The following is a 144179-nucleotide window of genomic DNA, read 5'->3' as shown; positions in this document are numbered from 1 at the left end:
TCAGTTCAGTCTGCATGCATACATCGCCACAGTGATAGGTCCAGAACAGCAGGGTACATTCAGTATTCCAGATACAGGTTCAGTGACAGATTTGGGGGACAGTATTCATGATCTGCCTCTTCTTCTTGATGCAAAATTACCTTCTTCAGTTGTCACGGGAGTTTCAAACTCTCTTGTTCATTCTCTACATGATCGATCCTTACAGGTTGAAGTGAATGTGGATACTTATGATCAGCAGTTGCAACAGGGTTCTTCATCAGTTGCAGGGACACATAGTTCTTTGGGACAGGTTCTTCAGCCAGATGAGCAGGTTTCAGAGACATCACTTATCCATGGGATTCTTTCCACACACAGCGGAAGCGTCTCATTTGTACCCTTGGCATTGTTTCTTCCTAAGGGGAGGAACACCATTCTGCAGTCTTAGATCAGCTTCTTCATTAGAGCATTCACTGTTTGGCATTCTTCTTTGGGGGGGGGGAGCCCATTCTGTCTCTCTACCTCTTCTCATCATTCTCTTATGTATATATTGGATGTATGTCATAATGGGGGGGTCTTGATTACTCCATCCATCCATGCATCCTATCTATCTCTCTTTTTGGGGGAGGGTTTTTCCCATGAGGTTTTCCCTCTTTCCCCGCTTTATGGGAGATTGCATATCATTATGTACATGGGTACCTAACATGGCCTAGTAGCCGGGACCCATCTTGCATTTTCATCCTAGATTGTGTAAGCTTAAGGGCATTCCCCTAACTTGCACTTAAGGGGGGGTGTTGGTGTAAATAAGTATTTACTTATTACACTTACTTAAGTTTTACTTAGGTTAATGCATTATTTAATTATTTTGCATTATTTTATTATTATTTTAGGTGAGACACTTAGGAGTTTGTGAACTCTCATTGAGTTATACAACTCTAATTAGGCACATGGTGTCTACAACATAGGAGTATGCATCATTCACTTTGTTGTCATGGTGACAACACAGTTTTCCACACTCCTCATTTAGCACATGTTGTCTACTCCACTGATTTCTGTACTAGACCATTGTAGTCTTATCTTCACATCATCACACTTATTCCCATGCTTAATGGAGGATAATCCATATCTGGTGGACATGTGCCTGGTTGTATGACATGTCATGGTGCTAACTTCTAGGCATTCTAGAAGCTCTCCTGAGGCCTTTATATTCAGGCACTCCTAGTGTACTCAATATATGTTGGTTGTATCCAATTATTGAATGAATATCATCATTCTTATCATACTCTGCCTATTTTTGTCTACTGTGTGCTATTGTTGAGTTCTTTTGTTCTTGGGTGAATTCTGGCCTAAGCCAAATTCTTACAAATACTATTACTAGTCAGTTATCTTCTATGAGTATCAATTTTGATGAAGAAATTAGGGTTCTCTTGATTTTGTGTTCTTTGCCTGAAAGCTAGAATGGCTTGGTAATGGCAGTGAGTAATTATGTTCTTGGATCTAGTACACTAAAATGTGAAGATGTGATTGGTGTTGTTTTGAGTGAGGAAACTTGTAGGAAATCCTCGGGTGGATCTACATCAAGAAGTGCTTTGAATGCACAAAGTAGGGGCAGAATGACTGAGAGAGGAAATAATTCTAGAAATCATGAGAAATCAAGAGGAAAGTCAAAGGGAAAGAGGTCTCAATCAAGAGGACCCAATCATCGTTGGTACTATGGGAAACCAGGGCACAAAAAGAAAGATTGTTGGAATCAAAAGAAAAATGAAGGAGATAAATCAAATGGAGACAAGGAGGCAAATGTGGTAACAAATCTGAAGAGGATGCTTTGCTTCTATCTTTAAAAAGTGTTGATGATTCATGAGTTTTAGATTCTGGTGCTTCATTTCATGCTACACCTCATAGAGGTTATTTCATTGATTATGTCCAAGGAGATTTTGGGCTTGTTTATTTGGGGGATAATGAACCCTGTCAAATTGTTGAAAAGGGAAAAATTAAGATTAAGTTGCAGAATGGGAATCATTGGCTACTACATGAGGTAAGACATGTTCTAAGGCTGAGTAGGAATTTAATTTCAGCGGGGCAACTCGGTGATGAGGGTTGTGTAGTTACTTTTGATGATAAAAATTGGAAGGTTTCAAAAGGTTCTCTTGTAGTAGCAAAAGGTGTGAAAGTAGGCACCTTATATCTTTGTACAGGTCATATTGTTCCTTCTCCTTTGATTGTTTCAGAGAAAAATGAATGTTCAGGAACAACTGCTACAGTTGAGCAGGGAGAACAAATAGCTGTTGTAGATTCTAATACAACATTGTGGCATAACAGACTTGGGCACATTAGTGAGAAAGGTATGAAAGTACTTCATTCAAATAAGGTTTTACCAGGTCTGAAATGTGTTAATATGGATTTTTGTGAAAGTTGTGTGTATCGAAAACAAAAGAGAGTGAGTTTTGTAAAGACTGGGAAGGAAAACAAAAAGGAGAAATTAGAGCTTGTGCATACCAATGTATGGGGACCAGCTCAAGTATCTTCCCTTGGTGGCTTTCATTATTATGTTACATTTATTGATGATGCGACTAGAAAAGTATGGGTTTATTTCCTTAGACAAAAATTTGATGTATTTCAAACATTTAAGAAATGGAAATGCTTGGTTAAAAATGAGACTGGTAAGAAATTAAAATGTCTCAGATCTGATAATGGTGGTGAGTATTGCAGTCATGAATTTGAAGATTATTGCTCCACTAATGGTATTCGTAGACAGAAAAATGTTCCAAGGACTCCGCAGGAAAATGGAGTGGTTGAACGCATGAACATGACTATAATGGAGCGCGCAAGGAGCATGAGGTTGCATGTTGGATTGCCCTTACACATGTGAGCAGAGGCTATCAATACTATAGTATATTTGATTAATAGATGTCCCTCTACTCCTTTGAGCTGTGGTATTCCAGAGAGGCATGGACTGGTAAGAAGGTGAGTTATTCTTTTCTCGAGACCTTCGGTTGTGAAGCTTTTGCTCATATAGACTTTGAAAATAGAACCAAGCTAGAATCTAAATCAAAGAAATGTGTCTTTGTTGGATATGGCATTAATGAATTTGGTTATAGGCTTTGGGATTTTGAAAATCATAAAATTGTTAGAAGTCAGGATGTCATATTCAATGAGAAAGCGTTGTACAAAGATCTATTGCAGCAACATGAGAAGAAAGAAGATGATTATGTAGTGTCGGATGATACTCCAAAAGCTGATGTTCTAGCCATTCCTCATGATGTGCAACAACTGCAACAGCAAATACCACACACACCAGTGAATGTTAGATAGTCAACAAGAAAAATAAGACCTCCACAAAGATTTTCTCCCTCTTTGTGTTCTATTTTACTTACTGATGCTGGTGAACCTAAAAGTTATGATGAAGTTGTGCAGGTGGATACTAAGATTCAGTGGGAGTCTGCAATGAAAGATGAAATGGACTCTTTGCTGAAGAATAAGACATGGGATCTATGCAAGTTGTCTGCAGGTAAAAAGGCTTTACAGAATAAGTGGGTTTACAGGTTGAAAGAAGAGGAAGGAGGTCAAAAAAGATTTAAGGCCAGGTTAGTTGTAAAAGGATTTGCACAAAAAAAGGGAATTGATTTTGATGAGATATTTTCTCTTGTTGTTAAAATGACTTCTATTCGTACTGTTTTAAGTCTTATGGCTACTGAAGATTTTCATTTAGAGCAGTTGGACATTAAAACTACCTTTCTTCATGGTGATTTGGATGAAGAAATATATATGGCTCAGCCACAGGGTTTTGAGGTCAAAGGTAAGGAGAACTAAATGTGCAAATTGAAAAAAAGTTTATATGGCTTGAAGCAAGCACCTCGGCAATGGTATCTGAAATTTGACAGTTTTATGCATGAGCATGGATATAATAGGTGTCATTCAGATTACTATGTTTATTTTAAGAGGTTGGATGATGATAGCTACATTATTTTATGTTTATATGTTGATGATATGCTTGTAGCTGGGTCTAACATGGATCATATTAAGGGGTTGAAACGCTAGTTAGCATATGCATTTGCTATGAAGGATTTGGGGGCAGCAAAACAAATCCTTGGTATGAAGATTTGTAGACATAGGAAGAATAGAACATTAACACTATCTCAGGCTGATTATGTTGAGAAGGTGTTGCAACGTTTCTCTATGGAGAATGCTAAAGCTGTCAGCACACCTTTACCTAATCATTTGAAGTTGACTAAGGAGATGTATCCTAAGACACAGGAAGAGGAGGATAAGATGTCAAAGGTACCCTATGCTTTAGCTGTAGAAAGCTTGATGTATGCTATGGTATGCACTAGGCCAGATATTGCACATGCAATGGGATTCATTAGCAGGTATATAAGTCATCCAGGATTTGAGCATTGGAATATTGTCAAGTGGATTCTCAGATATTTGAGAGAAACATCCAATAAGTGTTTACATTTTGGGGGATCTATTACTGATTTGCAGGGCTATGTTAACTTAGATTTGGCAGGTGATATTGATACCAGGCGGAGTACTACAGGTTATGTCTTTACTATTGGTGGGGCAGCTGTGAGCTGGGTTTCTAGGTTACAGAAGATTAATGCTCTATCCACTACAAAGGCAGAGTATGTTGCTTCTACAGAGGCAGCCAAGGAGATGATATGGCTTCAGTTCTTCTTGGAAGAATTGGGACATCCTCAAAAGGATAATTATTTGTTCACAAATAGTCAAAGTGCCATTCATCTTGCAAAGAATTCAGCTCTGCATTCTAAGACCAAACACATATAGTTGCAGTACCATTTCATTCGGTCAGTTTTGGAGGATGGATAGTTAAAGCTGGAGAAGATACATACAAACGATAATACAGCAGATATGTTGATAAAGGTTGTAACAAGGGAGAAGTTGAACTCCTCTTTAGCTTCAGTTGGTCTTTTAGACTGAACATGAATAAAAGAATAGTAGAGTCCAAGTTGGTTTGATCCAGTGGGAGCCCCATGTGGTAGTGGTATTGCTATAGGATCAGTCTCCAAGTGGGAGATTGTTGTTTAGTGTGGGGCTTGGTCAGTCCCCAACTGGATTATGGACTGTAATCAGGTTGTAATTACTAGATTGTAATAAGATCAAACTTGTTGTTTGGTGGACGTAGCCTAGGGATTGGGTGAACCAAAAAAAATCTTGGTGCCTTATGTTCATTTTTGTGTGATCTATTTTTTTCTGTTATTGGTTATATTTGCATGTAGTTTTTATTTCTGTATGTGGTTTTATCCTAACACCAAACCCCTCCCATCTATCTTGGTTAACAAAAGCCTAACAAACCTTGATCAATGAACAAGCTTGGGTAGATTTCTCAATCAAAGACTATAAGGATAAGGTTCTTAGTGATATTGTGGACATGGACATATGTCACCTTCTTCTAGGTTGTCCATGGCAATATGAACTCAAAGAAAAACATGATGGGGTCACAAATGTAATGTCCCCTTTTTAGCATTCATAGCATGATGTTGTCGTTAGCCTATTTCCCCACAGTCCTGTAGGCTAACCAGGACATTAAAGGGGCTTAGAGGCCATTTGGCCTAGATAGTTTCAGTTGCAAGTCTTTTTGAGGGGTTTTGAGACAACTTTGGGCATACTTACTATTTATAGTAAGTCATCTTGGATATGGTCGGACATCCAGTGGCAGCAGTATGTCAATGGTAATTGTTTAAAATTGGCAAGAAGACTTGATTATCATTGATAAGATTTGTTATGCATTGATAAAGCTATTTTATAAAGTTAAATTTAAATATTTAATTTTATTAATGCATAGACTATAATTTGTGGGAAATATTTAAATTAAAAGAGTCCCCTTTATTTTATAAGACATTGGAGACATAAGTTACATAAAGGGAGTGATGTTTTATCCCACATTGAGAAAATGAAAGATTGAGCTTGTGAGAACACTATAAAAGAAAGGGAAGAGCTTCTTTTTAGTATGCTTGAAAATATCAAAGAAATTGAGAAATTTTCTGGAGATTATGTCTCAATAGTTTGAAGGACAAAATCCCTTCAAGCTGGAAATCTTGACGTCATTGAAAGATATGGTCTTGAGATTCAAAATGGTAGCACTCTAAAAAAGTAGATACAAAAAAGCAGTCTGAAAAAATGAAACCAAAAAAGTAGGCCAAAAAAGCAGTCCGAAAAAGCAGAACCGAAAAAGCAGGCCGAAAAAGTAGTCTGAAAAAGCAGTTCAAAAAAGCAAATCGGAAAAGCAAAGCAAAAGAGGCAGCATTGAAGAAAATTATTACAGCCATCTACAACCAGGTTGCTTTATTAGTATTATTTTTTTAGGGTGTTATAAGTTTCAGCTGTAAGTGTGCATTATACCAGCATTATCATTTTGTAATCCATGTAAATGCCAAAAGTCTTGGCCATATTTCATGAGCATTCTATTAGAAATTTCATTGCAAATTAAGAAGATAATAGTTTCTGGTGTCATTTAAGCAATTTAATATCATTATTTATCAGCGAGTTAGTTTGTACACCAACTATTTGTAAAAATGCCAGTTGGTTGTAGGTGTTCATTTCTCATGCTTAGATCATATATGCACTGAATATTGTCAAAAGTAGTAGCACACTCATGTTAGACCATTGTGTAGTCCATTTGGAGTCTTCTAGCACAAGATTCTCATTGATGCAAATTGAAGAAAAAGTCATTTGAAGCTAGCTGAAATACTATATCATTCATACGTCCCTTGCATGTGAATTGTTTGATGAAATTCCTTGAGCTTTCATCAGTTTTGTTTTTTAGGAGAGATTTGAGGAGGTCATTACAGTGGTATCAGAGCTTGCTTGCAAAGTGTTTGACGAAATATCAAACAACTGAAGTATAAAAAATTTTGGTGTTTGAAGAATTTATAACCTGTTGGGGTTATTATAGTGGTATCAGAGCTATAAGTCCTGCCATCTTGTGGAGGTCTTATTTGGAATAGCCAGAAAGAGAGAAAAAAATGTTTGACAACATGTATATCAGTTCGAATCGGGGAAAGGAAAGATTCTTATAGATATTAGACACCTTAGCACAGGGACAGCTATTAGTAGAGCAGAAAGCATAGGAACAGAGTCAGAGATTGGAGCTTATGATGTAGATGATGGCTCGTCAAATGGGATTGAATGCTAATGTGGATGGAGGAAATAATCAGAATGGTAATAATCAAGATGGGACACATAATGGAGGCAAACAAGTTGGGAACAATTTCAGTCATGCACCCCAGCAAACTAGGACAGTGAGTTCAAGGCCCATGATTCCCACATTTCCTCCTAGAGCCCCAGAGTAGCCCGTACCAGAGCCCCAAACCACTCATATACAGGACCAGTTAAGGAGAGATTGGGAAGCCGGAGGTCCAAATTTTACTGCTACAATTACCTTTAGGGAGTATATAGATGTGTGGATGAAGCATATGCCTCGTGGACATGATAAGAACCAAAGCTATGAGCTATGGAAGAAAGTAGGGAAACTTCAATTACCATATTATGATGGCTTAGGGAAGTCTACAGCACGAGCTTGGGTTCAAAGGCTTGACACATACTTTCAAATGAAGCCTATGCCTGAGGAAGAAGCTATTAAGTATGCAGCAATTCACCTGAATGGGTTAGCACACGAGTGGTGGTATCATGGTATGGTCACTATGGGTCATGCACACATTACCTCATATGTGGAGTTTAAGGAGAGACTGATTGAACATTTTGATAGGCCTAAGGATCATACCTTCCCTATGACAGGTAGAAACTTGTATGAGGAGTTTAATAGACATGCTGATTCGATACAGGGAGACATTAGCATAGCTTCAGTTAATGGTTTATCTACATCATCTTCATAGGTAGAAGGGGTTACAGATGTTGTGCAGGTTGAGCCAAAAGGTGATATAATAGGCACACCGAATTGTGCGATTGACACAGATAGTGATTCCAGTACAGTTGGGCTAGATGAAGTTATATCAGTTGAGGATACTGTCATGTTTGAGGATAGTACAGTTGATCAGAAAGTGAGCATTCAGGACTTTGCAGAAAGTGAGTATCAGGCACAGTTGGATGCTTCTTCACATGAGATAGAGGCTAGTAGCTCTTTACTTGGTTTGGCACGCTAGCTAAAGACAAGGGACAAGAATATTGTCATGGCTTTATCTCATCATGATAGGATACATGGATTGATTGAGAATCACATTTGGATGATTCAACTGCAGGAGAGATAGAAAGGAGTCACAACAGGTTCTTCTTGTGATGACTTACAGCAGATCAAGGAAGGCATGGAGGCAATGAAGTTGGCTCTCCAGGATTCTGAGAGACATGTGGATGAGCATTGTCTTGAGGTGAGTTCAGTTCGAGAGTTAGCGCATATAGCAGGGACTTAGTTTCCTTTTATAGTTGGGTCACACATTGATGATGATATGAGTATGTCTAGCATTCACACTCTGAATTCAGAGATTGTAGATAGGTGCATGAAGTCAGTTAGTATTGTTCACATTACTCAGGTGAGAAGTTTACTTGAATTGCCAGTTGGTTTTCGTTCATGGATTAGATGTTGGGATCCTTATCATAGTACTTGGGATCGTTTTGACCGGAGATATTTATCATTCTTTGGTAGTAGTATCTGTTGCACCATCATGGACTTGATTAGTAGCTTGCCAGGTGTAGTTCTCATCCATGCCAACAACTTGTTTGATGCTAAAATTAGTTTTTACACACTTTTTTTGGGCATTGTTCATGTATCCAGTCAACCATTCTTGTTGGAATGGGTTGATGATCTCTCAGATATGACAAATTTTACAAAAGAGTCCCAAGATCTGATTATTATAGATGACACCCAGGGGGATGTTGTGGACAGTTTTGAGGACTTAGTCTCCTCAATAGTTTCCTTTGCTACGGAGGTTTATGTTGATGCCTCAGTCACTCCATTTGATGATACAAGTTTAGCAGTTGGACTGCAAAATTTGGATGGTAGTATTATAGATGATAGCCATTTTGAGGTTACTCCTTTGGACAGTGTACCAGGGGTAGAGTATAGGAGTTTGACCAGTCAGCACAATCATGTGTCTAGTCAACTAAGAGTTTGCGAGCAAGACATTTCTATCGCTTGTGAGCATTTCGATGCTGCTCGTCAATTGTTAGCAATTTATGGATGGGGTTCTCCTACTAGTGATGAGCAGGGAGGCAATTATCTTTCCTTGACAGAGATCCACTCTTTATGGGAGGCTATCCAGATTCTGAGACAAAATTATATGTAGTTGGTAGTCAATAGAGATTATCTTATGGAGTGGGGCAGTACAGCATATGACGCATTATTGGTCAAGGAAGATTAGGTGAGTAAGCTTACTCAGTAGCTTGAGGTGACTTCTGAGTTTCTTGAGAGTACATAGTTGGCTTTCGAGGAGTCACAGTTTCATTTAGCTGAGGTGACCGTGGAATTGGAATGACTTCAATCTTTACCAGATTCTGTACAGTCACTGACCATGGTGTCTGGTGATCCGAGGATGTCCATGGTCGAGGTTGATAGAGGCAGTGGAGATGAGGATATATCTATCCATGACACTAGTATTGGCATATTTGGTCCATTTCCACTAGAGGCGGGTTCAGCTGAGTTGGGCGCTACAGCTGAGCATTGTAGTATGTTTGACTTGGAGGGCACAAAGACTAGTGATGTTGTTGATTTTGCACTCTTGGCTATATCATCCTCTGACTTAGCTGATGATCAGTCATAGTTGGTTGTATCACGTTTGTAGGATGAGTCTTTGACTGGGATTGGTTCTTTTTACCAACATTATACTGTAGGATATGTTCATCGGTTTTCTTTTGATCCATGTGTTCAGGAGTTGATGGCAGATAGGTTTGGTCTGGGCTCTCGTTTTTGCTATCTACCATGTAATGACTATTCACCATCAGCAATGCATGGGTGTTATGGTTATGAGACAGTGATCGGTAATCTACAGAGTTGTGTTAATTGTAGTAGGTGTGCAGTGTGTGGATTCTCTGTATTTGGCAAAGTTTCATGTGGGAGTATTCATCGTTGTTTCATAATTGTATTGTACATTCCACATAGGCTAGTGGGATGTGTTGATGGTATTTACTATGTTGGCAGTTTGGGTTATCTACTCTACTTGGGTTCTGATATTTCGAGAGCTTGTTTCTCATGGGTTCCTGACTTTGGATTTTGGGTGAGTTGTATTCGCCAATTTGATTATGGATTCCTCTTGGTTAATTTTCAGAGGCTATTGTAGGAGCCTATGTTGACTGACAGCAGTATAGTTCATGACTACATTTGGGATCCAAGTGGATTGATTGGGTTGTTGTTCGACCATTGCTTGGGGACAAGCAATTTTGGGAAGGGTGGACTGTAATGTCCCCTTTTTAGCATTCATAGCATGATGTTTTCGTTAGCCTATTTCTCCACAGTCCTGTAGGCTAACCAGGACATTAAAGGGGCTTAGAGGCCATTTGGCCTAGATAGTTTCAGTTGCAAATCTTTTTGAGGAGTTTTGAGACAACTTTGGGCATACTTACTATTTATAGTAAGTCATCTTGGATATGGTCGGACATCTAGTGGCAGTGGTATGTCGATGGTAATTGTTTAAAATTGGCAAGAAGACTTGTTTATCATTGATAAGATTTGTTATGCATTGATAAAGCTATTTTATAAAGTTAAATTTAAATATTTAACTTTATTAATGCATAGACTATAATTTGTGGGAAATATTTAAATTAAAAGATTCCCTTTTATTTTATAAGACATTGGAGACATAAGTTACATAAAGGGAGTGATGTTTTATCCCACATTGAGAAAACGAAAGATTGAGCTCTTGTGAGAACACTATAAAAGAAAGGGAAGAGCTTCTTTTTAGTATGCTTGGAAATATCAAAGAAATTGGGAAATTTTCTAGACATTATGTCTCAATAGTTTGAAGGAAAAAATCCCTTCAAGCTGGAAATCTTGACGCCAGTGAAAGATATGGTCTTGAGATTCAAAAGGGTAGCAGTGTGAAAAAGCAGATACGAAAAAGTAGTCCAAAAAAGTGGAACCGAAAAAGCAGGCTAAAAAAGCAGTCTGAAAAAGTGGAACCGAAAAAGCAAGGCAAAAAAGTAGTTCAAAAAAGCAAATCAGAAAAGAAAAGCAGAAGGGGCAACATTGAAGAAAATTATTACAACCATCTACAACCAGGTTCCTTTATTAATATTGTTTTTTTAGGGTGTTATAAGTTTTAGCTGTAAGTGTGCATTATACCAGCATTATCATTTTGTAATCCATGTAAATGCCAAAAGTCTTGGCCATATTTCATGAGCATTGTATTAGAAATTTCATTGCAAATTAAGAAGATAATAGTTGTTGGTGTCATTTAAGCAATTCAATATCATTATATATTAGCTAGTTAGTTTGTACACCAACTGTTTGTAAAAATGCTAGTTGGATGTAGGTGTTCATTTCTCATGCTTAGATCATATATATGTACTGAATATTGTCAAAATTAGTAGCACACTCATGTTAGGCCATTGTGTAGTCCATTTAGAGTCTTCTAGCACAAGATTATCATTGATGCAAATTGAAAGAGTCATTTAAAGCCAGCTGAAATACTATATCAGTCATATGTCCCTTGCATGTGAATTGTTCGATGAAATTCCTTGAGCTTTCATTAGCATTTTTTTGAGAGCAGATTTGAGGAGGGTCATTACAGTGGTATCAGAGCTTGCTTGCAAAGTGTTTGACGAAATGCCAAACAACTGAAGTATAAAGATTTTTGGTGTTTGAAGAAGTTATAACCTGTTGGGGTTATTACAAAAAACAAATACCAAATTGTGAAAGATAGTAAAAAATTCAACCTTCTTCCTAACCCTGACCCTCACCAAGAGAAGTGAAAGGAACAACTAGTTGTTATAGTAGGTGAATAAGAAATGCTACAAACCATTCATGACTCTTAGATTGGGTATGCCCTAGTCCTCAAGCCAAAGACAAAACCAAACCATCAAGAAGTACCAAAATAAATCAATAAACTACTATAGAAATGCAAAGGAATTCTTTCAGGAGACACACCAAATGAACTCCCACCTCTAAGGGACATTTTACATCAGATTGACTTCGTACCAAGTGCCTCTCTTCCTAATAAGGCTACATATAAACTGACCCCTAACTAGAATACATAGGTGTCAATGCAAATCATTGATATATTGTCTAAAGGACTCATTCAAAAGAGTCTTAGCCCCTGTTCAGTCCCTAGTGTCTTGGCCCCTAAGAAATATGGAAAATGGAGGCTATACATGCCTCTATGGAAATAAAAAAAATAACTATCATGTATAGGTTCCCTATACCCAGAATTGAAGATCTACTCGATCAACTAGGAGGAGCATGTTAATTTATCAAAATAGACCTTAAATCAGGCTACCATCAGTTAAGGATTAGGCCTAGAGATGAGTAGAAAACTACACTTAAAACCACTGAAGGGTTGTATGAATGTCTCAAGTCATGCCATTTGGTTTAAGCAATGTTTGTAGCACATTCATGAGATTAATGAACGAAGTATTGCATGACTTCATAGGAAAATTTGTAGTTCTCTTTCTTGTTGACATATTGATTTTTAGTAGCATTAAGGAGGAACACTTGAAACATGTTGAACAAGTCCTCAAGAGGCTACATGACAATAAATTGGAAATCAATCTTTGGAAATGCTCATTCCTACCAACATAGTTGACATTCATTGGTTTTGTCATCTCAAAGGGTACATTGAATATGGATCCTGAAAAGGTAGAGGTCATCCTCAATTGGCCAACACCTAAGACATCTAGAGAAGTTAGGAGCTTTCATGGATTGGCCACATTTTATAGAAAGTTCATCAAAAACTTTAGTCACATTTTACACCTCTCTTGGATACAATCAAAGGAGGTAAGAAAACAAAGTTTCAATGGGCCACTCAATTAGATACATCATTTGAGTATTTGAAAGGTAGAGTAGCACAATATCCTATCTTGGCATTGCCTACCTTCAACAAGCTATTCACAGTAGAGACTAATGCTAGCAACCTTTCCATAGGAGAAGTTCTTAGTTAGGAGGGGAGACCAGTTGCTTTATTCTCAAAAAAACATAATGATGCCAACAAAAAATATAGTACCTATGACCTAGAACTATATGCTATAGTTTAGGCCCTAAAGAAATGGAGGCACTACTTGCTTCCTAAGGATTTCATTGTCTATACAAACAATTGTGCATTAAGCTTTCTCAATATCAAGGACAAGTTGAGTTGCAAACATATGAAATGGGTAGAGCAACTTCAAGCTTTCACATTCTCCATCAAACACAAGAAAGGAATTGCAAACAAGGTAGCAAATACCTTAAGTAGGAGAATGGTCTTGGTAGAAGAAATTCAAATGCAAAGTATGGGGATTGATTCCCTTAGGAACTTGTACAAGGATGATCCAAACTTTGGAGAGATCCACAAGGTTTGTTCTACTTTATCAAATGCCTATAACACCACATATTCAGAGTACTTGTTGTAGAATAGTTTTCTATTCAAAGGAGGACAACTTTGCATTCCTAAGTGCTCCATGAGGGGAAACCTAATAAAAAATAACCATTATGGAACTTTAGGAGGACACTTTGGGATTGATAAAACTTTGGAATTGGTAAGAAGAAACTATTTTTGGCCCAAACTACCTACCAATGTCAAGAACTTTGTTGAGTGTTATACAATATGCCAAAGAGGAAAAGGAGTAAGGAAAAATCAAGGACTTTACCAACCCCTACCTATTCCAACAAAGCCATGGGACAGTGTGAGTATGTACTTTATCTTAGGCCTTCAAAGGGCAGGATAGGGATTTGATAGCATTTTTTTCATTGTTGATAGATTTAGCAAAATGGCTCACTTTGTTCCTTGTAAGATCTCTAATGATGCTTCTCATATTGCTAACTTGTTTTTTAAGTAAGTTGTTACTATACATGGATTTCCAACATCCATAATATCAGATAGAGATGTAAAATTCCAGGGTCATTTTTTAAGGACCTTATGGAAAAAGCTAGGGACTAACCTATCCTTCAGGTCTGCCTACCATCCATGTAATGCCTTGCCTAGAGATCCTTGGAACAAGGATTCAATAGAAGCCAAGATTAAAAAAAATTTACAAGTATGGATGTTCATGACACTCAACATACAAGGATCACAAAGATCGCAACAAAAGACTTAACCACAATCCCGACAACCAACGAATCTCCAAACATCACTATCAAACTCACACACAAACAAAGAAATGAAGACCAGAGATGACAATAGCATAAGGAATCTTAGATCTATCAAAGAATGGAAAATTAAGCAAACCCAAAGGGTACTTAAAACACCAATTTGCGTTCCCCAAAAACCTGTAGAGATGCCCCCTATTTTTTGTGCAAGGAACACAACTGACAAAATCTCGTGCAAGGAAGCACAACATGCCACGCAAGGATCTACCTTTCACATGAGGAGGTGCACCAAATGATGCAAGGAAGTGCTTGGCCCAGTAGCCAAAACACTCCTAACTGGTGTGGATTTTAACATGAGGAAGTACTAAGAATTGCACGAGAAAACTTAGCACACCAAGCAAACTTTTGCACTCTCACACGAGAAAATACAATTTCACATGAGGATTCAAATCAGCAAGCTAGAAAACATTAAGGTAAAAATAAATAAAGTAATAAAGTTCCTCCATGTCAAGGATTATCAGATCCACAAATCGAGGCATAGACACTCAAATATGATAACTAAAAGAAGGAACTACATCGTACCATCTAAAACAAGTAGTAAAAGAATGTATTGAAACCAACATCATAGTATACAGAATAACTAAACTCATGCACGATTCCTCCCAACCATAATAGCATCATGAGACCCTAAAGGTCCTAGCCATCCCCTGCGTGTAACATCACAACTAGAGACCAAATCATCAGAGCTATCTTATGAGGATATCACTACTAAAATGTACTACATCATAAGAATAAGAAAATCTAACATGCTAAAAAGTAAAGCATTAGATATTCCAACTAATCAAACTTATGATCTAATCACATGCTAAAACATCATAATACTAGAATGCATCAAATAAAATAACATCATCTAAACATGATATGCAAGCATTCCAATGAAAACATAGATCACAAGAAAGCATACTCTAGAACCCAAAGTATCAAGTGAAAACATCAAGCAACAGTTGCACTAGAACAATGGACAATCTTTGTACACCGGTCCCCTACAGTGGTCAAGGTAGCTATGCCTCCCAACCAGATGAAACCCATAGGTCCACTCCTATCATGCTAATGGAGATAATAATCCAACCACAAACACACATAAAACAAACGTCCATGGCTAACACTCACGCCAGACAGTAATGATGATTGAAACCAAGATCATGAAACAATGTAAGTACTATAGGTCCTTTTCAAGTACTTAATGGGTTAATATGTAGGGATTGACATCATGGAGATTTTCTTGGCATCAAAAAGCCCAAGCTCAAATCATGTAGATTCAAATCCTCAACAGAAGGCTCTAGCATAGAACTTTTCATTATCTCAATTTTTATTACCACCCATTCTTTTATTTAATGATCACTTGATTAAAGCTTCATTTTCCAACCCTCTAGGCACAATGATCACCAAGCTACAACATAGAAGCCCCCTCCATATGCTACCTTACCCTACCCATCCTCATCAAACAATGAGTGCTCGTAGGCGTGCATATTCCCAACCCAACCCCAAATGATCATAACTCCTGGAAGTACCACGAAAGATCGGGTCTCGCAAGTCACCCGATGAATGCACATGTATTTTCTTGTGTGTGGTGTACGACCATCACAAAGATCATAACAAAAGGACTAGATGAGAACAAAATGCAAAGAAAAAATTCAACCAAAAATAGACTTGGGAGAACAGATGTGGCATGCATCCCAATGAAACATAAAAATGCAACTTTGATCTAACTGACATCCTATGGATGATCCAAGCCTATGATCAACAACATGCCAAGAAAACCTGAGAAAATTGGATAGCATGAAAAATGAGGTAAAAACCCTAAAACTTCAAAACTTCAAAAATAAAACCCATTTGGTCTTAGGGCACAAAAGCCATGAAAATCCAATAAAATTTGGGTTCGAACACCGTATGCAAAAATAACCAACATAACGGCTCAAAATCTTGAACCCCCATCCCAAAAACTAGGAAAACATTCATACCGAACCAACCGAGTAGAACCAGCAAACAAAAATAGAGGGGAACACTAGTTCTTAGCCTTTTAACAAATAGCTACTAGATTCTTAACTGAAACATGAAAACTAGAGAGCCCTACCTAATAGCAAAAGGGATTGAAACAAGAAACAACACAATAAAATAAATAACCCTCAGAAGCTCCTGGAAATCATGGCACAATAAGGTCTCCCTGAGTTAGATCCAATGAGACTGACTTCATGAAGATCTCATGCCTGCAGCTCTCACAACAAATAGAAACACAATCCTTCAAAAGAGGATTCCCAAAAAAAACTCTCAATTTTGTATTTCGAAAAAGTGAGAAGTGAGGAATTAATTTCCTCTTTTAATACTTATTCACTTTTCGAGTGAATAATCGATTAGGGTAATAACCCGCTAACCTAGTTAAAATTTGAATCGACCCAAACGAAAACAAATTATTCCTAGTAATATAAATTCATCTATGGCAAAGCTGTCAAAATTAAATTCGATAAAAACTTAATCCTGAAAACCCAAAATCACATAAATTCCTTAACATCTTTCACGAAAAATGCAAACCTCTAAATGCATAGACATGTTCAGAGGTCTAGTCACATAATGCAAATGAGTTCGGATTTTATAATCACTGAAAGGTTTAATTTAAATAATTTAAATAAGGATACGTCAACCATATAGGGATGACATTGGCAAATATGAATAGTTGAATCACTAACTCTATGTGCCATTGCCATGGATATAAACCCTACACACTAAAACACACGATCAAGTGTAATTGCATATAATAACATAGTTGAAGTAATAATGCATTAAATCACCTAATTTAACCATTTATTTAATTATATTGAAATAATCCATTTGCATCACTCATGTTCGCATAAAGCATAATGAAACAAGAATGAAGTAAATAACCAAAGTATTTAATCTAACACATAACATAATCATAGATATGTCCAAATACCAGATAACTAGATATCATCACAAAACATATTATCATCTCAAAATGGCATCATCATGCAGATATGATAAACTGAACAAAATAGTAGTGTAACATCTACGATATTGAAATCAAGGTGCAACATCTAACCCTCAAGTCATCTCAAATGTAAAACATAACATGAGTACAAATATCTCTCAAATCAAAATATAACAAAGTACAGACTACAAACATGAGAGGCACTATAGTCCATAAAAAAATGGGCAAAGTAAAGTAGTGAACAAATTATAGGGTAACTTTTTAAGGTGCCTTACCAAACAGCAAGAGCAGACATGGGTTGTAATTCTCCCTTAGGAAGAGTTTGCGTTGAATGATTCAATCAACAGATCGACAGGGAAAACTCCATTTCAAATCAATTATGGCTTCCATCCTAGAGGATTCATGGAACTAACAGACTTACCTAGTGATGTAAGAACCAATGCACAAGGTGAGGAATTCTCAACATGGATAAAACAGATCCATGATCAGGTCAAAGATACTCTGAATCAAAATACTACAAAGTAAAAATAGAAAGAAGACAAGAAAAGAAGGCATGTATCATTCAAAGTAGGAGATCAAGTATGGGCATATCTGAACAAGGAAAGACTTCCTAGAGGGCGCACCAAACTACATATGAGGAAGATTGGACCATGTCAGATACTGCACAAATATGGAGAAAATGCCTATGAAAATTCATTGCCTCCTAACATAGCAATTTCCCCTATCTTTAATATTTTTGATCTCACTATTTCCAAAGGTGATGTAGGTACTAATGATGACATAAAGGATACTGATGAGATTTAGGTACAATGGATCAAAGATCTACCACCTAGTCAACCACTTCAGTTAGAAAAGATTTTGGATTCAAGGATGGCCAAGAAGACAAGGAAGAAGAAATATACTGACTATTTGGTCAAATGGAAGGGTCTACTAGACATAGATGCTACATGGATGAATGAAGAATTCATTTCCAAGCATGGCACATCTGTTGAACAAATATCCTCAAGTGGGACTTGATTTTTTCAAGCAAAGGAGTATGGTGCAAGAGCAACTAACCCTCCGTTCACTATGGCATCTTCATTTCTAACTCTTTATGAGTTCTAATAAAAGGCTTTTAAGACTAAGAGACATTTTTAATAAGGTATTCATAGTTATTCAATAATATGAGCCTAATTGTAAGACCTAGTCCACACTTGGTACTTTATAAACCAAGGGTTTTTACTATGGTCAAGAGGCATTTCTTAGATCTAGCATAGGATAGGAATGCCTTTAGGTTTCTAAACATGTTATAGGCCCCTAAGGCACAAGGAAAAGGTCCTATAAAGGTTAGATTGTGCAATTTGTTAAAATTGCAAAAGGTTGATAAATGCAACAAAAAGTTGCTTGACAACTTTTGCAAAAACTTGTCAACTTTTGTTAAAATATCCCCCAATGGTTACAACCTTTGAATTTTGATTGGGATGGTTGGGGAAGGACTTCAAATAGCCCTTTTAGGTGGGTGTAAGTAAGAGAAAATATGATTTTTCCTTTCAAATCAAATACAAATCTCATTTTTCCTTATAAAACACAACAATTTTTGAGTGCACAGACAGTATAGATTGGAACATGTGAATAACCTATTGTTTTTGAATCTTGGACATCATAGTTGATCAATGAATATGGAACTCAATATGGAGTTCTCTCTACAAGAATATATTGAATGTTTCCTTACATTTGCAATCTGGCTCCTTATATTGAATGTTGGAACTCAATATTATTTTCAATCCTTGAGTTCTCTCTATATTTTCAATCCTTGTTTCCTTACATTTGCAGTCTGGCTCTAATACCATGTTGGTTTCTAGGATAGCTACAAATGTACTAATAATGTCATTGTATTGATTTTGTTCCAAATGCAAATGAAGGCTTATAAATATGAGAGGAGGAGACATTTCTCTATGGTGTGATCATCACTTAACAGTGTTATATTAACATAAATAATAAAGTATATATATATATATATATATATATATATATATAATATTATTTAACATATATAAGTATATATAGGAGATGATGATTTGTACCAATAACAATAGTGTAAATTAGATCGAATCAATTTGATTGAAGATACAACTTTCTCAATTAGGACATTTTGAGCTCATATGACTAACTTAAAGTAGCAAACATCTAGAAACAACAACTATGCATGGAGACAACCTGTAACGCCCTACCAAGAAACCCAAAAGAAATTAACCTAAAGTTTCACTAGTTTTCCAAACTTTTTTTTTGAAAGATAATAACTTAACAACCACAAATATAAAATAGCAGAAACAATAATATACACATAAACACATACCATAACACAAATTACCATTCTTAAGAGTCCCATGATGTTGAATCACATTTAAATTTTATTAATATTAAATCTAACACATAACAATTCCACATCATGGAATAACTAAAAGTATGAATCAATTTAAATAATATACAAATACAGGATGCCACTTGGCAATAAATAGAATGCATGATCATCCATTGTACAAATCACAAGGTATGAGAGGTTGAAAGAATATACATAATAAAATAGATTACATCATCTCATAAGATCTATACAATCAAATACAATATACTTAGAATATAACCATCCATCATAGAAATACAAAATTAGATAGAAAGGAACATCTACACAAACACATCCAACAATGGCCTCTGATAGTCGAATCTCAATGGTATAAGAAAATGCACTACCACCTGACCTTGTGGAACCTAAATGGCCCACTCTCACTGTGCTGAGGAGATAAACTCAAGTCCCAAATGGATAACAAACTCAAAATTCAAAACCAACATCTAGGTTCAAGGAATCACCTAAAAGTAAATTATCTGAAAGAGTACCAATACGTAAGTATCAACTAAACCCAAAGGGAACACAGACACGTAAGAAATCTACTATGCAAGTGGGAAAGTGTCATCGCATGAGCCAACTGTATGGTTACCCGATAGTCTTTTAATACCCCTACCCCGTAGTGTCTCTATGTGGCATTAGTATCCTTTTGTACAAACAAGGCATACTAACAAGTTAGCTCTAAGGATACTCTAGTAGTCTTTTAGTACTCTGGACCCCTGCGTGACTTTTTGTGGTACCAATATCTTATTAATTCATTTTAAACTCATTTATTGAAATTTTATCACTTATTAAAATAACTTACAATGGGTTACCCATCAGCCTCTTTAGGGCCTCAACCTCCATTGCAAGCCACTTCCCAACATAACATATAGAAAACCTACCCTAAGCTCAACAAAAGCAAAAGATCTCAAATGATTATAAACCACACATTAGTTCTTAAACAAGGAACTTGACACTGAAATATTATTGATCATAATCACAGATTTCACCAATACGATCATCCTAACAGGACTGATCCAAAATCCAATACACATAAACCAAATCCATGTCATTACATGACATCACCAAAAACAAATCATATAATCACCTCAGTCCTCTACAAGCAACTGGTAAATAATCCAAGGATAACTGATCGAAGACTCAAAGGTTATATCAAAAAAGTCACACTATTCACCTCAATTCTACAGAAGAAATTGGAAAGCATATCAAAACATCTGATCAAACTCATCATAGCACACACCTGACAAATCACCATGGTTGGGTGTAAAAGATCGTAATCAAAACATTATCATGACATCACAACACAAAACTCCCAAACCTCTAGTAAACATCATGACTGGCCAAAGATAAGTCAAACCCAAAACCTCAACACTAGTAAACCATACATCATAAATAGTACATATAAAAGTCATTTTCATAATTCATAAGGCTTTGAAAACACAAAAAATAATTTTCGCTTATAGGTTTTCAAGTTCTCATTCTCATTTTCAAGTATTGTAGTTCATAATGTTTTTGATTTCAATCAGGGTTTTAGTTTCCATTTCTCTAGTTGCCAGATTCACTATGGTTTTCGAGTTCACTATAATCTCAGATGACTCAACAATTCATGTAAAGTCTTTTAAACATTGTTTCATAGTTCAATTCATTTCCAAAATACAAGATCCAATAAACATACACAACAGTTTTCATCTTTTCAAACATGACAAATTGATAAAGTTTTTGTTTACAACTAGTGTTCTAGTTTTCATTACCAAATTATCAAAGCTACCATGGTCCTTGAATTATCAAAAGATGTAATAGTTTTCCCTTAATAAAAAAATCATTTTCATAATTACATTATGGAGTAATATCTGAGTTTACTTTAAAATAATCATTTTTCACAATTTACAATCCGCAATAAACTTGCACACATACATTTAATAATAAATTAATTAAAACCTTTAATTAAATATTATTAAAAATTAAATTGATAATCATAATATTGTTAATAAAAAATAATCATAATTAAAAATAACTTATATTCATTTATTAATAAAATAATTATTAATCTAATAATAATAATCAATAATAATATTAATTATTAAGGCAAGAGCCTACAACGCATCGGTAAATTGCGAGCCTCTCATCGAGGAGGTCTTGGGTTAAAATCTACTTGAGATTAACACATAATAATAATTAATCTAATAACAATAATAATAAATGAATGATAAATAATCTAGGCTTTGACCGATTACCTATCAAATATATATATATATATATAATAAAATTTAATAAACTAGAAACATATCTTTTAACAACTTATGTTTAAAGCTTATCGGCTAACAAAGAAGGCTTGCAAGTCACTGTCGTGTGTAGCCCTGTTGCCGCCGCACCAGGCTTGCCGTCAGCAATGGAGGAAATAGGAGAAAAGGTGGGTGGGGGGTGGTGGCCCCACCCACCACAATTATTATATATATTTTTAAAATTTTAAAATAATCCAAACAAAAACCCCCCATCAAATTCAATTTATATATTTATTTATTTTTTATTTTTATTTTTTTTTTAATTTTAAATTTTTTAAATGATTGTGAATAATACTTTGATAGGGAAACGCAAATAAACCAATCAAATTTGCATTCTAAATTTCAATTTTTAAACAAAAACTCAACTGATTAAAATTCACCAGCACAAGAGTTTTCCAAAAATTCCTTTCCTCAAAACACAAATAACTGTGAAACGAAAATAAACTTGATTCACAACATGGTTTCATTAAAGAAATCAAACAAATCAACAATTGTCCAAGAATGGATCTATCCAGACATGAAGCAGACAGAAAATTGGAAAAATGAAACTATTGCAAAATCAAACACTAGATTCTACTTTAATCTAATGCTAACCTGCAAACACATAATCACACAAAGAACATGAGAAAATCCCTTTCCTCTGAAAACTTCCTTCCAAGAAAATTGCTTCTCCAAAATATTGGTTCTTCCAATGAGCTCTCGGTCTTTGATAAAGAGTTCTCCCCTAAATTTGGGGGCTCTGGTTGTGCAATCACAAGAGGGAACTTGTTGATCAATTTCTTTTAATATTTTATTATCTTTTACATTTTCATGCACAAATCTTTTACATATTTTATTACAAAATATCTTTATTTAAATAATTTTCTTTCTCTCTTTAATTAATTTATTATATTTTAATTTCATGCATAAGCTTTATGCAAATTAACTAAAATAAGCTTTATTGAATTTATGTTTTATCTCTAGTTAATTACGAGACATTTTTAATAATATATTTATTAATTCAACTAATAATATTATTTAGAGTTTATTATTTAAATAAAACTCCTAAATAATTATTATTAAATTAAATAAATATAAATACGCCAAAATTAGAACTTTAATAAAATGTTCTTATTTCTTAATTAATTAAATATAATTAAATATTGACTTTCTTTATAAAAAGTTCATTTAATTATCTTTTAATATGATTTAATTAGAACAAAAAATCATCACAAGCCCACAAAATCAAATACAACAACTCAACCAAAAGACAAAACATAAAAGAAACTCAAGGTCAAAATCACGAATCCACGTCATTTGACGAATTTGAAAATGTGAAACTAACTTAGATACTTGTCCTACTTTCTAGGAAAATTGGCTTAGGTTAGGATTTGGACTCAAGAGTTATCTCCCCACTTATACCATTGAAATATTGTTATAGGGTACGCTCATCTTGGAAATTTAGGAAAGTTGATACCCTGTACCTGCAATCAACATAAAATTTACGCATGTACAAAGACATATATTCTGAACTAAAGAAGCTATGGCTAGAAGTGGTACATCGTGTAGATCCCTACTAGCAGATGACTACAACTCCCTTCCTCAACCACATCAAAAATGTCAAACATAAAAAAAACGTACACGTACTCCATACACATACAAGTATGGGGTAAGTAACCATAGAAATTGAATATAATAAATCCATCTATCTAACCATCATGAGATAACTGAAATCACTAACTAAACATATTTAGATCATCATTGATAGGATAAACATAAACACATGAAGTAACTAGTAACTCATCACATATAATCAACTGATATAAAACAACATCTAATAAAATCTAGTAACCAAGTACCACTAATCATAGTACTGGCCTAAATGAATCTGGCCATACAACAAAAAAGTCAAGTAGGGGTAGACATTACACAACCCTTATTCAAAAAACATAAAGGAAATATTTTTGGGTGATGCAAGATTGCTCTTACACCTAGGATGCTCTTGCATCACTTTGAATACATTTTTTGATTAATACATATTTTTTTTACCCAAAAAAATGATTTTTACATTTTATAAAATAAATTTTACTCATTTTGCTATTATTTTATACAATATTATTATTTATTTTAATTTTTAAATTGATTAATAATAATAAAAATTAGTAATGGCTATTTTATTGAATAAAAAATAGATAAGAAGAGTTTTTAAAATAAAATGATAAATATATAATGTTGAACATCATTTTCTTAACATTAACAAATTTTTTGACTGTCGCAAAATAGTTTTACGATTTTCTAAAGGTTGTTTGTTGGCTTTTAAAATAGTTTTACAACGTGGGATAAATTTTCTAGTCAAAAAGTACAAGTGCAATCCCACATTAAAAGCCTATCAACTAATTATATATTTATTAACTTAGAATCACACTTACATTAATAAATATATTATAAAGTTATATCCAACCAAGAGTTTACTAAACTTACTTTTAAAAATAAAAGCATTAATATTAAAACTCACTTATAAAAAATAAATACATAATATTCATTTATTTAATTTTAAAGTAAATAAATAAATTTAATTTCAATTAATAATTAAATATATTTGTATATATGTTTTAATATATTATTTTCACATGCTTATATACTTTTAAAACATGCAAAGATAATGTGCATGTATTTTTTTTCACATGCATAATAATAATAATGAATCCAACTTCTAGTTTGTATAATAATGTTTAATCATTCTTTAACTTTTAATTTGGTTTAATTATATAAATTATTTTCAAATAAAATTAATCAAATTCCAAATTGGATGAATATTCATAAATTTTAATTATTATTTTGTGTATAAGTTTTTTCAAGAAGAACGTAGGGTTTGGTCGGATTTCATGCAATATAATTTTTGCTAAGTTTTATACAGGAGTTTTTACATTTAAGTTTTCATTAGAATTTTCAACGCAACATAGTAAATTTTCTTCTTTCAATTTCTCAAAGATAATATAACCCCAAAATAATTTCTCCTTTAAATTTCACAGAAAAAATTATTCATAATTTTTAGCAATCACTACAACACAACCTAGCAGAATGAAGGAAATAATTTTTTTTAAAGAAGTTTTTTGTAGCTTATCAAACCCTGCCTCAAAACTACTAGCAGAATTTTCAAGACAACACAAGCCCAAAAAATGTTATCCAAATTACTCCTAAGCTTTGTATTTACTCTTTAACTTCACTATTGAATCATCATGAACCTATGGATAAATATGTCAATTTTAATTCTCCATGTTGGCTCCTCGATCTATCTCACCTCAAAAAATACCAAAATAGTCATAGTAAAGAAAATTTGGCCCTCTAAGGTTTCTAGCCAACAAAACTTAAATAAGGCAACTCCACCCTTTAGATTTGGAACTCTAAAATCATTTCTCTTAACTAGTGTGCATCATTTAGATGATTTAATGATTATAAATGAAAATATATTTAGCTCCATGGTTAGCAACTTTTATCATGAATATCTATTTATTATACCTATACATTTAATTTAATATTTTAATTAAATCCTTTATTCTTATAATTGGACATTTATTTAAGTCTATAAATAATTAGTGATATTTAATTAATCCTCATTAAATAAATATCTACACAATTAATATTCTAATAACTCAAAAGATATAATTATTTATATTATATTATTAATTTTATTTAATTTTTCATCTATTCTAATACCACATCCACAACAAATCATAGGACATACAACAAACAAGAAAGTAACAAAATACAAAATACAAAACATATACAAGGGGTAATTTCACAAATTCATAGTCACCTCGACGAATTCAAATGGATAGTTAATCAGATACTTTTCCTCCTTAAGAAAACAATAAGCTTAGGTAGGCTTAGCTTGGTATTTGGACTTGGAACATTATCCCCTCTCTTACTATTGAGATATTGTGATAGGGCACACTCATTCTAAAAATTTAGGGAAGTTGATGTTTGGTACCTACAAACATGCATAAAGACAAACATGTACTAATATACATCTAACTAAACAAACAATGGTAGAGAGAGGTACACCATGTAGATCTCAACTTGCAAGTGACTATGACTCCTTCCCTCAAACCACATCAAACACATCTAATAGAAATGTAAAATAGATGTGCACACCATACACATGCAATAATGGGGTAAGTACAACTAGTAAATTATGAATATGAATAACATCACATCCTATCTTGTGAATTTTGACATCATGAATATAATTTTAATCATTAACTAAATGCACATGGTATGACAACATCATGAAAATATAAATATCAAGTGAAAACACGTCATACATTGAATGATTATAGGAAAGTAATCATCACTAGCCACTAACATGATAAAATAAAATATTCTATCTATCAAGTACTACATTTCCAAATATAACAAAAGAACTAATATGCTCCCAAAAAGGGCTTGGTAGGGTTTATCAACAGAATGTATAGTGATAGCGAAGGGACTAGTATTACATCCACTAGAGGGACTCTTCAATGATAAATAAAAGTTATTATATCTTATGTATGATTGTATAATGAGAACTATGTTGATGGTCATCATGGAGTGTCATTATCTACAAGTACTATGGTGATATTGCCTATAAGTTTATTGATTAACTACTTACTAGGGAAAATAGTTTTGAGGGAACATCTTTGGAAGTGGACTATGGTGTTTGATCCAAGATACCAAGGGGATTTTTCTTATGTGTTGTCTTCTATTAATTTGATTTGTTGTTGTGTTTTTTCATATTATGTGTTCTATGTTTTTTGTTGTAATTGGTATTACTATTCTTGATTTATGGGGTTACTTGGTCAACTACTTCACATGTGCTCTTAGATGTTTGTGTGCTTGCATGTTATATATTCCTATACTAAGATTAAAGTGGTCTATATGGTTAGTATGAGTGTTTAGCTTACTACAAAAATGCCTAGTACAAGATACATATTATTCTACCTTGAGTGTATTAAGATATGTGACACTGAAGGATGAGTACTCTATTACAAGATACAAGATAAGATTTTATAAAATATGGTCATGGGCATATAGAGTTCATTATTCTTTTTCTGCTTGTCTTGAATGTTTTTATTAAGTAAAAACATGTTTTAAAAGGACCTGAAACCTTGTACAAAGAGAAAAGAAAGATATAGCAATGAAGGATTTTAACACAACTGTGAAACACCACCCAGCAAACTAGAGGGACTACCATATTACCCAACAAGAGGGCTAAAAACTAGCCCAGAAAAAACAAAAGACCATCAAGATTTACACTTTGGTCCAATCTTTTGAGAATGTAAAGACATATCAAACAAAGGTTTGGAGGATTTGACTTTTTTTTTCCTTTAACTGATGTCCATCGTCCATCCTCCACCTTACTAGCAGTCATCTGCCAATCCAAAGATAAACTTGAAGAACCATTGCAAACTGCAAGAGTATCCATAAGATAAGATAGATAAGATAAGATAAATTTATTAATGTCCAACAAAAGACCACAACGTGGGTCTACGGGACTGGAAGCTTACAACAAGGAAAAAGCAGACAAACGGAGCACCAAACAGTGTCCAAAAAAAGAATAAGCACAACAAAAGAAGAAGAAAGCAGGAAACAACACGGAAAAGATTAGGTATCCGTCTTCACAAGGAAAAAGTCCAACAGTGACTGATCTGTGCGGCTACGAGAAGCCCTGTGATGAAGAAGTTGAGTGCCACGAGAGGAGTGTTGCTGGCAAAAAGGTCCCCTGCGGGGTCTCACCGATCTAGAACAACCCGTGTTAGGGAAACTGTACGGTCGCTTCACACCCCGACCTGGATTTAAGGGCGAGAAGAAGGTCGTAATAAGCTGTGCTTGGGTCTGACTCCTAGGAAATGAAAGCTGTAAAGTATGGTCACGAAGCTGTAAGGACTCGCGAAGATAGAGTACAATGCAACGCTGATCGGTGTACCTAAAAAAATTTAAGAGGGATCTACAATCTCTAAAAAAAAAGTAAAATCTCCCTCTAATCTCATAGTATATGGGGCATCTGAAAAGAAAATGAATCTCAGATTCTGCCTCTGCTAAGGTACAAAGTGTACACACCCGATCCTCTCTAGCAATATGGTGATCAACATGAATCCAGAGTTTGTGTGAGCCCACCCTAAAGGAGCCAAGGGAGATACGTAGGGCGTGAGTCCAGTATCTATGTAAGTACTTAGAGCATACAATAATCCCATCTCAGATAACTAAGAAGTGCTCAGCGTAGAAAGCCATCCTTGGATGTAGTCCCCCTAGAGGATCCATCCAAGTCCGTGTGATATACTTCCTGTAAATGTCAAGTCTGACATGCCTGTTCAACTCCTGCCGAGAAGGGAGTAGACGAGCAGGGGCATCCAATGAGAACTGGTAGCGAGGAAGATGATCAATGTCGATCCCCACTGAACTCAGTAGGATAGTAGTTTGAGCATACCAACTGCCAGCTCTAGTGGCAGGATCGACGTCAGCAATAGCAACTGAGGAGCAGTAGGCTAAATAAGGGTATCTGTGTTGGCCTTCCTCCAAGTCAGCAAAGCCACAAAGACGGTGGAGAAACCAGATCAAGTCAAAAATGGTTGCAAGTCTAAATGGGTGAGCATCGAACTCGGCCAAAATAATACTGTGGGGGGTAGAACCGTGACATCTGATAATCTGACGGAGGAGCATAATCTGGATACGCTCGATAATGGCCCAATCCTAGTCTAAAAGAGGACCCCAAACCACCGAACCATAGAGCATTGTGGGTCTTACTAAGGAATCCAGGAGGGATAGCTTAGACGATGTATCCTGAAAGAGGTGTCTGAAGCACTGTCTCTCGAACATGGCAAGGAAACCCAACCCTTTACTGATCCGAGGCTGAATAGCTGATCTCAAGCTGAAACGAGATCTAGAAAACTTAACCCCAAGGTATGTGTAAGATGATGTAATCTCAACTTTCCGACCCTGGAAGTGAAAATGGAGATGTGAAGTCTTCAGACCGTTGAAGACCATAAAGGGAAAGAAGTAGCACCACCGCTAACCCCCAAAGCCCTCACAAAAGAAACATGGGCATTAATATCCACAATAGATAAGATGGTTGAGCCATCTCTAGCAACAATGTTCTAGACAAAGCTAGCAGCTAAAGAAGGGACAACCTTAACATTCTAAACCAAAGCCACCTTAAAGACAACATATGTATCATCAAAGACAACATTAGTATCGTCTGCCAAAGAAAGATCATTCTAAGGTGAGCAATCCACCCCATCTCCTTCCTTGGAGCATTTTGAACCTAAAAATGATGGTCTAAAACCCCCAACCACCAAGAAGGTGATTTCTTTGATCTAACCTTATCAAAGGAACACCACGCAGTGAGATGTCCAGTCTTGTGACATTTCCTACACCTAAAAGAAATACCCTCATAATCAAGATTTTGGGTCCAACAACCATTTGGAGAAGCCAAGTAATCTATTATGGGAGACCCTTAGAAACATCAACCTCCACAAGAATGTAGAAGTTGAGAAAACCAACTTCATAGTTTGCCAAGAACACCTGCATGCAAATAACTTGTTGCTAAAGGAAAACTAGAGAAGAAAAAAAGCATAGCTTGAAAATCTCAATGGAGTGAGAAAAAATATATTCCAAGATAATGAAAAAGAAATTACAAGAGTTCAACCTTAAAGGTGAATGAAACCTTAAAAAGGGAAAAGAAACTAGGTTGCACATTATAATTAATATAAAATATTAATTATATGCACCTAAGAGATAGCTTAAGTAAATTAGAGTAATAAACAACTTAATTAATTAAATTAAGACGATCTAATCAATAAGCATAAATAAATAATTTCTCTAACACCCCCCCTTAAGCAAAGCTCAGGAGGTAAGCTAACCTAGCAAAGCTATGAAAGTAGGAAAATGTGTCCCAACAACAAGGCATGATCAGGTACCCAAAGCAAGGAAATATTTGTAAACCGGAGACAAAGGAGAAAACCTAGTGGGAAAAACCTCTCTCCAAAAAGAGATGGAACAAACATGTTGAAAAAACATGAAGGAAGGAAGGACTCAACAAGACCACCCAAGGACAACTTATGTAACCGCAAGCATAGACAGCAACTAAAGATAGTGAGGCGATGAAAAAGATTTGGTGAAGATTTCAGCAACATGTGCGTCAATGGGAATATACTCCAAAGAGAGAACACCATCTTGAATCTGTTGACGAATGAAATGCATATGAAGCTCAATGTGTTTAGTGCATTGATGCTTGGGGTTGTAGGAAATATGAATAGTACTTTGATTATCGCACCACAGAATAGTGGGATGATTAGGAGGAAAACCAAACTCAGTCATCAACTTCCAAAGCCATAAAATCTCTTGACTAGCATGCATTGTTGCTCTATACTCAGCCTTTGTAGATAAAAGTGTCTGAGCATGCTGCTTCTTGCACAACTAGGTGATAGGACCAGAGCCAAGACAAAAGACAAAGCCAGAAGTAGACTTTCGATCATCAACATCACCAACCCAATCTTAGTCAGTGAAGCCAACAATGTAGGAGTCCCTAATGTGTAATGAATTCCATACATAAGTGGGCCCTGAATGTATCTCAAAATATGCTTGGCAACTTACCAATGACTCTCATGAGGCTCATGTGAAAACTAAGAGACAAGACCAACTGCAAAGGGGAGATCGACATGAGTATGTGTTAGGTAAAACAAGCTACCACCCAACTACCAATACAATGTAGGATCCACTGAAGGCAAAGTGTAAGAGGTAGACAAAGTAACACCCAACTAAAAAGGTGTGGGATCAGGCTTGCAATCAAGCATGTCAAAGTGTTGAAGCATGTCAAGAGCATACTTCTATTGGTCAACAAAGATCCCAATAGAGGACTGAACAATCTGTAGACCAATAAAGTAGTGTAACAAACCAAGATTAGTCATCTAAAAATGTTCCATCAATGCTCACTTAACATCCTAAAGCACAGAGGATGAACTACATGTGAGAAGAAGATCATCAACATATAGCACAAGGATCAAAACCTCAGCCTCAAGATGTTGAATGTATACTGTAGGATCGGAATGGCAGCATGTGAAGCATGTAGAAAGAAGAAAGGAGTCCATCTTCTCATACCAAGCCTAAGGGGCCTATTTGAGACCATACAATGAGTGTCGAAGTCTACAAACAAAGGAGGAATCCTGCACAAATCCTTGAGGCTACTTCATGTAAATCTCCTCAGTAAGATCAATGTGCAAGAATACACTCTTCACATCCATCTAAAAAATGGGTCATCCTTGAGAAGTTGCAAGGGATAAGACAAGGTGAATAGAGTTCATCTTGGTGATAGGGGCAAATATCTTAGTGTAATCAATACCCTCAACCTGTGAAAAACCCTTTGCAACAAGACATGCCTTGTGCTTATCAATAGAACCATCAACAACAAACTTAGTACGATATAACCATTTGCATCACACTTTCTTCCCTTAGGAAGAGAACAAAGATCCCAAGTATGATTCTTCATCAAAGAAGAATACTCCTCCATGACACTGTCCAAATCAGAATGTCCTATCATTGTTGCAAATGTCTGAGGATCATCACAAATAGCATGATTGAGAAGACTAGAACCCATAGTATGAGATTGGGTGTGACGGGAAGTGGAAGGGTCACCAACTAGAGCTCCTATAGCCTCAACTATAACATGAGCCCATTTAGGAATCTGTGGAGGATCCTGTGGCGGAGGTAAATGGGGATCACAAAGATCATCATCCTAATCATCTAGAAAAGAGACTGGAAAGGATGAGGGAGTAGTGGTAAGTGAAGTAGATGCTAGAGACACGGTATCTATTGTAGGAAGGTGCTCATCAAACTGGACATCCTGTCGAAATAGGACCTATCTGGAATCATGATCAAACAACCTATATGCCTTAACATCCTCGCAGTAGCCAACAAAAATGAGCTGTCAGATCTTCTGCTCCATTGCTCTCCTCTAAGCATCAGGTACAAATGCCATCACTACCAAAAAATTGGAATGAAGATACATCAGGCTTGACATGAGACCAAGCCTCTTTAGGAATCATATGTCAAACTATCTTGTGAGGCATTTGATTCTAAATATAGTTGGCACAATTGACTGCCACTGCCCAAAAGGATGAATTCATTGACCTGGACTGTATCATACAATTAGCTATCTCCCAAAGTGTTATGTTCTTTCTCTTTGCCACACTATTCTATTGAGGGGTGTAGGGCACTGAAGATTGATGTTGAAGACCATGTTCAAAGCAAAAATCTCTAAAAGCTTGGTTCACATACTCTCCCGCATTATCTATGTGTATCTGTCGAATAGAAAGACCATATTGCTTCATTAAAAATGTTTTGAAGACTCGAAATAAATCAAATACATCAGACTTGTACTTCAAAAAGTACACCCATGTGCGCCTAGAGAAGTCATCGATGAAAGTAAGCACATATTTGGCACTAGAAAAAGGAGTGGGAAATGGCATGAGGTCGCTATGAATCAACTCTAATGGTGCCAAAGCATGAGCAGATCGTCCATGTGGAAAAGGATCCCTATGTTGTTTTCCAAGAGCACAACCCTGACAAACACCATTTGCGTAGGAAATCTGGGGAAGCCCAAGAACAAGTGCTTGTGTGCTCATTTGCTGAAGATATCTATAATTGAAGATACCTATGCTATCAGAAGACTCAAATCTATCAAATTTGTATAAGCGAGATGCAGAGTCAACACTTGCAGTAGCCACAATCAACTCAGAATCATGTAGGTCCCGAATAACCACATCATGTGGTGAGAACTCCATTGTCTTACCAGAGCCAGAGTGGCAAATTTGATAAATAGACAATAGGTTTGTCGAGATTTCAGGGACAAAAAGAACATCCTAAAGAAAACCTCCAGCTAATGCAACAAAACCAAAACCCAAGACTGAAAGATGTGATGAGTTCCCAATAGCAATCTATGAAGTAGCACGAGGAGCAAGTGAGGTGACCAACTACTGAGTGTGAGTCATATGGTTAGAGGCACCGGAATCAAGAATCCAGGTAGGCCAAGAAGTTAATGCTCATGTAGTAATAGCGTGACCTTTCCCTGTAGGGGGGGATGAAGACTTAGGAGTAGAAATGTAATGCTCCTACATGGCTTCCTCTAAAGCCTCCAAACATCCAACACTTGGAAATGAGATGTCCATCCTTTCCATAAAAATTAAAAGTCTCAACCAATTTCTTCATAGTCTTGGAGGAAGACTCAGTAGACTTTGAAGAAGATTTGCCCTTGGAAGGGTTAGCTAGAGGTTTAGGATCAATTTTCGATGTAACTTTCTTCGGTTTGGCTTTCGGTTTCGGTTTCCCCTAAGAAGACTGAGCAACCAATGCTTGGCTAGAAGAGCCAAAAGTATCCACCTATTGGATCTTTGCCTGTTCTCGTGTCAACTAATCACAGAATGTCTCAAAAAAAGGCATTTAATGTCAGATGCCCAAAGCATCCATAGTGGAGTAGAAAGTTGAAAAAAAGATCTAATACTATCCTTGCAACTTTGAGAGTATTAAAAAAATACACTCATCATCTATTTTGTTTTTCCCACATCCCTGCAAAACTGTATGTAGAGATTTGAACTTCATCAAGAAGTCCTCAATTGTGGAAAAGTTGGTAGGTGTCAAAGAAGTCAACTCTTCATCAAGCTATAGTGCCAAGAACTCATTCACTATACCAAAAAAGTTCTGAAACTTGGTCCAAATAGCCCGAGGAGTGGTCAAACCATCAAGGTGAAATAAGAGACTATAGGAGATGTTCAGTGCAACCAATCCTATGACTTCATCCATTTTGTTTCTGTGTTGAAGAACCTTAAAAGGGCATTGCAAGACAGGTTCATTCTCATCTAGACATGACCATAAGCCACGTGACATAAGAAGCTGAGTCATGTGTGTTTTCCAATTGTGGTAGTTGTGTGGTGTCAGTCGGTCCATAGAGGGGTCCGACATTGAGAGAAGAAGATGGAAGTAGAAGGGTCGATTCTAAATTAAATTGCAGAACAGAAAATGTACCCCCCACAATGTATAAATATATCCCTTGTAAACCAAAGAAACAACTATGGAAAGTACAAAAAATGAGAAGAAAACTTGGATGCTAGATGCAAAGAGGGAGGAAATTGAAGCCTCTACTTTAATGCCAAAAATATAAATTCAAATGGTCACATCATAAAATGAAAGTAGCATCATCTCCAGCTCGGAACCAACTTTCTAGCATTCTTTTGGATCGAAAAAAAGACCTCTGTATGCTCAAGTTATGGCAAAAAAATGAACTGCTCCTCCACTGAAAAAAATTACACGCTGGAAAAAATTCGAAGGTCGTATGGCCACCAAATGGTCATCTATCGCAAAAGAATCCGGTCGCCAAAATGATGATGTCAGCTGACCAGAATATGGCATCAATGCCTGCAAAAAAAATCCTGTCAAAAAAATTTTTTGGTGACCTATTGATGATGTCACCTATCGGTAAAGTGACATCAGCCGACTGGGAAGTGACATCACATGTCGTTGTCTACCGGGCGGCGGGATGGTGGCAGTGGTGGGGTGTGGGTCAGGCCACAGTCGTGCTAACAGAGGTGGGGCTCTAGCCAAGTGCGTGTGACACTCCAATGGCATCAAGGCAGCGTGTTGGTGGCCAACGGGTGAAAACACTTTTAAAGAATTTTTGATTTTTTAATTTTTTTTAATTTTTGAATCCGTATAGCCCCCGGAAGGCCAAAAAAATTCAGAGGCTACTATGGTCAAAATCGACAAATTTTATATGAATTTTGACTATATCAGGCCTTCTGAGCATGATGATGGCGTCTGTTTTTGCCCTAAGTGCACCAAAAAAAGGCGCCTCCTCCAGATTGAAGAAAAAAAAACTTTAAAAAGCTAGGTTTTCTATCTTCAAATCATAGCTTCAAGATCTCAAAACCAGGTAGCAGCAGAGAAGCTCTAATACCATGTAGAAGTTGAGAAAACCAACTTCACAGTTTGCCAAGAACACATGCATACAAATAACCTATTGTTGAAGGGAAATTAGAGAAGAAGAAAAAGCACAGCTTGGAAATCTCAACAAAGTGAAAAATGTATTCCAAGATAATGAAAAAGAAATTACAAGAGTTCAACCTTAAAGGTGAACGAAACCCTAAAAAGGGAAAAGAAACTAGGTTGCACATTATAATTAATATAAAATATTAATTATATGCACCTAAGAGATAGCTTAAGTAAACTAGTGTAATAAACAATTTAATTAATTAAACCAGGACGATCTAATTAATAAGCGTAAATAAATAATTACTCTAGCAAAGATTACAAGCATACGTCATTTTATACACATCAGAAGATTCTGCATCAACCATTTGGAAATCCCCAATGGCCTCCCCTGCAGCCTCCAACATTGAATCCAACCAAAGTGAAGGGGAAGATTCAAAAATCTTACCCATAAAGGTATCTTATTAAAGGATTCAATGGTCAGATCAAATCCTTGATACCAAGGTTTGGACATCAAGGGAAACCTCTCCTCCCAAGAGAAACAACTGTTACATAGTGGATTTCCTATCTACAAAATTAGCAAATTTCACAATAAAAAATCCCCTTGCCACAAGGTAAATCTAAAGTGTATTAGTTATGATTGGTTCCCAATGTTTGGAATCCAAACATGCAGCTCCTGGAGAGAGGGTGAAAAACCCTAAAACAAAAAAATAGCAGTAGTAGAAGAGTAATCCTCTACATATTTGGAAATCTCCTCAAGGGTTTCTGAATCAAGGTTAATCACAATGGGTCTACTTATAGAGATAGGCACAACCAATGGATGGGATCCCCCTCTCCCAACAGAATGACTACCGAGACCTCCCTCAAAAGAAGGCACATCTACATAAGAAATCGCAAACCTCCCAACAACAACTCGAGCTCAGGAGAGGGTCATCAAACACAACCCAAAAAACTCACTAGGAGATGCAGCAGCATGGTCCAATGTCTTGTCCTGAGCATCACCCCCAATCGCAGTAGCAGATGCAGACGGTGGGCGGTAACTTCAGCATTTTGAAATGCAGTGAGATCGACAGGAACCATGCTTTTAAAATTACTTGTCTTAAATGTTCTTGCATGCAATTTGATTGAATATTATTGTCACTAGGTACATTAGTTTAACATGTAATGATTTATGTAATTCTGTATCATGTATTTCAATCTATACAATGGTGTTGTAATTTTACATAGTTAACATTTGTTATAACAATATATATTGATAAACTAAACTAAATAAGATGGTCACAATACTTTGTACCTATCGCTTCTTGGTTCTTAGGATACTTGTTTATTCATCATATCGCTTTATACCAAGATAATGATAAAATAGGTCAGAGATTCCTTAGACATGTGAGTTAAAAATGTCCTCCTTATTTGTTGTTGGAAAGCTCAAAGTTATAGTGGATGGTTGCACATTGATATATCACATTGTACGATATACTAAACATTAGCCCACCCCTACATGTGTATACCTAGTGGACATGTAGCTTATTTAATTGTATACTTTCATAAAGGATGGACCATTAGACTTGGTGTACTATTTGAGAGCATTAATATTATACTTATTAAAGTTAGAGTTGAATGTAATCTTGCAAAAATCTTGTAATGAAAAACTTGAAAAATAATGACATAATATTGCAAATGTTTTGTTTGTATGAACTAATCAATAATATTAATGAGAATTTTGAGGTTGCATTTGAGCGTTACACTTCTCAAGTGGTTCATTCACATGAATTAATCAATATGGTTTTATGAGAAAATTGTGGTAGCATTTAAGGGTTACACTTTTCAAGTGTATAATAAGGCCTAAAGTTTTCCTTCCAATAATAATGCCTTACAATCAATAATCATTATGCATAGCCCAAGATAGATGCAACCTTATGAAGGATTCAATGCTAATGTCCAATTATTAAGGTTAGGCTATTGTTCAGAATTTGAGAATATAATATACCCAAAATTTGCCTTTGAAATGTGTGTTTATTATTAATTGATGTTGATACCATTTCAATTCATGAAATTAAGGAATAAACGTTTCTAAATTACTTAAATTATCTTGCCTCTATATTTTAGATGACATTTTAATAGACTGACAGTAATTAAGGAGAGCATCTTTCTCATGTGTCTATTTAAGAGTATGAACAAGAAAATGAAGAACATGAAAACTCAATTGAAAGGAAATAGAAACAAAACAAAAAAAAACAAAAAACAAAAAAGATAAAACTTAATAAGAGCCTAGAATACCAAAGATGGAAGAAGGTTGAAGAACTAAATATAGAAAAAGAAAGGTTGTAACATATTAGACACAACATTGATGGAGGTTTCGTACTAAATGTTAAAGAAATAAAGCAGTGGCAATTATGCACACATTGAATCACATGAACATTGCTTGTCTATATGTGGAATCAAAATAATGACTGGCTAAGGACGAAGTCAAAAGAATAACTATGGACATTGAATCAAAGGAGCATCAATTTCACTTTACATACAATAAAAATAGCAACCATGGTTACATATAGTGTTAAATAAGTAATCAATATGGTTATATAAGGAAACTAATGAGTTACAACCACTGATATGAATGGAAATAAAGTAGTGTACCAAATTATAAAACAAGCTTGAAGATAGATAATTTGCATAATACTTGTGAAGATCAAATATGAACGGTTATATGATAAATCATAAGACTAGATGCATAATGATTTTTGGAGATCACATGTAATTGATGAATGGCATACTACATGCCTAGGCATGTGCTACGATAAGTCTCATCTATACCTTTGGTAATCATGTCTTATTTAGAATTTGTGATTTACACTCTTTTCATTAAATAATTAGTGTCAGGGTCTATATAAGAAACAAATATCATTATAAAGTAACCCATATGTTGTAACATAATTTGATCAGTTCACCTAACCTAATAATAACTAATTCCACAAGAACTTCCCAAGTAATCAAGGTGGAGAGTGTCTTGCATTTTGTCACCACAAAATGCAGGTAACAGTACAAAACTTTTTCAAATTAGTTTCGCATTTCTTTGAATTTAGTTTGTTATTTAATTGGTCAGTATTGACCAACCAATCAACTTCAACTAATATAATGAATCATTTTACTAAAGGCTTTCGTCAAGTCTTTTTCATTTTTTTGTTTGTCAAGCCTATGCTTGATTTTTGAGGCCTTCAAAGTTTTCTTTCTCGTTTTTTTGTGTATTTATTGGTTTATAGTTCTTCGATTTTGTTCAAGTCATTGCTTTCAATTTTTCCTTCAACTTGATCTATCTTAGGGCTTAATCAGAGTTGACAATTAAAAGATATGACCATTTTAGTGCCCAAAAAGTGGACATTTTTAATGCAACTGCACAAATTCAAAATATAATGCTATATTTTTAGGCGTTGGCTAATCTCCAAACAAAATGCACCAAAGACAACAAAAAAAAAAGTCAAACATGATTCTTTTTCAAATTCATGAAAACAAAGTGAAATTTTCTCAAAAAAGTTGTTGTTTTCAATCACAAAATATACAAATCATGAAGATCAAATGCTGACAATTTCAAAAAAAATCATTGTGTTTTCATTTTTTTGAAATTTAATCAATGGTGCAATTTGTAGGGAGGATAGCCATGTCAATATTTTTAAGTTGACATTCACTTTTTGAAAAATATAACATAAATTCACTTTATGTTATGTTTTAAAGTTAATTTATCATTTTGATTTTTCATTTAAAAGTAACTATAGTGCACTTTATATTATATTTTTAAGTTGGGTTGTTTTTTTATTTTTCACTTAAATGACTATATTAACTATATAGTTTGATTTAATGTTTATTTTTAAATCAAATATTCTAGTAAATATTACTTTTAAAATGATATTTGCACATTATATTTTAAATATGATAGTGTAAATGTTATTTATGACTCATTTAAGTAATATTTCATCAAAATTAAATTGATATGTGCTTAATTCATCACTTAAGTTGTGCAAAACATGTCTACAAGCACATTTTAATTCAAATTTTGTCATTGCATCTAAAAGGTGAAATTTTGAATAAAAAAACATTTAATTGCATAAAAAAGATGCAAATGCATATTGCTAAAACATGCAATCACATGTAAAAGGTGAGATATGCATACTGCAAAAACATACAAAGACACCAAAAATGTGTGTTTTATCTTGCATGCGCATTTTCAAAACATGTCATTGCACCCAAAAGGTGTGTTTTGCCTTGGAGATTATTTTTGAAAATTCTAAAATATGTAACGACACCAAAAAGGTGTGTTTTTCTTTTAAAATGTGCATATGCATCTTGGAAACTCATCCTTGACCAAAATGCATATTTCTACATCATGTCAATGCACCCAAAAGGTGTGTTTGGGTAAAAAGAAGCTTAATGCATGTTTTTAAAACATGTATATGCATCTTTAAAGTGCATTTTTTTCATAACATGCATTTGCATCCCAAAACCTGCTTTTGAAGATTCAAGGGTAAAAAAATTCATGTTTTCTTCCTCCAGGATTACGGTTTTTATCAAAAATGCTTAGATCCGCCCATATAATGGCTTGAAATCCATCATAAGAGGGGCGTTTTTGAGTTTTAATGCATATATATATGCATTTGGGGGTCATGATTTTTCATATCCAAAACAAAAATTACTCATTTTTGTATTTTTGAGGCACGTTTTTCTTTTAAACATCAAGATTTGGGGCAGTTTTTATCACTTTTTGGTCAAATAGAAGTCGTTTTGAGGTTTTGATCAAGATATATACTATTGAAGAAAACGTTTTTGCCATTAGATGTCAAAATATCTTCATTTCATGCCTTTTATGAATCACGTTTTTTGTCAAAAAAGCCCAGAAATTTGGATTTTTGATCCGCTTTTATGCATTTGGAAGCCACATTTTTGCATTTGGATCCATGTATTAGCATTTGGGGAAGTCTTTTTTGCGTTCACAAGTGAAAAATGATCAATTTATATGCATTTGTGATCAATAGGGGTTGTTTTTGAATTTTAATGCATGTCATTGCCTTTGGAGACCACATTTTTGGCATTCTTATGTCAAATTCGACTCTTCATTGCTCATTAATATTTGTTGAATGCAAGTAAGAAGTCAAAAAGTTGTTTGAAAATCTAGATTTGAGGGAGAATTGGTCTTCAAAATCTATATATTTTGCTTTTTTGGCTCATAACCTCCAAAGTAAACATTTTCAAACTTGCTCATCAATTCATCCTTATCTTGCCATTTCCATGCATATTATGGCTTGTTATTGCACATTTGTGCAAATGTATACCATGAAAAGTGCGAATTCTCTTTGAATCGGATGAAAACATTCATTTCTAAGTGTTTGGAATTTTCCCAAATTTTAAGTTTTAAATTACACTTGAAAGCAACTTGCTTCTTGACATGTTTGAGTCTAAAACCAAAGGCATGTGTTTGTTTTGTGCTTGTTTTTGTTGTTTGTTTGCTTACTTCCTCATTTTTCTTCTTTTGGAAGAAATTGCAAGTTCTTTCCCAAGAACTTAAGCACGTTTCACTTCACTCCACCTTCCACCTCTTCGTGCAAGTGCATTGTTTCACTCCATATTCGCCATTGCATGCCAAGGCACATTGCATCCATTCCTTTCATATGCAATTACACTTCAAGAGCAATTACATGCAATTCCACTTTCTATGTCATGACACATTGCATCTCATTCATCTACATGCGATTACATGTAATCTCACCCTCCATCCGCACTTGCATGCAATCTCATTCTTATGATTTACATGTACTCTCATTCTTTGAACCTCATTGCATGATTACATCAAGTCATGATTGCATGTGAATCACTTTACATGTGATTGCATCTTGAAAACCCGTTTTTGACTAAAGGTCACACTTTTAAAGTCAAAAGTTATCATTTGCACACATCCATATGCATCCTAACTTGCATTCTCAACCTTACCCACAAAAACTCATCATTGTTCACATGCAATTCATCCTTCCAAGTCCGACTTTGGTCCTTTCTATCCAAATAAATATGTTTTTCAATTTATTTACAGCCATCACATGTGTTTCATAAGTATCTAATCCATACTTTGAATACCCACTCCTCATGGATTCGCAATAGTAACTCAAATCTCAAAGCTTTAACGCATTCAATCCCATTGAAACTTTCATGTTGCAGCAAGTCAAGATATGTCAGAATTTCTATAAAGAATGAAGACATCCAGTCAAGAAGGCGTGCTTCGAATAAAAAAGTGGTAATTCATTTGGTCTCAATTTTCCCAATGGTTGTCCAAGAACCTGAGTTCGTGTGGGAATGCGCTAAGCACTTTGTTTCAAAAAAAAAAAAAAAAGTGTTGATGGAAAGTTGTTTCGAGTTTACATTCGGACACCGTCGAGAAGGTCTTCAAAGAGTCGAAGACTCCAGAATGTGTCAATCTACAAAGCAAAATTCACGACAACTTCAACAAAAAAAAGCTTGATTACATCAAGATTTCAAATGACAACGGACCATTCATCTAAGAGACTAAGAGGTTATCAAAAGATGTAACACCATAATTATCGAGGTGAATGCAGTGGCACGAAATACAAGAACTCCCAATCCTGTTATCATCTAGGATTGCATCACCAAATATAAGGTCCTTCAAAACAATCCCTAGGATTGTTTCAATTCTCTTCCATCTTTCTTCTTCTTTTTCTTTCATGTTTGTGATTGAAGAGGATGTATTACATAAAAATGTGTAATTACATATAATACGATTTACATGTGTAATGACATGTAATCCAATAATTTCTCTTGGTAGTTAGATCGGGTCAAAGTTGGTTGAGTTGCTCCCACTTTTCCTCCATCTTTTTCTCAACTCCTTTGCCTATACAAAGAAGTGCTCCCCTCATTGTAAAAATCATCTTCTGTTGTATACAAAAAAGCTCTACCAAACTTGTGCAAGCATAACTTTGATCATGTCATATGAATTTGGGAGAAAAGTGAATGGAAGAAGCAATTGGATTCTAAGCTTTGATTGGAAGCAATTGTTGTAGAGCAAATTGGAAGCTTTGATTGTAATTTGTGTCTATTGTCTTTGATTCATTTTGTTATTGTGTGTTCAATAATAGAGCATAGTGAGTTAAGAAATAATCGGAGTCGAAGCTTTGACTGGAAGCAAGTGTGGTAATACATAGACTAGAAGCTTTGATTGTAGCTTAAGTTACCGTCTCAAATTCATGAAATGTAGTTAGAATTTCCCTACTTCTGGAAGTCTTTGTGCCCCAATGGTAGAGGCTATTCTTATAGAATAGATTAAAACAGGACCTAGAGCCAAACTAGTAAGCTTTCAGCTAGTCTTTGAGTTAGTGTTAGTATATCGGTATCACCGTTTCCAGTTACTAGATAAAAGTGTAGTTAGAGATTTCATCTTGCCCATTATTTGTTCTACAGGTAGGTGGATTCTTTCCTTAAAGTTAAGAAGAAATAATATTGGTATCACCCATTACAAAATCTTTCAACTTCTTGTTTCCCTTGAGTTGGTCCAAGGAACGGTGAGAAAGCCTTTCCTTTAACGTAGGAGAGACTTTGTCTCATGCATTGTGGTTGGTCTACCTATTTTGTGACTGGATTTACCCAAAATTGTCGGTTGAAAAATATTCATCCAACAAAGAGTACCCATTGAGAGAATGTTGCGAGGTATAAAGAACTCAAAAGATGAGAATTAAGAATATTCATGCCTATTACTCAAAAGCTTATTTGTTCTCAAATAAAGAAACTTCAAATGTGTCACAAGGCTTTAGTGTATTTGAAATATTTAGCCTCTAGCCAATTATCAGAAGGTAACCAAGTTGAACATCCTTTGCAAGCTAAAGTTTGAAAGCACTTACTACCTTCTGTTCACATGTAGGTGACAGGCCAATCATAATTTTTTGGCTGAATGTTTCAAGAGCCAAAAAAAAATTAAGCCCAAAAAATTATTTAATACCTTCAACAATCTTGTGAAACTGCTATAAAACTTGAACCCAAAATATGAGCATACTCCTATTTATTATTTCTGAATATTATTTTTAAAAACTTTAGGGCTATTGTTTCCATGGTATGATGCAGGCCACATGTTGGAGCATTTATTGCCTTCATGGGTAGTCTTTTGAAGCTATATGAGTAGAAATTTTATGATTGTTTGGTTTTAACTGCCCAGCGCAAAATCATTATTACGGTTGTTGAATGCCTCAACCTCTTTGATCAACTTCATCCAAGGTAAAGTTTCCCTTGGTTTTTGCTTCTGCAGTACCTCCAATTCCGGTTTTGTCACTGATCCTGCTGTAGGTTCCATGAAATATAGGTTTAAGCTTCCAATTGTAAGTGCACAAGGAACGGTTTAAAAATCCCAATCATAAAGACAGATACACGTCATGTTGGGATTTATATAGTAATTAGTATATGTGCTGACCAACACATGGTATCCATCCTGCAGGCTGCAACCTCCAAGATGAGTGAAATGTGTTCTTTAAGATTGACATATACATAAACATTGTGATAAGGTTATCATCTCAATCATTACAGGATTATCATCACAAAATTCTTTAACTGCCTCAGGCATCTTGAACAAGATAAAAACTATTCAATCGGTATTCTAATTCTGCCTCCATTGAAATAATCCTGTTGGTAATTTGAGGTTGGTAATTTTATATTGACAAATCGCATAAAAGTAGGTAACCAACAATGCATTTGTGTAAGTTCAAAACTTCACTTCTGTCCTGATCATCACAGAATCCTCTAGCTACCTCAGGCATCTCTAACAAGATAAAAATATTTAATTGGTATTCTAAACATGCCTCCATTGAAATAATCTCAACTCCTTAGCCATATGAGGTTGGTGGTTTTATATTGACATATCACATAAAAGTAGGTAACCAACAATACACTGCTTCGCGTAAGTTCAAAACTTCTGTTCTGAAACAGGGAAAATCTTAAACCAAGGCCATTTTATGCTTATTTATTGTATTCCTAACACCCATAATAATATTCTTATGCCTTTTATTATAGTTTTTTTAATGAGAATGTGTACACAATCACATAGCTAAAATGGATAAATGTCACGTCCTCAGAATCATATTGTGAAGCATGCCATGGAATTATCCCATTGACATCTTATTCAAAGGGAATATTGTGTCAAGAGACATCTCATCAGCTTGCATTTCATTGTAAAAGGTACATGTCATTTGTTTAACTCCAACCTTATCTCATCTGTGATTTATTTTTCTATAATGCACAAGACAAGGTGGTATAAAACTGACACAGTCAAAATAACAAGCAATAATTGGTTATACTATTATACTGGTACACACATGTTACTATATTGTCCATTGGACTTTCTGTGGAAATGAAGAATATCAATCATTGTTTGCTAGACTGTTCTGTGCAACTTCCCAAATTTTAATAGTTCCGTCATCACCTGCTGAAGCTAGCAACCGGGGCTTCTGAACCCAAACAGGAAACTCAAATCAATAAACTTGCCAAGAAGCTGTAATGAATTATATCCTACATGGAAAGACAAACACTACCTTGAATGGATTTTACACAACTTCTAGAACACTTACCAGAGGATGCCACTGCACAGAATTTACATCCATTGCATGAGCCTTGTCCTTCTTGAAAATCATCTTATACGATGGGAGATGAACCTGGAAAGACAATAAATTACACAAGAAGTGTGCTAAACATAAATTGCAAACAATCAAGGTGTTGACCATGCCTAAGAGCAGCTAGATGTGATCATTTTTTTAATGAGAGAACAGTTGGGTGGTTTGGGGGAGACAAGTCTGGTTACATGGATCTGGAGGAGTTAAGGAAAAGGTGAGACTCGACTTTTAATTTCAGTGACTTTGATTATACTGGACTCTACCATCAGAGATGGGATAAAGAAAAGATACAACTACATTAAGAAGAGAAAACTAAACTGCCACAATAAGCAGCTTTTCTTCTCCGGCTCCAGAATGCCTATGCTATAAATATAGCAAGCAGACTCTGAAAACTGTGAAAAGTACCAAAATTGATTTCAAATCATTTTGGTTGTGCTCAGTACCACTGGTTAGTTCCAACCTTGAGAATCATGGTGAGAAAATTAAATGTTGGTTATAGGCAGCCAGTGCTTTAGACTTTAATGCAGACATGTTTCCCATGTGCACACTTCTGAAATGGGCAAAATGCTAACTTAATCAGCAAAAGCTCTGTATAACTTTACAGTTTCAACAAAAAATTATTTAGTCTTACTTAAAACAAGTAGATGGTAAGATTCAGCATTTTATTCTAACAATGAGGATAAATAACCAAAAGGACGCAGAGGTACCGTTGCAGCAGAGTCATCCGAGCTCTCACTGAAAAGCCGTATACAATCATCAGCTGCCCCACTGGCAATGAACCCATCCCTGGGAAAAAAAGTATAAAATGATCAATGAGCTGTAGCAGTGCAAGGATCCACATGTAAAACCACTGTAAACTACTTTTTCTCTATCAATGTTCAACATAACTTAAAAAATGTCATAAGAAATATCTAGTTATATCATCATTTCCATACGTGCTTGAGTGTGCACAGGATGGTTACACATTTCTCTGTCCAGTAATGGTAGATTCACTTGATTGACTCACTTCCACATTACACAGGTACAGATACTACTCTAGGACATTGGTTGCTGAAGTAAATACAGAAATTAGCATCTCACCGTGACCAGTGAACTGAGAATATTGTCCTATCATGGTAGCCAGAGATGGTGCAAAGATGTTTCCTGCAACCATTAGATATAAGATTGTTGCTCTTAGATATAGACAATATGAAGTTTTAATGCTTAAGTTGACTCCCATAAACACCTTAAAGGAAAAATAATATATGATTCCAGTGAGATATTACAATAAAAGAATGCAAGAAACATCCGCAGAACTCAATTTAAAGTGATATTGATTGGTGATGAAAATATTGCAAGCACTGTAAATATTTTACCTTCAGAGGTTCATGTTCCTAAATGTGCATCAATGATATTGTATTTCAATGAAGTATTCATAACTTCGTATAATCATATGGTGTACAAATCACTAAAATGTGAAATAAAAGAAAAATTTTGAGGATGAAAAGCCCAACTGAGACCATTTGCTACATCAATCTTCAAAAGTGAGAATGCTACAACAATACACTTCAATTCTCCAACTAAACTCAGAATTACTTGGAAGCCTTCAAGAAATTCAGGATAAAACTACTGTGCAATGACTCCAATTTATAGCAAACTGGGAGAGCATAGATCAATGTCGTTTCCCAGAACAACAGGATAGAAACCATTGCAGAAACCCATGCCTACAAATGTGAACAGCCATGAGACAATATAAATTTTTAATATCCTTCAAATGGCTACAACATATGTGCCTAATTCATAGCCATTCAAACCATTAGCCTTATGGATGCTTCATAACTCCCTGATGACTCTTTAGATCTCCCAATGGACACCTTTTCTTTTCCCAATCTTGGATGCCCAAAGCATGACCCTTCACATCCCAAAGCAGACACCCAAAGGAGAGTGATTTGTCCATTTTAATTTATAATTTTCATCTTTACATGTTGACATCTTCAAAATGCAATTATAATTAACCATGAAGTACAAATATTTAATATTTTTCTCTCATGTCCTGGGGAACACTTCAAGGAGCATGAAGACACACGAATGGCATAGGATTTCCAATTTTAAAGTCACCTCATCCTAACAAACCCCAAGTGCTGCCATTGTATGAAAATCTGGATTTTCTTAAAACACAAACCAGATATTCTTAAAGTATAAACCTTCTTTATGCCAGGCATCTCTTGGAATCTGCGCCATAAAATGCAAATCTATTCCAATCTGGGAAGAATTGTAGCGAATAACAGGTACTTTTGATGGAGATTTAATAAAGAACATTCTGTTACTGGAAGCCACTGCTCCATTTGAATGTTAAAGTGACCCTGCTCTGCTAGCCTGATGAAGATTACACCCACAAGGAAAAAGTCTGATGCCGTGTAAAAACTTGCTGCTCCTGGTGGCTGATGAATATACAACTGCTGGAAACTGACTGCATGAAAATCAATATCTATCCATCGACATGTCTATCTATCTACCCACCAATCTATCTAATCTATCTATCCATCGATCTATCTATCAACCCATTGATCTATTGATCCATCCATTCATCTATTGATCTATCTATCTATCGATCAATCTATCTGTCTATCTATCTATTTATCTATCCATCCATCAATCTATCTATCAATCTATCAATCCATCTATCTATTTATCCATCCATCCAACCATCCATCCATCTATATATCTATCTAATCATCTATCCATCTATCTATATTGAGAGAAAGAGAGAGAGAGAGAGAGAGTACAATTTCCATTTAAAACACAAACCTCTACAGGGGCAGTCTCTTGATTCAACTTACATAATGAAGTTTATATTAATGAAATACATGTGGATAGATATATATTTGTATTAGATTGTTTATGAACGATACATCTATACAAATGGACAATTATTTAATAAATTATGTTTATATAAGTTAAAGTACAAATTATTATAGTATGTATGTTTTTATTATATTTAGTTACTAAAACTTATACTATATATTGTATTTATATATTCACATAAATTAGAAGTACAATATAATCTTACCATAAAATTATATATATTAACAAGTATTAGAATATAAATACATACATACATACATATATATATATATATATATGCACAAACCCATACCTAAAACTAGGAAAATAAAAAGAGAAAAAAATGCCGTAATGCATACCAAAATTTCAAACTTGAACCAGCAACTTGGATCTGATTCACTATAAGCTACAATTATTGACACTTACCAAGGGTTCTTCAACTTCTTCCTCAACCCATACCCAAAACTAGGAAAATAAAAAGAGAAAAATATGCCGTAATGCATACCAAAATTTCAAACTTGAACCAGCAACTTGGATCTAATTCACTATAAGCTACAATTATTGACACTTACCAAGGGTTCTTCAACTTCTTCCTCAACCTGATGAAGGATTGCAGAGTGTGATCTCAAATGCGGCTTCTAAAAATAAGTACTGCAGGGTACTCCTATGCCTTCCACATACCTATTGGATTTATTGTGTTGAAAGCATTAAGGAAGGCAAAGTGTAATGGCCCCTTTAAAATATCTTTGGATATTTTATGTTCCTTTTGTGATTTCCTGATTTCTGAAACCAGACAAAAACTGAAATGGGCAAACTAAAACATTTTGCTGCTAACTAAACGTCAAATCCTCAAATGTGGCTATACAATTTCATATGACAACTCTCATCAATTATAAATTATAATTGCTGATATAAATCCTAGGTTACCAAAAACAATCAGATCTGAATTGGACATATTATGATAGTAATTTCTACATCAAACATCAACCTTGGACACCCTCAGAAAGCCAATTTTATTTAATTGCAAATGATTGCAAAGCCGGAAATATATTGAAGGAATCGATAGCAACAATTTTACTCATAAGACCTCCTTAGAATGGTGTGGGTGACAGCTCCAATTATAGATGTAATGGTATTACAGACCTGTAAAGATTGCTGCAGTTGTTACTTATGGGCTGTACACATGATACAGGAGCTGGAATAGTTGGACTGAAAACGCTGATCACGCATCAAAATCAATGTGTATGGCCCTTCTAAAATGGTTTCAGGGTGTACAGCATCCTAAAGCAACCATATGGTATTATTTAGATAATAACTAGCCATCATAATAACCTTCAGTATGCAGTTGTCAACCAAAATGGATGATATCAGAAATAGATAGAATGGTATGCCATCTTCAAACCCTCCCAAACCAATACAGGATCTATACTAGGGAAGATTCTTGTTGATGTGTCTTGTGACAACTCCAACATGCAGAATAAAATACTAAGTATCTTGTCCTTTCTTGAACAAAGAAATTTCAAATGCCAAACAATGTAACAAATGTGTGATCAAATGACACAACCTCAAGATTTCCGAAGCAAACTTGTGACTTTATGTTGGATATTGCTCAATTAAATGATGTGATATTGCTGGTAATCATGAGGAGACTTGCATAAATTGTCCTAGACCTAATCATTTCTTTTTCATTCAAAGCATGAATGACCTCGCATGAAGCAACTGGAACTTGAACTGAACTGGCTTACTTCAAATAAAGACAAAAATAGAAAGGGTTTACAGAAATCTAAGCAAACACTAAGGACAATAATATCAAGGGATGATATTTAGATCAGTGAATTTCTTAACTAAGAGCCTCAAGATTTCCAATGCGAACTTGTGACTTTATGTTGGATATAGCTCAATTTAATGATGTGATATTGCTGGTAATCATGAGGAGACTTGCATAAATTTTCCTAGAGCTAATCATTTCTTTTTCATTCAAAGCATGAATGACCTCGCACGAAGCAACTGGAACTTGAACTAAACTGGCTTACTTCAAATAAAGACAAAAAGGGAAAGGGTTCAAAAAAATCTAAGCTAACAATAAGGATAATAATATCAAGGGATGATATTTAGATCAAAAAATTTCTTAACTAAGCTTTGCTTTGCCAAATGAAACAACTATGCAAAGATGATGCAATCTCCAAAGGTAATGAAGGATTTTCATGTTGTAATCATACATCCAAATACCCAATACTGGCACAATCTAAATAAACATCCACAATCGAACAAAATGCTTAAGTGAGGTTCAAACTAACCATGCCCTCCAATTGACAACAATCCTCCTCAAATACATTGATCTTCTCATGTCCTTGAGGATCAATGTATTTGCAAGGTCTGAAATCTTGAGATGTCAAGGATAAATGTCATTAAAAACAAGGTAAAAACATTCATAAAAGTAGTCTTTTTCCACTCAATCCTGCTCCAACCTCTGAATTTGAATTGGGAGGCCATATTTATACCTCTAAAACTAATTCCAACAGTTACAACCACTTTTACATTAGTTTTGTTAGAATATATAGTCCAGTGATATAACTGAGAGGGGGGGGTGAATCAGTTATACAACTCATATCACAATTAACAACCTTAAACAATCCTAACCATATGAGTAATATAAACTGAAACCACAACAAGATACTCATACAGAATAACACCAAATATGTTAACTAGGGAAACCCTTCATCAAAGGGAAAACCCCGGTGGTGATGGTACCCACAAGATGATGTACTAATATAAATATTCCTTGTTAGATGATAGACCCTGTTAGGAGTCTTGTTACAACATTCAGTACATATGAGTCCCTGTTAGGAGACTTTGAATCTCTATTAGGAGATTTCAACCCTGTTAGGAGTTCTAGAAGACAGTTGGACCCATTGCCCAAACAGCTTCAAAGGCAAGACCAATGAAACCACTGTCCAAATGATCTCTGTATTATTCCTTGCAGAATAATAGAACTGAAATGTACTTTGTTCCTCTATCTCTGTCTTGTCAACCGGACTTTTGCTTCTTCAGATCTTGTAACCAGATCGAGTCTCGCATCCAATAATACCCTTTGATCGCTTACATGCATTCAGTAAGCACTCTGCTTCTTTTCACACTTTGCACTTCGCACTTCAACAATGATCTCAATACACATCATACACTTTATAATCAAGGAAAACATCTTTCCTTTATACCATATCTTGATAATAATTCCTTGAGTCGGCCTTGATGCTTTCCCAATTAATTAAAATAAGATAATTAATTAATTAAAATTACAATAGCATTGTCGGCTCACAATCTATTCAAAACTTCAGATGTGCGATACTAAGGCTTGCACACTTGCTGACATCATCAACGGACTATCCTTTGTCACTGCGTGACTGCGCATCTCTTCATTACATCCCAGATGTAGGATAGCCAACAATCATCAGGGAATGCTTTCCCAATACTCTGTCTTTGAAACTGCCCTCTATAAATCAAGTACAACTTTTGTACATCTTCGACTTAGACTCTACGTACTTGACCACGTTATCAGGACACTATGCTGAACATGTTCATAACTGCGCATGACCAAACAATCAAACCATTGTTCGTACCATCAAGATCTCTGTTTGCTACTCAGCCAATCTTTACAGAAACCATGTTCTGTTGACATCAATGACAAACACAGTGATGAATGCAACATATCAATACTCTCCAGTGCTCAAGATACTCCCCAAAGTAGTATCATCAACATTCATGCTAACAAGTTTTGTTAACAAAACATCATTCTTGACAACTTTTACATTTTTTGCCCAATTGACCTCAAATTTGCCCAATTAGGTCCAAATACATCATAATGGCTTTTTTTGCATGTAAGAACACAAAACAATTTAAAGACACAACTTTTGACCTTGTTGGTCAAACTTAGGCCTCTAGGGTGCTCTTGCACCACAATTTTAAAGTCTCCAAGTCTAGGAGGTGAGTTTAAGCAACTTTGGGTCACTGGGGAGTCATGTCAGTTAGGGATATGTGTGAGAGATGGACCAAACTAGTCATAATGAAATGAGTTAGAATCCTTGGAAAATCATTGTTCTAATATCAAACTTGTTTTGGAGAGTCAAGAAAAGTTGTTGGAGATAACATTGATGGAGACATGCTAGGTTTAGAATCTTTGCAAATCTAAAAGTTTTAGTATGATTCCTATGAACTTAAAACCACTCGCAAACATCCTAGTAGTATTTATACTCAAATGATATATTTTATATAAATTATTTCACACTCCAAGCTAAAGAAGTTGAAGTGAACAATTGGGAGTTACCTTGCAAAGGGAAAATCCTAACACTAGGTTAGAATCCAACCAATATCAAGACTCTCAATCTCGAGATTCTGAAAATTCTGCCATCTTCCTAGGCCAAAATCTCAACTCTCTATATTTTCGCCCAAGTCTAGGAGGGGCTTGTTCAACTCCAAATTGATGGATGACGATGAAAATTGAAGATGAGAAGAGAAATCAACCACAACCTTGGAGGTAAATGATGAAAATTGAAGTGAAAATGGCCAAAATCTTGAGTATCGTAAACTTATACCCTCCACTTAGACCAAAATCCTGACAATTCAAAATTTCCACCCTAGCCTCAACAAGATCAGGGTGGTTAAAAGGCAAAAATCTGATGCAAAATCAATGGAAAAGATGGAGTCGAGAAAAGGCAATAAATCAAGGTGAAAATGTTGATTTTAAAAATGCAGATCCATACAAAATCCAATGAAAATAAGATCAAAGTAAAGATGAAAACATCAAAACAAAAGGGGCAAAGTGGACCTCTAAAGATTCTCAATCTCGAGAATCTCAGAATTATGCCCCCTTTTCTTTGTAATTTTCTTGACAATCCTAAAAACCCATCAAGGCATATGCAATTTCAATGAAAATCTTCAAATCTAAACTGATCAGAACAACGAAAAAGGAAAGTTTGAGGCAAAGGTTGATGAAATTTGTAGGAAATGGATTGGATTATCTTGAGAAAAAACAAAATTGAAATTATCTAGAATTGATCTCAATCAACTCCAAATAGAAATCACTACCCAAAGCACAATCATGATCATGATGCCGCCTCTCCCCAAAAGGCAGATTGCATAGCATGAAAAGAACAAGGAAAAATGACAATCTCAACATAGGGCAATCCACCCCTTGTTGAGATTCATAATCTCCACATTTCCAAGTTTCCACCCAAGAGAGAATAGTGTGCTTGAGGTCGAACAGATCAATAAAGGCCAGCAATTTCATGATTGGAAGATCGATTTTGAGAAGATCCTTGAGTGAAGTTCACTAATTTGTATAAATCAAATTTAATGTGTATCGTAAAGACGAAATCTAAGTAGAAATTAGAAAACTCGAACCCTAGAAAACTAAAATTCAAGGAGAATTTGTTAGCATCATTAGACAGAAATATAACAGTAAATGCAAACATAACCAATAGTGCAAAGGAATAAAGCACACAAAAATAGAATAGAAGACATAAAGATTTAACGTAGTTCACCCAATCTTGGGCTACGTCCACCAAACAAAGAGTCCAATATTATTATTTAGTAATTCAACCTGATTACAATCTCCAATCCCTTGCAAGGCAATACCGCTGCAAGAAGCTACTCATCTATCATATGAAAATCTCTAACCCTAAGCCATTTTATATAAGACTTATGTCAGTTACAAAATAAGGGTTGGAATATGTCATCCAATTGAAATAACTCCTGATGTCTTTTACATAATAAAGTCATTTTCGGCCTCGTGGGACCTTGCAAGGGGCATTGACCCCATCATGGGGATGCTGCCCCCAAACCCCTATAGGAAAATCTGGGCAAAAACCACATCAAATGGAAGTGGGGAAAAATTAACCTAAGTCTGATTAGGTTCCACATAACAATAGGATTGACATTGAAACCAAAAGTAAGCACCCAGATTTTAAAACATCAGCCAAAAAGGTAATTCTTTTATGTGATTTGCTAATGAAATCTGATCTTGAACCAAGCAAAATTCATGGTCAAAGTGCAATTTGTCTCCTTATTTTGATGAGAATTCTTAATAAAGTTGGTTTAGTAGGAGAAAAAGTTGATTTAAAGCAAATCTAGATACCATCCGATATCATGTAAGCTCTTAGATTTCCTTGATATCGTTTATACTTATCATTTTGCAAGCTTAATAATATTTCTTTTGTTTTGCAAGGTAATTGTTGAAGAAGAAGAATCTCGAAGAACAAAAGATGGCAATAGTTTCAAGCTCTAGGACTTCAAGCAAGAATTCACAAATGGCCAATCTTCTATCAAAGAGGATCAGGTTCAAAAATTCAAACAAGAGGGAAAGCAAAGATGCTTGAGCACTAGAAAGATGATGCTCAAAGTCGAGAGTCTAAATATAAAAAAAGAGATCAAGATGGCATTTCAAACAAAGAACAAGGAGAAGGAACAAATTTACAAGCCTACAAGTCAAAGAAAATCATCACCAACCTGAATTTCCTTTGGAAATCAAATATTAACTTTGAAAGATCCAAGTGCATGAAGGCTTCATCACTTCAAGAAGATTAAGGTCGAGGAATCAAAAAGGACATCAAATTTGCAAGTACAAGCTAATTCAAAATCATGGCAATGATATGATATGATAGATTTTAATGATGTCCACGAGGCTAAAGTAGCCTATGGGACCCACATGATCACCCCTCCCCCCGCCCCAAGGTAGGAGTGAAACTAATCTAGCTGCAGAGTTTTGGTTAACCTGTCTCTCCTTCGCTGAAGTTTGATAATCAAAGCCACTGTTCTCTTCACTTGATCCTCCTCGAATAAGTAGTTCAAGTCCCTATTTTGTAATATCTTTGTATAACCAGATCTGATGTCACTGTTTGCCAGGCAATCTTTGATAAAGTGCTGCTCCGTCTCTACCACTCCCATATTATAGAATAGACACGTTTTGTCTGCCCAATCTTCCTTTGGAATGAGAAGATTTTGAGAAGATGGAGAAATTTTGAGAAGAGGAAGCAATTTGGGAATGTGCCATCACAATTGAAGGCTTAAAAATGTTCAGTATCAAGAGATATTTTCTCATCATCAAGAGACTAATCAAGTCTATGAGATCAAGATGCGGAGGTGGTACCCACTCATCTTCAGCAAATGAGAAGGCTCCAATTACACGTTTACAAGCACATTTAATTATAGTATGCCAAGTGTACATATGGAAGGTATCTAATACCTCTACCTAATCTATTTTCTCATTGCCTTTCAAAAGCATTGTAGTTTTCTTATTGGCCCACAGGGTGGTGCCTTCATGTAATTGGATGAGCATTTAATGATTGTTGCAATTAATTGAATTAAGGCAATATTGACATAATCTTGGCCCTTGATCTTGAATCAATCTTGGTCCTTCATTGTAATTAAACAACTATAAACGGCCAAGGTCTTCTCATTTGTAACTCATTAGTATTAGAGGTAAAGAAGGGAGAGACTTATTGAAATTGTTGTCATGATACTACCAAATTGTTCATAATTCATTGTTGGTCTTCATGGTAAATTGTTTGTATCATTTTGCAGTATTGCATGGTTTCCACATTTCCTCACTTAGATTAGGATTTTATTTCATGTCAAATAGAAGTAGTTGTATAGAAGATAGTGTAGATTGATGATTAGTGGTGGAGTTAGCACCACACCTTTTGGTGCTTATTGATTGTAAGTAACTGTCAAGGTTAGTTTGGGCCTATACTCCAAGTGTTTAACTTCTATCGGAAATGTTCATTTAGATTGCGCCTTCATGGGGTATTTGAATGAAAATTGACAATGTGAAAACCATTCTTGCATCCTTAGAAGATAGTATCCTCCTATGCCTAGTTGACACTACAAACTAATTATAGGCTCACCCCACCATCAACATAGTCTTACATTCTTAAGAGTTAGATAGAAACTCTCAACCCTCTATCTCATTGCAGTTTGTTTGGTTAGAAGTTGTAGTTGATATCCATTGAATGAACAACATAAGTCCCTTAATGATAACCAGCATATTACATCATTACAACTGAGCTAAGTCAACAACAAAGAAGGAACATTGAGGTTGTCTCATTTGATCACACAATCCATATACATTGCTTAGCATATGAGCATCCTTATTCAAAAGAGTTGGAGATTTGATGTTTCATTTGGAATACTAAGTGTTAGATTTTGCATGTTGTAGTGGCATAAAACTCACGTTAATTGGGTCGACCTACTATAGCATTCTAAATTTTTCTTTCAATGCTAGAATTCAGCCCCTTAATGCAGCCAAACCCCCTCTAACATTTGCAATTGTTTGAAATTAATTTAATTATGAGAGGAAATTACTTGCAATTCTTTTACTTCAAGGCTGAGGACTAATTCCTTTTTGCTGAGAATTTTTCCACCATTGCTGGGCAAATTTTCCATATATTTGAGGATTTTTCTTCATTGCTGGGTGGATTTGAAAGATTTCTAAGGATTTTTCACTTGTTGGGCAGGAATTTGATGCTGATAAAGACAAATCGGGGCACAAATTCCAGGAGTATAAGGGATTTTCTCTCCAAATATGAGTGGATTCCTCAACTTTGAAAGGATTTATGCATTTCAAATTTCTGATTTTGTTGAAGGACTTGGACTTTATCTTTTGGAACTCCCATTTTCCTTGAGGAATTTTTATTCTCACTAAATTTCTTCATCAAAATTGCTAGTCCTCATTATGAATTTTCACTTTAATTTTTTCTTGCCTTGTAAAAGTTTGGAAATTGAATTTTAAATTCTCAACAGAAGGTAGACACAAATTCCTTATGCCAAGGGACTTTGGGGGGAATTTCCATATTGCTAAAGATTTTGAGCAGGATTTCCATGCTTGTCTTAGAATTTCCATGAGACTCAAATTTTTTCTTCCTAATTAAGAATTTCCTCCTTTCAACATTTTGGAATTCATATTTTCATATGGATTTTGACTTTTCATCTCAAGAGTTTCTGATTTTTTTAAGGACTTTTCTTTCCAACCTTGAAATTCATATTTTCACAAGTAATATTGTTTTCAAACTACGATTTCCTGATTGACATAACTATGACTTCCTGAAATGAGCCGGAGGTGAAAATTTTGGTAACATTAATAATTTGCCTCCAAAGTATTCAAAAATATTTTTCATAATTAATTATTTGAAAACACATTTAACTAAATCATATTATATTTTGAGAAGTTACCATGTAAATATAAAATTGCCACACAAAACTCAAATTAGAAACGGTTTTTCCTCATTTACGCTTTAGCCTATGGGAAAACGAGGATAGGCTAGAGGTCTTCTCCTTGGCACTATTTCTATAAAGAGGACATGACAGTCTATCCTTCCAGTCACTGCTTGCCCATAAAAACTTGTTGATTGGGATGATTAAGCAACACCTTGCCCAAGTTATTAATTGTGATGTAGCACCTGAAGAATTTGGATGCCATGCCTGTCAAGTGAAAAAACTTGGTCGAAATACATCTCCCAATTCCATTACCTACAATTATTGATTACAACTCTTACAACTCGGGAAATAATTTGGCCAACAAGAGTGCATGACCCATGACACATATTTCTAAAAATTCCCTGATGAGATCCCAGAGAGTCTCCTTCCAGTCCTAAACAGTCTTAGACAAGAAACACAACTCGCTCTCAAGCTGATCCCCTTCAATTTGATAATGCATGAAAATATCCAGAAACTTACACAAAACTAAAGGCTGCCTTATGTATTCATCACTGAGTTTTTGTTGCCACTTGGCTTCTCCTATGCGATGAAGAATCTGAAACAGCTATTAGAACTTCATAACCAAAACCTTAAATTTCAATGAACCCCTCAATGATGTTGCAAGCTGTACCATCCAAATAAGGGCACAAATAAGGCTGTGTAGACTAGAAACAAATAACACCGGTGGAAGGCCACTTGGAATCTTCCCCAAATCAAAAGTTAAAACTATGGTGCTGAAATGGTTGTTCCTTTTAGTTCAAACCTTTTATCAAAATCATCCAGTGTTGAATTCCCTTAAAATGAACAAATTTTCAGTTGTTTATAACCGATAGTTGCCAATCTGATATTTTCATGGCCAGCAATGCGACAATGGTACATCAGCTGCAAAACTGAGACTTCCTTAAAAAGATAAAAATGTGAGCAGTGTAGAGGCTGGAAGCATCCATGATTCCTTAGTTACCAGTTCGAGTTTGGTTCGAAATACAGATTCAAAGAACCAGTTTGCCGGTATGGCAAAATTTTGGAAAGGGTTTTGGGTTCATTTGGGTTCATTCGTACAAAAACATGTAAAAATTATATATATACATATTTATGAAGCCTAGAAGCATATGAAGTATCATAAAATCATATGATGTAAACTAAGATAATCATTTAAACAACAAAAACACCATAGGCATAAACTTTAAATACGTACGTTGTAATCATAGCATCATGAACTTCTTTTGCTCAATCACCTATTTGGTCACAAAATCACCTACTTGCACACCATAGGCATAAACTTTAAACATGTAAGTTGTAATCATAGCATCATGAACTTCTTTTGCTCAATCACCCATTTTCTCACAAAATCACCTATTTGCACAACACAAATGATGTTAGAAGTCAAAATAACCTGCTTACATTCACTTTTTAGGGCAACCAAAACTCAAAAAATATAAATTTGTTATAAAAAGCACTTAAAAGTCGTTCGTCCGCATAAATTTGCCCAAATTCGTCCCAAATTCGATCTGGGCAGCCAAAATTCACCCGGGTTCGAATTATGGATTGCGGGTTCGAACTAGCCGAGGGAAAATCAAACTTGGGTTGAACCGGACCAGTATTTCGAACTGGTTCAAACCCAGGCAAGGTTCTTGGGCCAAAATAGCGAACCCATGTAACTAAGCATGAGTCCATACAAAGATTGATTCATGGCCAGCAACATGACAGTGGTACATCAACAACAAAACTAAGACTTCCTTACAAAGATAAAAAAAATGTGTGCAATGTAGAGGCTGGGACCATCCATGATTCCATACAAAGACTGAAAATACTCCCTTACCAGTCACTTAGTAAAAACTTCCTCATTCCCATGACTAAAGACATTTGTATGAATGCAACAAAAGTGACGCAGTCACTGATAATGGGGGTGACTGTTAGGATTATTTAGATAGAGAAAACAATTACATGCAAATATAACCAATAACACAAAGGAATAAAGCACACATAAATGAAACATTAGACACAAAGATTTAACATGGTTCACCCAAGTTTGGACTACATCGGCCAAACAGAGTCCAATATTATTATCCAATAACTTCAACCTTGTTACAATCTTCAATCTCCCTTACAGCTCAATACCTATGCAAGAAGCTATTTATTCTCTTTAGAAAACCTAACCCTAAGCCAATATGGCACGACTTATGTTGGTTTAACAAGTTAACCCTAAACATACTAGACGGGTCAACCTTGGGAAATGATTGATGAGTCAACTCAAAAATGCTTGATGAGTTAACTATAAAAGAAAAAAAAAAAAATCAGGCTGTTGCCCCAAACCCCACGCTTTATGAAAAGTGTACAGTAATTGCCTGATCAGTCACCACATATCAACCGTGACAACAACATCAAGACTGAAAAATAAGCTTGTAGCTGTCTTAAGTGTGTTACTTGTATCATTTGATGGTAGGATATTATCGCTCCTTGCTTCCATCATATCTTGCTGATGATTCTTTGCACAAGTCCACAAACCTGAGATCACTCCATCATGTTTATGCTATGTCACTCTAATATTCATGAGTCTCTTCTTGAGATATTCTCCTAGCATTCCTGCCTTTGACAATTGGAAGGATACAATCATCGTCTTTCTTAAGCTCTTAATAGAGGTTGCTACTGCAATCTTGGAAGTGCAAGATTAATCTCCATGTACAGCTGATCCAAAGTAAGCCAAATATCATCATACACAGATATCTCACCTATGGATGCAGTCATGATTGTTACATCCTCTTGGCCATGACAGCCTTTGGAGCTCCCTCCTCTATTCCACAAATAATTACCTTTTTCCCATCCAATTTGAATTTAGCTCCATAATTTGATGGTTGGGGGTGGACTACAATGAAAAAAATCATGGCACATCACAAACCATGGTTATTTCTCCTAATCCCAGAACATAAAATTCATCATGCCTCCCCAAGGTGATGGAAGAGAAGTTATTGCCTTCTACTAGTTGGATGGAGGTAGAGCTAAAGCTACAAGCAAAACCCTCTATCAATCAAAGAGCCTCAACAGACTCGGCTTACACCATAAATGCGGCTGATGGGAGTATGGAACATTATACATATCTCTTCATTCACAAGAGGAGATTAAGCATCATACTTCATCTGTGCATGACTTCTCGTGCCTCACACACAACCTTTCATGTTCCCTAGATGACTTCTCACGTCCCACATGCCTTATTTGTTTCCAAGGGTGTGAAATCCTATTAAAGACATGTAGAGGATGAATTAGAGGATGGTGGAGGCAAGTTTGAGTGTTGAAGTGATTAAAAGAAGAAGAATTACAACTAAAAATTGAAATGGTAGTCATGGAAATTAAGAAGATGAACTACAAGTTGAATCTTTTTTCTCTACACTTGTTTGTTTTGAACAATAACAATCAGTTTGATGACCAACTGTTGTCACCAATTAGTGTTCTGTATCCTGCAGTTTTCAGGATATAACATTGTGTTAATTGCAAGTTTTCATGTTTTAGGTACTTGTTTCCAATCTAAACAACTTCAAATTGTGCTTGCAACTAGATGCACTGCAAGGTTGGCACAAAATATGAATGACTAACCTTTGAAGATTTGGGGTATTTGCAAACCAATCTATCCATCGAGAATATATAAAATAAAATGTTAAAAAGTAAGCAAACCATACTTTATCAATATTGCATGAATACTTCACAGTACGACTGCGTAAAAATTCTCTCATCTTGATGATGGATCGTAGAGTATGATCCGAAATGTTGATGGCAAATTTATTCTTACCCATTAATATTCATGCAATATTATCAAGGATTGTGGAAATATGTTGTCATTAACATATTTTATGAAATTATCATTGTTAACTTGAAATTGTATCTTTTAAGATGTGTGTGATGTAAACACTCCATTTTTTGTTACTTGGTGACAAAGTGGTTCTTCCTCATATAGCTAGTTTCAAAGAATAGAGCTTACACTTGCTAGTCTTATAATTGTGCAATTATTGATAATGAGATCTCTCACATCAACCTAGTATGTAATCTTCTGAATTCAAATCGTGAACCCTCCCTAAGCTCTCCATTAGAATTTGAGAAGCTATTCGCATTGGAAAAACTAGGGTTGAGGAAGTACCTCGCTGTTGGGTGGGTTAGTGAAGTTGTTTGTTCCACCTTTTATCAAATATCTCGCAAATGAGATCAAATTTAAGATTGTGTCCTTTGTTATGGATTTGAATGGAATCTTTGACCCTATCCATGGCCTCATAAATGTACTGTACTAGGTTTTGATCCTCATCTACGAAGCGAAGAACTCTAACCAAGGGCTCTCACACTTACAATTTACAAATACAAAAAATTAAAAGTTGCAAATTTATAAAGAAAAGTGTTGGTACCCAATATGGACACAGTTTTAAAACTTCTAGTGTGGAGTCTTGAACTACTTCGAACTAAGGTTCGAAGCAGTTCGAAGCGGTTCGAATTGGTTCAATTTGCTGGAACAGGTTCAAATGGTTCTACAGGCTCGTTGGTTCAATGTAGCATAATAGACATGTTTAGAGAATAGTTATCAAAAGTGCAAGGTTATGGTTGGAATCTTCGGTGCATTATTTCAATAGTTCAGTTCAAGCATAATCCAAAGATTCACAAGTTCAGGCTATTTCCATAAGATTCATGACTTAGAGATAAGTTCCCAAATATCACCTGACAACATCTGAATCATAGAAGTCGCAGGTAGAATAATTTGAACACACAATTTGGTATGATAACACCTCGATCCATGAAAGGCAGAGAAGCTTAATATGGGTTTTCCCTATGAAGTTGTCAAATTATAAATGTGGACACATTAAATTAAAGAAAAATCTATCCATAAAAGGGAGAAAAATGAAGGTGATCGAGTCCCATCATGAAGAAGTGTGTTGAAAGAGAACGGCATCAAGTTCACTGTCAACCAAGAGGGAGAATAGACCAAGAATTCATTGCAATAAAGTTGATTGGCTTTCTTTAAACACATAGAGGAGAAGATCTTTGTTAGATACTTTGAGTACAAATGCATGTTGTCACTTGGTTGAAGAGAACCCAAACTACAAGGCATCTGACTATCTAGCCACTAGCATGATGTTATGTGAATTATCTGACAAAATGAAGTCTAGAATGCTATACAGAGATTGTAGCGAACTGCTTGACAGAATGCTAATGACTTGATAAAGTTCTGGTGATTGAAACGTGTATCATAATACACAAGCCTGAAATCTTCGATCACATGCTTCAAGGGTCTCTTTGCGGGAATGAAATCAATGATTGTATAATATGAAAGAAGAGATAACTGTTGTGATAAACAGGGTGCTTCGATGAAAATGTGATGATGGGCCAGCGGTGATCATCTCTTTCTCAAAATGTATGTGAAACTTGGAAGCACTTAGGAACATCAGTAGTGTGTGTGTGAACTATTTGATAAGATGCCAAAAGCTATTAAAGTCGTAAAATGACATGAAGAGCATGGAGGCTGTCTACCAAACGCTCCATCAGTCATCAAGACTAAACCAAGATCCTAACATTTCTGACAATCACCGCTAGATTCAAATAGAAATTCATTAACATATTGATGAAATGAAGATCAAAGCAAAGAATGCACGCAATCTGTTCATTGAAATGTTCACAGCAGAGACAGGGCGTCAGTGTGATGGGCGCAATCATTATGGAGCATAATGACTGATATACACCTAGTCAAGTTTATGGAGCTATGTGCGACCTTGACTAAATGTAATAGGTTGGGGACACATATCATGTATAAAATCTGTTTAACAAAGTATCCATATGACCATGGAGACTAATTCCTTGATCAAGTTTAACCACACTGAAGGTGGAGGTATGAACAATGCCTGCAACTCCTTGTATCAGAACTGGAACTGCTGGCATCCTTGTTAGAGTGCCTACGGGGTAGCGGCATAGGTAAAGGGAGTATATTACTCCTTGACCCGATGATGGCCACTCCGATGTACACCTAAGGTATACACTCCCGACCCGTGTCTCCTTTAGTGTCAACGAGCAAGAAAAGGTAATAAAGAAAGGATAGAAATGCTGATGGATATGATAAAGGCAGTGGTTTTCATCATCGAATACATGGATGTTGGCCCTTAATGCGAACCATGTTTTATAGACTACTCCAAATTGCCAAGCCGACATATGTCAGCATGCACGCAATGGCAGAATGTTTATCCAAGCACCAGTATACCAAGGAACTGACAGGAGGGTGTAAGAAATAAGAAGGGCATGACTAGGAATAGTATTGCAACTAGAAGCCACGGCATCCAAGCTGAAGACAAGGCATAATGAATGATAAGAAATTGTGGTGGATAGCCGATGGAGGAAACATAAAGATATAAAGGTTTGAATAGAAGTATTTGTGCCCAATCAATTCCTAATATGTTTGCTAAACAACTCATTAGCTGCCGGTTTAATAAGAGAAATGCTCTACATTGCAACCGTGGTTTATATATTTCTGTCATAGATGATCTTAAACCCGAGCCTACCAAGTGTAGAAGATTGATCTTCAACATAAAAGCTGGGCTGTTAACAAAAATTACTGTTTATAAAGAGATATGTCAAGCCGTGGACGTGAAATGTCCACCCATGATGTTACTCAACCGGTCAATTAAAAGGTTGATCGCAAGATGTAATGCTGTTGCATATTATAAAGATTATTTTGGGAAATTTGATAATGGAGGTTGAACCTGAAGGTACAGGGCTGGTTCAATGCATGCGAATCATTTCATAGAGGGTCCCAAATGGTGAATGGAGTGAAGAAAGCCGCATAACAATATAAAGATTTGAATGCTCTTTTCATGACTTGGTTTGACTGTGACAATCGAGGAAGAAAAGTGAAGCTCCACAGTCCAAAGTAATGAAGTTTTATGTAAATACAACTCAGGCTTGGGCCCCTCTAATTTAGAAAGCCGAGAGTGTGAAGTGCCTGAAGGGAGAGCATGAGTTCGGATTTCTTAGATGAAGCAAACAAATCCAATTTCTAAATTCAAACCCATTGTTCAGATGCAGATCGTGAGGTGTAAATTCATCAATCACAGAGGCCACAAAATTAGGCATTTGTTAATCAAGATGTGAAGGATCATTTAACAGGTGTCAGTTAAGAGAAAAAGTTGCATAAAATAGACAATGTTTAAAACATTGTAGATTTTTATATCTACCTTTGACATTTATCACGATGGGATATTCATAATTGGTTTTTCTTAAAGATGAAAGGAAACCGATGTTATGAAGAGAAAATGGTAAATAACACATTTCCAAGAATTAGTTATCCAAACTGAATAGGAACCGACAACAGGGAAGGATAAATAGTCTCAGCAAGTAAAGGAGAGGGTTCCACATTTTCTCTCCCCAAGACTGTAGACTGGGTGCTACAGCAAGAAAGCGAGATAGCAGGTTCTGAGATTGTAGGAGAACTGAGTTTTATTTGCTTTTCTAAACTTTGTGTTAGGAAGAATAGGGAATTTTGATTTTAAGTGTAATAAAGGGAGATCCTGTCTGTTTTCAGATAATAATATTGATGCAATATGTATTGAAATCTATGTAATTTTATACATGTTAGGGGAGGGAGGTTTGAGAGAAGATTGTACACTGAAACTTTGAGTTTGTATAAAGTTTCTCTCCACTGACTATTATCTTGGTATAACTTTCAGTTTTCCCTAAACGCATTGAGTATCACTATCCCCTGAATGTATTTGATTTCAAGATACCCTTAAAGTTATGATTCTTCGCTTTCCCAGAATTTTATTCATTATGTAATACAGCATATTGCAAATGAATTCTGTGCCATCTGCTGTTCTTTGCTTTTCTTTTCTTTTCAGTTATTAAGTTTCTGCATCTACTCTATGTTTACGGATAGGTGTTTGTAATTCTTTTGTGCTTTCTGGTTAAAAGCATCCATATTCAAATTCATTGTAAATCATTTACGGGGAGCTGTATCCGGATAAATTCAGAAGGCACTTACACTCTTTCAATAGTGAAGTGACCCAACTGTTAGTGCTGATTAGTCTTCTTACTTGGGCATTTAGTGTTAATTTGTATGTATTTCTTCGGAGGACAATCTGTTCACTAACAAAAAGCCAAAATCAAAATATTAAACGTTCAAAATGAATTTAAAATCAAAGTTTTGAGGTTATCTACATAGTCTTTGTATCTTTTTATGCAAAAAGATTTTCAAAGACTATCCTTGCAACCCTATCTCATTCAAGCTTCTTTAAATATGATGAGTCTAGCCATGCTTGACTCACATATATCTATTTCAAGAAAGTCAACAAACCAATCATACTTTGCAATGCTAAGAAAATAAGTGCTAGCCTTGTGACAATCGACTACACCAACACTTTCCCTTTGGTGTCATCCTTAATCAAACTAAGATCCCAAGGGTGATTGTAAAAATTTTTTGTTATGATTCTTGGCATCATCTACAACTAGTCTGACCCAATCAAGTTTTTGTATGTCCTTCAAAAAAAAGTCAAGGCATTGTGTTGCACAAGGGATCTAAAACAGAGATTGATGTCGCACATATTTTGCTGCATTTTCAATTATGATCTAAACTAAATTCTTTATGGCCACCTCCAAGACAACTTTTTTCAACATTACACTTGATGGTTCTTTATGCCCATTTGCATTTTCAAGTGATTTAATTGTTCCTTAAAAACTTAGCTGGTGGGAAAATGATGAGTACTTGTCGAAAAATCAACAAGTCAAACTGGCAAATTTCCAAACAATTTACTCTTTTTTTTTAAATCAGCGAGTGGATGAAGTAATCGAAAGTGATTTATATCCAACTTTGATTTTGAAGCAGTATAGACAGATAAAGATAAGGTGCAGCAGCAGGTTTTCTTCTTTTTTTGTCACTTAGTAGTTGTAGCTTTGTAGTCTTTGGGCATTTTGTCCTGATTGTCTCATACATATATACATATACATATATGTATGTATGCATATGCACAATGAAGGCAATAAAATTTCAATTTGTCTTCATCTCTCATATAAATTCTCAATTTAGCTCTAATTTTATGGAATATGGCTCTATAATGTATCTGATAAATGCCTTCTATATAAAGAATTGAAATTTCTTATACTATAATTTCTCTTATTTTCCAAGGGTTGTCTGCTATCATCCCATCTAGGAAACTCCATGGAACATAACCTGAAACTCCTCATCATTAAATGCTTATATGTCAATCAACAATTGCAGTATTTTATATAAGAAAATATTTGTTGAATATACTACAAGGATATGAACAAGCAATGTACTGGAAGAATTCATATTTCTCATCTCAAGAGTAATTAAATGGGTTGTAAAATGATTTGTAACATACAAATATGAGAAATTCTACTAAGACATGTAAATAATGATTATGATGAGCAAGTGGATTTTCTTTGTTACTTGACACAAACATTTTGAAATCACAAACTGCAGTACTGAAATCTCTATGGTAAAGTACCAATTGTGGCAATGTTGAAGAGAATTCGTCATCTTAGACCAAGGCACGATTAGTTTATTCTCATGTGAGAGCTCTTGTTGTGTTTGTACCATGACTTATGAGTTCTAGAGCATCTTGACATGACCATCATTCCACATCAAATAATTTATATCAATCCAGCCAGGTAAGGGAGAGCCTACACAATCCATGATCTCATCAATGCTATGACTATAGAAATTAAGAACCAATAAAAAGAATGGATTATGCTACTTATCTCAAAAGAAATGATTGACAAAGAGGATGTAATGCTATGTAATCGAAGTGGAGTTAGGGACCTTAGACTAGAAAACTCTCAATTTGGAGGAAACCCCAGTTTGTGGTAGTATCAACTGAAACTTCCACCAGTTCTTATTAATAGTTGGGCAGGTAGAATGAGTTGCAAAAGTATGTCAGTAGCAATCTGCCGCTTGCCTCCATTGGAACAAGCCACTATCACGTAATGGCTTCTTATTGCATTGGAATCTTCCTTTCAATGTCTACAACAATCAATTCTACTCTTGTGCCCTCAAATTGCCTTCTACAAATATTTAAAAGATAGAGTCTGTTACATCCCAAATTTTTGATCTTTCAATTATTAACGACATAGCCATTGTAATGGTCAGTTAGATACTCTTGATATCATGATCTTGTGAAATGGAAGTTATGATTACCAAATTGATTCATTTAAAAATGACTTGTTGGTTGATTTCTGTTATTTTGGCAAAATGAATGCTTATATTTTAATGTGAAAATTTGTAGGGGATAGCCATTGTGACAGTCATCAGTTATTTTATTTTATTGATATTTGATTTAAATGGAGGAACACATTATTATTGTGGAAAAATGCATTTTGGTTGCAAGAGCAGATGAAGGGGGGGAAGCATTGCTAAACGGGATTCAAGGAGTGGGGCACCAATTTATTCCATCTTCACACTATCAAGTATGGGCTCTAACTACCTTGATGAAGGATCTAACGACTAGGCAACAGAGTACGCCTTGGACATTCCTGAGCTACTTGGTCAACTTTATAACAAGAGAAATAATAAACCTTTAATACCATGAAAGAACTATTACCTCTTTTCATTTCTAAGACTATGATTGAGCTCACCATTATATATATATATATATATGATGCCACCATGACACTCTAATAATGTCTATGAATTGCACTTACATGTATACATAAGTATATGCATACGAGATGAAAGAGAATATTATAATAAAAAGATGTACTCTCAAAATTACATACGCATATATATATATATATATAGGTACCATCCTAGACAAATTATTAAAGGCATGACGACATCATATTATTTATATATATATATATATATATATATATATATATATATAAACATTATATTGTGCAAAGATTATGGAGAACTATATATATACATATATATATATATATATATATATATATATATATATATTTCTTTATGTTTTAACATGAGCGTTACCACCCTTAGCGGCATATTCTTTTTAAAATTTGAATTCAAATATTCTTGTAACTACAAGTTGAGCTCCTTTCTTGTAACCACAATAGGGAGATTATATTTCCATCCCTATGATAGGAAGATCTCTCTCTCTCTCTCTCTCTCTCTCTCTCTCTCTCTCTCTCTCTCTCACGCGTTCTTTCTCTACATTCACATGATTCTCTTAAGCTCTTCTTGTTATCTACTTACTCAAAGCATATCACAGAAATTTTATACCAAGCTGCTTGTGTGGAACAGTAGATTTCATAGTGGTTGTTCCACACCAACACCTGGTCTTATATCTTCTTCTACATCCAAGTCACATATTTTCCCTCATGTTATTCGCATTGTGAGTAATGCATTTTCAATTAGTCACGTAATTTCCTTCATGTTATTTGCATTGTAAGAAATGCATTTAGATTCAAGAAAGCTTCATTTTCTTTTCAAATGCAGTGTTAGCATTGAGAATTGAACATGATTAGTATTTGAGAGGCTACGGCCTGCTCCCTATATCACACTCTTATTTTGATCAGTTGTTTACATAAGCGTCGGCTGCTACAAATTTGGGAAAAGGAATGCCTAGCTGATGGAATTATATAATGCTATATGATGTGCAAAATCTGCCTTGCAATAACCTCTATTTTTTTGCTAATTGATATGTACTAGTGGTGTATGATTTCGACATAGTTCCACAAACAATCTTCTGATTTAATGGAATCTCATGATTATCAGCAGTCTCCTAGGAAGCACCCAAGGCCGAATAGAGCCAGTATAAATGAGTGAAGAGGAGAGGAATCCTACAAGAGAAAGGAAAATAAAACTATTAATCGGTGTCTTAAATATTTGATCAATTTAAGAAAGAGAATTGCATAAGTCCAAGTCAGCTCATGTTAATCCAAGATGTAATCAGTTGTCAAGTCGAGCAGTGGTGATCGAGTTGTCTAATACCCACCTAAACCCTTGGCTAGGGTAGTATAGAGGTATGATTGCCATAAATGATCACTAGAGGTTGAGAGTGCTAGCTGACAGAGCACAGGTTGAAGGAGGTATCCCTCGGCCTTGTTTGTTGCTTAGCCGACACTCTAACACCGGTATGCTCAAGATGGCAAGACCATGGTGCCGCAGTCTATCCCAGGCTAGGGAGTGTCTTTCTCATAAGAGATTGTGTAGGGATATGTTAAGGTCTGCGGTTGTGAGGTTAAGCTTGTGTTAGTGCTTCTCCTCTCTGCTAGATGTCGAGGCCTTGTACAACACACCATTAGTTATTTCAATTAACTTAGTGTGTATCCTAAATCTTTTACTTTCACGTACCTTTATATTACTTGAAATGTATAATTCATAGATGTGGTTGAAATGATGTGTAATGGACACCCTTACACGCCCAAAAACTAAACAACTGTTGATAAGATGTTATTTTCATAATTTAATAAAATCAAATACATGGCAGATTATCAACTCACTAATTGCTCCAATATTATTCACATAATGCTCTAGCAAATGTTATTTAAGCCTACTACTACAGTGACATGAATAGTGTCACAAGAATAGTAACCGTGTGAATAGTGTCACATGAACAGTACCCGCAAGATTAGTGTTGCTACAATATTTTGTCTTTCAAACAGTCCAATATCTTCATATAATCATTCCCTCAAGGTAGCATAAACGTCAGATGAGTAATGAAGAAGATATGAGCAAAACATCAAATCTGCCTGTAGCTAGAAACATGCCCAATCTGCCTGATAATGAAGCTGATAACAATGGATTGTGAAGGCCAAATCTTAAGGGAATGACGTCTAGAATGTCACAAGAGAGGATAGACATCCTCTAATGCCAAGAATGGATCTACAACTCACACATCAATTTTCTTCTCATATTCAACCTACTGAACAATGGCCACCAACTCTCCTTTTATTTCCACTTCATAGGGTTGACCCACTTTTCACAAGTAATATGGTATAAAAGATATAGTTCCACTTTTTCCTCCAATAGATGGACCTCCTTCTAGAAGAAATAAAATAATATTTAATTCCTTCTTCTAGAAGATTCTTTTTATTTATTTATTTAACTAGTCACTTTTAATTAAATTAATTAAATATAAAGTCACCTTTTAATTTTGATTTATTTAATGACTTTATAATTTAATCAATTTCTCCCTATTACTCCACTTAGCCTTCGGAGAATGTAAAGGCTAAGAACTCCATTAAAGGGCTATTCAGATGGGGACATTACAGTCCGCCCCCCTTGAAATTGCTTGTCCTCAAGCAATCTCAGTTCTAAATGTTGCAATACCTACTCTTTTTCCCAAGTAGCATCCTCCTCTGGCAGTTTTCTCCATTTAAGCAAGTGTTTCTTAACTACCTTGTTCCTAAGATTTCCCTCTCTGGTATCCAAATAGCTTTAAGGACCAACACAAGCTTACTCCTCATCCAACGGTGGCAAATCTGCAAAAGGCACAATTCGTTGACCAATGGCTTTCTTAATTCTCGACACATGAAACACATTATGTACTCGACTGCACTCCGGAAGCTCAATCTCATAGGTGACCTTGCCCACTCTGCGAATCACCCTGTAAGGACCATAAAACCTAGGCTTCAGCTTCTCAACTCCGCTCTTCCAAGCGATGGCTGTCTATATGGTTGTAGCCTCAAGTAAACCATATCCCCTACCTCAAAACTGCGCTCTACCCTATGCTGATCAGCATACAACTTTTGTTGATTCTGAGCCTGTTGTATGTTCTCCCTAAGCACTCTCAAGATATTCTGACTATCCTGCAATAAGTCTTTGGCTTTGGGCACTCTGATGTCCCCCAAGACTAAATCGATAAAGCTAGGTGCTTCATAGCCATACAATGCCATGAAAGGAGTCATCCTGAAGGACATATGATAAGTGGTATTATAAAAAAACTCTCCCATATGCAGCCATTTGTTCCAAGCTCTTTGTTGTGCACTCACATAGTTACTCAAATATCCCTCCACCCATTTATTCACAATCTTTGTCTGCCCATCTGTTTATGGATGATAACTAGTGTTGGGCGTAAGATCTGTACCACACAACCTAAACAGTTCTTGCCAAAAAACACTCACAAATTTACTATCCTAGTCACTGACTATGAATCGAGGTAGCCCATGTAACTTGAATATCTCTTTGAAGAAAAGATTTGCCACCTGTGTTGCTGTGTAAGTGGATGGAGTAGTAAAGAAGTGACAAACTTTGTCAAGCGGTCTACCACCAAATGAGATGCAATCTCTCCCCTGCACTCGTGGTAACCCAGTGATGAAGTCCATCGAAATACTTTCCCATTTCCTATTAGGAATGGGCAAAGGCCGAAACAACCCTGCGGGAAAAGTGTGCTCTCCCTTATTCTGCTTACACACCACGCACTCTCACATATCTTTGCACGTCATACTTGAGTCCCCTCCAAGTGAATCTCTCACGGATCCGCCTGTAAGTTTTGAAGACCCTAGAATGTCCAGTTGTAGGCGCATTATGAAATGCCCTAAAGATCTCCTCTCTAAACTATGACGTAGGAATCAAATAAATCCTATCCTGAAATCTGATTAACCCATCCAACACCGCATACCTCTCATCCTGAATGGTGCCCGCAACTATCCCAAAAGCCCAATCATCTCCTACATACTCCGCTACAATCTGATCTCTCCAATCTCCTGAAATTTCTACCAGATCACATAAGTGAGGTCTCTGATATAAAGCGCCAACCACCACATTTTTCTTACCTTTGACAAACTCTATGTCAAAGTCATAAGCTTGCAATTTGGTAACCCATTTCTATTGTTGGCCATTAAGATCATGCTGACCCATGAAGTATGTATTACTGTTATGATCAATCTTAATCACAAAATGCCCACCTACCAAATAAGATCAGAATTTGGGCAACACATGCATTATGGCCAACATTTCCCTGTCGTAGATAGAATAGCTCCTCTCAAATTCTCAAAGCTTCCTACTCTTGAATGCAATGGGGTGTCTCTCCTGCATCAATATTGCCCCTATCCCATCTCCAGAAGCATCACATTAGAGCTCAAATGGTTTGGTAAAATTAGGTAAAGCTAGAACTGAACAAAATGACATCACTTGTTTGAAGTGATCAAAACATCTCTGTACTACCTCTGTCCATGTGAAGGCCCCCTTCTTGGTGAGATTCGTTAAAGGTGCGGCAATCTATGAGAATCCCCTAACAAATCTCTTGTAAAAACCACATAAACCAAAGAACCTCTTAAGCTGTGTGTGTTTTGTGGGAGTAGGCAAATCTACAATAGCTCTAATCTTTTCGGGATCAACCCGAACACCATCTGCACTAATGATATGCCCAAGGTAAAGGAGCTCGATCATGCCAAACTCGCATTTAGATTCCTTGGCATACAATGACTCTCTTTCCAGAATAGATAACACCTCCTCCAAATGTTTTAAGTGCTCCTCCCAATTCTTACTGAAGATCAAGACAAGTCTCCTCAACTGCCTCCTAAATACATGGTTCATACAACTCTGAAATGTGGTAGGCGCATTGGTTAGCCCAAATGGCATAACCATAAACTCAGAGTGGCCATAGTGACATCGAAAGGTTGTCTTCTTGATGTCCTCTACTCTCATCTGAATCTGATGGTATTCGGATCGTAAATCAATTTTGGTGAATAAACATGCCCCATGTAGCTCATCAATCAGCTCATCAATCCCAGGAATGGGACATCTGTTTTTAAATGTTTTCTTATTCAGTGCCCTATAATTTATGCACATGCGCATTGTCCCAGCCTTCTTCTTTACCAATACTGTTGTTGAAGCAAAAGGGTTTTTGCTAGGCCTAATGTGCCCCATCTCCAACAACTCTTTAATTGCCTTCTCTATCTCATCCTTGTGTTTCTTAGGATGACGATAGCGAGTAGTCATAACTAGTTTGGCTCCCTCCTCGAGCTCGATAACATGCTCTATCCCCCTATCAGGAGGAACCCCATGTCGAATCTCGCAAAATAATTTAGCATGCCTATCAAGTATCTCCTAGATATCTGGTGGATGACTCTTCACTTGTGGCTCCCGTGAAGCTGGCATGGTGAAACAATCTGCTGCCCACTATACGTCATCGTGCCGAAAAAGTCTTTGCATTCTCCTCAAGGAGATTACTCTGCAGCCCCCATCTGAAAGTCCTCTAAGTACAACAGTTCTGCCCTCATGCTGGAATCTCATCTCCAATTTTGCTAGGTTGAGTGTGAACTCAACTAGTGAGTCCATCCATGTCATGTCAAGGATGACATCATAATCTCCCATGTCTACTACATAGAACTCATCCTCCAACTCATAGCTATCTCCAAACCTAATGTGAAGATTCAATATCTTCCGAGTGCATAATAATTTGTCACCGTTGGCCACCATGATCCTAAACCCAACATTATCCTCAATCTATAAACCTCTCTTGGCTACCAATTGTGCATCTATGAAATTATGTGTAGCCCCAGTGTTAATAAGTGAGATCACTTTCTGTCCCTAGATAGTACCCCTAACCTTAAATGTGCTTGCCTTTTGAGCCCTTGTTAAACATGCCAACAACCTCTCATCCTCAGTAATGTTGCTCTCCTCTGTAGTGCTACCCTCATTTGAATCGGAGTGTTGATCCTCCGTCTCTTATAGTGACTCCTCTACTGAGAAATAATCCATTTGATTTGCCTTAGCCTTGAGAGGGCACTTATGAAATAAGTCCCAAGGCTCTCTGCAATGAAAACATAGTGTCTTCCTCCTCAACTCATTCAAGGTGTCATTGTTCAACCTATTATCCCTCTTTGGCTGAGCATCCTTGTGAAAAGGTTTTCTTTCCTTCTCCTTATCCTTCTTCATATGTGAATCTCTATGCTGAAATCTACTCCTAAAAGAAGAAGGTGCTAAGTCACGAGCCTTCTTAGTGGTCTCTTGTAGTGCAGCCGGGTCATGCCCCTTAACCCAACCCCTTAAGGGATCTGAGAGTCCGTCCATAAACAACACTACTAATCTGCTCTCTGAAATATTTGTGACCAAAATAGCTAACCTCTGAAATTCACTTATATACATCTCAACTGATCCCCATTGCTTGAGCTGTGCCAACTCCTTAAAGTATAACTCGGGATCTTTGGTATCAAATCTCTCTACAAGTCTTTCAATGAACTCGTAAGATGTGATCTAATTATGCCCCAAGGTTACCATGCCATGGTGCCACCACTCGTGAGCTGGACCATCCAAATGAATAGTTGTGTACTTGATAGCCTCCTCCTCAGGCATTGGGTTCCATTGCAAATATGTATTTACCTTCTGCACCCAAGCTCGTGCAGTCATCTTCCTTGAAGCATCATAATAAGGTAAAGAAAATTGGACTTTCCAACTTTCTTTCTCAGCTCAAAGTTTTGATTCCTCCCTCCTGCTCTAGGCATGTCTCTCATCCCCAAGTCCATATAATCTCTGAGAAAAATATCCGCCTGAAACTCTGATCCAATAGCCTCCCAGTCCCTCCTGAACTAATCTTGTAACTCAATGATTTGTTGTTCATTTACTGGTTGAACTGGATCTCTAGGTGAGAAGGTGGGTAGAAGAGGTCTCGCGCTTGCTATCCAAGTTGGGCATGCAATGTGTCTAAAGTTATCAACCTCATTCCCATTGTTGCCATGTCTATTATTATTATCATTAATGTTATTCTTAGGACCATTGTTGTTGCCTCAGCCTTCATTATTATCAATGCCCCCATTGTTATTGTTCCATTGTTGGCATCACCTATATTAATGTTGAGGCCCATCTGTCTAGCCATAAGTTGCAGCATCATGTCCATTCACCTATTATGCTCCTGCTACATACACTGTCCCTGCTCTAATGTATCCAGAAACTGTCTGAACATTACCTCCCCCTGATCTAGACCGATATTCCTACCTCTGCCTAGTCCTGTATTCATGTCATCTCGGTCAACCATATTGTTGTCTTGATCAAAGAATGTCTCCTCTATGTTTGTATGATTGGATTCTATGTCACTCGCACGAATGAACTAGATTCTTCACTCTACATGTTTGAAATCTTATTTTGTCTTACTCTAGTATTGCGGAAGTTATAAGGCCCCTGTCACATGCTCAAACAAACTTAACCTGATTTTAACGTTTTGACATTTCCTCAAACACTTTTCCCTCTCCCTTGTTGTTCTAAATTTCTTGTAATGCCTCCACAGGATGGCAGGACAACCTGGCTCTAATACCAGTATAATGAACACCCTTACATGCCCAAAAACTAAACAACTGTTGATAAGATGTTATTTTCATAATTTAATAAAATCAAATACATGGCAAATTATCAACTCACTAATTGCTCCAATATTATTGACACAATGCTCTAGCAAATGTATTTAAACCTACTACTACAATGACATGAATAGTGCCGCAAGAATAGTAACCACGTGAATGGTGCCGCATGAACAGTATCCACATTAACAGTGCTGCTATAGTATTTTGTCTTTCAAACAGTCCAATATCTTCATATAATCATTCCCTCGTGGTAGCATAAATGTCGGATGAGTAATGAAGATATGACCAAAACATTAAATATGCCTGTAACTAGAAACGCACCTAATCTGCCTAATAATAAAGCTAATAACAATAGATTCCAAAGGCCAAACTCCAAGGGAATGACGTCTAGAATGTCACAAGAGAGGATAGACTTCCTCTAATGCCAAGAATGGATCTGCAACTCATCCATCAATTTTCTTCTCGTATTCAACATGTTAAACAATGACCACTAGCTCTTCTTTTATTTCCACTTCATAGGGTTGACTCACTTTTCACAACCAATGTGGGATAAAAGATATAGTTCCACTTTTTCCTCCAATAGATGTACCTTCTTCTAGATAAGATAAGATAATAATATTAATGTCCACGAAAAACCAACAAGGTTTATTGGACTAAGCATACAAACAGAAGAGCCGGCCAACGTAAAAGCACCAAACGGTGACAGAGAAGAAACAAAAGACAAAAACAAAACAAGAAAAACGACAAGGTAAGGACTAAGGGTCCTTCCTTGTAACAAAGAAGTCAGAATAGAAGGGTAAACCCGTGGACAATCCATAGTCTTAGACTGCCATGTAGAACCGCTATAAGACTGTCGCTGACTGGAGAGACTGGTGTAGTGTCTAATCAATCCGGAATGAGAAGTACTAAAAAGCCTTTTCAAACCCCGTGGAGGAGACAAGGAAGAGAAAAAGACAGTAATGGGCTGGTCTGAAGTACGCCCCTGAGGTATAAAAGACTGCAGGGTAATCTCTCGAAGATAGGTGGCCTCCTAAAGATAAAGTGCAAGACACCACTGATCAATATAACTAAAGAACATCGAAAGAGAAGAACAGTCTTTGAAAAGGTAGTAAAATCTCCCTCTAATCTCATAATAGAGAGGACATTAAAAAATGAAGTGGATCTTAGTCTCAACCTCTGCCAAAGTGTTGGGTGGATATTTTGCAACCGACAGTTTTGGGTAAAAATTCAGTCACAAAATAGGATGAGCAGCCACAGCGTGTGAGACAGAGTCTCTCCTACCTTAAAGGGAAGGCTCCCCCTTCTCACCGTTCCTTAGATCAACCCAAGGTAAGCAAGAAATTGAGAGATCTATAAATTGGGTGTTACTATTATCCTTTCTTCTTAACTTTCAAGAAAGGATCCACTTATTCGTAAGGTGAATAATGGGCAAGGTGAATCTCTAATTACAATTCTATCACGAGCTGGAAACAGTGATACCGATAAATCTTCACTAACTCAAAGGCTAGCAAAAACATACCGATTTGGCTCTAAGTCCGGTCGTACTTCTATATGGTAAAAATTTTACAATTAGGGCACAAAGACTCCTAAAAGTAAGAACAATCTAACTGTTTTGTGAATTAAGATGAAAATACAAACCACAGTCAAAGCTTCTAGCTATGGATTTTCACAATTGTTCTTGGTCAAAGCTCAAGCTTCAATTGTTTCTTAACTCTCTATGCTCTTTTATTGAACACACAATAATAACATGAATCAAGACAATAGGCACAAATTATAGTCAAAGCTTCTAATTTGTTCTATCACAATTGCTTCCAATCAAAGCTTTGAATCCAATTGCTTCTTTTATTCACTTTTCTCCCAAATTCGTACTACACAATCAAAGTTATGCTTGCACAAATGTGGCAGAGCTTTCTTGCATACAACAAAAGATAATTTTTACAATGAGGGAGCACTCCTTTATATAGGCAAAGAAGTTGAGTAAAAAGGGGAGGAAAAAGTGGGAGCAACTCAACCAACTTTGACCAAGTCTAACTACAGAAAATAAAGGGTTACATGCAACTGCATGTGCAACTCGCATTACATCGTTTTACATACGTGTAACTCGCATTACATGTAATTACACTTTTTCATGTAATGCGTCTTCTCCAACTACAAACATGAAAGAAGAAGAAAGAAGACGGAAGAGAAAAGAACAATTCTGAAAGGCCTTGTACTTGACGATGCAATCCTAGATGATAATAGGATTGGGAGTTCCTATACTTTGTACTGCTGCATTCACGTTGATAATCATAGTGTTGCGTCTTTTGAGAACCTCTAGCTCTCTTTGATGAATTGTCCATTATCATGTGGAAATTTGATGTGATCCATCTTTTCTCGCTCAAGTTGTCGTGAATTCTCCTTTGTAGATCAGCACAAACTGGAGTCTTAGACACTTTGAAAACTTTCTTAATGATGTTCGGATGTACACTCGAAACAACTTTCCATCAGCACCTTTAACTCCCCTTCTTTTTTTTTTCTTTTTTTTGTGAAGTAGAGTGCTTGGCGCATGGGAATGCGTGTAAATAGAAATTGCTGATTTTCAAAAAGTGACTTGGGCTTTCAAGATGTCACTGCACGGAAAATGGATTACATGTAAATGCAACATGTAACGGAAGGTGGAGGGTGAAATGAGATGCAAGTGAGTGAAAGATACACTTTACATGCATACGCGGATGAAGGCTAAGATGGAAAGCATGGAACGATACGGAAACATGTATTTGCTCATGGAGGTGTGAATGCATATGGAGAGGAGAAAATGACATCTTTTTGACTTTACAAAAAGTGACTTTTAGTCAAAATTGGACCTTTTGGATGCAATTACATGTAAAGCATTTCGTGTAATCGTGTCGTGCGAATGAAAGCGAAAATGAGATGGATGAAAATGAAAGTGGAAAATGGGATTACATGCATGTGCGGATGGCGAATGGGATGAAAAACATGTAATCACATTTCATTGAGTGAGAGATGTAGTGTTGTGACATGGAAATGGAAAGTGGAGTGAAGTGAAACATGCTCAAGTTCTTGGGAAAGAACTTGCAATTTCTTCCAAATGGAGAAAAAATCGAAATGCTAACAAGCAAAACATAAAAACAAACACAAAATAAACACATGCTTTTGGCAAAATACTCAAACATGTCAACAAGGAAACCACTTCAATATGCAAATTCGAATTTGGAGTTTGAGGAAATTCCAAAAGTGTGAAAATGAGAGTTTTCATCCTTTTTAAAGGCAAAATGCACTTTTTATGGCATATATATGGACAAATGGGCAATTTCAAGCTAAAATATGCATGGAAATAGCAAGATTAGCACAAATTAAATGGCAAGAAAGAAAGAGTCCACTTGTATGAAGATTAAATGCCAAAAATGAAGGAAAAGATGCTCTAAAATAGCAAGTTTTATAGTCTTAAGACCAATTCTTCCTTAAATCCGGATTTTCAAACAACCTTTTGACTTTTTCCGCACTTGCATGTAATGGACATTCAATGGTCGGATTTGACATGAAAGTGCCAAATAAATGGTCTCTAAAGACAATATCATGCATTTAAAACTCAAAAACAATCCCTCTTGATCAAAGATATGGGCTGGAAATGCATTTTTTGAGTTTTTTGAACAAAAATATGACTTTTTTATTCAAAAATCTGGGCCGTTTTTGCAAAAACGTAACTAAAAAATGCATGTTTTAAAGTCATTTTTGACTTATGAATGCAAAAACGACTTAACCAAATGGATATACATGGATCAAAATGCAAAAAAGTGGCTTCAAAACACATAAAAGTAGATTAAAACTCCAATTTTCCGAGCATTTTAAGCAAAAACGTGTTTCTCCAAGCAAAAATGATTTGGTATTTTAACACCAAAATAATGATCACAATGTAATGGAATCAACAACTAAGGTCAAAACGATTTGATTCCAAGCAAAAACATGATCAAACTTGGCAGATTTATGGATTTTTATGCAAAAAACGTGCCCTAGCTTCAGAGTTTCAAACACGTTTTTGGGTGCAATAACTTGATTTTTGATGAGGGCAAAATGATCATCTCTCCAAAACATGATGAATGCAACTGATTTCATTCAAATCCATGGAGAAAATCAAAAGTTATGATCAAAATAGGAGGTTTTTGGAGCAAGAACATGTTTTCTTCACATAATAGGACATTTTTGTGTTCATTGCATATTTTAAAACATGTTGGAAGGCAAAAGAGGACCTTTTTGATGCAATTGCATGTTTTAGAATATGTCTTTGGTTATAATCTCACTTTTTGAAGCCCATTACATATTTTAAAATGTGCAAGTCTCCAAAATCTCACTTTTTGGAATCACTTACATATTTTATAAACATATCTCACATTTTTCATGCACAAGCATGAAAACTCAACTTTCCATGTCATTGCATCAAAAAGGTCCACTTTTAGAAGCTTTTGATGTAATGACTTGAAAAAGGTCCTCAAAATGAATTTTTATATGCATTAGCATGAAAAGTTTCCACTTTTCATAGTTTTTTACTTGCATATGCATATAAAATGTCCACTTTTAGACTTTTAAGTTATGCATTTCACTTATTTTTATAAAAATGTCAACAATATGGGTCAAAAATAATATTTATGTATTATATTAATCAATATAAGTCATAAACATTAAGTTAAAGTGACATTTATATAAGTATTTGATTTAAAAATCAAAAATTTAAAAAGTAACTATATAGTTCTATAGTCACTTTAAGTGGAAAATTAAAAAGTAACTCAACTTAAAATTATAACATAAAGTGCACTATAGTCACTTTAAGTTATAAATTTAAATGAAAAATAACTTCAAAACATAACAAAAAGTGAATAAAATGTTATATTTTCAAAAAGTGAATGTCAAAATGAAAATATAACATCATTTTTTTAATTCGTGCTATTGCACCTAAAATGTCCACTTTTGAAGCACTAAAATGACCATATCTCTTGACTGACAAATCCGATTGACCTCTAGGTTAGACCGAATCGAAGGGGAAAACGAAAAGCATGACATGGGCAAAACCAAAGGACTAAAATCAAACAAACGCAAACTCAAAAGCAAAGAACGGACTGTGAAGGCTTCAAAAATCAAGCAAAGGCTCAACAGAAAGCAAAACAAAAACAACTTGACGAAGGCTTTCAGTAAAAGGATTCGTTGTATCAATTGGTACCGATTGGTTAATCAATACTAACCAATTAAATAATGAAATAAACTCAGAGAAATGCGAAACTAATTTGAAAAAGTTTCGTACTGTTACCTACATTTTGTGGTGACAAAATGCAGGACAACACAAAGTACACAACTGACATATCCGATCAGCCTGATCCATATGGTGATCAGCCTGATCCATATGGTGATCAGTCTGAGGCCAAAGGCGGTGAGAACCAACTATAATGTTTCAGTCCTCTTTTATGATCAAACAAAGGGATGAAATGGTTTACTTGTGCGGAAGAGTACGGCTGATGAACGATATGGATACAAATCTGCTTAGGAAAGTCCGTACGAACGGCCACAGGAGGCCGTACGAAATGTAAAAGAGGTCATATAAATGCCAGGAAGGTTGTACGACAGTCTAGTCTATGCCACTCGATGGAGAAGTGACTGTATGGGAGGAATACTTGGTCATATGGTGTCAAGAGAGGGTTGTACGGTAGGACAAACCAAGGTGGCCGTACAGCAAGCCGTACGATGGGTGAAAGGGGAGGAAGTAAAGAAGGTAAGGGGTGAGGAAAAAGGTCGTACAGTGGCAAAAAGGGCATAAGTCGTACAATGTAGAGTTAAATGATATTGATGGCAAAGGAATGAGGGCAGTACAGTCAAGGTATGAGCAATATAGAAAATGATAGGAAGCCACACAAATAGGTATCGGGAACCAAAATGGAATACACCCTTGTTCATACACAAACACAATAGATCCTGAAGAAAACCACACAATAATAGAGATTTCAATGCGAATAATAATTGCCAGAAGATAATGCTCCGATTTGCCAGATCCGAGTGAAGTATTACATGCAACAACGGAATAGGGTGAGGGTTGAATCCCACTGAAACTGCATGAGCCAAATAGAGAAGATCTTTCACTTCCGAAATGGCAAACAATCCTGAACTCCAACAGGAGTTCGCAGTACAGAGAAATTAATCTAAAAGCATACCAACTACAACCTACAGGTCGTGCTTAAATACTCAACGGGAAACTTTCCGAGGGTGTACAAAGATAGCCGACGGCAATGCAAACTAAGGAAACAAAAGTAAAAATGGCTCTGAGATATATTAAATCAATCGGCCCATTACAAAAGTTTGATTTATTTTTTTATTTTATAATGGGAACATTACAGTCCTCTAGTCCCAAATTTTGCTTGTCCTCAAGCAAATACAATGTCGGGTGTTGGAGAATGTGCTTGCCCTCCCACATCACGTCATCCAACGGCAGGTGTCGCCAACGTACCAAGTATTCCTTCACAGTGCGGTTCCATAGGGCCCTCTTACATACGTTGAGGATCTCAGCAGGTTCCAAAATGAGTTTTCCTTCTTCATTGAGTGGTAGAAGGTCGGTAGCAACTGTGAAATTTTATCCTATGGCTTTCTTCAAACAAGAGACATGGAAGACATTATGAATATGACTACCGTCCGGAAGTTCCAGCTAAGGCAACTTCACCAATGCAACGAGTTACACAATAGGGGCCATAGAATCGAGTTTCAATTTCTCCTTTGCCTTTTCCTTCAATAAGGATTGTCGATATGGCTGGAGCCGAAGATAAACCAAATCCCCCACTTCGAAACTTCTCTCTATTCTGTGTCTATCGACGAACATCTTCTGTTGATTTTGTGCCCTCTGTAGATTTTCCTTCGAACATCTCAGAATGTCTTGTCCCTCGCCCTTGGTGCGTGATTATCGCCTAGCACTGTGTCGATGAAGGAAAGAGGTTCGTAACCGTACATAGCTTTTAAGGGTCCCATTTCGATGGACATGTGGTACGTGGCATTGTAGCAATATTCTCCCAGATGGATCCATTTTACCCACACTCGTTGTTGTGCAGAAACATAGTTCCGAAGCTATCCTTCAAGCCATTTGTTCACAATCTTTGTTTGTCCGTCTATCTGCGGATGGTAACTTGTACTTGGTGATAGTTCTGTCCCTACCATCCGAAACAATTCTATCTAGAAGATACTGATGAATCATCCATCCCATTCACTGACAATGTTTCGGGGTAACCCGTGTAGACGAAAAACTTCTCTAAAGAATAGATCGGCAACTTGTGCGCCCTGAAGGTCGGAGGGGATGGCAAAGAAATGTGCATACTTTGTCAATTTGTCAACCACCACGAAAATACAATCCTTTCCATTCACCTTAGGAAGCCCTATTATGAAATCCATCGATATACTTTCCCACTTATGTTTGGGAATTGGCAAAGGTTGTAGTAGCCCGACAAGAAGAGTATGTCGGACTTGTTCTGCTAGCAGACCGTACACTCTCTTACATACTGCAACACACCCCCTTTAAATCCTTTCCATGAAAACCTCTCCCGAAGACTTCTGTAAGTTTTGAGAAAACCCGGGTGTCCAACTGGGGGTGAGTTGTGTACTTCCTTCAAGATTTTCTAATTTAGTTTGGATTCTGGCACCAAATATATATGGTTTTTACAGTAGATGACATCATCCACCACTATGTACCAATCATCGTGGGTGTGGCCATCCATTATTTCACAAGAAAATGTATTTTTGGAATATTCTACTAACAGATGTGCCTTCCAGTCAGCGAAAATCTAGTCTAGTGAGCAGATGGTGGGTTTCCAGGACAAGACATCCGCAACCACATTGTTTTTCCCTTTCACATATTCAATGTCAATCAAAAGCTTGAACCTTGCTTACCCATTTTTGTTGTCGTTCGTTCAAGTCTCGTTGCTCCAAAAAATATCTCAGATTGTTGTGATCCGTACGGAGGACAAACTTGGCACCCTAGATATTGCCGGAACTTGGTTAATGCATGAATGATGGCCAACATTTCTTTGTCCTAGATGGAATATAGGCATTCTGTTGGCTTAAGCTTCCTGCTCTCATAAGCGATGGGGTGTTTATCTTGCATCAATACTGCTCCAATGCCTTCCTCAAGTGCATCGCACTCCAAAATGAACAGTCGAGTAAAATCAGGTAGTGCAAGTACGGGACAAGTGCTCATGGCCTCCTTCAGCTTATCAAAGGTGAGTTGTGCCTTCTCATTCCACTGGAAAGACCCCTTCTTTGTTAGATCTGTTAAGGGTGCGCTGAGCTGAGAGAATCTTTTAACAAACCTCCTTTAGTAACTGCACAGTTCAAAAAATCCTCACAAATCTGTGAGTGATTTTGGGGGAGGCCAATCAAGGATAGCCTGAATCTTCTCTTGATGCACTTGAACTCCGTATTTACTAACAACATGCCCTAAGTACAATGTTTCTATCATACCAAATTCACATTTGGACTGCTTGGCAAACAAGGACTATTCCTCCATGATACTTAAAACTTCATTCAGATGCTTCAAGTGCTCCTCCCATGTCCTGCTATAAATAAGATCATCAAAGAATACCAATAAATACTTACGCAATTGCTTGTTGAAAATGTGGTTCATGCACGATTGAAATGTAGCAGGTGCATTGGTAAATCTGAACGGCATGACCAAAAACTCATAATCTCCGTAGTGACAACAGAAAGCTGTCTTCTCCACATCTTCCCTCGTGTGGATCTGATGATATTCGGAATGGAGATCTATTTTTGAAAAATAGACCGCGCCATGCAATTCATCCAGTAGCTCATCTATCCTTGGAATGGGATATCTATTCTTTATTGTTTTTTTGTTCAACGCGCGATAGTCCACACACATGCGCATCGTCTCGTCCTTGTTAACCAATACCACAGATGATGCAAATGGGCTAGAACTGGGACGGATCCATCCTTTAGCAATTCCTAAATCGTCCTTTCAATCCCATCTTTGAATTTCTTGAGGTGGCGGTACGGTGTGGTTATGACTGACTTTGCTCCTGATTCCAACTCGATAGTGTTATTCAAACCCCCGATGAGGTGGTATGCCAGGAGGAATATCCATGAAAACTTTATCATGTCTACTTAAAACATCCTGAAGTTCATCATCTTGTGGAGGTGTTCGACACCCCTTTATAGGTTCTGTCGAGATAAGACAGTGCACAGCCCACGCAACGTCATCGTGCAAAAAAATTGCCTCCATCCGATGTGCAAACACTTCCTTCAGACCTTCATTTGTCATTCCTCAAAGGACAACTTTCTTTCTGTCAACAACAAAAGTGAAGTCCATCCGTTTGAAACTCTAAGTGTATTCATCAAGGATCTCCATCCATTGTATGTCAAGAATAACTTCCATGTCAGCCAGGTCCACTATGAAGAAGTTCTCAGTCACCGTGTGATTTGCCATTGTGATACTCAGCTGAGAAACAAGGTGCATGCACGGCAGGAAAGTCCCTCCAGCGACCTTGACCTGAAAGCCTGCGTGCGCCTTCGTAGGTAGACTTCTTCGTTTTACCAAGGATGAGTTTATGAAATTTCGAGTAGCTCCACTATCCAACATCACCGTAACCCTTTGTCCTTGAAGGGTACCCCGTATATGAAAAACTGTGCACCTCGGGCTACTACCCAAGGCAATGGTTCCTCCGCGTTGTACCAAAGCAACAATTCTCTCCGTACGGTTTAAACTAATGTTGGTGTCATTGTGGGGTTGGTTATCTTCGGTCGGTATTTCTTCCTGTTCGTCCTCATCATCGAACACGACCTCAATGTAATGGATCTTCCCCTTTCCGAGGTATCGGTGGCTAGGCTCCCAAGGTCCCTTGCAGTTGAAACACAATTTCTTCCTTCAGAGTTCCTGTCTGGTAGCTTAATCCAACATCGGCTTCTTGGGCAGAGGTTTGTCCCTCGAAAACGTTGGCGGTTTAAAATGTAACTTCGAGAGGATGATGCCAATGACGATGCCATACTTCGTGCTTTATTGATTGCTTCTGACAGGGTGGCAAGATTGAACCCTTTTACCCAACCTTTCAGAGGTTATGTCAGTACCCGTCTTCTTTCAGAAATGTCCGTGACCAAAATAGAGAGTTTTTGAAATTCTGCAATGAACTGATCGACCGATCCAATTTGTCTCAATTGTGCCAAATCTTTGAAATTGAGCTGCGGCTATTTACCATCAAATCGTTCTATCAATCTCTCCATGAATTTCGCATAAGTATTTATTGGATCATGCCCTAATGTGATAGTGTCATGGTGCCACCATTCATGCGCAACTCCCTCCAAGTGTAGCGTGGCAAATTTGATTGCTTTCTCTTCTGGCATAGGATTCAGCTAGAAGTAGGTATCGGCTTTCATTATCCACACTTGTGCAAATATGGAACCGGATCCATCAAATGGAGACAGATTTACCTTACTCAACTTTCTTCTAAGATCATCGTTAAAGTATCCTCTATTTCACCTCCTAAATATCTCATTCTCAGATCTACATAATCTTTGTAGGATATATCTTCTTCAAGATTTGCATTCTTCCAATCTTCTCTCAGTTGTTCTTGCATCTCTTTGAAGGTTGGTTGTCTCCCTCCATGTTGTGCCTCCGTCCGTAGTGGAAAAGTCAGCATGGAAGATGGAGAGTGTGCTAGCTGAGGGTTTGATTTACCCAACATCAAGCCTGCGCTGTGACCATTTTGTTCTCCAGAAATTTTGTTGTCCACCAACTTCTTGAGAGTTTCTTCCATGAGTCGTCGTGTATCAGTGATCTGTGCCTGACTCCTAGCAAGTTCCCTCAGTAGTGCCACAAGTTCGACAACGGTCGGTTCTAGTTCGCCAACTATTCGATCAACGGAATGTGTCCTTCTCTTCCGACTATAAACTCTCATTCATTGTCCACAGGCTGGCAAGATCGAAGCGCTCTGATACCACTATAATGTTCCAGTCCTCTTTTATGATCAGACGAATGGATGAAATGGTTTACTTGTGCGGAAGAGTACAGATGATGAACAATATGGATACAAATCTGCTTAGGAAAGTCCGTACGAATGGCTACAGGAGGCTGTACAGGATGCAAAAGAGGTTGTACAGATGCCAGGAAGGTCGTACGACAATCTAGTCTACGCCACCCGATGGAGAAATGACCGTACGGGAGGAATACTTGGTCGTACAGTGCCAAGAGAGAGTCATACGGTGGAAGGGATGGTCGTACAGCAAGTTGTATGGTGGGTGAAAGGAGAGGGAGTAAAGAAGGTAAGAGGAGAGGAAAAAGGCCATACAGTGGCAAAAAGGGCATAAGCTATACAATGTAGAGTTAAATGATATGGATGGCGGAGGGATGAGGGCCATACGGTCAAGGTATGAGCAGTATAGAAAATGACAGGAAGCCACACGGATAGGTATCGGGAACCAAAACGAAATACACCCTTGTTCAGACACAAACACAATAGATCCTGATGAAAACCACACAATAATAGAGATTTGAATGTGAATAATAATTGCCAGAAGATAATTCTCCGATTTGCCAGATGCAAGCGAAGTATTACATGCAACAATAGAATAGGGTGAGGGTTGAATCCCACCAAAACCGCACAAGCCAAATAGGGAAGATCTTTCACTTCCGAAATGGTGAACAATCCTGAACTCCAAAAGGAATTCGCAATACAGAGAAATTAATCCAAAAGCATACCGACTACAACCTACAAGCCGTGCTCAAATAACCATCTGGAAACTTTCCGAGAGTGTACAAAGATAGCCGACGACGACACAAACTACGGAAACAAAAGTAAAAATGGGTCCAAGATATATTAAATCAATCAGCCCGTTACAAAAGTTTGATTTTTTTTTTTTTTTTATAACGGGAACATTACACCAACCCTGAATGATCCTAAAGAAAACTGTAAGGCATGATTCTAGCATCGATAGAGATAAGCAAGGCAAGCAATAATACCATCCTGAATCACAAGAAAATGCTCAGGATAGAATGCCATCCTAGGTCGAAGACCTCCTGAGGGATTACTCCAGGTAGTGGTAATGTATTGTCTATAAATATCCTGTCTAATGTGCTCATTCAACTCCTGACGTGAGGGGAGAAGATGAGCAGTGTTGATGTCATTTTTGTACCACTACATAACATATCAGCAATTGAATATCTGATACGAAGTATCAAACACACAATTTCTCTCTTGAAAAGTTAAAACTCATGGGACATGAGAATAACTCCAATGTTCCTTACACCTATGGATACTAACTCAGTATATCAATGTGATTTGTTGGTAATCATGTACGCGAGCTTACGTTATTCCTTCAAGGACAACTTAGATTTTGGGATGATGGTAATGGTGATTCGGTACAAGTGTCAGATGATGTTGATGGTGCTGGAGGGTGAGTGTTCAAATGACTTATGCTTTCTTAACCTTCTTCAAAACCTCGACTAATCAACTACTCATTATTCTACTCCTACTCCTATAAATGGAAAAATTAGCAAATGGATGGGGATTGAATCTAATGAAAGTTTACCAGTGGCTCCACCTCCAAAGATGCAATGATTCAAAGGAAAATAAACTAGTTTATCACACAAGGCTTCCCAACAAGCCACTAGGATGCTAGTGGCCTAGTTATTGATCCCCATCAAACATCCACTAATGCTACCATGCAACTATCCATCTACTCTTAATCTTACTTAGCAACTTGAAATGAAATCTATTTTAGCAACTTTAAAATGAAAATCTTATTCTAACTAGTGGAAGTAGAAACCATGCAACAATACCAAATGTTCTTAATCACCATGCAAGTCACAACAATGATAAACAACGGCAATTTTGGCATTATCTTATGCAACAATTTTCTCCGAGCACTACAAATGAGGGCAAATGGCCTTATATAGAGGCCAAAATGTACAACTGACAATAGAGATAAAGAGGCAAAATCGACAATCTAGATTGAATCCTAAAAACCCTAATTAGGGTTGCCACCCCATCGGGCAATGAGAAAACACCACCATGTCAATGGACCAATGAAAAAAGTGGAAAAGTGGCAACTAATGAGAAGGCACAAAAATGGTGGCCACTCAGAATTAGACATTTGTCCTACCCTAGAAGAAAGAGAAATTGCCACTTGGGCTTACATCAAATGATCTTCTTTTTCTTCATTCTTTTAGCTAAGGCAATGAACTTAGCTAGCCTTTTGTTGAGTTCTTTCATGGGAGGGCAAGGTGTATGCTTTATCTTAAGCTTAGCCGATTTTATCATGCTATTTGCTGCTTGTAGTGTCTTCTTGTGGTCCTTCTCATACTCTTTTGCGTATCCAATAAAGGCATTAAGGGAGGAAAGGGTGCCCAAATGTTTCTTCTCGATAGCAACCTTTCCTAACTCGTCCAATCTCGATCCAAGCAGTGTCTCATTGATGTCCTCTTCTCTGATGTCCTCAAAATCAAGTGCCACCCCAACGTTGCTCATCATGGTTGAAATGGAAATGTCGATGCCTGGGCTATGTTGTGCAACTGCATTCTGTATCTCCTCGAATGTTGTCAATCTGGTAATCAAGGCAACAAACCAAGACTCAACTATACTCAATCCTCCTTCATCAATCAACTTGGCCCTTTCCAAATATTTCTCCGGTAGCCCAATGAATGCATGTAACCTAGGAATAGCTAAATCCTTGACCAAAAGGAAATCCTTCCACTCCTCTTCAAATACTCTAAATTTGTTTCTAATAGTCACTAATGACCGGAATGTCGAGATAAAGGAAGGCAAGAAATTTTGCCCATCTTGGATTGTATCATGGGTCCAATCCTTGAGTTCATGTAGCTGAGCCGCTATCTCTTCTATATTGCTCCCACTGTCTTGAGGAAGGGCTAACTGGTGCAACCGTTGGATAGGCTGGCAATCTCTACAATATTTGTTCTCGGCCTCCAACTTTATGATCCTTTCATTTGCCTTCCTCAATCTTTCTCTTATTGAAACTATGCCCTCCTAGATCTCCTCACACTCCATTGCATCTGTGTTTCTTCCCAAATTATGTTCCACTATTTCATATTCTTGAGCTGCAATCTCATCCAATGCCTTGTTGACTATTGGTATAGCAATCTGAACCTTTCGATGACCATCACTGTCATTCCTGATTACTTTTGCCACCATTTTTGCCACTTGGTTCTCGCTATCACCCTTTTCTATTAGCCCTTGGATGTCTTCAACTGTTCGGGCACTTAGTATCTCGGCTCTTGGCATAAGCATTTGCCTTAACCATAGTGGTGCAGTGCATCTCCCCAAATCTGGATTTGGTTCGACTCACAAAGCATCACCAACAACCTCGGGTGTCCGACTTATTTCCTCAATATCAATCGGTCCATCTTCTTCTCCACTAGTAACTGCCATGTCATCTCCTTGTTGGTTTTCTGAAAGAGGAGAGTATTCGGTACTATCACTGTAACCACTTGACTCTAAATCAGAGCTCACTTCTACTGCGGTCCTTTGTTCACTTGTGTTATCTTCTTGACCTCTAGCCTCAATTATACTTTCCCTTGACGGTGCTACATGTTGTCTCTTCACTGGAGGTTCCCGATGTTCTTTGTTTTTCTCAACCTCCAAAGCTCTCTTCTTGCCTCTAATTGTTTCTTGTTGTCGGCTACTTCCCTCACCCTTTTGTCCGACTAATTCCATTGGACCTTCTTTTGGCTTCATCTTCTCATAAGTAAGGGGTATCCTTTGACTTTGTAGTTTCCTTAACTTTCCATTATACCACAACTCGGTATGCAAATCAACTGTCCTTGTGACTGCTTCCAAGGAAGGATCCTGATGATCATCCCAATCTACTGGATTCAACTTTGTTCCTTCTACTATATCATAATCTTCTCTCAGCACATCTCCATCATCTTCTAGTTGATCGGGAATATCAAGGCCTCTCCATTTGATATCTCTCATCATATTCACCGACAACCTTGAGAAAGCTAGCTTTCTCACATGAAAGTCATCCTTGGCATTGGCCCAAAAGTCTTCTATAGTGGGAACATGTTTAAATGCATATCCGTAAGATACCTTGATAAGACCATTAGGATCAAATCCTCGCCTTACTCTGTACCATCCTAGATGATACCATTCCAATTCCTTCTCCGTAGCTGCAAAGGCGACACGATTGGGGCAACTATCATTGCCAATTCTGAATTAGAAGGTAATCCCTAACTTACCCTTGAGTTTCATTATTCTGTCATAATGCTCAAGTTGCCTAGCCAATTCCATCAAAACTACCTTGTCGGGTGGGTATCTTGGAAGCCTCTTAGGACAAACTATGCTTCCTACTACTCTAATGTAGGTGAATTGCGGAAACTGGATAAACCAACTCCCATATTTCTTTATCTTTGCTTCTACTTCCGATGAAAGTGTCTTAGCAGGTGTCCCTTGTAATACCCTTACTGTCTTCATGGCAAAGGCATCACAAAACATTTTGTAATCTTTGTTGTTGTGCAAATGAAGCTGTGGATAGCATTCATGCACCAAATATTGCCCCGGCCCACTACCAATTTCTCCTAAAGCCTTAAGTCCTAGACTTTTATACAATCTAGCAATTAGATAAAATAGATAGGATCCCATGTAGAATTGCTTTTGGTTTTGTACGGTTCTAAGTTGCAACTATAGATTCTCGCTTATGATCCTCGCCCAATCAAATCTTCTTTTTCCTTTTTCAATTTCATCAATAAAGTACATCCAATTTTTGAATTGCATACCTTGAGCTAGGCCCAAGATCCAGCTGAGGAGCACAATGAGATTGTTGTATTCTAATTTGAAATCTGCTGCTATGAGCCTTAATGATCTGGTTACTCCTTTCTTTCCCTTGTGTAGCCAATCCTGTTTTAGATGCATGAAATAAGCTTCTTGGTTATCCTGAAATGACTTGGTTGCCTGATCCATCATCACCACTGTCATGCTCTTGTACTAGAGAATGTTAAATGCTTCTTCAATCGCCTCTCCGTCAATGTTGGCCAACACCCTCATCCCTTCATCAAAAATGATGGATTTACTAATCAGATCAAACCTGGATGCACACTCCATAACCAATTCTAGACAAGGCAAAGTAGGAGGAAAAGCTGCTGAGTGTACAATTCCAGTTCTGTATATCTTCTTTGCCATGGGGGATTGTCTTTCCTTTAATTTGTCCTTTACCCGTATCATATTTACTGTACCGACATTGGTATCGGTTATTCGCCTCATTTTCGAAAAGAAAGTTGTTTTGGGCATCATATCCTCTGTCTTTCTTAGTATGTGTTCCCTTAGAGTTCTTACTTGCACTAACATTTACCATCCTAAACACTTATTTCTGCCCCTTCATTCTAAGTGATATGGACTACCCTTATCGATCTCCAACTTTCTTTCTATCGATAGATTCTAACTTATTTCTATCTCACCAAGTCCTATCACTACACTTATCACTCTTCAATCTTCAACCTAGGGGTGAGACTACCAATTATTTCTGCCTCTTCGTGCCTTAAGATAAACTACACTTATATCTCCCAACTTCAACCTAGGGTGGTCTAGCTTATTTCTGCCTCTTCAAATGTCTTATCATGGATTCTACCCTTATCAATCTCCAATCTTCAACCTAGGATGGGATGATGAAGTGGTGGATGATGAATGCAAGAAGAATCAAGAGAAAGAAAACTAGACAAGAACAAAAGAGCAAAATCTGCTTAAGGACCACTTTCAACTCTAAATGAATTGAATTTATCTTTACCAATGGTCAGGTCTTCTTTTCAATTTCGGATCAGACCTAAGAATTTCAAGCCCCTTGCAAATATTGATACCCTAGCTGAAGAAATCAGAATTTTGTCCACTTGAAATTGCCCATGCATGTGTCAAAAAAATCAGATTTAATCGCCTATTTTCTTCACCAACCAAAATCGTCCAATCTCTAGGAGAAAAATTGCAGCCTCTTTAAAAAATCAGAATTTTGTCTTCTTGAGATCATCCATGTACCTGCCACCAATTGAGTTTTGGACCAAAGAATTTCCTCACAAACAAATTGCCAATCCTCAAAGGCAAAATTTGCAGCCTCTTTGCTAGAAAATCAGACCTTAACAAGAATCGGCTAGGGCAAGGAAAATCAGATCCGCCTTAAAATTTGCCCAAACATGGAGGAAATCAAACCTAAACCATGAGAAATCTGCCTTTGCAAAAAATCGCCAAGCATGGAATCTTCTTTTAGCTCATAAATCTGCCTTAGAAATAATTCGCCAAGCATGGAGAGCTACTCCCTTTAGAAAATTGCCAAACAAAATGAAAATCTGTCCATTGCCAAAATCGCTAAGGCACACTAAATCTGCTCCAAGCATGGAAGAGGAAGATGGAAGAGTGAGAAGACAAGGTTAAGGAGATCCCTCTTATACCCAATCCACATGCCTTCCCTAGCTGGCCAACTTGCACCTAGGAGAGGAAAAAACATTAATTAGTGCACAATCTAGTCCAAATTAAATGATAAGCCAAAAATTAATTTTTCCATAATGAAATTTGCATTTTTAAATTGTCGGTTAGACCAAAATTGCAAAAATAAAATAAATAAAGCTTTGGAGATGCTAGACGTTTTCATTTAATGGCGATTTAATAATTAATATATCATTAAAATTCGATTTGGGAAGCCAAAATTGATTTTTTCAATTTTAAATTACTAATTTCTCTAAATATTTTAAAATCTTCAAGGCAGATTTAATCCATTTAATGCCAATTTTTGCAATTTAATCTAAAGTTGATTTTGCCATGCAATTTTTATTTTTTTATTTTAATAAAATCATTTCTCTAGAATCTAAAATCGATTTTCTAATTTGATTTCACTAACACAAAATTAATTTTTTCACCGAAAAATTCAAGATTTTCCAAAAAAAAACCAAATCTAACAAAATTTCATTTTTTGAAAATCACTTGAGTTTATACAATTATATCCAAATTTTTTAAAAAAATCGTCTAAGTACAAAATTCGCAATTTTATCTTGCCAAGTGTTGTTCTTTGAAATTTATTCAGCCTAAGGATAAAATTACTTGTTCTGGAAAATCAAGTTAAAGCCAGGTGAAAAAAAATCTAACCATTTTTCCTAGCCCGAAGGTGTCCAAGACATAAAATTTTCTAAAATTGGAAATTTTTGGACAACTTCAAAAAATTATTGCCAAGGCAATCAAAACAAGGGGGTCCCCAAAAAATTTTGGAGCAATGATGTGAAAACTTCACAACAAGCAGGAGCATCAAGTGAAAACTGATAAAGAGGAAGACAATCTATCTCAATACCAATCGAACCTAACAAAGAGGTGGATTGGACATACCAACAACGAGATCTAGTAGAGATGTCAGATCTCATAATCTCAACAGAAAAACAATATGCTAGATGAGAGTATCTGTGTTGGTCAACCTCCGACTCCATAAAACCATGAAGCCAATGAAGAAACCAAATCAAGTCAAAAATGGTAGCAAGTTTAAGAGGATGAGCTCCAAACTCAGCTAAGACAATGCTGTGAGGGGTGAGTCTGTGACATCTTATAATACACCATAACATCAACGTCTGAATCAAAGCCCAATCAGAGGCAATAAGAGAAAGTCCCCAAGCCATCAAGCCATAGAGGACTGTCGGACGAACCAAGGAGTCAAAAAGGGACAACTTGGACAAAATATCCTGGAAATGATGCCTGAAGCACTATCTTTCCAGCAAAGGGAACCCATGCCCTCACTAACTCTAGGGAACCCATGCCTTCTAGAAGAAATAAAATAATATTTAATACCTTCTTTTAGATAAGATAAGATAAGATAATGATATTAATGTCCAACAAAAGACCACCAAAAGGTCTATGGGACTGGAGGATTACAACAATGATGCTGGCAATAGTAGGAGTGCCCAACGGTATCTGAAAACTAAAGAAAACAACAAAACAGAAAGCAAGAAGAAGAAAAGAAGAGAAACAGAAAGAAGGCCAAGACGAAGACTCTTTTAATTTATTTATTTAACTTTAGTCACTTTTAATTTAATTAATTAAAAATAAAGTCACCTTTTAATTTTAATTTATTTAATGACTTTATAAGAAATTAATTTAATCAATTTCTCCTTATTCCTCCACTTAGCCTTCGGAGAATGTAAAGGCTAAAAACTCCATTAAAAGGCTAAAAAGATGGGGACATTACAATTTGTATCTTTTAATTTGAAATCGTAGAAATCAGTTAAGAAAGTTAATTTAGTTATCTTTCATATGGAATGGATATAATCATTGCTCAATTTTGGATTATAGTTATGATGTATTGTTTCTCAACTGCTTCATGTCATTCCGTTATGATATTCAGTTATAATCCTAGAATGTGTACTTATTTCCAGCTTAGTGAAAATGGTATGTTACAGAGTCCTACATGTTCACCAAAAGGTGGCCAAGCCAAGAATCCAAAGAGACAAGCATCTGGATGATCCAAGTTCTTGCATAAACACATGAAGTGGAACTGTCAACTTTTTTGCATAGCCATCACTTCTTGCAAATCGATCGCTTCAAGACTGTCATGGGATTTTTTATTAACAAGGCCATCTCCAATTCATACTTGTGAAATAACCGGTTCCTTTATTACGCACTTGCTGCCTGCTGACTTACATCTATGTCATTCAAGCTATTTACTTTCTTTCTTGTGCAGGCTTTCAGCATGCAATACAATAAGACCACGTGTACAAAAGAAGATTCTAGAAATCATCATTTCTAGAGAACAAGCCAGCTCTTGCATTCACATGCAAAATAACTAAGTAGAGACACTGTACAACAATGAACAGACAATATCAAAAAATAAAGTATTATTAAGTTTTCTACCACTAAGGAGATTCAAAATAGTAAAGGTAACATGGTGGACTAAATTGTTTCCATCTTCTTGTAACATTGATTGCCATAACAGGTTGTAACTTTTAAGTTCATTACTTCTTTATTGCTAAATCATTGACTTCTCTAAGTATTTGGGGCAAACTCTATATGTTATATTGAAGTGTAAAGATCAAAATCACAGCTCTAAGAGAAAAAAATACTCCACTATAGAATCTCACCATGGCCCAGAGCCATCACCGCTGCTTTCTGTTGGGTTTGCACTTGTATCCCACACCTTCAATGTTAAGTCATCACTGCAATGCATGTTTCAAATTTTTCTTTAGTGTTGGCAAAATATTGCTCCCTTAAGTGAAATCATTAAACAGGATGCAAAAATGGGAGACTGAAAGCATACCTGCATGATACCATTCTGTCTCCACAAGAATTAAAGGATACTCCCCATACCGTTGATGTATGACCACTGAAAAATTCACAATGCAAATAATTTCAATCTTTAGTGGTGTAGTAAAAACTGATGTCCAAACTCCAACAATGCTTTGATGTTAGCAAGGTCAACTAGTCATGGACATTGAACCTGAAAATACAATACTAAGACCATTGATAGCATAAATTGTGTACAACAAGCAGCAACATAGCATGATGACAGCAAATACAAATTTATAAATAAACCAAAGGTTTAAGCTGAAATAAGAAACCCAGAAAAGTTGGAATACAGCAGAGTAAGAACAAGCTCTGGAGTAGAAGGTGAACCCTCATCTCCGTTGTTCTCCATTTTGCTTCTCTTTGCTACTGTTTGTGATCTTTGTGTTTAGTTTTTCTGTAAGGTTTTCACACCATTGCGCCATTGCAAATGGGGAACCCCTCTTTTTGCTTGTAGCTGTTAGGTTTCAGCAGTTGAGGTGACAATTCAAAAATTATAAGTTGAGTAGTGGTTGAATAATCAAGTTGTTGGGTTCTGAATACAAATTGGTGTGTTCAGATTAAGGTTCTACTAAATCAAGTCACAATGGTTTGAGATAAAAATACAAGTGCATTAATATTTTGGCAAGTCAAATTGTCCAGAATATATTATAAAAGCATATTTTATGAATAAGGGCCTTAAAATCTTTATAAAAATTGATTTTCCATACCTGAAATATGAAAATTCTTAATAAAAAACAGTTTTTGTTTATAGAAATGATGAAAATCCGGATGGAAATAGAATTCCCCCTCTTAAAATGATGAAAATCTAGATGGAAATAGAATTTCCCCACTTTTAAATAATGAAGATCCAGAAGGTGGTAGAATTCACCCACTTAAAAGAGAAATTTGAAGTGAAAAAAATGTGTTGGAAGAAAGTGAAGAGTCCAGATACAGAGGGATTTTTTCCTTGGACTTTGGAAATTTAAGGCAACCACTTTGTGCAGATGGGTATGGATTTTCCCCTTACTCCTGATGAAGATGATCACCCCCCCCCCCCTCCTTTTCAACACGTATAAAAAAAAATGGAGCCAAAGTCAGAAAATCTAGATGGTGTATGAATTCTCCTTTGTCCAGATGAACATAGATATCCCCCAAATCCAGATGACGGTCGATTCCCCCCTTGAAGGCAATTGAAAGAGAAGTGAAAAATTCTAAGTGTGGGAATGAGAATTTATCCCTATGGGGATCGAATTTCCCCTCTTGGACAAGTGAAAAGAAGCAAGGATGAATCCTAATGAAGTTCAAATTTCCCCCTTTGGGGAATCTAAAGGATGACTTCGAAAAAATAATGCAATTCTCATCAAGGTTGATTTCCATTAATGAAATAAAATGGAAATTAATAAAATAAAGGGAAATAAATTAAATGATGTTTGCATGAGTTTCTAGGTGGTTTGTTTTAATCCCACATTATTTGTATGGGTGAAACTAAAACCCAAAACTAGTTTAAAAGTGCATGCATTAGCAATGAGAGAATACAAAAGGTTGAGTTAGCGGTCAAGAGTGGTGAGGAAAATTCTAAAAGGGTGAAAAGGAAATCACCCAGCTATAACGAGGCTGAAAATCAATCCAAGGAAATGAAATAATTGCCATGAGATCTGATATGACTGATTGTTGATGTAAAATCTGAGGTTTATCTTAGCCTCCAAGTAAGAAATTGACAAGTTGAGGTGACAAAAAGCAAGTGTATGCAGATTTTAATCTGATGATTTTCTACATGAGGGCCGATTTTTGCAAATGCCCTTGGATTTTTCTCATTCATCAAACTATATCAAATCTGATTGCAGGAGTGTTTGCAAAGGAAAATCTTGGGTTTCAACACAATTTTAGTGGCGTCAAAGGGCTACAAGTCTGTATCCTCATACCAAAATCTGAAAATTTCTCCATGTGGGGCAATTTTTTGGTAAAATCATAGACAATTCCCAAGCTCTCAAACCATTCCAAACTTGGTTGCAGATTAGTTGCAAGGTTAAAATCTAATTTTGAGGACTGATTTGATGCATCAAAGGGGCTGAAACTTAAGTTTTCAGGCTAAGTCTGAAGATTTCACCATAAGGTTCAATGCCTTTTTTTTTAATCCTAGTTTATTATTTGTCCTCGAGTCTAATGGATCTTTATTGCAGACCTGTTGAAGTGATTTGATGCCCATTCCAAGGCCAAGAGGGGTCTGAAACAACATTTGTCTTCAGACTAAAGCCTAAAAACACCTAGACAGGTGATTACGGAAAATATCACCATGATTCATTAACTTAACCAATCTTTGTAAGGGCTGTTGCTGAGTGTCTGGGGGGTATTTATGTGCAAGAAACACCAAATCTAAGGAGCAAAATCATCCGGAAAAAGGGTAAGTTTCAGATTTGTCTGAATTTTTCATAATGGCGAAATTTGATATACCTTCATGTTTGCTTTGTAATCTGATTTCTTAATCGTATTAAAACATTGGATCATGGATTAAAACATCTAATGGATCTTTATTGCAGACCTGTTGGAGTGATTTGATGCCCATTCCAAGGCCAAGAGGGGTCTGAAGCAACATTTGTCTTCAGACTAAAGCCTAAAAACACCTAGACAGGTGATTACGGAAAATATCACCATGATTCATTAATTAACCAATCTTTGTAAGGGCTGTTGCTGAGTGTCTGGGGGGTATTTATGTGCAAGAAACACCAAATCTAAGGGGCAAAATCATCCAGAAAAAGGGTAAGTTTCAGATTTGTCTGAATTTTTCATAATGGCGAAAATTGATATACCTTCATCTTTGCTTTGTAATCTGATTTCTTAATCGTGTTAAAACATTGGATCATGGATTAAAACGCAATTGACGTGATATTACCACTGATTTAATGATGTTTTACGACTTCAGCATATTCGGTCCTCAGAAAATCAGAGTTATTACTTTGGTAACAGGGTCTGATTTTTCTCACTTTAAGGGTTAATTTTGGTCATACTTGGCTTCAAAGATTCTGATTTTCTTTATAAGATGAAGACAATTGGGGGTTAATTCGTTCATTATTGCATTGTCCTTAATTCCAAGTTTCATGTGTAGCCATGGCTAAATTTTTTTCTAAATCTTGGAATCAACTTTAAGGATAAAATTAATAGTTAGAAAGGTCTGAAATTAATCCCTTGATTTTATCCATCACACGAAGCTAACTTTGAGCTTTGTACCAGGAATCATGTTCAGATCAAAGGCGAGGATAGTTGCAGGGAAGTAAACAAAAAAAAGGTGGAAAACAAGTTCAACCTCAAGGCCACAGATAGCAATGAAGGAGGACTAGCCTAAAGAAATCAAGTTCATAGGACAAAATTTCAAAATAATGCAGGGAAGTGAATAAGAAGAGAAGAAGGATTCAACAAAGCAATTATAAGATCGGCAATTCGTCAACAAGGCAAAAGGAACTTGATACATTCAAGGAGACTTAGAGGATTCAAGATCAAGCCTTCATCAAGCAGGAACAAGGATAAGTCCATATTTAAAAACGAGTCCATGGACAAGTTCAAGTTAAAACTCAAGAACATTCATGTGTCCCTATGCAAGCAAGTTTCCATTTGACTAAACGCTTGAAGAATAAGGACTATCTTATAAAGAGATCAACTTGCCCCTATTCATGTCAATTTTCCATAAGGATTAAATTCAAGGATAAGTTGATAGGAACTCCAATTTGTCCCTATGACGGATCAAGGCTAAAAGGATTCCAAGCCAAGGAGGTAATGGATAAAGGTACCAAGGATGTCCCAAACAATGGGAGAGGAAAACGTTACCACGCGAGGATGATGAAATTATGCAAGGAAGAAAGGTCTATAAATAAGAAAGATTGTCATCATCAAGGTTCAAGGACATGCAGTTTACAAGCCCATGATCAATAGAGGGAAACCTGTCACTTCAAGAAAATCAAGATATTGAGAATATAAAAACTTTATTTATCATTTTCATCTTATTGTATTTTTGTCATTGGTGTTCTTTAAATTATATTTTCTATTCTTATTCTTCTTGTTGTTTACTACATACTTTACAGCTCGCTATTATATTCAGATACATGAGGGTACTCTATTTATTTTGTTATATTTGCACTTCTTCTTTTATTTTGTTCCTTGTTTGTATTACAATAATAGATAAGACGTCTATTATTAGTTAATGGTTATCTTGTAAATATCTTTAGCTTTAGTTTGCTTTCGTTTTTTGCTTTCTCTGGAATAGAATGTTTCTATTCTTTACGATTGTTTCCTAAGGAAACATCGTCTCTTCCTTTTGTATAAATTGACCTTTCGGTCTCTATTATTAATAAGCAAGTATTTACCAATTACCTTGTAATATGGTATCAGAGCTAAATACTTAAATTTTTTCAGAAAAATTTATAATTTCTTCTTGAAATTATTTGTTTAAATTTTTCCAAAATTATTTCAGCTAATTTCTCCAAAACCCACTTAGGATTTTTCTACTTGGAGAAATTCCTGAATTACAGGTCTGCAAATCGCGTGGAAATCGTGGCCATTTTTTGAAGACTCGCATTTTTGGGGTGAAAATCTGCATGTTTCTGTATCAAATTTTCACGCTCTTAGCCGTCTCAGTCTGTCATCGTGCTCTGGGAAGCAGATTCGACCATTTTTCATCAAGAAATCTGAAGTTTTTTCAAGCTTTTTTCAGCTAGGGCCTTTTTTTTCGAAACCCTAATTTTTTGGGTTGAAAAAAAATTTTGTTTGCAAATTCTTGGTGGGTTTTTCGAGAGCTCAACTGGGTTGTCGTCCGTTTTTTCTGGGTGCCTCGATTTTCGAGCCAATGGATTCAGAAAACGACAGCAGATTCCTTCTGGGTTTTTCGAGCTCTCTTTTGGGTCATTCTTTGATTCTTCTGGGTCTTTCGTATTTTTGCCTCGAAGAACGTGCCTTCACAGATTTTCACAATTTTTCATTGAAAAACGTGCCATGGCATCTCTGACAAATATTCTGCTCGAGCATAATTCCAAATTCAATGGTCGCAATTATGGAACCTGGAAGCAGCGCATCATCGCAATCTTCGAATATCGAAACACCGATCAACTTGTTCTGGGTGTTAAGCAGCGTCCGACTTCTCCGGGTCCTGATCAAGATACATGGGATCTGAACAATCGAGAGGCAGTAATGCTTCTCAAACTCTCCGTAGCTAATGACCAGCTTTCTCAGATTCCATCCGGCAAGACAACGGCCGAAATCTAAACACATCTAAAAGGTCTTCATGAGACTTCCGACAAGAGCAGAGCCTTCTTTCTGAAAAACACTCTGTTTTCTATTGTCATGGATGAGCGCACCTCGCTCCAGGCACACCTGAATCGGATTCAGGAAATCCGTGATCAGTTACTTGCCATTGGTCGCAAGATGGAGGAAGAGGATATTGTGGTAATCACTCTTCGGAGTTTACCAAATTCCTATGAGCATTTTATCGAGACTCTCAACATCACATCTACTGGTGTTGATCTAAAGTTCACTGATCTCTGCGCCCTGCTACTTCAGCAAGATCGGTGGAAACAACAGTTCGGTAGCAGCTCCAGTTCCACCTCCACTGAGCAAGCCTTTGCTGCGAAATCCTTTCAGAAGGATAAGGGCAAGTTTCAGCAACCATCTCAATAGAAGTCTTCTGCTCCAGCATCCGATGGTACCAAAAAGAAGAACATTCAATGCAACTATTGCCACAAGTATGGTCACATGAAGGTTGCATGTCGGAAACGCTTAGCTGCCCAGTCTAAGCAATCAGGTTCGCAACCCAAAGCGAACAGTGCAGAGCACACTGAGCAAGTGGAATCTGCCTTTTACGCCTTTGTGGCTAAAAGACCCGCAGATCATGTACAGTCATCTGCCTGGTACATTGATTCAGGGGCCTCTCGACATTTCACTCACCGCAGAGACTGGTTTACTGACTACCAGCCTTATTCAGATTCTGTTATCTTTGGTGGTGGAGAAGAGTACACGGTTGTTGGTAAAGGCAACATTCAAATTTAGTCTGTTGGGAGGAAGCTCATATTCCTTGATGTGTACTACGTTCCAGGGATGGAACTAAATCTACTCTCGGTCAGTCAGTTGCTGCGACATTCTCCACACTTGGCAGTCACCTTCAGTTCACATCAGTGCACCATCACTGATCGGGCGACTAAGTATACTGTTGCAATTGGTCTTGAGGATCATGGTCTTTTCAGACTTACTGATTCTGGTGATTCTCAGGACTTAGCTATGGCTGCTCGGCGATCTTCCATCAGCACACTTTGGCATCAGCAATATGGGCACTTAAATGTGCATTATCTCTCACAACTTGCTCGGGATGAGCTTGTTCTTGGTTTGCCAGAGATTCAAACCCAACACCTTGGAGTTTGTGACGCATGTCAGGCTGGGAAGCAACATCGCACACCTTTCCCCAGTGGCGATTCTTGGCGAGCTTCTCAAGTACTTCAGCTTGTTCATGCTGATATCTGCGGCCCTATGGCCACTCCTTCTGTTCTTGGATACAGGTATTTTCTGTTGTTTGTAGATGATTTCAGTAGAAAAATGTGGGTGTATTTCCTTAAAAAGAAATCTGATGCATTTATTGTATTTCAGAAGTTTAAACCCTTAGTTGAAAAAGAGTCTGGGAAATCTATTATTACTCTTAGATCAGACAATGGGGGGGAATTTTGTTCTAATGTTTTCTCCAGCTTCTTGGATACACATGGCATCCAACGCCAGTTCACCACACCCCACACGCCACAACAGAATAGTGTAACTGAACGTCGGAACAGGACAATCACCAAAATGGCTCGTTCCATGCTCGAACACAGACATGTTCCGAAGCATTTTTGGGCAGAAGCAGTTAACACTGCAGTTTATCTGTTGAACCAGTCACCCACAGTGGCGGTCAAAGGTAAAACTCCGGAAGAGGCCTGGTCAGGTCGCAAGCCCAGAATCAGCCACCTGAAGGTTTTTGGCTCTCTTGCTTTTGTTTGGATCCCTGATGCTTCACGCACCAAGTTGGATGCCAAGAGTCAGAAACTGATGCTTGCTGGATATAGTAGTCTTCACAAAGCCTACCGCCTTATTGATGTTGAGACATCTTGTCTCATATACAGCCGCGATGTAGTCTTTGATGAGCAGCGAGGACCATTCATGCCTGTTTCTCCTGTTCCTGATCCAGCAGTCCAGCCTATGCAGGTTCATGATTTGGGAGTTCGGCTTCCATTAGGTCCACCTGATGGGAGGGCTCCAGTAGCTCCTACAGCTCCAGTCCTGCCAGTGATACCTATACAGCCACCTCCGACTTCTCCTGTAGGATCACCTCGTTTTGAAGATGCTTCACTTGAGTTTGATCCAAATTCTTCTGATCAAGATCCTGCTGATCAAGCATCTCCTAGTACTACTGTTGGTCATTCTCCTCTCCAGCCTAAGTGGTGGGCTAAGACACTTGCTGATCTTCGTGATGATGAGCTCATTGATGGGAGAACTACTCGGAAAAAGAGCAAAACTATAGATTTTGTTAACTTTGCTCTTATGGCCAACATTCACAGTGTATTTGAACCTCAAACATATTCGAGGCTAAAGGAATTCCAGAGTGGGAACAGGCCATGCAATCTGAACACCAGAGCCTGCTGAAGAACAACACTTGGGTCCTTTCTGATCTTCCCCCAGGGAAGAAACCCATTAGCTGCAAATGGGTCTACAAAATCAAATACAAATCAGATGGTACTTTGGATAAGTACAAAGCTCGTTTAGTGGCAAAGGGCTTTTCTCAGCGTCAGGGCATTGATTATGAGGAGACCTTTGCTCCTACTGCAAAGATGAGCACCATCAGATTAGTCTTAGCCATGGCAGCACAGTTTGGCTAGAAGGTCCATCAGATGGACGTAAAGAGTGCTTTCCTGAATGGTGATCTCCATGAAGAGGTCTACATGACGCAGCCTCCTGGTTTCAAGGTTGTTGGTAAAGACCATCAGGTTCTCAGATTGGTAAAAGCTCTCTATGGTTTGAAGCAGGCCCCTCGGGCATGGTACATCAAGATTGATACGTACCTCAGTGATCAAGGCTTCAAGAGGAGTTCTTCAGACTCAAATCTGTACATCAAGACTACTGACAGTGACATCATCCTTCTGGTTATCTATGTGGATGATCTGATCATCACTGGCAGTTCGGCATCTTTGATTCAGGGAATCAAACAACACTTATGCCAGTCTTTTGATATGACTGACCTTGGGCTCATGCATTATTGCTTAGGTGTTGAAGTTTGGCAACAGTCTTCTGGTATATTCATCTCTCAGTCCAAATATGCCAGAGCCTTGTTAGACAAATTCCAAATGCAGAATTGCAAACCTGCATCTACACCTATGGAGAAAGGTCTCAAGTTATCAGCCAAGTCTGATTCTCCTTCCGTTGATGATACTACGTATAGGCAACTAGTAGGCAGCCTCATCTACCTATCTGCTACTAGGCCTGATATCAGCTTCGCAGTCAGCTATATTTCACGCTTTATGACAGCTCCTAAGGCTGATCATTGGATGGCAGCAAAGCGTGTGCTTCGTTATGTGAAGGGCACTTCTGATTATGGACTTCTGTATTCTCGGAGTTCTAATCCTAAACTCAGTGGGTTCACAGATTCAGATTGGGCAGGCTCTGTTGATGATAAAAAGTCAACATCTGGATATGTGTTCAGTTTGGGATCCGGTGCAGTCACATGGACCAGCAAGAAGCAGCAGGCAGTTTCTCTCTCTTCTACAGAGGCTGAATACAGAGAGACTGTTAAGGCAGGATGTGAAGCTGTCTGGCTTCGTCGGATGCTTGGGGATATGCAGATGTCACCAGCAGGACCGACTACTCTGTTTGTTGATAACGAAGGCGTTATCAAGTTAGCACGGAATCCAGTCTTCCATGAACGAACCAAGCATGTGGATGTTCATTGTCATTACATACGACAGCTGGTTGAAGACGGGACTATAGATCTGCAGTATGTTCCTACCTCAGATCGGACTGCAGACATTCTCACTAAGCCTCTTGGTCCTGATAAGTTTGTCAAATTCAGAGGACAGCTTGGTGTGTTAGATAGATTAACCATTAAGGGAGGGTATTACAATAATAGATAAGACGTCTATTATTAGTTAATGGTTATCTTGTAAATATCTTTAGCTTTAGTTTGCTTTCGTTTTTTGCTTTCTCTGGAATAGAATGTTTCTATTCGTTACGATCGTTTCCTAAGGAAACATCGTCTCTTCCTTTTGTATAAATTGACCTTTCGGTCTCTGTTATTAAAAAGCAAGTATTTACCAATTACCTTGTAATAGTTTGGGGTTTTCATAGTTTATTGTTTTTATTATTTTTTGTTCTACTTTTCTTCTTTTGAGAGTTTTGGGCTTTTGTGTTTATTTATTAGTTTATTTTTATTGATTTACACTTCTTATTTTTCCTCTTTGCTTTGTGGTGCGTGTAATTCTCTCTCCTTGCCTTTTTATTTCTCTCTGTTTGGCTAGCCTGCATATCATTCTATCCTTCTCACTCATCCTGAAGATGGATCACAAGGTGTGATCCAAAACATTGATGCTAAATAAACACACACGATTGAATCCAGAAAAAGATTTGCTTCAATTTATGGATGTGGAAATCTAATAATGTTAACTGAGTTAAATCTACAATAAAGAAGGAACCCTGAGATTGTCTCATTTGATCACACAATTTGTAAACATTGTTTAGCATATGAGCATCCTTATTCAAGAGAAAGATGGAGATTTGATGTTTCATCTTGGAATACTTAGTATTTGATTTTGCATGTTGTAGTGGCGAATACTATTTGTGATCTCTATGTTTAGTTCTTTTTGCACTTAATTGTTTAGCTTTTAGCTTAGTTGCGGCCACTCCAAACTTCCAAAAAAAATTGTTGGGCGTTGTTAAAAAATGCTCTTGCTTTTGAGACATCTTTTGTTACATCCCAAATTTTGCTACATTTGAAAATAATTTTCTAGCCATTGGAAATTCATGTGAAATCAGATGTTCAGAAAATTTGTTTAAATATTTTAATTCTTTTGAAAAGGAATTTCAGTTGTTAGTTATCGCTTTCATGTGACATGTTTGTTAGTCGTTATGATGAGAATTGGAAAATAAATATCTTAGAAAATAGAAAATGATTATGTGACATTTTATTTAAAAATATGGAAATATGTTATTACCGGAACCATTTCCATTTTGCAGGAGCGCGATGAAGGGAGGAAGTGCTGCCAAAATGAGAGTTAAAGAGGGGAAATCTAAATCCACTATTAACCATGAGGTATGTAATCTAACCACCTGGACCAAGGATGAAATAGCTAGACAAGCAAGAAAGTACAAAGGATAACCATGAGCTAACCAATTGAATTAAAAACATTATAAGAACTTAATAAGAAATATTACCTTCATTTTTATAGATGAGTCTCAGAGTATCTTGATTTGCGATCACATCTTAGGATAACAGTATCATGTCTATACTCTTACTTGTGTGGGTATAAAAGGTGTACACACACACACACACATATGTATACGAATCTCAATATTTGCCGTGTATATATATATATTAAGACTACTTAAACAAGCATGAATATAAAAGGAGCGACATTAATATAGTAAGGCTTGATTGATAGTGTTGTTGCCACCCTTGCTCTTTTATTTTGAACTTTGATTATGATTTCCCTTATTTATTTAATTGCCTTGAGCGGCCACCCTTTTTATTTCTCTTGTTACTTTTATGGCATCAGCTATAGTCCTTCACTTTAATAGATTGTGTATTTGAAAGATTGTGCGAATGTTTCCTTGCCACCTTAGTCTTGCCATAACTAAGCATGCACACGGGTGAACCTTACCTATCTTGCCCGCTCTCTTGTATTATATACTCTCTCACCCACTCGGGCATTCAAAAAATTTCTTGCAATTTGCACCACAGAATCCATTCTTGTTCAAGCTTATTTGTCTCTATTTGATCCCAAGTAAGAGGGTGATTGCTATTGGCAGTCGTGTTCTATTTTTGCCGAAGCTTGTGAAACAATTCAGTAATTCTTCCTGAAAGTTTTTGGAAGCTTGGTAGCACAAGCGGTGCTCTATCCATATTACTCAATCGAGCCAACTAAAACAAGTCATGTTTTACATTTGCATAGAGTCATTACGCTTATGTTTGAAATCTGATTATGCCGTTTGCTTCTCAAAACCGGCCCATATATTTGTTTGAAAACCAAAATCGATTGTGTTTATTTGAAGCATTCATTGGTTGTTGAAATGCTTGTCTATATTAAGCTTTGTAATTCGAAAAATACATATTGCTCTTTGTCATGAGTGCTGACCCATACAGAGATATGATTGATATATCTCTGAGATGGGGTACTACTCTATATGGTAAAATTACAATTAGAACGAGGGCTTAATTTTTCTTATGATGTCATAGGCCAGAACTGGCATGAAGGATGGCAAATGTATAAGAACTTATGAATCAGATTTTATATAATGAATCTCCTTAGTAAAGAGGACCAGCATGGTCAAGATCAAGGAGAAGAAAGCAGGAATAAACCTGCAATGAAAGAAAATATAAAATCAGTAATAACAATCAAGTACAGCAACTAAGTTAGCTCATAGAAATCATTTGTATAAATTCTTGTTGTCAAGTCAAGTGGTGGGTGATTAGGCATTTAAATTGTCCATCCGAAATCCTTGGCCAAGGTAGTTAATAGCATGACAGCCACCATGATCACCAAAGGTCAAAGTGCTAGCAATTGTGAGATAGGCTGATTGGAAAGTGTCCACAGCCTCGTCAGTTGACTAGTCAACACTCTAACACTAGGATGCTCAATGGCTGAATAAGGATGTCCCGAGCCAACTGCCAGGGTCGGGAGGGCCTTTCTCAATGGAGATTGTGTTGGAATACTAAGGGTCCGCAGTTTGGAGGTTAAGCCCATGGCAATGCTTCTCCTCTCTTCCAAATGCCAAGGCTTTCACAACTTAGGGTCATCAATTGGTTATTCTCTGGTAACCTTTTTTTTATGTAATTGTATTTCATTTGATAAATATGTTGTTTTCATTTGCTTGTATATTTCCTTATGTCGAGTCGTTACCTTATGATATGTAAATGGAATAGTGGTTAGTAACTGAAATGGTTGTTAGTTTCTAGTTAGTTGGAAAATAGTTATAGTTGAATGTACATTTCCTTCATGTGAAAGAAATAGAGTAACTGCTTTAACTATATCTCTTTTCATTCGGTTAAGATTGTGATACTTTCCTTTATTTAATCGGATAATTAGGCTCCCAAGTTTTAGCATATTACATCTTTGGTAAGAGCTACAAGGCTATTTTAGCTTTGAATCAAGGGCATTCATCATTCCTAGTAAAAAAAATATCAGTTTTTAGTAAGATTTTTTATTTTCATTTCCAGGCTGCCAAGTTTTTTTCAAGTTTTGCAGATTGTTATTTAGCTTTTAATTTGTTGTTTTCTAATTGTTATCTTACATAGTTATTTTTATTTATTTTTTTCGAAGTTTATGTTGCATAGAGTTCCATTCTTTTTAATTTTTCTAATGTGAGTTTATTTTAGAACATGTAGGTGCAGGTATCCATATTTTTACAGGAAGCGCTAGTTTTATTTCAAGGAATGAACTTTCAAATTTGACCAAGGATCACCCTTTAGCAACATCTTACCATGATTGAACAATATACTAGAGCTGGGGATTATCTCTAATGTTGTATCCAATGTCATAACAAGTATAATAATGTCTCTTGAGAAGGACATCCAAGGGAAATCAATTTGGAAATTATATATTATTCTCAAAGGCAATGAGGGAAATTGGTGACTCGAGTCTTATGAAAGGTGGTGACTCTTCTCCCAATAAAGTATAAAGAGATAATCCCAATCATTCAAGAATCGCCTATCAATCATCACTCATGAATTCACAAAGCAATCATCATATATTGAATCAAGCAAACAATCAATCAGCAAACCATCATATCAAATCAGCATTCATTCAATTCACCAATATATCAAAACAGCACTCATTACATTGACGCTAACCAGTACATCAAATCATACAATCAAAACAAGTCATCCAGTCAATGAATCACTCATATGAATATCAATCATTCAACAATGATCAATGACCAATAAACACCAATTCAAACATCCACAGCAGTTGATAAAAGAACAGAGATCCAGACTGGGAAAAGATCATTGTGAGAAGCAAATATGTACCAAGATCAGACCTATAGTAGATCAGATCCAGATTTATTATACCAAGATCAGACCTATAGTAGATTAATATCCATCTTTGTGGTATATGTTTAGCCCATATATATATATATATATATATATATATATAGTGTAAAATACATATGCATGAACATAAAGCTGTTTGTAGCCGCACAAGCAATCATATAGAGAAGGGAATGAGATGTAAGGAAGGGGAGAAGTTATAAGATCAACATCTAAGTAGGGCACCCCTAGTGGATGCTCAACATGCCTACCACCGGGGCCAAGAGGGGGAGTGTCCGCTGTTGGGCTTAGATAGGTGGATTACAAGGCCACCTATTGCAATCAACTCTCTCAACTCTACAATGATTGCCTATAAACTTAAAGGGGTGGTGCATGAATAGGGAAAGCAGATACAAGCACCCCACTAGTTAGACCGCCTCGAGTGGATGTCGCATGTGATTGTACTAGGGCCAAGAGGGAGTGTCCACCCTCGGGCTTAGTGCAGAGATGGCTTCAAGCAGACCTGTCGTGCTTCCTCCTCCAAACCATATTGTGATGAATACTAAGTAGTAACATAGATATGGCCTATTTTATTGATTTGAGATAATTTCAAGTTCCTGCCTAACCCAAATGATTGAAATATGTGTGTGTGTGCGCGCGTGCGCGTGTAGCATCATTTGTGGTTGGAGGATTTGAATGAAATTTTATCTTACTAGGTAGATATATTTCTCTATCGAATATAATGCTCTCGTCGGCTATTGTGGTCGGGGCATCCTTTCCCCAAGCAAATGTTGCTCATTTTGTTGTCAAGCTTAGGGCATCTCTGTCCCAAGCCGAAGCTGCTACTATTTAATGCAACTTGAGAGGCTATGATGCTTCTCCCAGGGCCAAACATGGTGATTTCAACTGAGGTGGGAGCTTTGTTCAGGCCAGCACTTGCAGCATTCGTTGCTCGTGTAGTGTTGGCAGTTGGAAAATTGAACATAGGAGATTTGATCACCTTTCAGTACCCATTAAACATGTGAAGTTTGTTGTTGGCGATGCTCCTACTGATTGCAAAAAAACCCATGTCAGGCTTCCAAAGGGCTCGTAGTTGGCTAGTGGTGTGGTTGGGAATGCAAATTGTAGTGTAGTAATGCATCATGCACACTCATGTGAGGACGACTTTATTGATGATAGCTACAAAGATGATTGTTTGAATAGATGAATGTAGGGAGCTGATTTCAACGGTTTCAAACAGGACAATTCTGCCTTGGCCTTGGTTTGTAAGTCAAGTTCTCAAGGGCACTCCTGCTACAAAAGGGTGGATTTCTTTGAGACCACGAATGGGGCCAAAGGTAGTTTTGGGATGGATGGTCGGATTCTCAGAGAGAAGGGGAATGTTATCTTCAAACGAGGCTTGTAAGATGAAGCAGTAAAGGTGAATAATGGTAGTCTTATGAGCATAAAATATTTCAACCCACGTGCTAAGAAATTATCAATTTGACTAGATAAAGAGGTTGCGAAGACAGTAGCAAAAAATGTAAAATATTTTATGGATACAAATTTGATTGGGAGATTTATGGGTTTCTGGCCTACCCCAGAGAGTTGCATAGTTGGAATACTGAAACGTGGACCCCATTCTGGATGGAAATATTCAGATCTATCCCAACACTTCTTGTTACCTTTGACAATGAACTAGATAGGAAGAAGATCTTTTGTGATTCCCTTTGGAGCTGGGAGGACAAATATACGCTGCTATTGAAGCTAGGGTACCCAGTTTTCAATCCAATCACCAAATCCTTCAACAAGATTCCCCAATGGGTAAGACTTTCAAACCTACTGCTACATTTCTGGTTTGAGTCCAGTCTTGAAGCTATTTGGAACACTCTAGATAAGTTACAAGTGTGGATGAGAACTCCCAAAATTTCTATCATTCTACTTTTGCTCGTATTCTAGCTGAGATGGATGATGTTACAATGACCCTCCAAATGGAGTTATTGCTGAAATTGGCAAGTCATGAATTGATTCAACTGATGGATTATGAATGTATCCCTTTCAAATGTGGATGATGTTTTTTAACGAAGCATGTAGCTGCAAACTACCCAAAGAAGAGAGTGCATAAACAGGCAACTTGGCAGAAGGATGTAACTTTAAAATTCTACTCGGTGGAGAAAGAAGGGGATGTAGAACTAGAGGAGACTCCAAAAGATGCTGAATTGGCCATCAAACATATTTTGATTTCAAAAACTGCGGGAAATCTAGAGGCTAGTAAGAGGTTGGGAGAAGAGAAGTGAGGACAGGATGAAGTAAGGCTTCAAAGGTTTCCATTAGGGAAAAATCTTGTGGCAGCCCCAATGAAAGACAGTTGGAAGCCCAAAAGAAGGTGAATAAGGATGAGCCTTATGTTTTGCTAGTGGGTGTGAGAATGGACTCAGATCTTGAAGCAGGTGGTCTAGCAATACCTGGGAAGGTAGATGTTACTGTTGATGGTAACCCTGGAAACATAGGATTATTTTTAGAGTCATTCCCAACACTAGGAAAGAGGCCATGTCCTTCGTAGATGAGCCCTTGATGTGGCATAAGGAGGTTGGAAGGTTGGAAGAATGATGGCAAGTAGTTAAAGGGAAAAGAGACAAGAAGGCAAAGAGGGAGGGAGGCTTTGGTATGATCTTACACTCGCATTCAAAAGGTGGAGCAACGAATAAATTTTATTTCTTGAACTTGTCAAGAGGTCCTTTTATGGTTGTTTTTGTTAAGGATTGTAGCTGTGATAGAGATCTTTATCTCTAATTTTGCTATACATGAAAATAAAGATAATATTGTGTCAACATCTGGAGAATATATTTATGATGATATTTGAGTTAATATTATTTGGAGAGACATGTGTCATGCGAAGAGTCATGCATTTGTAAACATGAAGTGTTTTGTATTTGAAAATTAAAGAGACCTTCGAGTGTAATATGATGAGTCTCTCATTTCTATATATATGTGATTGCTTTGTGTGTTATATATAACACATCAAGTGGAAAGCATTGTACTTGTGCATTTATTATCAATAAAAGAGATATTTTCTGTTGTAGCTGGGTTTTTCCCTTCAAGCTGTGAAGGGTTTTCCCAAGATAAATATCTTGTGTTTTTGTACTTATTTTTGGTCTTCTTTATTGCTGTTTATCATCATTTATGGGCATTATCTTAACATGATATCAGACCCAAGTTGATATCAGCAATAAGGGAGTCTACCTTAAATGTTGTCATTAGATCTCTGAGATCGATGTCCTGCTCGTTCATTGAGTCTCCTTCAGTTTTTGTTCTTCATCACATGTCTATGTTGTTGTTGCTATTTTTTATGATTGCACATGTGACGTTCAAACTATGGTCATATTTGGCTCATTTTATTACCTTAATTATGCTGGCCTCTGTGGCTCATGTCTACATTGCTGTGCCTGTTATTATTTTACTCATTCATGTTGATATGGGATAGGGATGATGTGTCTTCAGCACCAACTTTTCATGTATGCAGTTGTTTATTTCATATGCTTTTTTATTTCCACCATTAATGAAGACATCCATCTTTAATACGGGTGACACTTTCCTGTTCTTTGAAAGTTTGTCTCGAATAAAGTCTTTTCACGTGCCATATTTCTTCCTCTCAGATGCCCTGTGTATTCATTTTCTCTGCAACGGTTGGAGGATCAAGGAAACTATATCATGTTTTATTCTATAAAATATATGAAGCGTCAACCACTCTTGCGTATTTTTGGCATTTTTTGTGTTTGGGTAGTATTAAAAAAACTACAATGATTTTGTCTTTTTCTGGAGTGTTGTGATCGAAGAAACTGAGATTGCTTCTTTTTTGGTGAATCTTAAGTTTTTCTTATTGTTGTGTGGTATCAACAATCCTCTTATTAAAGTCACCGCTTCATGATATGCTTGCTTGTTATTGCGTAATGACGGTCGGATGGTTTTCCACCATTATCCTTCTTGCATTTTAAGTTTGTATCCTTGAGGAGATGTGCTTTTTCTTTTCTTTTCTGGGAGATAACAAAAGAAAGGCACGGACAACATTTCTTTGTGTGTGAGTGTTGTGCATCATGACCCATTTTTTCTAAAGTAAACATATTTCATAGCATTGTGATGCTGCTCTACAAATATTATCAGAGTTCTATTCCTATTCAGCAAAGAGTGTGATTGTTGGCATATTAGTATGGTCTCTGCGTGACTGAGCTGCCATGTTTTATTCATTATTATGGTTGACCATTTATACAAGTTGACGGTTCCTTCTTTATGATTGTCATTTTCAATTATGAATGCATCCATATTTCATATAGTCGTTGTTGTGTACATTGTATGTATCACAATGATGGTCAATTGGTATTCATGAAGTGTCATCTTTTGGTGCAATTTCTTGTATTTGAAGATAGACAACATCATAGCTAGTTTTTCAGCAGTGAGATGGCTTGGTATTTCTGTTTCATATGTTTGCAGTGATAGGAAGTGATAAAGAGTATTATATTCTCTCTTTCTGTAGATGAGTTATAATGTGTTGCTGCTGATTATAACTTCTATGTTGTGTAGTGCTGAGTCATATATTTTTTCTGAGATTTTTATGACTGGTTCTGTGAATCAAAGTATTGGTATTCAGTTCATTTTTATTATAAACTGTGAGATGTCTGGTAAGATAAGGCAGGCTGATTGGTTGTCAGTTTGATGACATCAATCTTAAGCAAACAGTCTTGTAATTGTTTTTGAGGACTGAATAAAGGAACCATTTTTGCAGGCTGGGTTGTTTCCCTTGATGAGAAAGTTTCTTTTTCAAGACAATTCTTACCGCTGTCTGATTGTTTTGGATTTATTTGATTTAAATTGTTGTAATCTTCTATATTTCAGGTTCACATATTATATGTTACGTATTATACGTATGCTGACTCTCATCGTGCAAGAGCCTATGATGGAACTTGGAGGTTATTCTGGTGTTAATTATTTTGGAAGATGCTTGTATCAGTTGTTGGTTCTCAATTTCATGGTTGTCACAAGGAAAGAGATAAGTATGCTATCTTGAATTCTTGTTATATCACTGGGAATAATGTATGTTTTTAAAATTGATCTCTATTATAGTTGATTTTATGAGTTATTAATATCTCTCTTAGTTGTGGGGTGCAACAAGAAGCAATGAGATAAGGATGTTGTCTTGATGATACTTATTCAAAGGGAGATATCCAGTTTCAGTGGGAGGTTATATCAACTATCTTATTGTGGTGATCGAAGTAGTACCTGTTAAGCGGGAGTCTCTGTTGAGATAGAATCTCAGTCATTCTTATACATGTTAAAGAGTTCTTCTCTGTGAGAGAAGTTCGAAGTGCAATCCCTTGTTAATGAGTTATTTTCTATGAGAGAAGTTTCAGGTGCAATCCCTTGTTAATGAGTTCTTCTCTGTGAGAGAAGTTCAAGGTGCAATCCCTTGCTAATGAGTTTTTCTATGTGAGAGAAGTTCAATGTGAAATCTCTTGTTTCACCTAGTGTCAGTAGGTATGGTGGATCCACCCTCTCCAATGAGGCATCGTGGAATTGCATTCTTCTTAGGAAGAAGTATGACGTGAAAGGCTGTTGTGAGGTTTTCACACCATCACCCCAAATTTTTGGGTTGTCCAAAAAAATTTGAGTTTTGAAAATTTCACGCCTTGGCACCTTCAGGACAAATGTGAGGAGACTTAGCTTATTTTCACCCGGTTTCAACTTGATTTTCCAAAGCAACCAATTTCATCCTTAGGCCGAACAAAATTTTAAAGAGCAATATTTGGCAGGATAAAATTGTAAATTTGTACTTAGACGTTTTCCTTTGAAACCCCAGATATAATTGTGTAAATTTGAATAATCTTTCAAAAGGAAAAAAATTTGTTAGACTTAAGTTTTGGAAAATCTTAAATTTTTCTTTGGTGAAAATTTTAATTTTGTAGGAGTTAGGCTAAATTGCAAAAATTGATTTTTGGCTCTGGATGCAATTTTATTTTATTTTTGTTAAAAAAATTTCTAATTGGCATAGCAAAATCGATTTGGGTAAAAATTGCAAAAAATTGGCTTTAATAGATTAAAATTGCCTTGAAAACTTTTTGCCTTTAATGAAATTGGTAATTTAATATTGATAAATGGCTTTTGGTTAGCCAAAATCCAATTTTAATGATGTATTAATTACTAAATCCTCATTAAATGGAAATATTTAACATCTCCAAGGCACCATTTAATTTCCTTTTGCAATTTAGAACTAACTGGCAATTTTAAAAGGCAATTTTCATTTTGGCAAAATTAATATTTAGCTAAGTATTTAATTATTGGCCATAGTTTTGCATTAATTATTGTTTTTCTTGCTCCTAGGGTCCAAGTCGGCCAGCTTGGAGGGAGTAAGAAAGTTGGGTATAAGAGAAGGCCTCTCTCTCATTTCCTCCTCACTTCTCACTTCTCCTTCTCAAGGTGTTGGCAATTTTGCAAGAGTAGATCTGCACTCTTCTTGCTTGGCAAATTTTGTGGAGGCCAAATTTTGTGGGAGGCCGAATTTTCTGGGAGCTGAAATTTGGGGGGGCCGAAATTTGTGGGAGCCGAAATTTGTGGAAGATAAAATTCTGATTTTTGCAAGAAGCTACGATTTTTGGCTCTAGTTTGGGTAATTTTATTTGTAGGTGAATTTAATGATAAATTTCTGATTTGCAAGTGGATTTGAAGTTCTTGAGGTCTAGTCCTAATTCCGAAAAGTAGTTGTACGATTATTGCTTAAGGTGAATTTTCATTATCTAGAGTTGCAAAGGGTCCTTAAGCTGACATCCTTCTTTCGTTCTAGTCTAAGGATTGCTTCCCTTGGTTCTACTTGCCTTCTAGTCCACCACTCTACCATCTTGTAATAGGGCGACGAGTATGGAGGATGTTAGTGCAAGTAAGAATCCCAAGTCGACAAACACTAAGAAAGACAAAGAGGATATGATGCCCAAAACACCCTTCTCGAAAATGAAGAGAATAACCGACACCAGTATCGGTACAGTGGACATGATACGAATGAAGGATAGACTAAAGGAAGGACAATCCCCCTTGGCTATTGGTGAAGGTACTTTAAAATCATTTAGAGTTGAAAAAGGTCCTTAAGCGGATTTCTCTCTTTCGTTCTAGTCTAAGAATTGCCTCCCTTGGTTCTGCTAGTCTAATTGTCCACCACTTTACCATCCCGTAATAGGGCGATGAGATCGAGGATGTTAGTACAAGCAAGAATCCTAAGGGGACAAACACTAAGAAAGACAAAGAGGATATGATACCCAAAACACCCTTCTTCTCGAAAATGAGGCGAATAACCGATACCAATGGCGGTACAATAAAAGGGTATACAAAAGGCAGTTGCACATCATAGCCCAGGCATCGACACTTCCATTACGACCATGATGAGCGACAACAGAGCAGCCCTTGATTTTGAAGATATCAGAGAAGAGGATGTCAATGAGACAAATTTTGGATCGAGGTTGGATGAGTTGGGAAAGGTTGCTATCAAGAAAAAGCATTTGGGTACCCTTTCCTCTCTCAGTGCTTTTATTGGATTTGCGAAGGAATATGAGAAGTATCATAAAAGGATACTACAAGTAGCAAGCAGCATGGTGAAATCAGTGGAACTCAGGACGAAGCACACACCTTGTCCTCCTATGGAAGAAGTTAACGAAAGGCTAGCTAAGTTCATTGTCTTAGCTAAAAAAATGAAAGAAAAGGGAAGATTTATATTAGAAGATCATTTGATGTAAGCCCGAGTGGCAATTTCTCTTTCTTCTAGAATAGGACAAGTGTCTATTTCTGATTGGCCACCATTTTGGTGCCGTCTCATTGGCTGCCACTTTTTGCACTTTTTTCATTGGTCCATCGATGAGGTGGCATCTTCTCATTGGCCGTTGGGGTGGCAACCCTAATTAGGGTTTTGAGGATCCAATCTAGATCGTTAATCTTGTTTTGATCTCCACCGTCCATTGTATTTTTGGCCCCTATATAGGGCCATTTGCTCTCATTTGTAAAGTGTTGGAGAAATTGTTGCAAAGATAATACCAAAATTGCTCTCTTTTTCATTGTTGTGATTTGCATATTGATTAAGAACATTGGGTGTTATTGCATGTTTTCTACTTCCACATAGTTAGATTTCTTTTCAAGTTGTTGAAGCAAATTTCATTTCAAGTTGTTTAAGCAAGAGTAAAGTAGATGGATAGTTGTATGTTAGCATTGGTAGATGTTTGATAGGGATCAATACTAGACCACTAGCATCCTAACGGCTGGTTGGGAAGCTTTGTGTGGCAAACTAGTTTATTATTCCTTCTTCCATTCATAGGAGTAGGAGTAGAATAGTGAGTAGCTGGGTAGTCGAAGTCTAGAAGAGAGAAGTTAGAGAAGTAAGTCGAATATCAAAACTCAATCATTCACCTTCCACCACCATCACTTTCCCACCAACATCATCATTGGCAGACGCATTCTCCATCATCGCTACCATCAACATTATCTGCCCCCACACGTTTCACAAACCAAACCACCATCACCTTCACCCCATCAAAGTCCAAGTCATCCTCAACAATTTGCGTAAGGCTGCTTACGTGATTACTAGCGATTCACATCGATAAAACTGAGCGAGTATCCACAAGTGTAAGGAACATTGGAGCTATTGCTTGTCTTCATGAGCATTAACTTTTCAAGAGAGGAGTTGCATGTTCGATATCCCATGTCGAATATTCAAATCCTAATATGTTATGTAAGTGATACAAAACTTACATCAACATTATCTGGCGCTAGAAGGAGGGCCTGAAAATTTCATTTCGAGGATTTGTTGGCATTTAATTATGAAGAAGAATGGTGCTTCCTAGATCAAATCAGCCTAGAGCAACTTGGAGAACACTTCAAGATCACATCGTAGCAAGTTTGTTCTCAACTGCTTGGGAGCAAAGTGAGAACACTAGAGAGTACCTAGACACTGTTAACGTGCCAAATCAAGAAGAAAGAAAAGCAAGAACTATTGAAAGGAGAATTCAAAGGAGATTAGAACGTCAAAGAGAATTGGAAAAGAAGCTTGAGAGAGAAAGGAAAGCACAAAGACAAGCTCAAGCTATTGTTGAAGAGAACTTGAATTAGAGACAATCAAGTTGGGATTATTTTCAAGCTGGATAGAAAGATTGGGTCTTTTTCCCCTGAAAGATTTGAGAGACTAATATCTGATAGAAGGCAGAGGATACTGAGAAATACACCACACCAAGAAGAGGACTTACTTGTGTTGGAATCTCCCAAGAAACCAAGGAATCGTCAGGTAGCTGATACCTCAAACTTAGCTAGCCCCTCAAGTAGTCTACCAATCCAGGCTCCAAGCAGTCCACCAATTCAGGCTCAAGTTAATCCACCAATTCAGACCCCAATCAATCAGCCAATTCAAGCTCAAATCAATGAACCAACGATGGCTCAACCACCATGGATCCAAAACAATGCCTCACCACTCCTATTCCAACAATACCATGATCTACCAAAGAATCCGGCGGTATTTTGCTCCAAGTTTTTTGTCAATGATCCTAATCGTACAGCGGACGAGCATATCAAGGTATTCCAAGAGGCACTGTGCAATAGAAGAATTCAAGAGGAAGATGTCACATGTAGACTTTTCCCTTATTCACTGGGGGAAGAACCTTATTACTGGTTTGTCAATTTACCAACATCATCAATAACGGGATGGGTTCAACTCAAAAAAGCCTTTCTTGCAAAGTTTGGTATGCCCATCACACCACCGGAGTTACATAGAAAGTTTGTAGACATAAGGAGGCATGATAGGGAGACAATAAGTTCCTTCAATGATCGTTTCCATAAGGCTTATAAGAGACTACAAGCCCCTTACACAATGACAGAAGCTGGTGCATTGGAAGCATACTACAGTGCCTTAGACAACCATATGGCTATGTTCACGAGAATGGCGAATCCTGCTCCCACAACGTTGACTGAGGCCTACACTAAAGCAATTGAGATAGGAAAGCAATTAGGCCAACAAGGAATGGAACCCCAAGGTGCAAGATATCCAAACAATCCAGTTCCACAACTTGCATACTAGGCGCCTGCAAATCAGTTAGCAGTACATCCACGGCCTCCATTATCTCAAGCACCGCCATCAATACCAGTTTATCTGCAAGGTGCAAGTTCATCCACAGGAACACAAGAAGATAAGGATGAAATGAAAGAGTTGATTGACCAAGTCAAGAAGCTGTCTACGGAAGTCACCTATTTGAGAAACCAGAACAATCAACTCCAAAGTTCCCAAAGAAATAATCCAGGGAATAATTACCAAAACCAAGGTGGAGGTTATCAAGGAGGATATCAAAGAAACCATCAAGAAGGAGGATATTAGAGGAATTATCAAGACAGAGACTACCAAAGGAATAACCAAGGTGGCGGTTATCAAAGGAACTATCAAAACAATAACTACCAAGGTAACAACCAATCACAAGACCAAGGATACAACAATCAATCCAACCAGAGGAGAACTTGGAATACGGGTCCAAACAATGGAAATGTGGTGTCGCCACTTGACAATCAAGCTTCAACAGATAATAGACCAGTGGACCGAATACTCTTGGCTCAATCTGCCATGTCCAAGTATTGCAGATTCCATGAGACGGATCAACATTTGAAGTTAGGGTGTGCAGAATTCAAGAGAGCATCTAACCTGTTCCAAAACAGAATAGATGAATCAAATAACCAGGAAGATGTTAAGGTTACGGGGTATAAGATTGTCCTATCCCCGGGATATGATCAGTGTCTGACTTTTGAGGAGTTTTCATTCTCACCAGAATTTGAAGCTTATGAGGAACCCCAAGGGAGATTTCCTCTTGAGTCGGCAAACGGACCAGTTGATGAGATAGTAGATTAGAAGGGATATAGCAGTGGGTCAGATTTTTCTTTCCCACCTTTGGAAGATATTGTTTTAGTTCAAGGAATAGGTGGGAACCAAACATTTCAACAGTCGGCTAGCAATGCTAGGTTCTATCAGAGGAACAACAAAAGAAATGATGGACCCTTCACATCCTCCATACCCCCAAATAATTTCAATACGCCTCCACACCCTGATGTGAGTAATATACCGAATCCTTCAAAGGATGCACCCAAATAAAGAAAAGGTAACCTTGGCAGTGGGAATGGACAACTAAACTTTCAGCAAAACACACAGTAGAACAATCACGGTACTCAAAGAATGCAAAATGTCCAGTCGACACAAGAAGCAAATAAAGGAAGAACTGGAAACAATGCCGTGAACAATGAAGAGTTGAAAAGATTAGGACAAAGCGTGGCAGAGGAGATGAAGAAGGTTAAAATCAGTCTCCCTTTGTTCGAATTATTGAGGGTAGCGGAGATTAGAGACACGTTCCTTGATAGTTCGAAAGACAATAGATCACAAGGATCTCACACTCAAGGTGCAACAATACAAACTCAAGGGAGGCCTCCTAATTCGATACATGTAATCCAAGACACTCCAGAAGCAAATATGACAAACTCGTCTCAAGACACTCCATCTGGAGAAATAGGAAGTTCTACATAGGAGATTGCATATGGCGATATCAGTGAATTCAACAGACAGTCGAGACCTCAACCAGTTTACGTGGCTCAAGGATCAACGCCTATAGAACAACAAACTCAAAAGAGTCAAGGCCCAATAAACAATAAAGAAAAAGTGAAGAAGGAAGAGGTTACTCAACCAATAGATTTCGGAGTGAAGCCAAAGCAAGTGCATAAGACACCAGTAGTGTATTATCAAGGGAAGGATGAGCCAGCCCCATTTTCGCTATCCGTGAAGATGTTTGCGAAGCTGCTTCACAATTGCTTGATAGATTCAAGAGCGTCAAGTAACGTCATGCCTTTGAACATTTGCAAAAGATTAGGAATCACACCTTTGGGCTCCAATAGAAGGGTTACTCAATTAGATAAGAGAGAAGTGCCGGTAGTAGGTGAGCTACACAACATACACATGCAGTTGGCCTCCAATCCAAGAATGGAACACATGGTAGACATTTTTGTAGTAGATGTGGCCGATACCTATGGATTGATCCTAGGTAGAGATTGGGCTAGAAGATTGAATGGATATATGGCAACAGACTTCTCTCACATGTGGCTCCCATGGAAAGGACTAGCCAATCAAATTAGAATTGACAGCACCCCAAGGTTGAGGTTGACAATCACAGAAAAGGAAGAACCAAATGAAATATTGTTTGTGGAAACAAATATGAGCACCTACAGACCAAAGAAACTAGAAGTATTGACTATGAACATCATGAGCGAAGGAAAGGATTCCATGAGATCCTGATTGAGCCAGACCTAGATGCTTCGTTCGATGAGGATGAAAGCATGTTTGAAAACTTCAAGAATTTCATGACTAGAACTATGCAGCAAGGGATAGAGTTGGGTAACCAAACACCAGTAAGAGACTTATTATTACCCATCTGGTGCAGAATCCACAATGCATTCCACTCGGAATTATCTTGCTCTTTGTGTACAATGGCCTTGGAACAAGTTGAAAAGAGAATCCCAAGGGCCCTAAAACGAGAAGATCAATATGGCAAACAGAAGATTGAGATTCAACAAGTCGATGAAGCAGAAAGTAGCATGATGGGGGAAACGGAAAACCAAATTACACCACCCAATGCAGAAGTAAAAGAAGATGATGAAATAGATGAGTCAAATAATTTACAAAAGGAGTATTTAGAAAGAAATGGAGTATGGACTCTAAGGTTCAATGGCTCTAAAACCAAGCAAGGTGTCGGAGCCGGGTTCAAGTTAGTCAGCCCAACAGGGGCAACATATTTGGAGGCACACAGATTGCAATTCCCATGCACCAACAACATGGCAGAATATGAAGCACTGATTCTAGGCTTGTTGTGTGCTATTAAGACAGGCGCCAAAATACTTCATGTACTCGGGGACTCATATTTAATAATTGAACATATAAAGCAGAAGTTCGCTTGCCATGACAAGAGGTTGAAGAGTTATAGAAACCGAGTCTGGGATTTGATAGAAAGCTTTGATGCCTTCAACATCAAGTTCAGCTATAGAGCAAACAATCAGGTGGCAAATGCCCTCGCACAGACTGCAAGCTCACTAGCACCGATCAGATTGGATGGCTTGAAGAAGTTTAGAGTTGAGTTGGCATTGGTTCCATCAATACCAGACAACATCAAGAATTTCCAGGCGTTCGAAGATGAAAGACATATTCTTAAATTCTTGACCAATTCAGATATCTTCACAGCACAGATCATAGATGGTGAAGTGGATGAAGAAGTAGAGATCGACACAGAAGGAATTATGAGCCTAAATACCAACACTATTCCAAAAGGAATGATTGAATTGGAAAGAATATTTGCCATGGACCAATTCCATAAAACACAGTATCAACCTATGGGAGGCGATGAGTGTGAAAATATTAATTTGGGAACAGAGGATTATCCCAAGATTGTCCACATTGGGAAAGTTTGTACACCCAAGGAGAAAGCGGATATATTGAATTTGATGAGGGAATTCCATGACGTGATTGCTTGGGGATATGAAGATTTGAAGACATATGATCCCACCATTATTACGCACACGATTCCACTGAAAGAAGGGAGTAAGCCATTTAGGCAGCGGCAAAGGCCAGTCAACCCTTTGTTGGAACCATTGATATATCAAGAAGTAATGAAGCTGCTTGATGCGCAAATCATCTTCCCAGTGAGACACTCAACGTGGGTCACCAATCTTGTCCCAGTCAGGAAGAAGAACGAAGAGATAAGGTTGTGTGTAGATTTTAGAAATCTGAATAGAGCATCAGAAAAGGACAATTATCCGTTGCCATCACTAGACGAGGTTTTGCAAATTGTGAGCAGAGCTAAAATGATGTCATTTATGGATGGATACTCAAGATACAATCAAGTGATAGTCGAAGAGGAAGATAGATTGAAGACGGCTTTCACCACGAAATGGCGAACATTTGCATACACAAGGATGCCTTTTGGCTTGATCAATGCAGGCGCAACATTTCAAAGGGCCATGGACTATGCCTTTAAGGACTTAAAAGACAAATGCATTATCATTTACATGGATGACATAACAGTATTTTCAAAAAACAGAGATCACATAATGGACTTGAGGAAAGTTTAAACAAGATGTAGAAGGTTTGGAATCTCTTTGAATCCGAAGAAATGCATGTTCGGAGTTACTGAAGGGAAGCTTCTGGGGCATGTGATTTTAGAAAAGGGTATAATGATAGATCCAGAGAGGGTGGAAGCAATTTCCAAACTTGGCGTGCCAAGAAGTAAAAAGGAGCTCAAATCTTTCTTTGGAAAGATCAACTTCGTGAGGAAGTTCATATTTGCCTTTGCTGAGATTGTGAAACCAATGAATGACATGTTGAAGAAGGATGCAAAAGTAGATTGGACTCCAACAGCAAAAAGGGCATTTGAGGAGATAAAACATGCTATCATCAATGCACCAGTCCTAGTAAGCCCGGATTATGAGAGGCCATTCAACATATATTCTTTCACCTCTAATCACGCATGTGCGGCCATTCTAACACAAAAGAATAAGGAAGGTGAAGAGCATCTAATTGCATTTATGAGTGCACCCTTCAGGGAGGCCGAATTGAACTACCCAAATGTGGAGAAACAAGCCTATGCCTTGGTAAAAGTGGTAAAGAAATTCAGGCATTATATCTTGAGAAGCAAAGTGCATGCAATTGTGCCTGACATAGTAGTAAAGACTCTCCTAATGCAAAGCGAGCTTGGAGAAAGAAGAGGCAAGTGGGTCGCCACTATTCAGGAATATGACATAGAGATCCAACCAATGAAACTGGTCAGAGGACAACAATTGGCACAGACCATGGCATCAGAAGGACCTAGACTTGTATAGCAAGTATATGAATTGGAGGAGGTACATCCCAACAAATGGTATCAGGGCATAATCAACTATCTTTTAAATCACCGATGTCCTTCACATTTGAACCCAATGCAGAAATGGTCGCTAAGATTCAAGAGCAAAAGATATATGTTACAAGGAGCAGTGTTGTACAAACAGAATCATGAAGGGGTGTATTTGCGGTGCGTCGGAAAGGAAGAAGCCAGGAACATCTTAGAACATTTTCATGATAAATGGGGAACAGGACATGGATCAGATTTGGCCACAGCACATTGGATACTAAGAGCCAGATACTATTGGCCAACTTTGTTCAAGGACACTCACCAGCATGTGAAGACTTGTCATGTTTGCCAAACTGTGGCGAAGAGATAGAGGAACCCAGCGATGCCGTTGCAGCCAATCATCGAGGTGAGACCTTTCGTGATGTGGGGACTTGACTTCATTGGTCCCATCAATTTGCCTTCCTCAGCGCAACATAGGTATATTCTAACCGCAACTGACTACTGTACTCGGTGGTCAGAAGCCCAAGCTTTCAAGAATTGCACTACTGAGGTTGTCATTAAGTTCTTAGAAGAAAAGATCACCACCAGGTTTGGTTGTCTTTCTACTTTTGTATGTGATAATGGTTTTGCTTTTACTTCTTTGAAATTTCATACTTGGGCATTTGACCACAGGATTATTTTAAAATTTTCATCAGGATAATATCCCTAGGGTAATGGCATAGCAGAATCTACAAATAAGAACCTTTTGACCATGATTGGAAAACCCTTAGATAGGAACCCAAAAGATTGGCACACGCAATTGAGGTACGCCTTGTGGGCGAACAGAACTAGAGTGAAAGACTCTATAGGAATCACGCCTTATCATTTGGTTTATGGATAAGATCCTATATTCCCGATCCAATTGAAAATTCCAACTTTGAGGTTCATACAAGAATACTATGATGAGGATGAAGACCGAGTCCAAGTTAGGTTGACTCAACTGATGCAGTTAGACGAGAAGAGAGATGAAGCCCTAGATAAATTTGTAAAACATCAAGGGGTAGTGAAATGTTGGTTCGATAGAAGAGCACAAAATAAGGCCTTCAGGATTTCAGACTTGGTCTTATATTGGGACAAAGCCCATGAGAAAAAAGGACAACATGACAAATTCGATAAACTATGGAAGGGTCCTTTCTAGATATCTAAGATCATTGGAGATAATGTGTTTAGGCTTAAGACACTTACTGGCGAGAACGTCCCATTGCCTATCAATGGGTAATTCCTCAAGCATTATTTCCAAGCCTAGGACTCTGCCTGGAGCCCCCTTTGTACATAGTTAGAATAGGTTTGCTTTCAGTTAGTAGTTTAGTTTTCTTTCTGTTCTTTAGAATAGAGTTTGCCTTGGACCATTTGGCCCAAGGGTTTAGAGTAGTTTCCCTTTTAGTTGTTTAGAGTAGTTTTCTTTCAGTTGTTTAGTTTAGATGTCGCGAGGAAGCTCGAGTTTAGTTTGCATCAAGTCGTTTGACTTGAAATCTTTTAGCTTCCCTTAGCAATTTTGGTTTTGGGTCTTTGCAAGTGCAAAGGGGGTCTATGTTATCATTTTACATTTTTGGTGACAAGACGAAGTCTGTCTTGTGCATTTTTCAAATACATTTAACAAGGTTCAGAGATTAAAGGATGTGTCTAAGCGTTGGTCTATGGCAAGACTTGTACTAAATTTGGGTCAAACTCGATGGAGGTCCTTAAGTTATCTTTGACATGGTTACAACATTCTACTCACACTTAATTGCTCTAAGTTCTTGATGTTTTGAAGTGAAATTGGACTCAGTAAAAATCATGCACCTGCTTCAGCGCCACTGTGGTCTTCCAAACCCTCCACAAGCTTCATTGCTTGTAAACCAAACAAAAGATGGAAAAGAAAAGAAAAAAAAGAGAAAATATCATGAGGAAAGAGGAAAACAATATCAAAGTGAAAGTAAAGATGAAATTTGGTTCAAGGGTGTGCAATCATCTCTACCAATGCTATAAAAATAATCACTAAAGGTAGAACCATGATTGTGGTGCCACAACGATAACTTCATCGGGGCTATAGACCCCTGAATGGCAACGGAGCTCTACCCAGTTTGCTTTTGAAGTAAAGATACTATAATAGCTAAGTTTGATGAATATGAGAAATTATCAAGTTCTTGTCAAGCGGGGAATAAATCATTTGCACACACGTGAGTAACTTATGGTCAGGATGCTTAGGTTCAACTTGAGAGTCCTTTCCCTTGTCAAGTGCTTGTCCTTAAGTAGATTTTTCCGATAGACCATCCTGAGATTTTTGTTCTAAGTTACTTCATTTTTGAAACATTCAAGAACATTTCACCTGTGGAGTCGCTAGACGTTGTGAGGTTCTCACACCATCGCCCCAAATTCTTTGAGGACCCCCTTTTTTTATCTCCTCGGCAAATTTTTGGGTTGTCCAAAAATTTTTGAATTTTGAAAATTTCACACCTTGGCACCTTCAGGACAAATGTGGAGAGACTTAGCTTATTTTCACCCGGTTTCAACTTGATTTTCCAAAGCAACCAATTTCATCCTTAGGCCGAACAAAATTTTAAAGAGCAATATTTGGCAGGATAAAATTGTAAATTTGTACTTAGACATTTTTCTTTGAAACTCCGGATATAATTGTGTAAATTTGAATAATCTTTCAAAAGGAAAAAAATTTGTTAGACTTGAGTTTTGGAAAATCTTAAATTTTTTTTTAGTGAAAATTTTAATTTTGTAGGAATTAGGCTAAATTGCAAAAATTGATTTTTGGCTCTAGATGCAATTTTATTTTATTTTTGTTAAAAAATTTCTAATTGGCATAGCAAAATCGATTTGGGTAAAAATTGCAAAAAATTGGCTTTAATAGATTAAAATTGCCTTGAAAACTTTTTGCTTTAATGAAATTGGTAATTTAATATTGAAAAATGGTTTTTGGTTAGCCAAAATCCAATTTTAATGACGTATTAATTACTAAATCCTCATTAAATGGAAATATTTAACATCTCCAAGGCACCATTTAATTTCCTTTTGCAATTTAGAACTAACTGGCAATTTTAAAAGGCAATTTTCATTTTGGCAAAATTAATATTTAGCTAAGTATTTAATTATGGGCCATAATTTTGCATTAATTATTGTTTTTCTTGCTCCCAAGGTCCAAGCCGGCCAACTTGGAGGGAGTAAGAAAATTGGGTATAAGAGGAGGCCTCTCTCCCATTTCCTCCTCACTTTTCACTTCTCCTTCTCAACGTGTTGGCGATTTTGCAAGAGCAGATCTGCACTTTTCTTGCTTGGCAAATTTTGTGGAGGCTGAATTTTGTGGGAGGCCGAAATTTGTGGGAGCCGAACTTTGTGGGAGCCGAAATTTGTGGAAGATAAAATTCTGATTTTTGCAAAAAGTTGTGATTTTTGGCCCTAGTTTGGGTAATTTTATTTGGAGGTGAATTACATGATAAATTTCTGATTTAAAAGTGGATTTGAAGTTCTTGAGGTCTAGTCCTAATTCTGAAAAGTCGCTATATGATTATTGGTTAAGGTGGATTTTCATCATCTAGAGTTGCAAGGGGTCCTTAAGCTGACATCCTTCTTTCGTTCTAGTCTAAGGATTGCTTCCCTTGGTTCTACTTGCCTTCTGGTCCACCACTCTACCATCCCGTAATAGGGCGACAAGTATGGAGGATGTTAGTGCAAGGATCCCACGCGGACAAACACTAAGAAAGACAAAGAGGATATGATGCCCAAAACACCCTTCTTCTCGAAAATGAAGAGAATAACCGACACCAGTATTGGTACAATGGACATGATACGAATGAAGGACAGACTAAAGGAAGGACAATCCCCCTTGGCTATTGGTAAAGGTAATTTCAAATCATTTAGAGTTGACAGGGGTCCTTAAGCAGATTTCTCTCTTTCGTTCTAGTCTAAGGATTGCCTCCCTTGGTTCTGCTAGTCTAATTGTCCACCACTTCACCATCCCATAATAGGGCGACGAGATGGCGGATGTTAGTACAAGCAAGAATCCTAAGGGGACAAACACTAAGAAAGACAAAGAGGATATGATACCCAAAACACCCTTCTTCTCGAAAATGAGGCAAATAACCGATACCAATGGCGCTACAATAAAAGGATATACAAAAGGCAGTTGCACATCATAGCCCAGGCATCGACACTTCCATTACAACCATGATGAGCGACAATGGAGCAGCCCTTGATTTTGAAGATATCAGAGAAGAGGATGTCAATGAGACAGATTTTGGATCGAGGTTGGATGAGTTGGTAAAGGTTGCTATCAAGAAAAAGCATTTGGGCACCCTTTCCTCTCTCAGTGCTTTTATTGGATTTGCGAAGGAATATGAGAAGGATCATGAAAGGATACTACAAGTGGCAAGCAGCGTGGTGAAATCAGCGAAACTCGGGACGACGCACACACCTTGTCCTCCTATGGAAGAAGTTAACGAAAGGCTAGCTAAGTTCATTGTCTTAGCTGAGAAAATGAAAGAAAAGGGAAGATTTATATTAGAAGATCATTTGATGTAAGCCCAAGTGGCAATTTCTCTTTCTTCTAGAATAGGACAATTGTCTATTTCTGATTGGCCACCATTTTGGTGCCTTCTCATTGGTTGCCACTTTTTGCACTTTTTTCATTGGTCCATTGATGAGGTGGCATCTTCTCATTGGCCATTGGGGTGGCAACCCTAATTAGGGTTTTGAGGATCCAATCTAGATCGTTGATCTTGTTTTGATCTCCACCGTCCGTTGTATTTTTGGCCCCTATATAAGGCCATTTGCTCTCATTTGTAAAGTGTTGGGGAAATTGTTGCGAAGATAATACCAAAATTACTCTCTTTTTCATTGTTGCGATTTGCATGTTGATTAAGAACATTAGGTGTTATTGCATGTTTTCTACTTCCACATAGTTAGATTTCTTTTCAAGTTGTTAAAGTAAATTTCACTTCAAGTTGTTTAAGCAAGAGTAAAGTAGATGGATAGTTGTATGGTAGCATTGGTAGATGCTTGATAGGGATCAATACTAAACCACTAGCATCCTAGCGGCTGGTTGGGAAGCTTTGTGTGGCAAACTAATTTATTATTCCTTCGAATCATTGCACTTGTGGAAGTGAGGCCGCTAATCAGCTCTCATTTGGTTCGATCCCCGTCCATTTGCTAACCTTCCATTCATAGGAGTAGGAGTATAATAGTGAGTAGCTGGGTAGTCGAAGTCTAGAAGAGAGAAGTTAGAGAAGTAACTCAAACATCAACACTCAATCATTCACCTTCCACCACCATCACTTTCCCACCAACATCATCATTGGCAGACGCATTCTCCATCATTGCTACCATCAACATTATTTGCCCCCGCATGTTTCACAAACCGAACCACCATCACCTTCACCCCATCAAAGTCCAAGTCATCCTCAACAATTTGCATAAGGCCGCCTACGTGATTACCAACGAATCACATCGATAAAACTGAGCGAGTATCCACAAGTGTAAGGAACATTGGAGCTATTGATTATGTCTTCATGAGCATTAACTTTTCAAGAGAGGAGTTGCATGTTCGATATCCCATATCGAATATTCAAATCCTAATATGTTATGTAAGTAATACAAGACTCGTATCAACAAAGGCCTCGTTCCATCATCCGCGATGAGGCATGGTAGAAATGCATTCTTCTCAAAGAGAAGCTTGAGGTGAAAGCCCTCATTCCACCCCTTGCGGTGAGGCATGGTGGAAGTCATGTGTGTGACTCCGTGATGTTAATTTTATGCTACTATGATGAATTATGTTATGCTGAGATAACTTGTTTTTATGAGAATCTATGTGATGAGAATTTATCATTGACATCTTTGGTTGTAGCTATGTGTGACTACCTTACTAAATAAAGATAATATTGTGTCAACAGCTGAAGAATATACTATGATGATATTTGAGATAGTATTATTGGGAGAGACATGTCGTGCAAAGAGTCGTGTGCTTGGTAACATGAAGAATTTTGTATTTCGAAATTAAAAAGACCTTTGAGTGTAATATGAAGGGTCTCTCAACTCTATATATGTGTGATTGCTTTGTGTGTTATATATAACACATCAAGTGGAAAGCATTGTACTTGTGCATTTATTATCAATAAAAGATATATTTTTCTAGTGTGGCTGGGTTTTTCCCTTCAAGCTGTGAAGGGTTTTCCCAGATAAATTTCTTGTGTTTTTGTACTTATTTTTCTGTTTATCGTTATTTCTGGGCTTAATCTTAACAGTTTTGTTCTACTGGGAGAGGTAGTTCTCTAGTTTCAGGCCAAGGTAAAATCCAATTTACCTTAATAAACTATAGAACCTTATCAAGTTATCACAAATAAAAAAAAGATATTTCTCTAACCACATTTCGTCTCTTGATTAGCCAAGAAGTCAAAAATTGACTAGGGCTGAACAAAAAGGGTTTACAAATGCAACAAATTATCACAAATATCCAAGGGCGACCAGTAGCAAAAAGTGCAAAGAAAAGAGCAAAATCCAAAATTGCCCCTTCAGGCCAAGAAAGAACAAGCATGCCCTCTTCTGCTTCTTCAATAGTGGATGAAATGCATCCTTCCATTGCAACACCATGATAGCTACTTTGATTCCCACAAAAGAGGCCCATTAGAGAGGGCATTTTAGAATGAGTCAAGTGGCATTGTTGATGAGCACATTATGTGTTGTATTTAGACGAATGTGATTTCTTTCAACCTTAAGAGATGTATTTAGACAAATGTGATTTCTTCCAACCTTAAGAGATCCCCAAATCGGCAAATTGGTGACAATAGTTATATATCTCCTAGGTATAAAAAGATGTACACCACCTTATTAGCAAAAGAAAATGAGAATTGTCACTCATCTTTGTAGCCAATCAAGAAGTCATAGGCCACAACAATGTCGATAATTTAGATAGATGGAGTAATGTCTGTTAACTAATGTCATTTCAATGTGCCCTAATGGGAAGTTTCTTTTAAGGTTGCTGATTGCGAGTGACCAGTGAAGGATCCAAATGTCATTGCCACCATCTAAATAGAGGCAATGGACTCGGTAGGTGCTAAAAACCTCCTAGGGATAATGAACAATGCTAAAAATTATAGTGGCAAGCTTATTGGTGAATACAAAATGCAAGCATATTTTTTGGACATTATCTACCATACACTCCCTCAAATTGGTGATTCAACATATTTGTACACAAATTAAGTGGATCAAAGAAATATACGCTAGGGCTAAGGAGACATGGAGGTTAATGACAAATTGTCACATCACAAGCCACATTTAGCTCCTCCAAGTTGGAGATATTGGAGGAAAGTTTATGAAAGTTTCAATTATTAATTTTTTGGCTTACTTTAAGTTAGCCTTCAAAATTTAATTCAAAAATATAATTTTTCAATTTGCTTTTTTTTGCACTACATTAAGTTATTGAGAATTGATTTGCATCACAAACAGTCATATCATGACATGACTTGTGATGGTGGAAAAGGTATTGAACATCATTATCATCAACGACCTTTGGAACCTTTGGAGTATTATGGAGGTAGTCAAATTCAGAGGGCTAAAAAGGTCATAGCATTAGTGTTGGAAGATTATTGGTGGGCTCATGTTGATGATATTCTGAGCTTCACAGTGCCAATCATGAGTATGATTAAATTTGTTGATACAAATCAGCGATAATTGGGCAACCGGCAAAGAATGACAACATGAATTTCATGATAGACAAAATAAAGATCGTAATAGTAGCTAAGGAGAAAGAACCCGCAAAAGCAATTTTCAAACAATGTAAAGAATTGTTGATGACTGGAGCAAGATGGTGGCCACACCCTTGCATCTTCTAACATTCTCTGTCACCCAAATATTTCTACACGCAGTTATCTTCTTTGCACAGAAAAATAGCACCATATAGAGATGCTAATGTTAAACTAGAGTATAAGTCTGCAATCACTAGATTCTTCCTAGATCCAGATTTAGAGGGCATTGTCCTGGTATAGTTTAAGAAAATATAAAATCAGGGAATCGGATTCTTAGTGCCCTTCAAGACAAGTAAGACACACACACACATGGTGATTCCTCCATGGCCAAGGCATTGTTTACCTGCACTCATTCTCACATAAGCAAGTCGAGTACATGGGTTTAATGAGGTGTTGGAATGTAGCCTCTAAGATGCCAATTTGGATGTTTTTGTTGCATAGGCTGCCATGGTTTTCATAGAAAATGAGGAGACTCCTACACATGGTGCAGATAGTGGGAGTGGCTGTAGCTATTTGTAGTTCAAATGAAACAAGTGATGATATTGATGGTCCCAATGAAGAGAAAGATAAAGATTATTGAATTGACATTTGACATTGAATTATCAATTATCATTATTACTGTCACCTATGCTTTCAATAGTGTAACCTTTTCTTTTTGCAAATCATGGGTAATTTTAATTATTTTATATATTGGAATATAGGACCTAAAGTGGACCAACTTGGATGCTTATATCGCTTGGCTTGCCATAGTTTACTTAGAGGAATGGGAGGCTTCTACACATGATGCAGCTAGTGTGAGTAGTGCTGCAGCTGTTTGTGGTTCAAATCAACCAAGTGGCAGTACAGATGGTACACATGAAGAAAAAGATAAAGATTATTTATTGTAACTTGGTAGAGATTTGATGTTTGACATTGAAATAGCAATTACCTCTATCATAATCACCTGTATTTTCAATTACATGCATTATTTTTACAAGTTATAAACCTATTACATGGCTATACCAAAATTGACAAACAAAGTCATCATAAAGGCAAACCCATACCCAAACCGAAAACATAGTATTCAAGTAATGAAAGAAGAGTGCCTGTATTCAAGTAATGAAAGAAGAATGACCATACTTTGCAAACTTCTCACACTCAACATTAGAAATTTTACCCTGCAGTTGAACTGCCTACTCTAGACAAAGTCGGTAGTTTAGCCCCAAAACAAAATCATTAACATCTTGGATAAAATATCAGATCTGAAATACTAGTGTTTTATTCCAAATCCAAAAACAATGTCTTGCTGAGTTATGAGGTGTGTATATGAGCATTAAAATAATCTTATACCATTGCTGCTTGTTCAATCCATCAACCAAATAAGGGAGCCCTTATATGAGCATATACCATCTTAGGGACTTTGCGATAGATGAAAGTTATCTTGTGAGTGGGCTCTCATAGGAATTCCTTCAACAGAAACCTTAGTCCTCTCAATGTATTCTATTATTGTTATTGCTTTATTCCAATTTCTTATATTAAAGCAAGCAAGCAAATAGCATGAGAACTGACTTAGAATTAAGAACTTGTAAGTATTTCATAAGAAAATAGAAAACGATGTGGTTCAATAGGAAAAACAGATAATAGGTTTCTTAAACCTGGATTTTCACCATAGCAAACAGATTATGTGTGTGTATAAGAAAATAAGAAAGAGTCTCTACGTGTACCTCGAATTTATAAGTTTTTAGTTGATTTACACTCAGAAATATATTGAAAACCATCTTTACCTGCTGGAATCGCCTAAGGTTTGCACACATGTCCAATCATCACTGTCTCCATCCTCCACCCAAACCTGACAATAAGAATGGAGCATTTGCAGTGACAGATTAGCACTACATTATTGACAGCAAATATGAATCTGATGCTGTGAAAACAAAAAATTAGCATTTATATTTCTCAAAGCTATGGTATCAGTTACAGAAGACTCCACAAACCTTTATAGAATTATCATAGCTTGCAGAAATCAAAATCTCATGGACAGGATGCCATTGCACCATCTTCACATCTTGAGTATGGCCTTGTAGTACAGAGACACACTCAAACTCATTCCCAGGTTGGACTTCCCAGATCCAAACAGACTTGTCACGACCACACGTAGCAAGTAATGACCCAGATGCACTCCAAGAAACACTTTTGACTTCATTCTCATGTCCCTGTAATGAAACTATCAGAAACTATACCAAATCCAAATAATAAAGAAGGTTGAATCTGCAAATATCACCTCTAAGGATGCAACACATTCAAATTCACCACCAACATTTTCCCAGATAGCAGTTGTTGCGTCAAAACTTGCTGTTGCAAGTAACTTCCCATTAGGTGACCATGAACATGACCTAACAGTTCTTGTATGTGTCTCTTCCAAAACAGCCTAGTAAGCAAAGATATATATCAGATTAAAATCAATACAACCCATATAAACAAGCACGTAGATGAATAAAGTAAATAACCCATAACCTTTACCAATTTTCAGTGGCAATAATATCAACAGAAACAGGGAAACAAATCAAGTTTGTTAAACTATCACTATTAACATGAAACGAAATCTCATCATTTCATTTGATCAATATGTCATGTGAGACCCTGTTGAGATTAAGATATAGAGATCAACTCTATTCAATTTCATTTAGGAGAATACAACTTTAAAGCACTGTAAAGATTCACGCCATGACTGAATTATTCAATTATAAATGGAAATGGCATGCCACCAGCCATAATCAATATATCATATAGTGTTTACTTTATTTTTACTAAGTTTGTCATAAAAAGTTGCCCAATCAAGGTTGAGCTAAATTTGGAAAAAAATCCTAGAGTTTTTGAATAAGCACTATTTTCTGTTATATGCTCTGTCAGTGGAACCTTTCGTCACAATTTAACAATCTGCTTTCAGATGACTACTAAAGTCAAGCGTGCATTTCTTAGATAACTACAAACAATTGTTATTGAATCATTCTTGTCTAATCACAAAAACCTTGCGCGTTCTAACTTTCCTCCTTCACATTACACGTACTTATTAGCAGAGTTTTCAAATTAATTAAGTTATTCAAAATTGTTACTGACTTAAGAAGCCTATTAATAAAGGTTATCAATTGATTTTGTGGCAATTGTTAGGTATATTACTTCTACTTGTCTTGATTCCAGCATTTAAACATACCATGAGCAATATATAGAACTCCTTGTCAGATGAATGGTAAAACACTGTATAATAATCTTGAGAAGCGAAATGTCCAACAAATAAGACCACACAATGCCTTATTTGCCACTTATCTGAGATAACCATCTCAATGTCAGAACTTGTAGAGCAAATAGACTACAAGGTTTATTGATACCATATCTCCCATAAACAAGGATGTTTACAATAACTTTAAGACACAAAAGCCACTTCAGATCTAAAATTGCCACATACAACAATTTCACATTTTGCAGAGCTCAAATTGACAACATCCAGCATTGGATGATAAACAAACGACAAAGTTTGTAGAAAATGACAAGGTCTATAAGTAGCCTATTGTCATAATGTATTTTGAAGTAGACAAACATGCACCATGTTTCCAACAAGTTGTGCTTTCCAAGCAGACCTCTTACTGTTTTTTACCTCAATATTATATAAATGAACTGAAACGTGTATTGACTTACCACATGCCATAACTGCTTAACAAGTATGACTCTGTTACTTCAAAACAGACCTCCATAGATCAAAGCTCAAAAAGTTCAATAATACAGAGCAAGTTCATAACAATAAGCTCCACAACTTAAATGCAAAGCAAAGCTCTGATGCATCAAGATGGTCACAAGGCTAGCTTCTATAATGATACTATAAGTTTTATGATATGCCCAGACATAGCACACAGGTGCATGGCGCAGTGAGAAGATGCCATAATGAGTTACATTTGGTGAAGCAAGTGGCAGATGCTATGTGGATTCAATGGATTTGAAATCTTCCACTAAAAAAATGGCATGAACATGGCATGGTGAATCTAGTGGTTGATAGAGATATAGATCTCCTTCTTGTGTTAATGAAGATTGGGGTTCCAGCTTTTAAATGAAACGAGTTAATTTTATGTTGGTGTTCATCACAGGGACTGTTGTAGCTAATGCTATGAATTCTAGTATTTTTATTATGGCTCTTTGTTTTCGTTTGACTTATAGCTATACTTCATTAAAAAAAACCTCTATTGCTTTTCTAGGAGAATATGCCTTAAGTATGTTAACCTTATATAGCTAGTGATGCAAGACCAACTAATCCTCAGGTGACAGGAAGCTAAATGCAAATGTAGCAACTAACTTAATGATAATAGCAGATATAGGAATTGTCACAATTTACAATGGATGCCATTGCAATCCGGCAATGATTAATGAACACTCTCAGATATTACTTTGTTTATTCCTTTGTTGACCCAAGCTTTATTACTACAGAGACATTTGAGGATCACATGTAACCAACACTCAACGATGCATTCTATTAGCTGCAAATTACAAAGAGAAAATTACAAAGTAACAACCTCCGACTTATTCCATGCACACAGACTTTTCACTCCATTTAAGTCAGTGCCCTTTTCCTTCCCCGAATCAATCTCTTTCTGGAAGGATGTAATCATTGCAGCCCCTTTCCTATGTGAAACTGAACATGCCTCCTGCATCTTCTGGTGTCTATGTCCTCTTCATCGTTTCCTTTTTGTCTTTTAATCCCCCTTCATCTGCAGAAACCAACCCCTCTAAAACTGACTTCCTTCAACAGTCGTTAACAATGAATTCCAATAATGGGTAACTGCTACTGTTTCCTTTATAGGAAACAAACAAGTGACAGGATACAAAGATTTGCCTAACAAAACAAACATAAAGCAAACATAGGCGAGAATAAATAAAACAAAGTGTAAGGGGAAACGATGCCCGGCATCAGCTGGTCTTGATCCTACAAGAACTTAAATATTCTAATTGGCAACTCAAAATTTGAACAGTGGATTAAATATCCACTACACAAATATGCAGGATTGGTGAAAATAGTGGTTTTAAATTTATTCTAAGCTACTTTCTAGACCAGCGGAATTTGATTTCATATTTTCTGTACACATTTTATTCACTGCTTACCGTGTAAATATCATCTCCAAAATTACCAGCTCTGCTCGTTAGTTAGCATCCAAATTCATTCGTTTAAGATGCCCAATAAGTACAATAAACCCTTTATCACATGCAAGGAGAAGAGACTATCAAGCATCTGCCAATTTAAAAGCTGAGACGATTCCTTCTACAAACAGATTTAATATCCAGATCAACCTTATGAAATAACAACTGCACTGGCTACGTAGCATTTTGAGCTAACAGAAAATCGAAGTAGCACAAAACTTTTCTCATCAAATCTTTGCTAATAAGGGACTACAATATTTATTTCCCTTTTGGCATGAACATAGCATAATTTCAAAAACTGAATCAAAAGGGCTGGCATTTAAAAATGATACGTTCAAACTCTAAAAAATGCAGAATGTCTTTTTTCCTAAAATTTAAGGTTTTCTCTGGTTTTCTTGAAATTAGCCATTCCGTCCTACCAACTTCTTCTCAATTTTCTTTCAAATCCATTTGATCGTCCTTAAGTTTCATAAGTTTCTTCTAACCAGTTTTCAGGATAAGTTTGCCACGTGATTGGTAAAGACAAAATGATCTTGTAATTTGCATATTACGGATTTTAGATATTCAGGTCAAGTAAGATATTATAGCTGACAATCTTTGACAGCATAAATCATACCGTACCTATTAATTAAGGCTAATCAACTAGCACAGTTCATAGATCATAGAAACATATTGACTGAAAGAAATTATAAGATAGTATGGCAGGGCACTGACCTTGCAAACCCAAGAAGAAGACGCACTGGAAGGAGCTGGAGTGTTTTCCCATATTCTGACAGTTTTATCACCACTGCAAGAGGCGAGCAAAGAGGGAGCTCCCCCACTTCCGCTGACAGGATTCCATGCTACACCCCACACCCTGTCTGTGTGCCCTTCCAGCACCTCACCCTCACTTAAATGTACCGCTTCAATATCCTCTGATAGCATATCTGCCTTTAGATTTCACCAATACGGGTATCCTGCCAAATCCCTTCTTCGTTTGACTACAGTTGCAACAAGTTCAGTCTGTAGAACAAAGGATTGGGGAGAGAATCATGAGATGGTAAAATGCATAGAGCGACGAGCTCATGGCCTTGTGGGTACCACCAACAAAATTTAACACTAGAAGTAAGAAAAACTTGAAATGCTAGAAATAAAATAACATAGAAGAACAGTCCATGGAAGTGTAGAAATGGAGATTCTCACAAATCTTGGTTTAGCCAAATCAAAGTTTAGCAAATTTTTATTTTTGTGATTTTACTTAAACTATTTGTTTTACTTAGAAGATGAGCAGGAAGACATTTTTTTATGTATAAGCTTGGAGTTGCAAGAAGACTCCAAAAAGTAGTCCAATCTATTGTTTTTATGCTCCTAAGAAAGCATAACCAGGTTTTGATTTTCAATTCCTACTTGCTAGTAGGAAGTCTAAAAACTTAGTTTTGAGACAAAATTAGAAGTCTGGTATTCTAATTCCATTTTTTCAATTTTGAAACAAATACAAAAAATTTCAAATTCTAATTTTGAAAAAGTCAATTCCTGTCATCTTCTACAAACCAAACGGACCCTTGACTTGAAAGGAGGTTATGAAGCACTATGTAAAGTTATGATTAGTATAGTATACCTTTCTCAAACAAATTCATTATCTTTTTAAGAAAGGGATACAACATTGATGGAGACACAACCAAAGACCAGAATGAACAAACAGGAAAAGGCAAAATATTATTATCAATGGAAAAAAATGCCCTATGGGCTTACAATAGTATGATTCTAGAAAAAGAAATCCTCCACACAATATCTTCTCTCAAACTCCATCGAGAACTGCCTTTACAATGCTACAAGTGTTCTTAAATAAGCCCCAAATGGTTTAGGGTTAGGAATACATTCTACAATATGCCAATTGGCATCCACCGCCAAAATAGAATGTTTCAGAAGTCGCGTTAGAAGTTGGTGTAAAATTAAAAGAATCCAAAAATGGTAGTCCAACTTTCGAGAGGCATAACTTTTGAACCGTGACTCCAATTGACGAACCGTTTACATTTTCGAAAAGCTCTCAAAGCACTCTACGGCCTTATTGACCAGCTCTGCTTGTCCCCCATTTTTCGAACCCATACGAGGCCGTTTAGTGCCCTAAATTTGACTTTGAAGCACCCTTAGGAGGTCTCCAAAAAAATTAAAATTGCAATAACTTTCTAACCATAAAGCCTTTTGACTTAATTCTTTTTTTCTGAAAAGTTTTAAATTACAAGTATAATCATCCCTCCAACTTACACCCTCTAACTCATCATAATTTTGGCTCAATTACAAAATAACTCATTTTCTGCATTTACACATATCCCAAGCTGCTTAAGATGCTTTAAAACTCTAACCCAGAAAACTATTAGTGGAACTATGAGATTTGGAACCTTTATTTGACCCAAATGGATATCCAAAAATAAAAACACATTAAATAGAAACTATCTCTAAGCATATTTTTGGGTGATACAGGATTGCCCTTACACCACTGGATGCTCCTACATCAAACACCCAAGGTAGATTGAAAAGTGACCCTGTCACTTTATGGTAGAGGAAAACTCAAATGGGCAACCTCCATTGCTGATATCCAAGTTGAGTCCTCTATTGGTTGTCCTTTCCACTTCACCAGGTACTCTTCATACTACCTATTTCTGGTACTCCTACCCACACGACTATCCAGAATCTCTCATATCTCCTCCTTCCTAGAAGTAGGAATTGGACATGGCTCCAGCATCAACCCCTTATCTACACCATCATCATGAGATTCTGTTAAGTCTGCAATGTTGAAGATAGGAGAAATGTGAATCCCATTTGGCAACTCCACCTCATATGCATTTCCCAAGTCATGTTTCCTTAAAATTTTGCAGGGGCCAAATTTTTTCATCTTCAGCTTGTTGTAAGTACCCACTGGAAACCGTTCCTTTCGTAAGTGTACCATAACTAGATCCCCTACTTGAAATTTCTTATGTCTCCTCCTTTGATCTGTCTTAGCTTTATACTATTGATTCATCTTGGTAATGTGTGCATGAACATCCTCATGTAGGCTCTTGACATGTTCAACAAATTTTTCTACCTCGGCACTTGTCCCCTCCCCTTGCTCCATCTTCCTTAATTCTAGTTCAGTCCTCGAGCTACTCCCATACACAATTTGGAATGGTGATCTACCAGTACTCCTATTTATAGAATTATTGTAAGAAAATTCTGGTTGTGGTAGAATCAAATCCCATCCCTTGGGCTTATCTCCCACTAAACACCTCAGCAATGCCCAGACTTTTATTTACCACTTATGTATGTTTGTTAGTCTATGGATGACGTGTAGAACTTAACTTCAATTCTGTCCTCAACTTCTTTCACAAAGTCCTCTAGAAATACCCCACAAATTTAGTATCTCTGTCGAAAACAATACTCTTTGGGAGGCCATGTAGTGTCACCACCTCATTGAAAAACAAATATGCAATATGTACAACATCATGTGTCTTGTGGCATGGAATGAAATGTGCCATCTTGGAGAACCTATCAACCACCACAAATACTGAGTCATTACCCCTTTGTGTCCTCGGCAATCCAAGAACAAAATCCATACTTATGTCCTCCCATGGCTTCAATGGAACAGGCAATGGTTGGTAGAGTCCAGTATTGTGACTAAATCCCTTGGTTGCTTGACATACTTGACAACTCTGGACAAACTTCTTCACATCTTGTGACATTTGAGGCAAAAAATAATGTTATCTAAGAATGGCAATGGTCTTATCTCGACCAAGTGTCCTACCATTCCCCCACTGTGCTTCTCTTTGATCAAGTTTTCCCTCATGGAACTCCTTGGAATGCATAACTGACTGCCCTTGAACAGCATACCATCCTGAATCAAATAATCTAACCACCTGGTTCTGTCTATAGTAACAGGTTCTTTACAAGCCTTCCATGCTTCAGCAAAATTAGGATCCTCCAGGTACAGATTCTTGAGTTCATCAAACCCAACCACTTCAACTTGCATTATTGTAAGCAACAACTGTCTCCTACACAATGCATCTGCAACCCTATTAGACCTTCCACTTCTATGTTTCAACAAAAATGTATAGCTCTACATGAACTCTACCCACTTCATATGTCTCTGGTTCAATTTACCTTGGCTATTTAGGTACTGCAATGCTTGGTGATCAGTATACAAGACAAATTCTTTTGGCAATAAATAATGCCTCCATTTCTTTAAGGCCTGAACGATTGCATAGAACTCTTGATCATAAACATAATACTTCTTCTTTGCATCATTCAATTTTTCACTAAAATACGCAATAGGCTTCCCTTCTTGGCTCAATACAATCCTAATAGCACTACCACTAGCATCACAATCTACCTAGAACACTTTACTAAAATTAGGAAGTGCCAACATAGGTTGTTCTGTCACCTTCTTCTTCAACAATTCAAAACTCCTTGAGGCTGTTGTAGTCCACTTGAACTCTTTCCCATCCCCCCTTATTGTTTCAGTCAGGGGTGCACATATGCCACTGAAATTCTTAATGAACTTCCTGTAAAAACTAACCAGACCATGAAATGATCTCACCTTAGTAGCAGACCTTGGAGTAGGCCATTCTAAGATGGCTTTTACCTTCTCTGGATCCATTTTGAGACCCTTAGATGATACAACAAACCCCAAGTAGACTAACTCTTTTTTTACAAAGCTACACTTCTTCAGATTAATCAACAGTTTCTCTCCCCTCAATCTTTCAAGGACACTACGAATGTGCAATATTCATCCAAAGTCTTGTTGAAAATTAAAATATCATCCAAATAGATAATAACAAATTTTCTCAAGAATTTCTTTAGTACCTCATTCATAAGCTGCATGAAGGTGCTTGGTGCATTGGTCAGTCCAAAGGGCATGACTAACCACTCATATAGACCCTCCTTGGTCTTGAATGTAGTCTTCCACTCATCTCCCTCTTGTATCTATATCTAATGGTAGCCACTCTTGAGATCTATCTTTGTGAAGTACTAAGGTCTACTCAAGCAGTCCATAAGATCATCCATTCTTGGCAAAGGGAACCGATACTTGATGGTTATTCTATTTATAGCTCGAGAGTTTGTGCACATTCTCCACTCTCCATCCTTCTTTGGTGCTAGTACTGCAGGTACTGCACATGGACTCAGGCTCTCTCAAATCAAACCCTTCCTCAATAGCTCCTGAACTTGTCTATTTAGCTCCTCAATTTCAGTAGGAGTCATCCTATGAGCAGCCTTGTTAGGCAAACTAACTCCAGGGATTAAATCTATCTGATGACTGATTTGCCTTACTGGTGGCAACCCTTTTGGAACATTATCAGAGATGACATCTCCATACTCACTTAATAGGCTTGAAACTTCAGGTAAAATTTCACTACTGCCTTATCTTTTCTAGGAATCAAAGCATCACACATACGTTGATGTTTCATACCATCCAAAAAAATTATTCCATCAACAAGACATATCCGAGCACTACTGCATACCTTTTCACCTTCCTTTACCAAGGGCTTCAGTTTGTGGCGAACTCCATCCTTTGTCAGAGAGTATGTATTTGCATGACCATCATGTACAGAATGTCTATCAAATTGCCACGGTCTTCCCAACAATAAATGGTAGACATCCATTGGAATAATGTCATAGAGAACTTCATCATGGTAACTCCCAATCTTGAACTTCACCAAACATTGTTCACTGACTAGGACCTTATGATCATCCTTCACCCAAGCAATCTGATAGGGTTGGGGGTGTTTCTCCCTCTTGAGCTTTAGCTTAGAGACCATCTCCTTAGATAACAAGTTTTCCATGTTGCCACCATCAACAATCACATCACAACACTTATCCTCGCACTTGCACTTGATATGAAAAAAACTCCTCCTTTGTATAGGTTTAGTCTCACCGCTTAGTAAGACCCTTCATCTACAAGAACCTCTCCTATTTCTACATCCTCTGAATGTGATGACTATGCATCCTCATCCACACGAGCAACCCTTGCTTGACCATTAGCTCTCCTATCTATCCTTCCTTATCATTGAGGGCATTCAAAGGCACGATGACCTTCTTCATTGCAATGAAAATAGGTATCACAGAAGCCTCCTCTTCTTGATCCTTGTCCATGCCCTCTACCTCTTCCTCTATGATCTCCAAAGTTTTGATCATAAGAGCAGTTGAAACCCTCATTTCTCTAGTTTCTGCTAGTGCCCACATCTTCATTTTTCTTTTGGGTCTCATTTTGGCCTCTAGATGACCTATTGCCACCCCTTCCTCTTTGACTGCACCCTCTTTGCCTTCCTTCAAACCTTTTATTTAGCTTCTCTTCAACTCACAGGGCAAACTGGTATGCCTCTTTAATGCTCGTCATTCTAACTAGACTTAACTCCTCCTGAATGCTAGGTTGTAACCTGTTAAGCTAACGAGCAACCTTCTCCTTATTTGCTTCTGCACGCCCTACCCTAACAAGAAGTCGATAAAATTAATTTGTATATTCCTAGATAGACTTTCTTGCTTGCTTTAATCCTTGCATTTTCTTGAATAAATCAAGCTCGTAATCAACAGGAATGAACTGCTTCTTTAGTTTGTCCACCATGCGATCCCATCTTGTGATTTTCTCCTTTCCTCTTCTATTTCTTTCCAACTGAATCTCTTGCCACCAGATTTTGGCATGGCCTTTCATTTTGGCCTTCGTAAGCTTAACCCTATCTAGATCCCTAATATCCTCATACTCAAAATACTCCTCTACTTCATTGATCTAGTCGATCAACTCATCTGGGTCTAGATTTTCGGAAAACATATCCACATTAATTTTAAGTCTTCTTCCAAGCTTAGAAATGGCCCTAAAAAGCCTCTCTTTTCCCTGATTTAGGACTTCCTCATCACCTTCCCCTTCCTATCCAATATTTTCTTCTTCTTCATTTTCTTCCTCACTTCTGTCACCTACGACAACATTCATTCCTCTACGGATCTCCTCCTGTAATGCTTTAAGTTGTCTTTGGAGGGCTCTAACCTCGGGAATAAAAACTCTAGCCCTTCCACCACATTCTTTTTGTGGAGGCATCATCTTGTCTCACACCCACAACCACATAGTCTTGGTGCAAACTACCTCATAGTTAGCGCTCTGTCTACACACTCAGGAAAACCTGCTCTAATACCACTTGATGGAGACACAACCAAAGACTAGAATGAATACACAAGAAAAGAAAAAATATTATTATCAATGAAAAAAATGCCCTACGGGCTTACAATAGTATGATTCTGGAGAAAGAAATCCTCCACACAATACCTTCTCTCAAACTCCACCGAGAATTGCCTTTAGAATGCTAGAAGTGTTCTTACTAAACCCCAAATGGTTTAGGGTTAAGAATACATTCTAGAATATTCCAGTTGGCATCCACTACCAAAACATAAGGTTCCAGAAGTCGCATTAGAAGTTGGTGTAAAATTAGAAGAATCTAGAAACGGTAGTCCAACTTTCGGGAGGCATAACTTTTGAATTGTGACTCTGATTGACGAACTGTTTACATTTTCGAAAAGCTCTCAAAGTGCTCTACAGCCCTATGGACCAGCTCCACTCATCCCCCATTTTTTGACCCCATATGATGCCATTTAGTGCCCCAAATCTGACTTTGAAGCACTCTTAGGAGGTCTCCAAGAAAATTAAAACTGCAATAACTTTCTAACCGTAAAGCCTTTTGACCTGATTCTTTTATTTTGGAGCATTTTAAATTACAAGTATAATCATCCCTCCTACTTACACCCTCTAACTCGTCATAATTTTGGATCAATTACAAAATAACTCATTTTCTACATTTACATGTATCCCAAAGTGCTTAAGATGCTTAAAAACTCTAACCCAGAAAACTACTAGTGGAACTATGAGAGTTCGAACCTTTATTTGACCCAAATGGGTATCCAAAAATAAAAACACATTAAATAGAAACTATCTCTAAGCATATTTTTGGGTGATACAGTATTGCCCTTACACCACTGGATGCTCCTACATCAAACATTTTGCAAATGTTGGGACTTCACCTCTCTTAACTCGTCAAATTGGTAGGATATAAAAAAGACTTATGGCTTAAAAAATAAGGACAAGGGGTTTTTTATCTTTGA

At 36.9% G+C, this 144179-nt stretch overlaps 1 protein-coding gene across 1 annotated transcript; it reads right to left on the bottom strand.

Moving 5' to 3' along the window:
• Positions 1 to 43839: 43839 nt before the first annotated feature.
• EMB1345 (Transducin/WD40 repeat-like superfamily protein) lies at positions 43840 to 137096 on the bottom strand. Its single transcript, XM_089811099.1, has 10 exons — positions 136800 to 137096; positions 133186 to 133332; positions 132899 to 133117; positions 132692 to 132756; positions 95021 to 95086; positions 94845 to 94919; positions 45545 to 45607; positions 45172 to 45250; positions 44423 to 44506; positions 43840 to 44302 (listed from the first exon to the last, which is right to left on the bottom strand). Exons 1-10 carry the CDS (start codon positions 137007 to 137009, stop codon positions 44216 to 44218), a joined length of 1095 nt encoding a protein of 364 aa, XP_089667225.1. The 5' UTR covers positions 137010 to 137096; the 3' UTR covers positions 43840 to 44215.
• Positions 137097 to 144179: the final 7083 nt, after the last annotated feature.

The sequence above is a fragment of the Cupressus sempervirens genome, chromosome 11 (genome assembly GCF_028749045.1).
Source record: "Cupressus sempervirens isolate cs-2001-9-10 chromosome 11, ASM2874904v1, whole genome shotgun sequence".
Lineage (NCBI taxonomy): Eukaryota > Viridiplantae > Streptophyta > Pinopsida > Cupressales > Cupressaceae > Cupressus > Cupressus sempervirens.
Note: the sequence above shows the minus strand (reverse complement) of the source record. Positions and strands in the feature narration are given on the sequence as shown.

What these genes read in the sequence shown, in the direction of transcription:
- EMB1345 (XM_089811099.1), bottom strand. Translation starts at nt 137,009, where the DNA reads ATGCTATCAGAGGATATTGAAGCGGTACATTTAAGTGAGGGTGAGGTG. An exon ending in ACCTTAGGCGATTCCAGCAG is followed by an intron (nt 95,087 to 132,691) that starts GTAAAGATGGTT and finishes TGAATTTTTCAG; the next exon opens with TGGTCATACATCAACGGTAT. An exon ending in GACAGAATGGTATCATGCAG is followed by an intron (nt 94,920 to 95,020) that starts GTATGCTTTCAG and finishes CATGCATTGCAG; the next exon opens with TGATGACTTAACATTGAAGG.